Below are 125,890 nucleotides of genomic sequence, written 5' to 3' on the forward strand. Positions count from 1 at the left end.
CCCATAGAGCCCCAGGGCCCGTCACACCCGTCTGGGCGGAAAGTGTGCCTGTCTGAGGTGAGCGCGGTGGTCTGAGGTGAGTGTGGTGGTCTGAGGTGAGGTGAGTGTGGTGGTCTGAGGTGAGTGTGGTGGTTTGAGGTGAGTGTGGTGGTCTGAGGTGAGGTGAGTGTGGTGGTCTGAGGTGAGGTGAGTGTGGTGGTCTGGGGTGAGGTGAGCGTGGTGGTCTGAGGTGAGGTGAGCGTGGTGGTCTGAGGTGAGTGTGGTGGTCTGGGGTGAGGTGAGCATGGTGGTCTGAGGTGAGTGTGGTGGTCTGAGGTGAGGGGAGTGTGGTGGTCTGAGGTGAGGTGAGCGTGGTGGTCTGAGGTGAGGTGAGTGTGGTGGTCTGGGGTGAGGTGAGCGTGGTGGTTTGAGGTGAGCGTGGTGGTCTGAGGTGAGGTGAGTGTGGTGGTTTGAGGTGAGCGTGGTGGTCTGAGGTGAGGTGAGCGTGGTGGTCTGAGGTGAGGTGAGCGTGGTGGTCTGAGGTGAGGTGAGTGTGGTGGTCTGGGGTGAGGTGAGTGTGGTGGTCTGGGGTGAGGTGAGTGTGGTGGTCTGGGGTGAGGTGAGCGTGGTGGTCTGAGGTGAGGTGAGCGTGGTGGTCTGAGGTGAGGTGAGTGTGGTGGTCTGGGGTGAGGTGAGCATGGTGGTCTGAGGTAAGTGTGGTGGTCTGAGGTGAGGTGAGCGTGGTGGTCTGAGGTGAGGTGAGCGTGGTGGTCTGAGGTGAGGTGAGTGTGGTGGTCTGAGGTGAGGTGAGCGTGGTGGTCTGAGGTGAGCGTGGTGGTCTGGGGTGAGTGTGGTGGTCTGGGGTGAGTGTGGTGGTCTGAGATGGGGTGGTGGTTCTTTCACTTAATCAGTTAGCTGTGACATTGATGTTGATAGTGACGTTCAGTAATACCACATATATCATTATGATTGTTCACCTTCAGTAATACCATAAATCATTACAACAGGATCAAACAGGCTGCACCAAAAAAATAAGCATGTCTGATTAACATCTAAAACCAGGGTTTTACTACATACTACATACTTTCTGAGGTGTATGCAAACATACTATCACCACCCCCTGCACTCCACCCCCCACCCCCCACCAACTCGGCAAATAATTTTCAGGCATCGATTTGGCGCCCCCTCTAGTGCAGCGCCCCTATGCGTCGCATACGCTGCATACCCCCGTTTTGCGCCACTGTCTAAAACCAAACATTATACACCCCATCCCCCCACTCCTGTGACCACATTATACACCATACCCTATTTACAGTGATCACTGATATCTTAAACTTGCAAAGTCAGCTGAACTTAATAGACATCTGTCCAGTCCTGGCAACACATTTGCAGCGTCAAAAATGAAATGGGAAAATGATGTAGGAATTTCTCCCAACCCTGATCTGTGGATGTAAACATTCAGAAGTATGTGTCTTCAACCAGCAATACAATCTCCAGCTTATTCAAGACAAAGTTGCCCACAGACCTCACATCACAGTTCACACTGGGTGTCACATGCAGCTGCGTTTACACATTCTGGAGATCCCCAACTCTTACACTTGTCCGTCTGAAACCATTATATTCCAACATCTGCATCCTATTTCTTGCTGTCTGATATAACCCGGCTGGATCGGCCCAGTATTAATCAAACTCACACCAAGAAAACTCTTCTACCCAGTTGTCAAAGTCAAAGCACCTACTAATGATGAGTCAATGGACAAACCTCACAGGACACGTTTCACTAGAAAGACATACTGTATCACAAAAGGCAGTGATCTTTACTGAAACATGGAAGCCCTTCTACCAGCCTTTAAACTCAACATTCAGTACATGCTAAACCTTCAGTACATGCTAAACCTTCAGTACATGCTAAATGTGTTGTACCTTTTTCACTCAACCTTTATTGGCATAACTATAGAGCTATATTTAAGTTTCATGTTTTATCACACTGTCATCTACCTACAACATGCATATTGTCAGACATTATAATCTATATATGCATATATTAGTAGTTGGAGTAGATGGGGTGCTGGAGTAGACGGAGTAGGTGGGGTACTGGATAAAATTCCTAAATGAGGGATTTTAATAAAATGGGGCGATCCATGGAAGCAGTCTGAGACAAACACATGAAAATAAGACTATAGAGGGCGGAGACTACAGAGGGCAGACTATAGATGGGGTGTAACTCTCTGGTGTAATATAACACGTTTCTCTCCTATGCCACATAGGACTCTGGGAACTAGGAAGCATGACATGGAGTATGTAGTTAGGGTTTGATAGGGTTGGATAGGATTAGTTAGGGTTAGGGTAAGTTAGGGTAAGTTATTAGGGATAGAGGTAATCCACCTGCAAGATTCAAGGCAAGGACTGCAGATTAATAGTTCCACGTTAAAATATACAATATACAACCAGACAGCATAAAACTGAAAAAGGCAGTTGGTAATTTACCATTTATGATCATTATCAGTACTCAGTTACAGCACATGGACTCAAATACTCAGTTTAGAGTATTAAGTGTCCAGGAGTACATGATCACCATCAGATTACATGACTGTTCTGATGTAGGATTACAGAATGAGAGGGTACTGACGTCAACGTGTTACAGCTGGCATTCGGTGGAGTTTTCCTGGAAATATGTGGAATAATGTGATTAGGTGGCCCTGAAATCGAGCTTTGATTCAAATCACCATCATGCTAATTGAGGTATTAAAGTGTTGAAGGTGACATGTCATCTTACTGTGCGGCATATTGATGGTGACACCTTTGTGAAATGAAGCAGTGAAGGAGGTTACGGAGTGGAATGTCAGCTTTCACGTGAGAGTATTTAAAACAGCATGTATTAGTAGTAGTAGTGGTTTGCATATTAAGTTAAAAACACTTTTAAATCATTCAAGCGTATTTTTAATTTTAAAGGGAACCTATTATGCTCATTTTCAATTTTCATAATTTTGTTTTAGGATGTTTACTATAATACATTTACATGATTCAAAGTTCCAAACACAATATTGTTCTTATGCTTATTTTTTCACTCTGTGTCTGAAATGTTCAGATGGAGCTCCAGGGACCTAAAGCTCCTGAAACGTGGTCTGAAACACAAATCCTGGAGTGTAGTAGAATTCCTCTGTCATGTTGTGATTTTCCCAGAGTTGGGGTTGTGTTGTATGCTGTTGACTTTCATAAGCTCCACCCAATACATGTAAATATGCTCAAACTGAACATGGTGTTCTGCGCTTTAAGCCATGTCCCTGTTTCATTTAAATTCATAGTGCTGAAATCCAGAGCCAAACACAGATTGTCTGTCCAATTACATAAACTGTAAGAAGCTGCTGGCCAGGGGGTGTGTGTTCTGCTGTCTGTCCCTCAGAGCTGTGGACCAGGGGGTGTGTGGTCTGCTGTCTGTCCCTCAGAGCTGTGGACCAGGGGGTGTGTGTTCTGCTGTCTGCCCCTCAGAGCTGTGGACCAGGGGGTGTGTGTTCTGCTGTCTGCCCCTCAGAGCTGTGGACCAGGGGGTGTGTGTTCTGCTGTCTGCCCCTCAGAGCTGTGGACCAGGGGGTGTGTGTTCTGCTGTCTGCCCGTCAGAGCTGTGGACCAGGGGGTGTGTGTTCTGCTGTCTGCCCGTCAGAGCTGTGGACCAGGGGGTGTGTGTTCTGCTGTCTGCCCGTCAGAGCTGTGGACCAGGGGGTGTGTGGTCTGCTGTCTGCCCCTCAGAGCTGTGGACCAGGGGGTGTGTGTTCTGCTGTCTGCCCCTCAGAGCTGTGGACCAGGGGGTGTGTGGTCTGCTGTCTGCCCCTCAGAGCTGTGGACCAGGGGGTGTGTGTTCTGCTGTCTGCCCCTCAGAGCTGTGGACCAGGGGGTGTGTGTTCTGCTGTCTGCCCCTCAGAGCTGTGGACCAGGGGGTGTGTGTTCTGCTGTCTGTCCCTCAGAGCTGTGGACCAGGGGGTGTGTGTTCTGCTGTCTGCCCGTCAGAGCTGTGGGCCAGGGTTTTGCTCAAGTCCAGGTGAAGCCCTGAACTCCTGTTTTAGCATGTACAGATAATCCTTCCAGAAGTGACGTGTACAGGATTACGTTGTGAAGAAAAACTCATTTATTGTTCTGCTCTGGCCTTTACTTATCCACTGTGTATGCTGTAATAAAAATGTTGGATTTGTCTCTATAAACATGCAAGGTGTGTGTGTGTGTGTGTGTGTGTGTGTGTGTGTGTGTGTGTGTGTGTGTGTGTGTGTGTGTGTGTGTGTGTGTGTGTGTTTGGCCCTGAGAAAAGTCACACTAGTAGTGTCAGGCGGCATGGTGATAAACATTTCGACAAGGGCACTGGCTATCTTTAAAGACCAGGCATAGCAGACAAGACAACAAACAGGGCAAAAACATTCATTCTCATTATCCCTGCGCTAAATGAATCGCCACAGTTACCCTCACTATCTCTCAGCTTCACAACCCTGCTGTGGGCTGGACCCTCGGCTATAATCAAGAAACTAAAGCTCCTCTCTCTTCCTCTCTTTACCTCCTTCTCTCCCTCTCCCCCTCTTTCTCTCTCTTTCCTCATCTGTGACCCTTCTCTCTTTGTTCTTTTCTTCTCTTTGTTTTTCTGACAGTGACACTCACAATGGCGGAGCTCCCAGTGGTATCTGTGCTGGTGTTCCTCATTAGCAGTGGTGGTGTAATGGATGATGTTACCATGGGTATTGGAGCTGAGTGAGGGAGGGGCATGATGGTGCACAGGCATGGGTAATAAAGGTCAGCCCTTGGGACACCCACTTACCCTAGGGGCAAGAGAACACCTCTAGTTTACATTGGAGTGTGTGTGTGTGTGTGTGTGTGTGTGTGTGTGTGTGTGTGTGTGTGTGTGTGTGTGTGTGTGTGTGTGTGTGTGTGTGTGTGTGGTGACCTTTTGGGCTTTGTGTGTGGATGTGGGGTATGTGGATGAGAGTACTAATCCCAATTCTAATCAGATAAACCCAACCCTAATCAGATAATCCCAACCGTTATCAGATCAATCCATATGTAATCAGATAACTCAAACCGTAATGGGACAAACCCAACCGTAATCAGACAAACCCAACCCTAATGGGACAAATCCAACCATAATCGGGTAAACCCAGCCCTAATCGAATAAACCCAACCGTAATCAGACAAACCCAACCCTAATGGGACAAACCCAACCCTAATCGCATAAACCCAACTGTAATCAGACAAACCCAACCCTAATGGAACAAACCCAACCTTAATCAGTTTTTTCCTCTTAGGTTGAAATAGCTTGGACATTTTTGGAAATGCATTTCATAAAAAGAATAAACAGAGAGAGCAGGAGGGAGGGAGATGGGGAGAAGAGCAGGTAGTGGGAGGGAGGGAGAGAGAGAGAGAGAGAGAGAGAGAGAGAGAGGAAGTGAGAGAGGCCACAGATCTTGACGTTTCAGCCAACCTCTCTGCTGGTGTCTAGTGGTCCTCCTCTCTCATCTGAACAGACGCCATTGAAAGCTGCAGCTAATCCACAGTTAATGAAGCTCAGATGGAAATCAGCACTACTGAAGTAGGATGGTAATCCAGTCCTGTCTGTTGGAGGATGTTAATCCAGTCCTGTCTGTTGGAGGAAGTTAATCCAGTCCTGTCTGATGAAGGAGGAAGTTAATGCAGACCTATCCGCTGAAGGAGGATGTTACTCCAGTGGTGTCTGCCGAAGGAGGATCTTGATACTGTTCTGTCTGCTGAGGGAGCATGTTACTCCAGTCCTGTCTGCTGAGGGAGCATGTTAATCCAGTGGTGTCTGCTGAGGGAGCATGTTAATCCAGTGGTGTCTGCTGAGGGAGCATGTTAATCCAGTGGTGAGGGAGCATGTTAATCCAGTGGTGAGGGAGCATGTTAATCCAGTGGTGTCTGCTGAAGGAGCATGTTAATCCAGTGGTGTCTGCTGAGGGAGCATGTTAATCCAGTGGTGAGGGAGCATGTTAATCCAGTGGTGAGGGAGCATGTTAATCCAGTGGTGAGGGAGCATGTTAATCCAGTGGTGTCTGCTGAGGGAGCATGTTAATCCAGTGGTGTCTGCTGAGGGAGCATGTTAATCCAGTACCCTCTATAACCTGGAATAGAGGCCTTAACGCCTGTTTATCCCACTGTGGTGTTCGATGACCTTTTGCTGAGAGACTCTAACCCTTTCATGTGTAGTCCTCAGAGCTCCCACATGTTTATCTGCATGACCTGATGATATTACTGCTTGTAGAATAAAGCAGAGTAATATGAGGGATTTTGCTCATTAAAAATATTCACTGCACAGAGTCCACAATGGATTTAAAACTCTTTTAAAAGATCTTTCGTTCAACAGTATTCAGTGTTCTCTCAGGGGACCGATAACAAATATCAAACAACACAGTCTGAGAATCAAAAAAGACGGTGATTCACACCTGAATCATCTACATGCAAACATACTCTCTCTCTCTCTCACTCTCTCTCTCTCTCTCTCGCTCTCTCTCGCTCTCTCTTTCTCTCTCTCACACACACACGGAAACAAACAAACAAACAAACGTGCCGAGCCTGAGGCTCTGACATGGACCTCATGTGATGTTTCTCACAGAAGGGATATTGCGGGAGTTATTTTGCTTACAAATCTGTCTTGCAGTGAGTGTAATAGGTAGTAGCAGATAGTCTTGGTGAAGGATAGTACACATCTCTCCTGGGGTGAAGCCCTGACTCGTTAATCAGAACAAAAACAGATTACCACACAGCTGTGGATTTGTTTACTAATCAGGAGGGTTTGTTTAGCTCATCACATCTGCATGTGAGAATGAATTCAAGATGGAACCCTTGAGATCGGAAGCAGGAAGTGTAACGAGAAGACAAAACAAAGGTGTGTGTTGAGATTCCCCGCCTTTCCGAGGTTTCCCCGCCCTCCCCCGAGGTTCCGGACCTACACAGTTCCAGCGTCAGTGTGTCAGGGCAAAGCCATGCATCTCAGGAGAACATCTCACTCTCTTCTTTCTTCATTCTCTTCATCTGTCTCTTTCTATTTTAAGGTATTCTATTTAAAAATACTCATGGATGCCTGCCTCCTCTCTCCCTCTCTCCCTCTCCTCCTCTCCCTCTCTCTCTCTGTCCCTCCTTCTCCCTCACCTAAGTCCACAGATGAGGACCACGTGCGCTGCACCTGCTGCAGGACACGCACGCACACGTGTGCTCCGTCGGTCACGTCTCTGCCCGTAGCTGGTCCTCATTATGTGGTCAGTAGTGCGACGCAGCAGTGGTGAGTCTTTCTGCTCGGTGGCGCCGTGACGTGTCTGCACGATGCTGCAGGATTTCAACGCCCTCCGCTAACTCTCATCGTGATGCACGTATTTCTGTCTCCAGCTGCGGAACAGTTTCATATTCTGAACACGTTGAATCGATTTGGCCTCAGTGCAGAAACATTGTTTTGTAGAGAAACATTATTGATATTTCCCTGCTTGAAGATGTGGGCTTATATTGGTCTTAAATTCAATACTGAACCTGTGAGATGTTTTTTGTATTTATTGAAATGGACGATTTCCACTTCTGCTCCATTCAGAGTTTATCTCGGACTGTTTAGTGTGTGCGTAACCAAGACAGCCTGAATTACATTTATATAGTTATAACCACATAAATTGTATTTATTGTTTACTATGTGAACAGCCAGACTTCATCAAGGTCACAAAGGGATCTGTGCTCATACAGATCTGTATCTGTTATGCTCAGACGTCAGCTGAGGAGGCACCTCCTTTACTGGGGGGCTAGGGAGCAGCAGGAGGTCACCACCGTCCGAGTCACTGACCGCCGGGGTGGGTAAAAAGAAGAGGGTGAGGCAGTAAGGGCAGTAAGGGCAGTAAAGGCAATAAGGGCAGTAAGGGCAGTAAAGGCAGTAAGGGCAGTAAGGGCAGTAAGGGCAGTTCTGTCAGACGTCTCTGGTAGAGCAGGCTGGCTCCTTTTACACCTCCCCAAGCTGTAGCCTGTGGTGCGGCTACTGACTTTAGTGTGGGGTTAGTGTGGAGGCTACTGAGTTTAGTGTGGAGGCTACTGAATTAGTGGGGTTAGTGTGGGGTTAGTGTGGAGGCTACTGAGTTAGTGGGGTTAGTGTGGAGGCTACTGAGTTAGTGGGGTTAGTGTGGAGGCTACTGAGTTAGTGGGGTTAGTGTGGGGTTAGTGTGGAGGCTACTGAGTTAGTGGGGTTAGTGTGGGGTTAGTGTGGAGGCTACTGAGTTTAGTGTGGGGTTATTGTGGAGGCTACTGAGTTAGTGGGGTTAGTGTGGGGTTATTGTGGAGGCTACTGAGTTAGTGGGGTTAGTGTGGGGTTAGTGTGGAGGCTACTGAGTTTAGTGTGGGGTTATTGTGGAGGCTACTGAGTTAGTGGGGTTAGTGTGGGGTTAGTGTGGAGGCTACTGAGTTTAGTGTGGGGTTAATGTGGAGGCTACTGAGTTAGTGGGGTTAGTGTGGGGTTAGTGTGGAGGCTACTGAGTTTAGTGTGGGGTTATTGTGAAGGCTACTGAGTTAGTGGGGTTAGTGTGGGGTTAGTGTGGAGGCTACTGAGTTAGTGGGGTTAGTGTGGGGTTAGTGTGGAGGCTACTGAGTTAGTGGGGTTAGTGTGGGGTTAGTGTGGAGGCTACTGAGTTTAGTGGGGTTAGTGTGGGGTTAGTGTGGAGGCTACTGAGTTTAGTGTGGGGTTATTGTGGAGGCTACTGAGTTAGTGGGGTTAGTGTGGGGTTAGTGTGGAGGCTACTGAGTTTAGTGTGGGGTTATTGTGGAGGCTACTGAGTTAGTGGGGTTAGTGTGGGGTTAGTGTGGAGGCTACTGAGTTAGTGGGGTTAGTGTGGGGTTAGTGTGGAGGCTACTGAGTTAGTGGGGTTAGTGTGGGGTTATTGTGGAGGCTACTGAGTTAGTGGGGTTAGTGTGGGGTTAGTGTGGAGGCTACTGAGTTAGTGGGGTTAGTGTGGGGTTAGTGTGGAGGCTACTGAGTTAGTGGGGTTAGTGTGGGGTTAGTGTGGAGGCTACTGAGTTTAGTGTGGGGTTATTGTGGAGGCTACTGAGTTAGTGGGGTTAGTGTGGGGTTAGTGTGGAGGCTACTGAGTTTAGTGTGGGGTTATTGTGGAGGCTACTGAGTTAGTGGGGTTAGTGTGGGGTTAGTGTGGAGGCTACTGAGTTTAGTGTGGGGTTAATGTGGAGGCTACTGAGTTAGTGGGGTTAGTGTGGGGTTAGTGTGGAGGTTATGTGATGAAGCCCATAACCATGCCACATCCACATTCCGTGTTTAAACCCCAGCAGCCTTGATGGAAATGGACCAGATATGAAAGGAAAGATCCTCTTTGCTCAGCTGAAGATTGGTTGTGTCTCCATCCAACGATCCATTTAGGCCAACATGATACGTACTGCATGCTGCTACTGAGGTCACACATGCTTCTGCTCTCTTATCAATGTACTACTATAAACCATTCAAATCATAAACCATATAAATGCAAGTAATACTTATTTTGAGCTGGAATGAGAATGTAATGATTTATGCTACACACTATAAAGCTGAATAGTTCCTTTATAAATTATGTCTATCACCCATACATCATACTCCAGACGTCATACGTCATACTCCATACTCCGTACGACATATACGTTGTACTCCGTACATCTTACTCCATATGCCATACTCCATACTTCATACTCCATATGTCATACTTCATACATCATACTTCAAATTACATGTCAATCTTCATACTCCATACTTCATATGTCTTACTTCATATTCCATATGTCACTTCATACTCCATACTTAATATGTCTTACTTATACCTCATCTGGTGGTGCAGCGTTTGTGGTCATAGGGCTGTCATTCTGGGGCTGTTGTTGATTTAAAAAGAGATGGTGCCTATCAGTGTACAAAGGGAATGTTCATCAAAGGTATGAGAGACAGACACAGAGAGAGAGGGAGAGAGAGAGAGAGAGAGAGAGAGAGAGAGAGAGAGAGAGAGATCTAACAGACCTTGTTTATTTGATTCTGAACAATTTTACTCTCCATATGTAACGATGTTGGAGGTGAGTTTATACCACAACCGTTTTTCACAACTTTTTTTCCACAGGTTTTTATGTGTGCAAAAAACACAGGAAAGATGAAGAGATGAAGCGGAGATGAAGCTCTCCTGCAGACAGCTGCTCTGCTACGGGAGAATAAATGAAGAGATGAAGCTGAATGTGCAGATGAAGATGAAGTAGCTCTGCTATGGGAGCAGGTTCATGACCTCCTTGAAGCGCTGTAGGCCATGCCTCAGTCCGGTCCTGCTCACAGCCCAGCATGAACATGGACCAACCTCCAGAACCCCGTGAAGAAACCGGGACGGAGAAGAAGGTGCACAGCCATCTCAGTACAGTGAATCATCGTACTGAAGCGTCCAGGCAGCGCATCATATTCCCGAAGCGTGAATGTCAGTGCAGTGAATCGAGTTACTGAAGCGTGAGTCGTGTTACTGAAGAGGACACTGTTTCTGTTAATGGATATATCCCATCTCACGCAAGGTTGGGGCACTGGTCGCTGTTAAAGAAATGACCGCTTCCATACCTGTGAGTGAGTCCGTGAGCAGAAAGAAGACCACATGAGCACTGTGGCACTGTCGACAGGGTTAATGGACCTCAATTATTTCTCTTATTGGTCCATCTAATGTGCATTCTGATATTGCCATGCCATTAACCTTGGTCCACTGTTGAAGAGGTCAACCGAAATATTGTTATAGGCAGCTTTCTTTTGCTAAATGAGATCAAACATTCATTTATGGGCCATTTTAAGGTTAGTGATGTAATGGTGCATAGTGGAAGATTAATATTGTCAGCAGTTGTTACAGTACAGGCACAATGTCAGAAGCCAGCTAAGGAAAAGAGACAGGATTAATGGAGATACGATATGGACAATGACACGCCTCTTTACAAAGCATTCAGTCATGGGGTTTTGAAATGTTTTTGGCAAAAACAAAAGTTACCCAAAATGTTGGATGACAGATTTTTGGGTGAGAAATTTGGAGCCTTGCAATTCTACGAATCATCTGTGAAAACCAAGAAACCGTTTAAATAGATGCAAATCATCTGTGAATCGTCAGGTCTCTGTAGCTCTCTGGACTGGTGGATGTGATCAGACTCTGCAGAACAACTGCCTTGATTAGTTGGAACATGAAGCAGGATGATACGAAACCTCTCACTTTTGAGTGAGAAAACACCTGGGCTGTGTGTGTGTGTGTGTGTGTGTGTGTGTTTGCATGCATACATGTGTATGCATGCGTGTAGTAAGAGGTTGTTGTAAGCTTTGATATACAGTTTTATTTTAAGTAGCTACATGTCTCCATGTCAAAAATGACTTTCAAGGCATCAAAGGTGGTACAGAGAGGGTAAAGTGCAGGTATGTGCTGCAGACGGTGGGCTCGTGTACACCCACAGTTCTAATCTCAGATTAACACAGTCCTAACACAGTTCTAATCTCAGATTAACACAGTCCTAACAGTTCTAATCTCAGATTAACATACTTTGTGCTTCAAATCAATTACTCATATGGTGATGCAGAAACACCGGCGAAGCAAATCAACGTTTCCATGGGTACGCTGGAGCGGATGATAAAAGGTGTTGGCCAAGGCTGAAGATGCTGACCCCATGACTCCATGACCCCACATCCTTCTCTAAGAATCTGTATCGGATATTCCCAAGGACAAACGAGTGAGAACATATAAAAAGGCAAGCGAGTGTTTGTATGTGTGTGTGTGTGTGTGTGTGGAGCGAGCGGTTTTACACACGCTCGTCAGCTCTTCTTCACAGCTGTTTTTCCTTTTTCGTCCATTTTTCTTCACCCCTTTTCTTTGTCCTGTGTTTGACATTTTACAAATTGCTTTTTTGTACACTTCATACTACATGTCTGATACTCTCACTCACACTCTCTCACTCTCACACACTCTCTCTCTCTCTAATTGCTATCTTAGGGCCACACTAACCTTGAGCACTGGGGATAGAACTAATTAAATCCGCTTCTTCCACCGGGCAAGTGTGTGTGTGGACTATGTCATTTAAGAGGACCAGAAGGTGGTCACGCCTGTATAAGCCCCGCCCCCTTTCTCCAGGCACTTGGGGATACACATGAGCACATTAGACATCTTTAAATGCCTTTCATTTATCTGGCAGGTCGGCGTGGAAACGCTGCCATTTAGGAAAAGGCAGCGTGAAAGTGCCAGTAATGGAATCCTACATGATTTTTATCTTAGATGGGGAGAGACACGCACAGCCATGAAACTACATTTCATATCCGGCACCTTCAATCCATCAGCCTCATCCCTGACACTAATGGTGTCACATGGTCACTGACACATTACTGCATACGCTAGCTGTTCCTACTCCTCATATCTTTGTATTAAGGACCCTTAATGAAGAGAGATTAGCAGATGAGCATCGGCGTGATCTCAGTACAGAAGGGTGTGGTCTGGAAACGAGGGCTAATACTTCACTTTGTAAATACCTGTCCTCGTTTTGGAATGATCTGTGAGACATAATGGACAATTTTTCTTCCAAACTTACAAATGGTTACACGGGTGTCTCTGAGTGAAATGTTTGTGTCTAATCTACATAAAAGGTCAAAGAGAATATGATCTATCCTGCACCGAGTTAAATTTCATATTCACTACAAAATGCTGTTATTAACCTATAAAGCTCAGAATGATCTTGCCCTTAAGTACCTATGTGATCTTATCATCCAGTATCACTCTACGTGTGTCCTTGAAGGCATCAGGGCGTATCTTTGCTGCAACGTGACATGCAGGTATTAGCACGCCCTCTTCAGTCTTTTGTGCCTCGGCCAAGCTGTACCTGTGGCCCTGAAGCCTGACTGGATACCACTGCATGATATGGTTGTGGTGCACCACCTCAGCTGAGGTTCCTCCACCAGGAGAACCTGGACCAGATAGCAGGTGAAAGCAGGTATATGTACGTGGTATGTGTACAACACAAGTTAGGCTAGCACAGGGTCAAGTGTTGCCAATGTACTTGACCATAACATACTAGACCAACATTAAACATCACAAATATCTGTTTTCTTATTCTTGAAACTGCTATCCAGTGTCAACCTGAATTGGGATTTTGAGTTTGGACTCTCACAAGGTTACGTTGGCAATGTTGCTTGTTCTTCTACATCTGTTTTATGTAAAACCATTTTGGGTTAAATGTTTTAAAACGTGCTAATTTACAGCAGCAGTAACGGAAGCATCCAGAGGAAGGAATATGAAAAGTTGTAGGTCCAAGATGTTTTCAGACGAAAGTATATTTTGCATTTCATTTGGAAATCATGGTCCAACAGTCTGGAGGAAGAGTGGAGAGGCACAGAGTCCAAGCTGCTTGAGGTCTAGTGTGACGTTCCCACAATCAGTGATGGTTTGGAGAGCCATGTCTACTGGTGCAGGTCCACTCTGTTAGACCGAGACCAATGTCAGCGCAGTCGTCTAATTGTAATTGAATATCATCAGTTTAACAGTAGAAATAAGTGTATACAAGTAATTTCACCCATAGGTAGCATATAGAGGTGCTCGTCATAAAATTAGAATATTGTAAAAATGTTCCATATTGAAGACAATATTAAACAGCTAATTAACTCAAAACACCTGCAAAGGCCTTTAAATGGTCTCTCAGTCTAGTTCTGTATGCTACACAATCATGGGAAAGACTGCTGAGTTGACAGTTATCCAAAAGACGACCATTGAAACCTTACACAAACAGGGCAAGACATGAAAGTCATTGCTAAAGAGGCTGTTCACATTCATTGTGTTCACATGTCCAAGCACATTAATAAAGAGACGAAGGGAAGGAACCTGCACCTGTATAATGGAAAATAGGGACCCTCAAGCAGACCCTTTTGGGACACCAAAACTATTGTTGTTTATTTTCTCAAACTGGTAACCATTAGTGAAGTACGATTTAAACCAGGAAAGAGCTCTTCCTAATCCAGTAAGATTTGATCCATGAAAGAACTATTCCCAAAAGCATTGTTGATCTACTCTGATGAGACTTGGCTGAACGCCTCTTCATATATCTGGTTCTGATGTAAGTAGGAGCTTATCTTCTGAGCTAAAGGATCTTAGAACAGGCAAAGTTTGAAATTAGCCATAGTTTAACAACAGGGCATTTGTTCAGTCTTGATCAGTGGTGTGGTAACTGCTACTTTGAACGAATGAAAGAATTAATTAATCACTTGTATATCATCTTTCTCAGAACACAACGATGTATTACAATCGACACAGTGATTCAGTATCAAAGCCAACATTCAGGTAGGAGTTTATTATATTTAATGGAGGTTCAATTACTTCAGATAGTATTTCCTTAAGAAAATGTGTGGCCATGGAATCTGGTGAAGTAGGAGGAAGAGATATTGACTCAGGTTGTTAAATAAGACTATATTGACTAGTCTATATTGTGTTGGTCTCCGTAATTGTCTAATGCCACATTAATGCTCTCAATATTATGTTTAAGGATTTTTGTAAAGTCAAATTGTAAAGTCATTACTGTTGTGATGATGTAATCTGATCTGAGGTAAGATTTATTCCTAATTATGCGGTTTTACTAAATACAAATCTAAGACACCTGCAGGACCAGCGTGTCCTGAGGTACAGGACCAAGACACCTGCAGGACCAGCGTGTCCTGAGGTACAGGACCAAGACACCTGCAGGGCCAGCATGTCCTGAGGTACAGGACCAAGACACCTGCAGGACCAGCGTGCTCTGAGGTACAGGACCAAGACACCTGCAGGACCAGCATGCCCTGAGGTACAGGACCAAGACACCTACAGGACCAGCATGCCCTGCGGTACAGGACCAAGACACCTGCAAGACCAGCATGCCCTGTGGTACAGGACCAAGACACCTGCAGGACCAGAATGTCCTGAGGTACAGGACCAAGACAACTGCAAGACCAGCATGTCCTGAGGAACAGGACCAAATGGATCACAGACATGAACATACACTGGAGTCTGAAGTCCAAGTGGGAGAAGAGTAATGGAGAAGAACAGGCATGAGATCCTGTGAGTCCTGCAGGTCCAGACAGATGAACATGTAGTGGGGAACCATGCACACATTGTGATGGATCAGATGCAGAAAGTGTGGTAGATTAACTCCCAAGGTTGTCCCAGAGATGACAGAGTGTGAGCGGAGGAGGGGCTCTAACACAGCCCAGGAATGACATCATCAGTCTCAGCCCAGGAATGACATCATCAGTCTCAGTACATCATCAGTCAGACTCAGATTCAAATCAGTCATCAGATTGTAACTAACAATGAACTCTGACCTCTGGAGTGTGTGCTGCTCTGTGTATGTGTGTGTGGGGGGGTGTGTGTACCTGTGTGAGAGTGAGACAGATTAGAGCCATGAAAAGAGAAATAAAACTGAGGAATACAAGAATAAAGAGCAGAGAGGCAGAGGTCAAACCAGAGAGAGAGAGAGAGAGAGAGATAGAGAGATATAGGGAGGCAAGAGGGAGAGAGATACAGACATGAGGATGGACAGATAGTGTGTGTGTGTGAGAGAGAGAGAGAGAGAGAGAGAGAGAGAGAGAGAGAGAGAGAGAGAGAGAGAGAGAGAGAGAGTGAGCACATGTTCATGGTGACTCATTTAAAGCACTGTTTCTGTGCTCTCTTCACTGATTAAATTCTGCTCTGACATTTGGAAGTCGTGCTCTTTGACACAGTATGCTGTAATTGCACAGATCAACCCTTTGTGTGACACAGTGCTGCAATCAACCAACTCCAATTAGACAAGTGCAGTAAGACCTCACACGGCAACACGGAACATCCAGGAGAGAGAGAGAGAGAGAGAGAGAGAGAGGCAGACAGAGAGAGAGATACAGACACAAGAAGATGGGAAGAGGGAGAGATACTGACACAAGGGTAAATTGATAGATGGAGCGAGAGAAATACAGACACAAGGCTAGTTGTGAAGAGGGAGAGAGGGAGAGATACTGACATGAGGATAGATGGATAGAGAAAGAGAGCTACAGACACAAGGGTAGACAGATATATAGATGGACAGAGAGAGGACACTGTACACTTCTTTGCCTGTGTCATCTATGGATACTGCAAGATTCCAGACGTCTTGGTATTATTTCAAGTCTGAGGGACTCTCCCATCTTTTTCTCTGGGTTGTTTGACCTTTATCTAAACATGCCATCTTTTAATGTGATCTGAGTTTTTGATATGTTTTGTTACTAGAGACTGAATTTAATGAGTTTGTGGCATGCAACACAATTAAGCCGACATTCATGAAACAATAAAGATAAATGAAACTATAAACATAAATGAAACAGATAAATGGTAATGGTGAAATATATTTAGATTGCTTCTGTGTACTTTGTTCCCACAGTAATAAGACTTGCAGCTCGAAGCTCTAATTGAAATCCGTTATTGGAAAGTGCCACGGCAGGTAATGACAGCAGGACTGTAGGATATGTACGACAGTGGCCTCATCAGCAGCGGGACCGGGACGGTGCCGTGATGAACAGGCAATCAAGCTGTAGAATTAAGGGGGAACCAAGATGCTCAATTTTGTCTGCTAAGGCGCTCTGGTCCTTATGGGTAGGGGGTGATTCCTGCTGGGCGGTGCGCGCACCCGCTGGTGTGTCTGAGCGCCTCTGTGTTTTGGGAGTGGGTGTGTTAATTGGCACAGAGCACGCTATTTAATCCCCATTTAACTCATTAGGCACAGAAACAAACAGTCCTGCTCCATAATTAAGACAGATTTGTGACACCAGACCCGTACGGAATGCCGACGATCTGACGCTGTCTGTCAACACACGTCCCTCTGTCCTTCCGTTACACTCTTTTGTCCAGAGTGCCTCACCCTCCTTTCACTGTCTCACTCCGAGAGGAGACCACCTGTCTCTTGGCACCTCCGGCTATCATCACCTTGACAGCATCACCCACCCCACCTTCAGAGCCATAATTAGGTATGAATACACCAGGCAGCTCCCGGTCAGACACACACACACACACACACACACACACACACACACACACACACACACGCACACACACACATACACACACACACACACACACACACACTGCCAATTACACCTCAAAGGGAAATCAAATCTGCCAGTAGGGCTCCACCTAAGGCTCCATCTGAGAGCGAGGTGCTACACCACGTGGGCAGAAGCATAGCAAACACAATTAGCAGCACAACTCCGGACCCACGAGTGCACAGATAATAGCAGCCTGGTGCAGCGCAGAGAACAACTCAAGTGATTTTCCCATTCAGACACAATAACTGCTGGGACAAGAGGGGTCATATAGATTTCTTTCTTTTTGCACGCACACACACACTGTTCTGTTTTAAGGGGGTTATGAAGATGCTCATCACACAGCCTGTGCAGTTCGAAGGGTTCCTCCAGGGTTCCTCCACAGTTCCTCCACAGTTCCTCCACAGTTCGAGGGGTTCCTCCACAGCTGGAGAGGAGCTCCATGCACACACAGATGCTCCTCCTCCATAATGGGACGCACCTGCACAGTTCCTGCTGTCCTGACCCAGTCGGGGCCAGCGTGGCCGCAGAGGAGATCATGGTGGAGCTGTAGGAGCCGTCATGGGCTGCAACCAAAAACGCAGACCTACACACACCAGCGCACCATCACACACCACCATGCAAACATCACACACCACCATGCAACCATCACACACCAGCACAACCATCACACACCAGCACAACCATCACGCACCACCATGCAACCATCACACACCACCATGCAACCATCACACAAGAACTCTATGGAAAATCACAAAAATAAGAACACCTGGCGCCATTGTTAGGTGCTATGAGAGAGAGAGAGAGAGAGAGAGAAATTTCGAGAAAGAGAGGGGGGTATAAATGTCTCTCTTCCTTTACTCTTGGGAAGCAGCTGTCAGCGATGGAGACTGATGATCCACAGTCATTTAGCTCTGAATTCCCCAGCATGGCTTCTTCCTCACACCCACCTGCCTCTTCCTCACACCCACCTGCCGTCTTCTCCGACATGCTACTTCACACATGTGATCAGCCAATCCAAATCCAGACGATCCCTGCCGTGCCCTTGCGGAGGTGAAGAGTCTTCTGTTTGCCTCCCCATCATTTATAATTTGGATAATGTTCATTTTGTGACCGTCTGCTCTTCTTTTCTGAGCAGCGATGTCGTCTCTGCTGTTCCCTACAGCTGCATGACCGCTCTTGACTTCCCCGTTAGTCCATCGCCAGCTGATAATTGTTATGATTGTTTATAATTAGATGAGACGTTAGACACTTCTCATTCGCTAAGATTTCGATGATTAGAATTAGACATGTGTTTCAGCGTTTATCCAGGCAGAAAGTACAGGGAGGCGGAGATCACCTCAGGTCATGAGGAAATGTAAGTACAGGTGATTATGTCAAATTTTCTGCATGGGCTCTCACAAACACTTAAAATGTAAAATTAATACATATAATACTACATATTCTATAGTACATTCTATAGAAACAACAATGTTGAGGTGAGTTTATTTAAAGTCTTCAGGTGCTGGAGATTTTATATTTTAATAACCAGTTCAGTCAGATATGCAGAGCACAAATATAATGAGGACCTGCTAGTTGAAATTAAATACACCTCACTCTGAGTCACATACAAGGAATCTTGAATATTTTACATATTAAAATTTATCATTTCAATCTGTGCTGCAAATGAGAGACCCCTACCCTCTTCATGTATTTCACTCTTCATCTCTTATTAAACAGCACAATATCTCTTCTTATCCTCTGCTTTCTTCTCAATGTAACCTTTTAGTTAAATCACTCACTTTTCCACCTGCTCCACAACACTCTTCTCCACCTGCTCCATCACTCTTCACCACATCACTCTTCACCACAACACTCTTCTCCACAACACCACTCTTCTCCACCTGCTCAATCACTCTTCAACACATCACTCTTCTCCACCTGCTCCATCACTCTTCAACACAACACTCTTCTCCATCACTCTTCACCACATCACTCTTCACCACCTGCTCCATCACTCTTCACCACATCACTCTTCACCACATCACTCTTCTCCACCTTCTCCACCCCTGAACACACTACTCTTCTCCACCTGCTCCATCTCCCTTTCTCCATGTGATCCTTACATGCTCTGTGCGCTGAGAACATTGTATAATCTAATCTTGCTGTTCCATGACTAAATCCAACCATCTGCCAAAGCCCCAGGTAATGTGTTCATACCTTTCCCACCCCGCATTTATGGGCTTGCTGAGAAGAGTCGGGGACTCTCATCAGGAATGCAGAGAGGGCCAGACGTCTGATTTATGTGCTGCTGAAATACATCGGGATGAACAAATAGAACACTGTTCAACACACGCTTAACTGCCACAGCACAGTTACAGCCATTAAGTGGCTGTAAAGTGTCTCCTAATCAATTCAGACTGTAATTGCTTATTAACAAATGGGCTGTAAAATGATAGTGTGTTGGCTAGCAGTTGTAGCCCCACAGATGGAGCTGCTGTGTTGAAGCGGCTGGTGTCTCCACTGCGCCCTGTACGTTATCTCCTGCTTCAACCACCAGACACTGACCCTATTGTGCAGAAGACGAGAACGCAAAATGACTGAAGTCGGTGTCTGGCAGCAGAATCCTCACATTTCTTTTGATGAATTTCTTCTTCCTTTATCATTTCTTTTCTCTGCAGTCTTGTGGTAGAACATGAAGCAGGGTGTCTTTAAGAAAGGATTAATGGTCCTGTGGTGACATCCGCGCACGCTCATTCAGGACATGTGCTGCAACTGCTGTGCACCGCCTTGAGTTTCCATTTCCACTGAAGCCAAATCTGTTCATCACAAATTCAACAATAACCTTTCCAGAGCTTTCATGAATAAATCTCCCCATATCTGCTCGAGTGTGAGCATGTATCTGTATCTGCGAGAGAGAGGGGAGGCCACATATAGAGAATACAAACTCCACAGTGTGATGCGTTTTAACACGCGGTACAGCAGTGTGGAGAGTGAGTCATGGTGCTTCCTCTGAGAGGGCTGGAAGGGACAGTCTTGTTGGGTGGTCCTCTGAGAGAACTGGAAGGGACAGTCTTGTTGGGTGGTCCTCTGAGAGAACTGGAAGGGACAGTCTTGTTGGGTAGTCCTCTGAGAGGGCTGGAAGGGACAGTCTTGTTGGGTAGTCCTCTGAGAGAGCTGGAAGGGACAGTCTTGTTGGGTGGTCCTCTGAGAGGGCTGGAAGGGACAGTCTTGTTGGGTGGTCCTCTGAGAGGGCTGGAAGGGACAGTCTTGTTGGGTGGTCCTCTGAGAGAGCTGGAAGGGACAGTCTTGTTGGGTGGTCCTCTGAGAGGGCTGGAAGGGACAGTCTTGTTGGGTGGTCCTCTGAGAGAGCTGGAAGGGACAGTCTTGTTGGGTGGTCCTCTGAGAGAACTGGAAGGGACAGTCTTGTTGGGTGGTCCTCTGAGAGAGCTGGAAGGGACAGTCTTGTTGGGTGGTCCTCTGAGAGAGCTGGAAGGGACAGTCTTGTTGGGTAGTCCTCTGAGAGAGCTGGAAGGGACAGTCTTGTTGGGTGGTCCTCTGAGAGGGCTGGAAGGGACAGTCTTGTTGGGTAGTCCTCTGAGAGAGCTGGAAGGGACAGTCTTGTTGGGTAGTCCTCTGAGAGAACTGGAAGGGACAGTCTTGTTGGGTGGTCCTCTGAGAGGGCTGGAAGGGACAGTCTTGTTGGGTAGTCCTCTGAGAGAGCTGGAAGGGACAGTCTTGTTGGGTAGTCCTCTGAGAGGGCTGGAAGGGACAGTCTTGTTGGGTAGTCCTCTGAGAGAACTGGAAGGGACAGTCTTGTTGGGTAGTCCTCTAAAGCCCTGTTGGCTCCCATCTCCAACAATGGGTGGGGCCACAGAGCTCAGGTCCTGACACATCCTACCAGCTGCTGTGCCCTGGAGCCACTACAGCAAATACATAAATGCCCAGATGAAGGGGTGTGGCCTAAACTAACCACTCTACGATAAGATTATCAATACAGATTATAATAATAGATAAAGATTATTACAATGTCAGCAGATCATTATAATAAAGATTATTATAATAGTTTAGCAGATTATAAAAGATAAAGATAATTGACAGATGTATTCATATATAACTTTATTTCTTTCTTCACATACATATGTCTGAAGTGTCGCATTAGTTGCCATAGTAACTGCACGTGTTTACTTCAAATTCTGAGGTGTGGCAGCACAGCATGGAGTCTTTGGACCTGTGTGTTCAGATTTCTTCTCCCCCCCCCCTCTCCTGTTAGACAGATCTCAAGGGCACCTCTTAAACACTAACTTTCTCCTGCCCTGTACCCTGCTAAAGTGAATATCATAAATTTATCAATTTATTTCTACTTTATTTCCTACTTCATTAGTTTCTAGGACACCGTGCAGCTCGAGGGAGAGGACGAAAAAGCCTTCCTCCTCCGAGAGTAAAAATGCAATTTCACAGTCAGCTTGCACTGATGTTTTACACCACGCTGGAGTGAAAACAGATATGGCTGACGTCTCTTATCAGACTCCGGGGAGACGGGCGGGAAGAAGAGTTCTCCTGCAGTGTGTTAAATCTTCCCAAACGGCATCGGAGAAGCGGCTACCGACCCGGACTAACCCTGACCCAGACGTGACTGCTCATGCTGCTGGCTTACTTAAGATATGTTGCTATCCATCTTCCAAAACCAATATTTATATATTTATGAAAAGAAAGAGAGCGCACTTGTACCGAGCTTTGCAGCTCCACATTAACAGACCATCGCTGATCTTAAACACGGCTATAGGACCCGTCGACGCGGCTATAGGACCCGTCGACACGGCTATAGGACACGTCGACACGGCTATAGGACACGTCGACACGGCTATAGGACACGTGAACACGGCTATAGGACACGTGAACATATTCATACTGTTTTTGACAGTGAATTGTTTACTCGAGTGACACGTGTTCAGCTTGTTACATGAGGAGGAACAGATAAGAAGTGATGGGACATACACATATGAGGATTGCAGACAGAACACTAATGAAGAAATCACATTTATTCCAGCATTCTACACCCCTCTCTCTCTTTCTCACACACACACAAGTTCAAGCAAAGCCTGAAGAATAGTCTGATGGATTATTCTTGCTTCATTAGCTGGAGTCCAGCGCACAGACTAATTCTGCACCGGAGTGATAATGTGATAACCCAGCACAGTCACACCACCGAACAGAACGGCATAAGCAGAGCCTTGCTACAGAACAAGAGTGAGGATGAGAGCATTCCCACAGCACCATGAACCTTAGAGACCGTCAACGTGCCACGGACACCCAGACCAGTGCGGACACGGACTGACTGGAGACAACAGTTCATGTCTGTACTTCGAGCTCACATCCACACTCCTACATACACACTCATGTTCTCACTCAGAAACCACCCAACTCTCTCAACATTTTTAAGTTTAATGTCATGGCCGTAGGTAGACTACCAAGAAATGACTGAAACATCATATTTAAAAACCATTAGATAACAATTCACAGTTCAGAGTTTACTGTTCTTCTGGAACTGAGAGACCAGGCCCAAGACTTGCTCTGAGGCTGTGATGACTTTGTTCTGCAGGTAGGAGGCGCTGTTGGTGCTGGTCTCTTGCAAGTAGTAACGGTAGTTGACCATGATGCCACAGGAACTGGCCATGCCCCTGGGGCTGATGTCAGCAAGCCAGTTGAGCCGCCACAAGGTGGCGCCGTTGTGCAGGTGGAAGTTGGCCACGGGGTTGAGGGCGTAGCCACGCCTCTTCTCCCCGTACAGGTACCAGGCGCACAGACGCAGCAGGACGGGCTTCAGCGTGTGCGTCAGCCGGTCGGAGCGTAGCCAATCGGCAGACGTGAGGACGGCTCGGAGGGCGTCCAGGGCGGGAGGACCAGGCGCTGCCCCCGTCACCTCCTCCACCTCCCTCCACTCCTGCTCGGAGAGGAGCTCGCTAGCACGGCCCTCCTTCCTGTGCTGGCTGAGGAAGCCCTGCAGCCAGGCCGTGAACCCGGGGACGGGGGACAGGCTGGAGAACTCGGCCATGTGGGGAAACTCGCTCTGTGGACGGAGCAAAGATTGTACAGGTTACTACGGCAGGGGTGGGTGTGCAGGATGTACTGCAGCAGAAGCACCCGGGACACCCCCCCCCCATCTAACAGCTTGGAAACTACAGACAACCACTTCAAATCCCTTCTGGTTCCTTTTTCTCCACATTACTTACACCTAGACAAGCCCCTCTCTCTCTCGTTTGTGTGCTCTCTCTCTCTCTCTCTCTCCCTGTCAGATTGGTCCCTGAGGGCAGAGAGTTTAAATCTGTTTCTTTCCCCCACAGCCTCACTCCCTGCCTCACTAGTGGCTTCCACATCACACACATGGAGGAAGAGAGGATAAGCATGTCCGTAGGTCAGTTTCTATTCATCAACTCAATTTAACACAAATCCACGGTAGTAGGGCTGGGTGGAGTGTGTGGGGTGGAGAGGCAGAGAGAAAGTTGAACAGAAAGTCTGAGGCGAAAGTAGAGCTCCCCATGACCTTTTCGTGACCCTTTAATTTTCTTCACCCTCTCTATCTTCCATCACTGTAGATGTTCCCCAGTGTCAAAGTGATTCACATTCTCTCCACTCTCAACATATACCCTGCTCAAACACACACACACACACACACACACACACACACACGGCAGTACCAAAATATGCCCAATGTAGCCAATAGCACACACATCCTCCACCCTGCCCCTCTCCTCACACGCTACACACCCTGGAGCACCCTGGAGCACCCCACTGCTGTAGTACCACAAACAAAACTCATCAGTCCAAAACACACACACACACCCACACACTACACACCACACACCACACTCTGGGTTTCTCATGAGGCAAAGAATCCTCTGAAATTATAAGGCTTTATTGCTGCTCGTTATTAATGATGACCACTGAGATTTCAGTAGTTTTCCATGTATCTCTCATCCTTCTCATCTCCATGGAGATGTGGCAGCATGTGAGTGTAAAGTCTGCTCCTGGGTGGCGCTGTGCAGGGTCAGGGGTATTTAGACAGAAGGTATCTAACCCTAACCCCTAAGCGTAACTCCTAACCCTAGAGGGTATCTAACCCTAAACCCTAAACGTAACTCCTACCCTTAGCCCCTAACCCTAGAGGGTATCTAACCCTAAACCCTAAATGTAACTCCTACCCTTAGCCCCTAACCCTAGAGGGTATCTAACCCTAAACCCTAAATGTAACTCCTAACCTTAACCCCTAACCCTAGAGGGTATCTAACCCTAAATCCTAACCCCAGAGGGTATCCATGCAACTTCAGACTTGTGTCTTTTACTGGATAGTTGTCTTTTCCACCTCAGTTATGTCATCCCCACGGGCCCCAGCCAATCAGAGAGAGTCACACAGAAGTCATAAACAAGCACTGTGGCTAAAGGGAATTTTACATGAAATGGCAACCACAGTCTTTACATGTCATGTATTTTTCACCAGTTACATCAAACAAAGAAGATCCCAAGAGCCACACTGGTTATATAAAGTAGCTTTACTGGAAAGAAACTCAGGTTCCCACAATCCTCTGCCTTGCCAAAGTGAAACTAATCAATCAGAGACGAGTAGCTACTGCTTGAGGGACCAGCAGCTCTTCAGTGGGGTTCATTTCAGGCAACGATGGCCCGCTAGCAGTCTGGGCTCAGTTACACAACACTTCCACATGCTCCACAAACCTGTGTGTGTGTCTATGTCTACAAAACAACACCTTCTTCTTCTTGTATTATTATTAAGGAGCACAGCATCAGACAGCTAGATGTCCTGTAGTTTATGCAGCACTTAAGTGGATTATATGAACAGAGGGAAGAAATGCAGCCTGTTGGCATCCCTCTTCTCCTTATAAGTATCGTTCTCACGTCTGTCTCTTCCATCGCTTCCTGCTGGTGAATTCTGATAGGGCGGACCATGCTGCTTTTGAAGGGTGTCCAGGGTGTGCACCCAACCCAAACCAACCCAGGCCAGCTCCACTCTGACCGATACGGGCCATCAGCCAATGAGAACTCTAGTTCTGACGTCATAGGCCTGCAGGTTAGGGATGAGTGCCCCATTCTGCTCTCTCTTTGTTGCGTCTTCGTTCATATTATCTCAGTAATGTAGTTTTTGTGTCTTCGCTTATATTAGTGCAGTACATTCAGTTATTGTGTATTTGTTCATATTAGTGCAGAACATTTCGTTATTTCATTTTCTTTTTTGGGACCTTAATTTGGTTTCTATACTTATTTTGGCACATGGTCACTCTCTGCGCTACATTTTTCTAAATCCGAATAACAAAGAACTAAAATACGCCTCTTTTTAATGGCACTGGAAAGAAAGTTCATCGTCTTGGTCTGGTGGATGGGTAGGCAAAAATATTTTATTTTAGGACATCTAATTGTGCAGCTAACAGTACTAAAATGCTCTGTGTGTCCAACAATGATCTGATCTATGTGGCTGAATCACTCCATCTCTCTCCTGTAAATGCTGTTTAACCCCAGTGTACCCATGAATTTCTCTAACACTGAGTCATGCAGGAGAGACATGGGCAACACGTGAAATGATATATAAGAATAGTGTGAGTGTAACAGAAACACCTCCTCGTAAAACTGACCTGCAGTTCGCGCACCACCCTCTTGATGAGGTAGTTGCCGAGCTCCACCCCATGCAGGCCAGCCTGGGTGGAGGTGATGGAATAGAATACGGCGCTTTTGATCTTCTGCGTGTCCTCCACTGCATCCAGAGTTGCAAATTCTCGCACGATACTCTGAGAACCAGCAGAATAAAGAGGCAGGACAGGTGAAACCACAATGGACAGGTGAGACCACACTGGACAGGTGAGACCACACTGGACAGGCGAGACCACACTGGACAGGCGAGACCACACTGCTGTGGAAAAAGCTAGCCAGGTAAGTACTGGGACCAGATAGGATCTAACTGTCCGTATCTAACTGTCCGGAGCATGAACGGAGCATGAGTGAAGCATTAGCAACATCTCACCTGGATGTTGTCAGAGATGTGCTGCGTGAGGGCCACGTGCAGGACCACCAGAGGCTCCCCGGGCATGGAGGCGTGGGTGAAGGCGTAGCAGCGACGGTAGGGGCCGACTCTGCGCTTGATGTCTGTCCAGTTGCGGACCGGGTGGACGGCCTCATACCTGCAGCAGCACATGGGGACAGGGTCTTTTACACCACCCACATGGGGGCAGGGTCTTTTACACCACCCACATGGGGACAGGGTCTTTTACACCACCCACATGGGGACAGGGTCTTTTACACCACCCACATGGGGACAGGGTCCTTTACACCACCCACATGGGGGCAGGGTCATTTACACTGGCCAATATGTGAATGCTAGCCTTGGGTTGGGGCATCAACAGTGATGCCTGAAAGCCTGTTTGAGGTCCAGGGACTATATGTATTATATGAATGTGTGTGTGTGTGTGTGTGTGTGTGTGTGTGTGTGTGTGTGTGTGTGTAAAATGGTGTCTTACTGGCTGATCTTCTGAAGGAGCTCACAGGGGGACTGCCAGGTGATTCTCTCCAGCTGAAGTAGCCCAACGGAAAACCACTCAGACAAAAGGCTCTTTAGAGTGCTGTTAAGGTCCTAATACACACACGCACACACACACACACGGTTGAACAAATATCAGTAAACCTGCATCCCTGGGCTCTTGCATAGAGTACGTGAAACGTTCTACTGTCGTTCTCATTGGCTCTTCCCCAAATTTAAACTGCTTATGAACGTCTGTCAGTCTCACCACTCACACACAAGTGTGATGTCAGTCACACAGCACACACATTCCTCACTCCAAGCTGTAACACAGTCTGTCCTCTAAATGTAGTATTGTTGTCTAGTCCTGTTGTCTAGTCCTGTCCTCTACAGCTCTGTGATCGACTCAGAATTCCTTTGACAGGATTTCTAGAAACAGTACCTTCTGGTCCTTTCCCAGATTTCTGTAGAAGTTCATAAGTTCCAACTTACTCAAATTGGCAGGTGGCGGGTACTTCTCTCCCATCTCATATGGGGCAATGGTACCACAGTCCATCACTGCGTCTCTGGGACGCCCAGTGACAACCAAATGAATTCTAGCATTTCAAAGTGTATTTGCATTTTCAGCACACACTTGCAAAAAAAATGGCAAAGATAAGGACAAATACTGCTGGTACCATGACAGCATTAAAAAGCTAGGCGACGTGTTGGCAAGAATCAAGAGAACTTCTGCAGCCCATATATTTGGTTATGCTAGTCTAGCTCCCGTGTAGAAGTGGTTATGCTAGTCTAGCTCCCGTGTAGAGGTGGTTATGCTAGTCTAGCTCCCGTGTAGAGGTGGTTATGCTAGTCTAGCTCCCGTGTAGAGGTGGTTATGCTAGTCTAGCTCTCCCGTGTAGAGGTGGTTATGCTAGTCTAGCTCTCCCGTGTAGAGGTGGTTATGCTAGTCTAGCTCCCGTGTAGAGGTGGTTATGCTAGTCTAGCTCCCGTGTAGAGGTGGTTATGCTAGTCTAGCTCCCGTGTAGAGGTGGTTATGCTAGTCTAGCTCCCGTGTAGAGGTGGTTATGCTAGTCTATCTCCCGTGTAGAGGTGGTTATGCTAGTCTAGCTCCCCTGAGCAAAGCTCTACTGTCATCAAGTCCACAATAATTTTTTTCTGCCAGCAGTGCTACTATAACCACAATCAACACACTGTCGATCCTCCTCCCTGATTACCTATGAAGTCATGGAAGGACGTGATCGATGACCAGTTGGTTCCAAATGGATAGCATCTCCCGACCAAGACGGCAAGAATTTATGTCGCTGTGATTGGTTAATCTGACACAGCGAACGCTGTGAAATACATTAAACGTGACATGTGTCACTGATGTGCACCTTTGGTTCCCTGATCGTATCCAGTGCGCCCTTTCCTCCATCACCTGTATTGGGGTGTAGCAGGAGTGGAGCGCGGGAGGAGGCGTGCAGGGTTTGGCTGCGGCTGGTCTGCCTCACTCTGCTGGGCTGTCAATCACAGGGCTAAGTGCTCCTCCTGGCCTAATGCCCCTGCTAGCTGCATTTCCACTTTACTTTAAAAATCTCCCAACCCACTTTGGACAGAGATTTTTTTCTAAGCTAGATGTTCCTCCACTTTAAACGGTAGGGCTGCTGGCAGTGCTTCAAACTCTGCACCCACCAGTTTCGTGTTTGCTTACACGACTGAATTTTATCCAGGTCCAGAGGCACATCGCACACAGATACGCACCATCCTGCTCCAGCCTAAAACTTCCAAAATGCAGTGCTCTCAAAATACACACACAAATGTGCAGTGCTCTCAGAACTTCTGTGCACGTGTCACACAATCACACACACACACACACACACACACACACACACATTTATAGGACTAAAGACATACAAGTAAGGCATGTGTGTATGTTTAATACATGACAAGAGAACAAGAGAGAGAACCATAAGATCAAGGGTGTTGATGACGCCACAGGCTGTTTCCAGAGAGTTTCTGCAGGGCATTATTTATCACTGCTGCACTGTTCTGGCTGGAGACCCCCAACAACCTCACACCACGTGACGAGAGCCAGTCAGAGCGAAATGTGGACTTCAATAACCCTGCAGCTGATCAGAAATCCCTTTTAAAAAAATGTGTGCCATCGGAGGGCAGAGCAGAGTTGAAGACGAGGTGGAGGAAGGACTGATGAAGCTCACTCTTCCTTTTGCACATCACAGGCAAAGCTTGTGAGCTTGAAGAGGATCATTGTTTAGGTCCCTACGTGCTTGCTACAGCCTGTACGGCTGTCTCTGCTGAAGAGGAGTCTAGATGACACAAGTGTTTCGTGTGTGTGTGTTTCACCTTTACACCTGCAGGTCACGCCTACTCTACTAACCCATGTTTCTGTGCGTGGTGCTGTTGGTGCTTTTGGATTGCATTAGCATGTGGGTTTGAATTCCTTCAAACTCTACAAAGCAAATAAGTAAAATACAGTGTTTCCAAATAGTATTAAACCCCCTGTAGATTCTTGCAGGTTTACACATTTAGAGTTAACTTAGCATTTCGAAATTTGGACTGTAGATGAGAAAATGCACTGCAGCAAAAAATGATGTCATTTCTCTGACTATTTCTTTAATTTCATATTTTGCCAGAGGGTCAGTTATTATTCAAACCATGTGTATAATATTTTGTGGAATAGCTTGTGTTTGTAATTTTAGCTATTAATCATTTTTTATAAACCTGATCAGGGCAGCACAGTCTGTGGTGTAATCTTGGCCCACTCCTCCATGCAGATCTTCTCCTAGTCGTCTAGGTTCGTTGGGCACCTCATGTGGACTTTGATCTTGAGATCCTTCCATTTTTTAAATTGGGTTAAGGTCAGGAGACTGACTAGGCCACTGCAACACCTTGATCTTTCCCCTCTTAAACCAGGCCTTGGTTTTCATGGCTGTGTGCTTGTGGTCATTCTCCTGTTGGAATATGAAATAAAGACCCATCTTAAGATCCCCGATGGAGGAGCAGGGTTTTTTGGCCATTATCTCCAGGTAGGATGTGCTATTCATCTTCACATGGATGCAGACCAGATGGCCAGAGCCCTTGGCTGAGGAGCAGCTCCAAAACATGATGCCATCACCACCATGTTTGAATGTAGGGATGTTATTCTTGGGGTCGTATGTAATGCCATCCTCTCGCCAAATGCCTCAGGTGTGGTTGGCACAAAAGGACACAGCAATGGACTCCGCATGGGAGGACACATTGAAAGTCTGTCCAGGCCATGGAGGATTAACAGTACTTCCAAAAGCCTTCCACTTCTGGGTGATGCACCCAACAGTAGAGACTGTTACTTAGCATTTCAAAATGCTAAGTAAATCTGCAAAATCCACTTTGGGGAACAACCCTTGTTTGTAATTATAGCTATTAATCAGTTTTTATAAACCTGATCTCATTATATATCTCATATTATCATATCATATATGATCAGGTTTATAACTTGGATACTGTGTGTGATTGAGTGCTTTAATCACTTCACACATCATTTCGATTTCCCCTCAGCTCACAGTCATCCACCTCACAGCGCACCTCCTTAACTGAACAGTTAAATGAGGCTAAGAAGTATTATACATTATGGAGACTATGGTACATTATGTTACAGGACTATGCGTTTTGGTGTTAAAATATAAATCAATAAAACATTAAAGATTTATGTTCTGGTGAAATGTTACACATATATTGCCTTTCGTAATGCCCAACAGTTATTAGTACTTTAATAAAGCTATTCCTCCTCCCCCAGACTGCTCCGTTTCTGCTAATAATGCAGTCTAGGCCTGGTTCCTTGGTACAGCAATAGTTTAGTCTGTAGACATAATCTAAAGTATGAAGCAAATTAAACTCCTTTGCTTTCTCTATATAGAGGTCATTCCATGCCAACTCACCAAGGCCTCTCACATCCTGTCATGAATTTTCTTGGGAAAAAAATGATAATAATGCGAAAACATCTATTAAGTTCATGCCTTCAACTCAAATACTTTTGCGGTCCTACTTATTCAAATAAATATTAACACTTTCCCAGAAAATACATTAAGGAAATTGGAATAATCCTTCTTCAGAAAATATACAGTCAAAATAACTTGGTGGGTTTTCAGTTCTGAAGCTGTATTTAGATCTGTAGCACTATTTATTTTTTTTGCAGCACTAAATAACTCAAATATGTGATAAAACTACATTAATACTACAAAGACACAAACTGGTTGCAACAAAGTGAAAACCAGTGGATATAAATTTCTGAAAATGAATTCATTTTGGCAAAAAATAACGTGTTTATTATTTTGATTACTGTAAATTATTAATCAATAAATATTTACATGACTCTACATGTTGCAAATCAAATTATCATTAGGGTTTCTCAGATGTTCAGTACAATTTTCAACCCAGTCCATTAAAAATAGGCAACTGGTGAGGCTTAGAATACACACAAAGAATTGCAAAAGTGATGAAATTTAGGTCAGAAGGCCAACTTCAAAGATTTGTGTGTAAAAAAGTGATTTGGTAGAGCTACAGGATTTTACTAGGTTTCCTGAATTTAATACGTGTCTAATGGGATTTCTTCCAAGAAAATCCAGTATGAACTGGGTGGTCCAAGTAGTTTGACAAGGAATGACCCATAAACTTGGCAAACTGAACCACATAAAACTGAGTGGGATAAGAAAGAGACATGGGGTAACATTTTGGGTATTACATCAGTTATAAAGAACAGCAACATCTCCTGGACCTAGAAATCCTTACTGCATCTCTGGTAGTATAGGAAGAGGCTAAAGGTCAAAGAATATCAGGAAGTGAAATATTAAATAAAAATTCTAATTTAAATGCTGATGATTTTCAAGATAGGACCACATTTCACTATGACTGTAAATCTGATTGATTCACCTACTGTCCAGAACTGACGCGTCACGTGACACGTGTTGAAGTGTCATGTGGGGCCTGACTGCCTCAAGACGTACAGAAAAAGTTGTGTGTTAAAAAACGTTTAAAACAAAGTCTTCTTCCTGCATGTAATGACTGTTACCACGTGCTAAAGCAACGCGCGAATGGTGTGGAGGTTTCTTAACGTGTCATAAGTGGGGCAAAAGTCACCAGGCGCTGTGTAAAAGTTCAGGTTACTCACAACACACTGTAAGACGAGACCAGTTAAGAGCGGCTGACGCACAGGTGACCGGCGTCACCACGTCACTCCCACAACGTTGTGAACCTTTAAAGTCGAATCTACTCTAGTACCATGTGCGAAGTCACCGAGTGTCAGTAGTTACCCTCATGTGCGGACTGTCTGTAACTTTAGAAGACGTGATGTCGAGCACGTCGGCACGCAGGTCCACCAAAAACTTCACCCCGCCGTCCACCCGACTGATGCTGCCGAGCAGGTGTCTGTACGTGGGCGTCAAGCTGTAGCGCAGTCGGTCCTCCACCTGCAGTACTGTCGCCAGGTCCCGGTGCTGTGTGTCCACCAGCTTCACCGCCAGATCCGCGGCTCCTCTGTGATCCACCCCGAAGTCCTTCGACAGGATTTCTAGAAACAGCAACTTCTGGTCCTTCCCCAGATTTCTGTAGAAGTTCATGAACTCCATGTTGCAGGAGTCGGCGGGTGGCGGGGTCTTCTCCCTGGTCTCGTAGGTGGGCAGCGGCACCACGGTCCTCCGCAGCATCTCCTCCATGTTCCTCCTGTGATCGTGCCCCACAGCAGACGACCATGCACCGACGCTTCGATTATTCCACACACTGATCTTCTGGACGGGCGTTAAAACGCGGAGATGTCGCCAGGTCTTTGTAAACGTACACAGAGAAGCCCCTAAGTGCGTGGACGTCATGGCACACGCGAAATACAAGCGCGCTACCAAAATAAACCTTTGACCTAGTAAAGAATCACTTCCGCTTTCTTAAAGGGGCCGTGCACCGTTTGATATGACTTTTTCCTGTGCGCCTAGTTTTTTATTGATACAGTACATACATTATCATGAAATGTGAACGACGTTTTTTTTCTTCAGATAGTGTGTAAACTAAACCACCTCGCAGTTTAGTAGCGGCAAACACGTTTTGCTGATATTCTCGAGACCAGAGGTGGGTAGAGTATTCAACAATTTTACTCAAGTAAAAGTTCTGTTACTTGAACCAAATGTTACTCAAGTAAAAATTTACTTGAGTAAAAGTAAAAAAGTACTTTGATTAAAAGCTACTCAAGTAGTGAGTAAATGCATGAGTACTGCCTCGTGTCAATAAATTACATCATGGGAAATTTACATTTAATAATTACATCATACAAACGTTCAGAGATATAGCGTTACACATAATTATACATACGGCAAACTTAATAAATAATAAATAATAATACATTTTATTTATATTGCCCTTTATATCACAGGATCTCAAAGGGCTACAGGTTAAAAAAGGGAGAAACAAATATGTCATTAGTAATAAAAATAAGTATTAATTTAAAAGTTTTAAAAGTTTGAGTTTATATATATATTAGGGATGCACCGAAATGAAAATTCCTAGCCGAAACCGAAAACCGAAAATGAGGAAGCCAAGGCCGAAAGCCGAAACACCGAAATACATTATGCCAATTATTAGTAACATTGGATTTATGGCTAACCTCACTAAAATCAAGGCATTGCTATTCAAAGAATAAATCAACTACAAAATTTGATTTGAAAATATTTATTTAGCACTGACATTACAGTAATGCATATTATAAAATAAAATTAGTGGTGGGCCGTTAACGGCGATACCGCTGACAACGGCCGACCACTAATTAAATTAAACTCGCTTGCAGACCGTTTTTATCTGAGAGGATAAATATATGTATTTTATACGAGTTAAATTTAATTATAACTGACTGGCCTGAAAGATAAATATAAATTCTCTCATAAAAACGTGACGTGAGTTGCAACAACATTAAACAGCTCAGGTAAACACACTTCTGAGAAATGTCGTCTGCTCGGCAAAACATAACGGGGCTCAATGTGCTCTATTAGCCTACGAAATCCCTACGACAGAGAACGGCTGATCGTCTAAGGCAACGAGTTCCATAATTTTTGGTGTAATGTCCTTTGCCTTGGCGCCATCACTGGAAAACTTTTTTGCTAGCTTTATCCAAATAAACACGTGCAGGCGATTTTTACTTGCGTCATCACAGCACATTGTTTCGGCCGTGTTGTTTCGGTGATGAAAGTATTTCGGCCGAAAACCGAAAATGCAAATTTAAGCCATTTCGGCCGAAAATTTTCGGTGGCCGAATTTTCGGTGCATCCCTAATATATATATATATATATATATATATATATATATATATATATATATATATATATATATTTTTTTTTAAAGGGGTGAACCATATGTTCTGCTAAAAAGAAACGTCTTTAGGCCCCTTTTAAAAGAGTCAATGGATTGTGGTGCCCTCAGGGTGTCGGGGAGGGCGTTCCATAAGCGTGGGGCAACAGCAGAGAAAGCCCTACCTCCCATGGTCCTCAGTCTGGTTCTGGGTAGATGGAGGAGGTTTAGTGGAGCGGGAGGAGTGGAGCGGGAGGAGCGGGTTGACTTTTGTGGGATGAGAAGTTCTTTGAGATAAGGGGGAGCATGTCCATGGATGCATTGAAAGGTGAGGAGGGAAACCTTGTATTCAATCCTGGTGGAGACAGGAAGCCAGTGGAGTGAGTGGAGGATGGGGGTGATGTGTTCCTGTTTGCGTACTCTCTGGATGTATTGGAGCCTCTGCAGGCTATTGCTAGGGATCCCTATGAGAAGTGAATTGCAGTAGGCCAGTCTGGAGGAGATAAACGCATGGACAAGCTTTTCAGCATCTGAGAGAGAGAGTGGGGCAAAGTTTGGAGATGTTTCGCAGGTGATAGAAAGATGTCTTACAGAGATGGTTGATGTGGGATTCGTAAGTGAGTTGGGGATCCATTTTTATGCCAAGGTTTGTGACTACTGAAGAGAGAGTAATATTGGAGCCAGAGAGAACTTATCGCATCGTGTTTCCTCAAATTTGATGTTGAGTTCTTGTAGGCTGAAATGTCCACACGTTTGGCAGACACAACTGACAGCGCATCATATAACTGTCCTTTTACACGTTTGTAATGTAAACATTGGCTGTATGAGGCCAGAGATACTCGGTAGGTTTTTCTGTCACCATACTTTCTTTTGCGTATGTGATCACGTGACTGACTGGCTTCATTTGATTGGTCACTCATACTCAGGTGCCAAGACGTTGGTCAGTCCAATGATCTATATTACTAGATCATTATAATATAGATTGTAATATAGATCATTGGGTCAGTCTTCTCACAAATCCAATTGTAACGGAGTAAAAGTCGCGTTTTTCCCACCACATATTTACTCAAGTAAAAGTACAAATCGTTCATATTAAAACTACTCTTACAAGTACATTTTTGTCCAAAAAGCTACTTGAGTAAATGTAACGGAGTAAATGTAACCCGTTCCTACCCACCTCTGCTCGAGACCGAGGACGCTGTAGTGGTCGTTGAATAATTAACACAATCATTCAATTACATGAGCCGTTTCAGTTCCGTCGGGTCCCGGATGTTACTGTGTGCTTCATTGAGATGCATCCAATTGCACAGCCGGAGAGCCAACTGCAGTTCTAGACCTGCAGTTTTAGACCTGCAGTTCTAGACGTGCTGTAGTTTTAGACATGCGCCACCTAGCGGCTCGGAATGTAGCTAACGACAGCCAACTGCAGTTCTAGACCAGCAGTTCCAATGCATGCCGTAGGCTCAGGGGCTTGTATATTGTAATAATCCATTGTATAAAGAGTTTATTTGTTAAATATGCCCATTGATTCTCAATTGTTTTAGCCAAATCTCTAACATTTGACAAGTTTTAAACGATAATGTATACCACATTTTGTATTTAAATAGAAGTAGTACGCCTCATTTTCCCTGTTCTTTTAGGGAGTTTTGATTAATTTTGTCATTTACACACACAGCTTGTCTCCTGAAGATATTTTATTTTTAATTAAACTACTGGATTACTGGCATAGGCTATTTTGTATTAAAAATCAGCAAAAATTGCTGAATGTTAGGAGTGATTTATTTTACTCGTATACCTTCATTGGCATGCAACTAGCAAATATTATGTGATACTTGGGGTTTTTCGCTCACACGCCACACATTCGATTACTCACGCCGAAAAAAAAATCTAGTTTATTTACCTCTGATCCATATCTATGATTCAATGAGTTACCAGTTCGCTCTGGCGCAAACACTGATCGATCGCAATATAATACTTAATTTGTGTCCATTTTACGTTCGCCCCCCCGGCAACAATTTACGTTCGCAGGACTAGCATTTCTCTCATAAAGGTAGCCAGAACTAACGAACTAAGACACACTAACGCTAGCCAGATTCATCCTTCATGACATAAACATTACGATAACACAAAAATGACCTTCAGACCGATCATATTTACATTTACATTTATGGCATTTAGCAGACTAAATATATGTCTATCATATATTAATATGCTCAATTGTATCAATATTCAGAACATAGTCTGGGTTCTTAGGGGTTAATAATGATGGGGAAATGCTACTTTAGCTTGCTTACTACTTTTAATATTAATAGTAGCGTAGTAAGTGCTAATTTCCTTCCTTTAAGTTGTTTCAAATTTAATCAAAGTAGCTACTAAGTAGCCATAAAGGTAGCCAGAACTAACGAACCAAGACACACTAACGCTTGCCAGATTCATCCTTCATGACATAAACATTACGATAACCCAAAAATGACCTTCAGACATTATCATATATCTATCATATATTATTATTGCTTATAAATATCATTCTTCCATCTGCTCCCGCGACATACTAAAACACTATCTGGATATTACGTTACATACATCTAAAACTACGGCACGTCTAGAACTGCAGGTCTAGAACTGCAGGTCTAAAACTGCGGTTGGCTCTCCGGGTGTGCAATTGGATGATGTAGGATTCATTAGTGATCGTTGAATAATTAACACAATTATCCAATCGCATGAGCCGTTTCAGCGCCGTTGGGTCCCGGATGTTACTGTGCGCGTCAGCGGGAGGCAAACGTTAGTTGAGGTCATATTTACGCACTCTGACGTTTATTGTGCGTATCTGTTTGTCTGCAGCATTAGCTGTGTTTAAATTATCGACTGTCTTGAGTTGGCATCAGTAATGTCTAAGCAGGACAAAAGAGGAAGGGGCAAGGTGAAGAATCAGCGAGAAACCGCACCGAGCGACGAGCCGTTCGGCGGAGACACACTCCTGTGAGTACCCCTAACGAGGCCACTCGTTTGAAGCCTCTTTAACACTAGCCGCCGCGTACTCTCCGTAAATCCCAGAGACCGTATATATATATATAAATATGGTAAATCCCCACACAAGTCTTTGAATCGCTTCCCGCGGCCTCCTTGCTCAGTTCGAGCGCTCGTGCACGTGCACGCGACACGGTAATGGCCCATTTTCAAAGGGCGCGGGGTCTGAAGCGCCGAGCAGGACACGTGACATTTAGGGTATGTGCTTGTGGTTGTGCTGTTCAAATAGAGAAGGGAGCAGGTGCCAGTTGTGTGTGCGTGGAGCTTCTGTCGTTTATACGCATATGGAGAAGGGCAGGCTGTCTCTCCATGCTGTCTCTCCGTGCCCACTCGTGCACTCTGCTGTGTTGAGCACATAAAAGAGGGAGAGGACACAACTGGACTATGGAGCCTCACCTCTGCCAGTTTCTCCTTTTCCCCATGTTCTCTATTGTAATTCATTCTAATTGTGCCTTTTCACTGCCTTTCTCGCCGATACAGAGACTTGTCTGTATGCATTGCCAAAATAACGTCCTATTTAGATTCACCAGGTATCATAGATTTTATGTGCATCATTGTATTGAGTGCACCATTTGTTATTCAGCTGAAAGCATCCAGTAGTTAACAGCGTCACAAACAACAGCTGTGCATTATTATAAATAACACAATGTTTCTTCAGCTGGAAACGCCTTCCGTGTTAGAATGAAAGATGGTGACAAATTGAGGTCCTGAATAAATGATCTTCACCCACACTCGTTAATCTAACCATGTGTGAAGTGAGTGGGCGGGAGCTAGCATTCATTATCCACTGCTTTGTACTCCATCTTTTTATGAATAAATTAATTTACCATGATATCTGATGCATTATATGGGCAAAACAAATGCAGACAGAGCCATCCATCTCCAGTGCTGGTAATTAATCAGACAAAGGGAGAGAAATAGACACCTGTAAGTGCTTCTGACAGCCGCCTCTCATGGCCGTGGCTGTTGGCATGCCATCACCCACTCCAGTGAATGCAGACGGCTGTTCAGGGACAGGAAGTGTAGCTGCTCCACAACTCCTCACTGTGCTACCAGTTATTTCTTCTCATCATCACAGTTTTAATTACTTATTCTCTCCCTCGCCCTCACCCTCCTGGTTAAGTGGGAAGTCCAAGAGGATGACTGTGGCCCCCAGATCTAGAAGGGCCCCTGGAGAGACTCGGAAAGGCTCCAAGCAGCAGAAGGTAAATTTTCATTGTCATCTGATATTTCACTTCTTAACCCAAGAGACATTAAGCTAAAGTTCAGCTTTGAGGGGCCAATTTAGCTTTAAGATGAATGTAAATGACCAAATTTGATTGTTTGGTACTGTATTTTGGCTCGGAGGTATTATGCAGCCTGGAGTAGTGTTTCCCAACATTTCCCCACACATTTGGTCTATACTAACTGGTATGAAGCAGTCATGAGCACAGAGTCTCTGGTGCAGGTCTCCCTCAGACCTGTGTCGGTGCACGCAAGCTATAAGAGAGATTATAGGACGGCATATTCCAAAACTTAAAAAAAAAGTGATTTACGACTTTGACCTCTAGTTGACCACCCCCCCCCCCCCCCCCCCCCCCCCCCCCCCCCCCCCCCCCCCCCCCCCCCCCCCTCCACCCCCCTCCCCCTACCCCTCCCCACCCCTCCCCCCTCCTCCCCCCTCTGCCCCTCCACCCCACCCCAACTCATGACATCATCATCACATTAATCACGTCAAGACGACCAAAGAGTATTAAGTTGTGCTTTGAAATTTTGCTTGATAAGGTTATTTAAATCATTATTTTGATCTTCTTTGATGTTGACTCACCGGAGCCGTATAACCCTAGACACCTGCGACACACACACACACACATACATAAACAAACACATGCACAAACACGTGCACAAACCCTAGTCACACAGACCAGCGCTAAAAGATAGGGATCTCAGACACACACACACCTGTAGTCTCACACACACACACACACACACACACACACACACACACCCACTCCCCTGAACAGAACAGGAGGATCTCAGACACACACACTCCCCTGAACAGCGCACACACCCCTAGTCACACACACACACCCACTCCCCTGAACAGAACAACGCACACACCCCTAGTCACACACACACACACACACACACACACACACACACACACACACACACACACACACAGAACCGCGCATGCGCACACAAATATGCTTACTTTGAGTAACTTCAAACAGTTAACAAAACTCTGATGAACCAATGAGGAGGCATTCTCAACACACCAATCCGGGGTGCGTGTTTAGCGCACGAGCATTTAAAGGGAGAGAGGGGGAACGTTTCCTTGAGGAGTCACCATGCAGTCTATGGTGGTATTGTCCATACAAACCATTTTTTCCTGAGAGAGGCCTCATACTGACTTAAAGCTGTAACTCTGAGGGTCCTCGGTGTCTCAGGCACACATTCTCTATATGACCTTGGCGCCTTTCTCCAATGAATTAACCCCCTGTCACTGATTACAGAGCATATACCCAGGTCTCCCATACACATGCACACACACACACACACACACTCACACACACACACACACACTCACACACACACACACACACACACATACATGCATACATGCATACATGCATACATGCATACACACACACACACACACACACACACACACACACACACACACACGCATGCATACACACACAGACACACACACACAGAGTAATATATCAAAATACATCTCCCCCACGTTAAAGAAATGTACAAAAAGGTGCTTCTAGCATCGTAGGAAGTTAGATGTTTCACTCGCGTGACCAGGACCCGTCCAAGCAAGCAAGCCGACATTTAATATGAACGCGTCTCGAGCAGGAGGTAAGACTTTGGAGTTATTTTGAATGTATTAAATTACTATAGTATTATTATGAAAGTAATAAAACGTAGCTAAACCTTAAATGTACTCATTTAAACATTTATACTATATTTCACAAATGATGTATAATAAGTTAACGTTATAATAAGTTAACACAATAATATGTATAATTATATGTATAATAAGGTAACACAATAAGTTAAAATTGCATATTGATTGAACGTTACATTTAAAACTATCTTCCATGCAATGTAGGAGTTCAAAGAGCATATTGAATGAACCTCGGTTTTCACAGAAAACTTTCGTTAGTTATCCTACACTGCCATCTAGCGACCATTTAATGTAATGATTTCATAAAAAGATTTCTGAGAACGGTTTTCACAGAAAACTTCTATCATTCTTCCATTAGTTATCCTACACTGCCATCTAGCGACCATTTAATGTAATGATTTTATAAAAAAAGATTTCAGGTTTTGAAATGTTTTTCAGATAATTTCCTACCGAAATAATATATGTCTATTGTTCATAATATCTAGATAATGAAGATGAATTTGAATACCAAGAGATTTCATTATATACTGATCTGGACGTCGAACATATAGCGATTGTACATCCTTTTCGTGCATCTCCGGGTATGTTTTATTTTAATATTATTATTTTGAATCATTATTATTCTCATTTGACTAAATTATTCTCATTTGTCTAAATTTTTTCAAAGATGATGACATCATTAATCAAGCGATGAACGACTGGGAGCCCGCTCCAGCGTTAGAATCTCAGTCAGTAATTACTGAACAGGGTCCGAACCCTTGGGAAACGCTGTCTGAAGCCAGTTCTTTGCGTTTCGACAGTGGGGAACATGCTTCACCGCTCAGAGGACCTCCTCCGTCACGTACGTTTTTTGAATGTTTTACCGAACATGATGATGTGAAAAAAATGATTTCACAATTCGATAGTAAGATTGTTTACTCATCTGTACTTTAGCCGCCAGCGCAACTTCAAATCAGGAAGACGGAGCGGGTCATCTTCAGGAACATGAACCGAATCGATATGTCATGGAGGAGGAGGAGGAGGACCTCATGACTGCTGATCTCATTCGAAGGGCAAGAGACGCTCTTGCAGCCGCTGAACATCTGAAAGTCGCGCGTATCCACGGTACGCAGAGCCAAGTGAATTCTGCCGCGTACGCAGTGTTAAGCTCAGCTAATTTGCTTATGAACGAAGCCGTTATTAGCGTCAGGGAGCCCCTTTCATGAACCAATGTGTCTAATAAAGCATTTACACGAGTTCACTCATGATATATAACAACGTGTCTAATAAAGCATTTACACGAGTTCACTCATGATATATAACAACGTGTCTAATAAAGCATTTACACGAGTTCACTCATGATATATAACATGTCTAATAAAGCATTTACACAAGTTCACTCATGATATATAACCAACGTGACTAATAAAGCATTTATGATTTACACGACTTCATTCATTGTCTTACAGAAATAAATCACAACCTGCCTGAAGACGCGACGAACCCTCACGTTTTAGAAGCCGTAAATTCTCTGAATGAAGCATTGGCAATACCTATCGATTACAATGCTCAGAGCCCCGATGTCAGATCCGAGATTACACAACCAGAACAACAATACGATTGTTTCCAAGAACTAGAACAATATCTTATAGATTTAAATCATACAGTAAATCCTTACGTTTTAGAAGCCGTAAATTCTCTGAATGGAGGATTGGCAATACCTATCGATTACAATGCTCATAGCCCCGAAGCCAGAACCGAGATTACACAACCAGAACAACAATACGATTGTTTCCAAGAACTAGAGCAATATCTTATAGATTTAAATCATACAGTAAATCCTTACGTTTTAGAAGCCGTAAATTCTCTGAATGGAGGATTGGCAATACCTATCGATTACAATGCTCATAGCCCCGAAGCCAGAACCGAGATTACACAACCAGAACAACAATACGATTGTTTCCAAGAACTAGAGCAATATCTTAGAGAATTAAATAGCCAAACCTCTGATAATCAAAATAACGTACCGATTGAAATTGATGAGGAGAGACCAAATTATTCTCACCCCATGATCAATATTGACGCCGAACAAGTAGGCTGTGGAGCGGCTACAGACCCGAGCATTAGAATTAAAAAGAGGGAAAAGTTCAATAACACAGAAATTAGAAGGAAAGTAAATTTCTCCTCATTAGAGGACATCAGCAGTTTCTCTGATTTTCACAACCACGTTTTAGGGATTATAGATGAGATGGTAGACGTTGCTCGCGAAGCCGTAGAACCGAACGACGTCATGATTTTTCAAATTCACGGACCTAATCTGAGCATTTCAGAACCTATTGAAGTGACCTCTGAGGGAGTAGCGTTAGATTCGTTTCTATCACCTCTCGAGAAAGCTATGCAGAGCAACCATGAAGTGTTGATGAGCGACGCCGTTGATTTGGTGATTCAATTAGTGCACGCTCCGAGGGGAGGGGGTGGGGACAGGAGAAAATTATCAGGCCTCCTCCATTCCGAAGTTGTAAGGAAAAAGCTCAAGCATTTATACGTTTTTCTAAACGAGGGTAATAATTTGTGTTTCGCGCTGTGCGTCGCTAAGCTGTTGAATCCTGGGAGGAGTCATTTTGAGATATGTAGGATAGCGGAACAGTTACAGAGAGATGCGGGATTAAGACCCCAAGACGAAGTCGGGTTTGCGGACGTACATCGATTTGAGAGTCATCTCAACTGTAAAATTGTAGTATTGCACCGTACCGTCTCCAAAAAAGGATATTCATTTTTTCAAACCTCTGAAATCCCCAATGATCGGACTTTGTTCATATTTTTACACGATAAACATTACTATGGTGTAAAAAACATAAAAGGACTTCTAGGCGCGGCTTACTTCTGCAATTACTGCTACGCTACTTACAATGACCGCAGGAGTCACAGTTGTAAATACGCGTGCGGCGTCTGTAACGATTCCGAATGTCACAAACACAAACAGAAGAGTCTCTTACAATGCCCGGACTGTCTAAGACTGTGCAGATCTCAGTACTGTTATGACAAACACAAGGAGTCGAAAAAGACGAATGAAAACATTACGTACACATTATGCGAAAGAGCGTACTATTGCGCACAATGTAACACGATGGTTAAAACATCATTCGCTGGGCAGAAGTCTCATAAATGCATCGGTCAAAGCTGTAGTCTCTGTGGGGAGAAGATGGATAAACTGTTTAATCACCAGTGTTTTATCGAACCTCTAGAGAAAGAAAAGCGGAGCAACAAACTCATCTTCTACGATCTAGAATGCCATCAAGCGACGGGTGTGCACGTTGCAAATTTTTTATGTTGCATGGATTTTAAAGGAGAAACGTGGACGTGGTCCGGGGAAGACTGCGTCAAAAAATTCTTTGCAAAATTCCGCAAGCCCGCATACAGCAACTATATGTTCATAGCACACAACGCTAGAGGATACGATTCCTATCTCCTGCTTAACTACCTGGTGAAAGAAGGCGTAGTTCCTAACATCGTAGCACAAGGCAGCAAAATTCTGTGTTTTACCGACCCCGAGTTTAATCAGAGGTTTATCGACAGCCTATGCTTCATGCCTATGAAACTCTCCGCAATGCCTAAAGCTATGGGGTTCGAGTCAGACGCTAAAGGATACTTTCCACACTATTGGAACATCCCGGAACATCAGGACTATGTAGGGCCTTACCCCGCTCCCGAATTCTACGGTGCCGACAGCATGATGCCCAAAGATCGCGAGGAGTTCTTCCGTTGGTACGAAGGGGTCAAAGGAGGAATCTTTCTATTCAAGAAAGAGATGGCCAAGTACTGTAAGAACGACGTAAAGATTTTGAGGCGAGCCTGTCTGATATTCAGGGAAGAGATCTTGGAAAGCACACAAGTCGACCCCTTTAGTTGCATCACCATAGCCAGCGTGTGCATGAAAATCTTTAGAACAAAGTTTCTTTCTCCACACACGTTGGCCATTCCACCGTTGGATCATTACGTCAGGGGACAGAAATCTTTTTCGTCTTCTTCTATCCAATGGTTGGAGTATGTGGCGCAAAAGCGGAAGATAAACATTCAGCACGCTCTGAACGGTGGGGAAGTGAAATTTGGTAAATACGCCGTGGACGGATACAGCGAGCACAAAGGCGTGCGGAGAGCGTACGAGTTTTTAGGGTGTTTTTATCACGGCTGTGATAAATGCTTCGCTTCGCACGAGCATCACCCTCTGACCCAAGGTACGACATACGGGAGTCTACTCGAGAGAACGAAGACGAGAATTCAACACTTGAAGCACACTTACGATCTGCGAGTGACCTCGATATGGGAACACGAGTGGAGCGAGATGAAAAAGACCGACGAGGATGTGAAAAGTTTTCTGAAATCATTTGACTTTCCAGAAAGGTTAAATCCCCGCGATGCTTTGTTTGGGGGGAGGACCAACGCGTTAAATCTGCACTACGTGGCTCAACCCGAGGAGAGGATCGATTACTACGACTTCACATCTCTCTACCCATTCGTCAACAAAACAAAGACCTACCCCCTCGGACACCCCGTGGTTGTATTCAAGGACTTCCTACCGATAGAACAATATTTCGGTATAGTCAGAGTCAAAGTTCTGCCCCCCAGAGGCTTGTGGGCGCCTGTTCTGCCCTACAGAGTAAACGGCAAACTCACCTTCCCTCTCTGTAGAACCTGCGTGCTACATCGGCTGTCGGAGTGCGAGCATAGCGACGACGAAAGAGCCCTGACGGGTACTTGGTGCACTCAAGAAGTGATCAAAGCCGTCGAAAAAGGCTACGTGGTGCAGAAAATCTTTGAAGTCTGGCATTTCCCCTTACGCTCCGACACCCTGTTTGCGGATTACATTAAAATGTTTTTGAAAACTAAACAGGAGAGCAGCGGGTACCCCTCCTGGGTAAAATGTGCGGCGGACGAGGAGGAATACCTGAGAGGGTACGAGGAACATGAAGGAATTCGTCTGGACGCTGGGAAAATAACGCATAACCCCGCCAAGAGATCTGTGGCTAAACTAGCTCTAAATTCTCTCTGGGGAAAAATGTGTCAGCGGCCCGACAGACTGAACACGACTCTGATCACGCAGCCTGAAATGTTTTTAAAGTTTATTTTTTCAACGAGCATCAAAGTCAGGGACTTGTCGTTCTTGAACGACGATGTAGCGCTTGTGCAGTGGCGACAGGCCGACGTCAGATGCATGGACCCCGGCGTCTCAAACGTTTTCATAGGCGTTTTCACGACCGCCTACGCCAGACTGGAGCTTTACGAGCTCATGGACAAATTGCAAAGAAGGGTTCTTTACACAGACACAGATTCGGTGGTGTTTGTCTCCCGTGACGGAGATTGGATGCCGCCGTTGAGCGATTATTTGGGGGGACTCACCAGCGAACTCTCTGAAGGCGACAGCATTGTAGAGTTTGTCAGCGGAGGGCCAAAAACGTACGGTTTCCGTACATTAAAGGGTGAGAACGTTATGAAGGTTAAGGGGCTCACGTTAAATTACACCAACGATAAACTAGTCAACCTGAAATCTTTGACGGAACTGGTCGACGAACACGTTAAAAACCCCTCCCGTTCTAGGGAGATAATGACGTCCCGCAACATGATTGTCAGGGATAAAATAGGCTTCCTCCTAAAAAACAAAACACAACAGAAAAGGTTCAGGATCGTGTACGATAAGCGCATTTTGCTGCCCGATTTCAGGACTCTGCCCTACGGGTATTAAGCTTTAACATTTTTGGGTCTCCGGTCATGGAGCATTTTGATGCTAGGTTTCAGCTACCATTTTCTTGTATAGTTTGCGGACCCAGTAACTGTGGAAAATCTTTTTTTATTAAAAAGTTGTTGGAAAAATGTAATGAAACGATGTCTAAAGTCCCGGATAATATCGTTTGGTGTTATACATGTTGGCAACCTCTGTACGATGATTTGATGAACAAAATAAATGTTCGTTTTGTTCAAGGAATACCCGAATCTCTGTGTGACGACCAACTGTTTCCTATAGATAGGACTAACCTTCTCATTTTGGACGATCTCATGAACGATGCCAGCAAAAACGACGAGATTGAAAAAGCGTTTACAAAATACACGCATCACAGAAACTTGAGCGTTTTGTATTTGGTGCAAAATCTTTTCTTTCAAGGTAAGACTAGTAGAACCATCAACCTGAATGCAAACTACATGGTTTTATTTAAAAATCCCAGAGACAAGTCGCAGATCAGCGTACTGGCGCGTCAAATGTACCCCGGAAACTCAAAATACTTTATAGAGTGCTTTCAAGACGCCGCCTCTAAACCTTACGGCTATTTATTAGTAGACTTGAAAGCTCAAACGCCAGAGGAGCTCCGTCTTAGGTCAAGCGCGTTTTCCTGGGAGAACCCCGCCGTGTACGTCCCCAAGAAGAAAAAATTCAAATAACGCCGGGAAAGAAAATGTCGGCTCGACTAAGGACGAACCTACCCGCGTTGAAAACCTTATATAAGTCACAACCCCGACGTAGGAAGGTTATATTACACGAAGCTTCGCCGGAACTCATACTTTCTATATGCGAATTGGCTTTTAATCTGCTCCGCGGGAACATTCCTCTGACCGCTAAACAGTACCGTGTTTTGAAAAGACAGAAAAAGTGGATAAAACTTTTTGCGAATAAAAGAGCTTCTGTAGCTACAAAGAGAAAAGCTATTAACCAGCACGGAGGTTTCCTTCTCCCTCTGCTCAGCGTAGCCGTTCCCTTTATAAGCAGCCTGCTATCGGGCAAAGGATAAAAAAATGGAGACTGCTGAGAAGATGTATTTGGTTCCTCAACATCAATTAGATATGCTTAAAAATGCGTCGACGGGTAAAGAAAATATAAGACGGACCGTTGAAAATGATTTAGACGCGGTTATGCGTCACATTTTATCTAGGACGGACATGAATCCCTACGACAAGGCTAAACTTTACTCCGCGGCTTTGCAAAGATTTTTAAACGTCGTTAAAAGAGGCGAAGAAGAGGAAACGTCGCGATTAACCCTATCCCTCCCCAAGGAACCGATCAGCCAGATACAGGATCAACCGGTAGATCTAAGCGTGACCAAGGACGAGATGGTAAAAGAGGTTATCGAAAACGTACCGGCGAGAGCCAGAAAAAACGCCTCCTACATTCTGGACAAAATAGCTAAATCGGGTCAAACGGCATCGTGGAATGATGAGGGAGAGCTTGTTTTCCAAGGAAAAACGATTAAAGGCTCGCACATGCTGGACTTGATTAAAAACCTCACGGCTACCCACAAGATACCCGACAACAGACGCCCCCTAGGTTGGAATGAAATACTACACGCGGTAGCTACATTAAATGTACCGTATTCCACCATTCCTAATGACGCCGTACGTCAAAAAGTGTCGACCATTAAAAACTCGACGAGTTTCGCCCCTGCTAGTTCCGATTCAACTAGTTCTGATTCAACTAGCTTGAGTTCTGATTATGCTTTTAACTCTTCGGCGTGGGTGAATTTTGATTAAGGACATAAAGACAACAATAGGCGGTTGTATCGTTTATTTGTTCATTGTAATTACAATTTATTAATAAAAAATACTAAAAGACAAAATGGCGTCCGTCTAATCTTTTACAGAGCATTTAAACTTTTCGCCGGAACACGCTCGCTGATTACAAGTAACGGAACATCTCTTATTCAGTCTAGTGTACATTTTTTTGACAAAAGCTACAACCATTTTATCGTTGATTTTTACATCGTCCTTATAATTCGATATAACTTGATTAAACGATCTTCCTTTAGCCCTTTGACATAAAAAGAAAACGCAGTGAGGGCCGCAGCAAACGGAATCAAAGCTCTGAACTTGTGTAGAGTTATGTCTTATTTCTTTGCAGTTCTTTTTCATAAATGAATAAATAGATTTAGGAAAGAGTTCGTAGTCTGGAGGGTTACCGTAAGAATCAAAAAATTCTCCGGACCTTTCGTCGTTCAGACACAGGGCCAACCAGTGCTCCCCGGGCATATGACTGGGGTGCGTGTTTACGACAAACATGGCGGGAAAGCGTTTCAGCTTAATGCTAGGTAGCCGGTCGCAGGGAACCACTCCCGAAAAGACTTTCTCCAAAGCGCGGCAGCTTCTCATCACCTCGGTAAGTTCTCCGGTGTCCATGCGTTTTTATTGGTAGTCGATGAGCACGTTACGGTGGTTATTTATTTGCAGTATGGTATCGAACGTTGCGTAAATAACGAGATTTATGGTCCTCGGCAGAGGATTTTTAAACCGGAGTTCCATTCTCATATTTCCGGACTTTATCAGCGACAGATGCTGCCCTCCTTCATCGTCGGGGGATAGATTGAAAGCCAGCAATGTGTAGCCTCCTATGTACTCTTCACGACCGATGGAAAGAGCTTGATCTTTAAGGTGTTTTCCCGAAGCCAGAATTAGCGAGTGATATTCGCGAACGGCGTTACCGGCTTGAAAATTCGGTTGAAAAGGCTTAGCGGGATGTTGGGTTCCGTCCACGTAGAGTGCGATAAACTCCGTGTCGTAGTGTTTGAAATTAAAGGGGTTTTTATTGTAGGCTCCTACGTACGCGTCGTTATCCACCATTCCTATAACGACGGTTTTTGGAAGAGGGCCCAGGAACAGATTTTCTTGGGTGCATACGCGGCTCCCCGCGGGTAAACTGAAGGTCTTCATGCACACCCTTTCCATGGGGTACTTGGCTGTGGCGTTCAGAAGCGCGTGCGCGTGGCCCAACTTCACAGCGGGAGACACGGTGACTTTTTTCACAAAAAGAGAAGCCGTGAGTATTTTTATAACGTAGTCCGTCTGTCCTTCTTTCATCAGACAAAACTCGTCTTTACTCCTTACAAATTTAATTTTCAGGTCCACTCCGTTCAGTAAAAATTTATCCTGAAAAAATATATCGGAGTGAATGTATCCGATCAGGTCAAAGGGACTACTTTCGCCGCTAAACGCGGCTCTGCTTCTGAGACCCATGTTCCGGCCCGCCGGGTCCGTAGCATCCATATGCTCCGCAGTGTCCTTGTAAAACATACCGCTTGAAAACTGAGTCTCCAGCGTGTCCTTGCCGTAATTCATGAGGCATTCCATGACTGCTCTGTAAGGGTACGTATTACTCGACTGACTGATGAGTCGGTCTCCTAGCATAACGTCCACTTGTGAAAAAAGGGAGGCTATCGGGTAGTTCACGACTCCGACCTTTGCGTCGGCGGCTATGTCGGTTCCGTCAGGGTTTGTGATTTTACATCTTAGGTATAAAAAAGTGTTGTTGAGATCCAGGTAATCGTCGCTATTACCCGCTACGTAAAAATCTATCGGCGCCCCTCCATCTGCAACGGATGAAAGCGGTGGTATTTCCACGTACGCGTACTTTTCGATACTCGTTTGAGTATAAGGCAGAGTGAAGATATCCAGTTCCGTTTTGGCGCATTCGGTCGACATACTATGCAGAAAGGCCATAGCTGTTCTAGAAGATGTTCAGTTTTCTTTTGTTGTCGGAGGAAGGACGTTTACCGCTTCTTCGTTTGGTTTTATTCTTCACTTTGACCTTACTCGCGACGACGTTGCGTTTTTTATACGATGACGCGAGGCGTCTTCCGGGAGGACACCTAGCGTTCCTGCGGGCAATGGCGGCGAGTCCCGATCCCTCTTGCTTCTTGGCCACAAAGTTGCTAATCACGTCGCCTACTATCCCTTTCGCGGCGGTTTTTAAATGAGGCGTTGCAATAGAGAATCCTCTTTTGATAAGGGGAACCGCCATCCTAAAAAGCGATTTGAACATACCACCGAGTCCCGCCCCATACATGACCGGGGATCCTTGGAACCCCGGAAGACCATTTCCGGCTTGATGCTTATAGTAGTCCACATAGATCTGAGGATCTCCGTAACTCGTTCGATGCATTTTTTTTTTTCTTTCTTTCTTTTCTTCAAATGCAGAATGAATGTTTTACCGGTCTAAAGTGAAGTTTAGCTATAACTTTCCCGTATTGAAAAGGTACTTCGATATTTTGATCGGATTTGATTTCGACGGTTATATCGTTTATGAGAGCTTTGGTAACACGTACGTAGTGTGGCTTATCATACGTTACTGTGACGAAATCGTGTTTATTCCCCCCTATATGTACGCATCTCAACAGAGGCACAAAGCTGTCCCCCACTCTCTGATATTGTATAATATCGGTATACATGAACAATGAGTAAATCCCTCCGCGAAGATCCGTAGGGAAGGGTGCCTCCGGCTCTTCCTGCATGAGGTGTTTGGATGCCAGACCGAGAATAAGCGAAAGGTTACCTTTAGCCTCCAAACAATAGGGTTTGGTGGAGGCCGCAAGTCGGATTTTGTTTATCAACGGACGGTATTCTAACTTTAGTTCGGGGTCAAAAGATTTCATCTTCTTATTCATTTCCTTTACGATGAGGTTTATGTCATCGTAATACCCTTGCGAAATAAAAAACCTCTTGCTCTCGACGCCTTCCCTTCTAACTATAAAGGTAGGTTCCATGCCGTTCTTCTCATGCAGATTGAACCACGTGTTAGGATATTGCACCTCCGCGAGTGCTACCTCCCACTCACCAGACAACTCTATAGGTTTTAAGAAATGCGTCCTGTAGCTCGAAATTCTGTTATTGGGGTATACGCCTCTCGAAGCGTTGCTCGGGAGAGTAACGAAGAATCCGCTTTCCTCCATGATTACGGAGTTATAATTTTATGCAAAAGTACAACGCCTCCTTTTATCCTTTCACGATGTCGCGGATTTCCTCGGCAGGAATCCACGAGTTAAACTTGTCCGGCCATCCGACCCACTTGACCAGACAAATCTTCTTTCGGTTCCTAGTCTTTTCAGATATAATCTTTTCTATTTTAAAAGCCTTATCTTTACCGAGTATAATCTTTTGCAGCTCCTGCTCGTAAAAGGTTCCTTGTAAATTTTCACCGTCGTAATCTTGCAGTTTGTATACGGGAGGATCTCTCCCTATTCGTTCAGAAACGGTAAAATATTCATCCGTAAAGTTCTGTACGTAACCTTTCTCAAACTGATGTTTTAATCGCGAAATTCTAACGGTATCGCCGACTTTAAACTTGAAACTCAATTTTTTTCTTTGCTCTCTCGGCGCAAACAATCCATACAGGGTTTTAAAAACTTTGAAAGAGTTTCCCTCGTTCACTTCTGAGGGCTTCATTTTGATGCTGCTATGATAGCTGCGGTTGTAGGCGTGAACCAGGTCTTGCACCACGTCTACGTATTTTCTCGTATTGACGGCCGTGAAGTATCTCCACATTCTGGTTTTTAACGTCCTGTTGAACCGCTCACACACGCAGGCTTTCTGTCCGGTCCCGGTAGCAAAGTGAACGATGTTATTGTTTTTCATTAATGCCTGGAATCTGTTGTTAAAGAATTCTTTCCCTTCGTCGGTTTGAAGTTTTTTAGGAACCCTCCTCTCCTTGAGAATCGATTCGAAGGCCTTGGTAACCTCGACGCCGGTCTTGTTCTTTAGGACGCGCACCCACGCGTATTTGGATAGTATATCTATACAGGTTAGCATGAACTTTGCACCGTCGTTATGCTCCGATAAGCCGGACATATCTACCAGATCGGCTTGCCATTGCTCGTCAATGTGTTTCACGACTACTCTGTTTCTTTTAAATTTCCCTGAGACCGGTTTATGTAGAGTGTAAGCATCCTGCGCCGCTAACCAGGTTTTGATTTTTTCAGCATCTACTTTTTTACCGGTCTTCTCCTCAACGCTCCTTTGCAGACCCGCTACCCCACCGTAAGACCCGGGGTTTGAGGGGTTATAGTAAATCTTTTTCAGCAAACGTTCGGTCATGTTGATCCGAATACAATGATGCAACAAATACGTTGTTTCGTGGTTTTATTATCAAACTTGGCACATGAGATTACATTGCTTAATAGTTTTTATAAAACAAAACTTGACATGAGATTACATTGCTTAATAGTTTTTATAAAAAGAAAATGGCAAATGAGGATACATTGCTTAATAGTTTTTATAAAAAGAAATTGGCAAATGAGGTTACAATGCTTTATGGTTTCATAAACAAACTTTTGGCAAAAGAGATTACATTTATATTATGTTCATTTAATAATGAAAGAGTATGTTCAAAGGCTTCTTTTACATCAACCTTTTCATCTTTACTTAGTTTCAAAACACACACGTCGGTTACAAAGGTGAAAATGCATAATAGGTGAGCGTCTTTACATACAAAGGGTTTTTCAAACATGCAAGAAAGAATGCGTGATATATACGTATGCGCCGGATAACTAGTATTATTGGCTTCGGTGATCAGAGAACTCCATAGACCGCTAGATTCCCGTACTACACACATCAGTTTTTTTAAAGCAGATAATCTCTCATCGGCGAGATCGTAAGCTGTGACGTCGACGGTGTTGCTGAACAAAGAGATCATGTCCCTTATTAATTGATTGTTCTCGGATGTAGAACCGTCACGCCTGCTGACCAGGTTTCCCATAGTTTAGAACATTTCCTCTCAATTTTCAGACTGTTGAGGCTTCTTTTTCAGACGACTCGTCAAGGGCCATGGTTTCTTGCAGCGTCCAAATGTCCTTAAGGCGCTCCTGCAGGTCCTCGCACAGATCCTGACTTTGCTCTTCAATCTCTCTCAGAGCATCTTTGATGTTACTTTCGTGTTTTAGCTCCATCATCATCGCCTCAGCAGCGGCGGAGATCTTGCTGTGAGGAGGTGGATTTGAGACACCGCACATATTCAGCGCTACGGTCACCGTTTGCGGGAACCACGGCTTGAACACCTTCTTAAGCAGCTTGGGTAGGTTCAGACAGAAATAGCTAGGGCCAGGGTCGCTCAGGCATTGGTGCTGACGTTGACTCGGGTGATCGATAGCGCATCCGTTGCAGTTTTCCTTGATATCCTTATCGATAATCCCATCCAGCAGGGTTCCGATCACGGTTCGAATGATCTTTAGCACCTTCGTGCTGAGAACGCCGTCTATCTCATCGGCTGTTTTTTTCGACTGAAGGTGTTTCGGGAGGCACGTTCTCTTTATCTTCAGGATCTGAAGGAGGCTGTTCTTCGTCGTCATTAGAGCTCGACGAGGAAGAGGTCTCGAGATCCTCCTCTAGGCTCGCCATGTCGATGATGACCAGTTTGTCGATGATGACCAGTTTGTCTTGCTCGGCTATGGTCGGCTCATTTATATCGGATGATGAGGAGTGGGAGGAGTCCTCCTCGTAGGGTTCCTCGATGATTTGCGACGGAGGCACGACTTTTTCTTCTTTGCACTCCTCAAACATGCCGTACAGATTCGTCTTAATAGTTTCAATGCCCATGTTTTTCATCATATTCTTGAACAGATTATCGACCAAGGCGAAATACTTTAGCAAGTGGTACCAGTTGAGACGCCCGTACTTCACCTCACCATTTTTCCCAGCGTCATCTCCGGGAGCCCCGCGTTTACGCGAGCAGGTCACCGCCAAACAGAGGTCTACTACTCCCTCGGCGAGCATACACGCTCGGATGTTGAAAACGTGGTACGGGCTTCTGTAACCTTTCCATTCGTGCTCCTTAATAGTATGAAGCGGCACTTCTCCTCTCTCCACAAGGTATTCAAACTCTGTACGCCATCTTCTGAACTCCTTCCAGTCGTACAGATCGTATTCCACTTTCTCTGTAGCATTCTCAAATACAAGGCCGGCCGTATTTGGGATCGTGAAGAAGGTAACCGTGCAGGTGTTCTCGTCAAAAAAGTACCCTCCGGCACCCCTTCCATCTTTCAGAGGCCAGTAGCGTTGAGTGTCGCCCTGCGCCATCGGATCGATTCTTCTTTTCCATTTGAAACTTTTTTTAGGAGCGTACGGACAATCGCTTACCACCATAGACTGCATGGTGACTCCTCAAGGAAACGTTCCCCCTCTCTCCCTTTAAATGCTCGTGCGCTAAACACGCACCCCGGATTGGTGTGTTGAGAATGCCTCCTCATTGGTTCATCAGAGTTTTGTTAACTGTTTGAAGTTACTCAAAGTAAGCATATTTGTGTGCGCATGCGCGGTTCTGTGTGTGTGTGTGTGTGTGTGTGTGTGTGTGTGTGTGTGTGTGTGTGTGTGTGTGTGACTAGGGGTGTGTGCGTTGTTCTGTTCAGGGGAGTGGGTGTGTGTGTGTGACTAGGGGTGTGTGCGCTGTTCAGGGGAGTGTGTGTGTCTGAGATCCTCCTGTTCTGTTCAGGGGAGTGGTGTGTGTGTGTGTGTGTGTGTGTGTGTGTGTGTGTGAGACTACAGGTGTGTGTGTGTCTGAGATCCCTATCTTTTAGCGCTGGTCTGTGTGACTAGGGTTTGTGCACGTGTTTGTGCATGTGTTTGTTTATGTATGTGTGTGTGTGTGTGTCGCAGGTGTCTAGGGTTATACGGCTCCGGTGAGTCAACATCAAAGAAGATCAAAATAATGATTTAAATAACCTTATCAAGCAAAATTTCAAAGCACAACTTAATACTCTTTGGTCGTCTTGACGTGATTAATGTGATGATGATGTCATGAGTTGGGGTGGGGTGGAGGGGCAGAGGGGGGAGGAGGGGGGAGGGGTGGGGAGGGGTAGGGGGAGGGGGTGGAGGGGGGGGGGGGGGGGGGGGGGGGGGGGGGGGGGGGGGGGGGGGGGGGGGGGGGGGGGGGGGGGGGTGGTCAACTAGAGGTCAAAGTCGTAAATCACTTTTTTTTTAAGTTTTGGAATATGCCGTCCTATAATCTCTCTGCTATATTTGTTCAGCACTCATTCTGTTAATAATCTTTCAGAGCAAATTCTGAGCTGTCATTATAGGTGGTGCAGATTTGCCATTTACACTAGAGCACTTTTTATCTGGTCTTATCCTGACAGCTAGATATTTTGGCTGTGTGAACATGATACTTTTGGCAGTGTGTGTTGCCAGCCTGACCTCATTTGGTCCCGATGGCAGGACCAGGACATCTGATATTGCTGGCTGCCTGTGGCCGACCCGTGATCCGTGTCCAGATTCTTGTCTGTGTGAAAAGATTTTGATCTTTTCCCTCATTTTGTTTGTTCCCAAGTCTGTTCGCATGCACACACACACGCGCCCACACACAGTGCAGCCTGCCTTGATCCAGTGACGCTTGAGTGACGTTAACGTGGCTTGTGTGAGTTTTAAATTAAACTAATCCTTGAAAATCTGTAGGCCATAGATTGCAGTGGTGAGCAAGGATGACTCCCGAAACACGAGGGGGGGCCTACAAGGGGTCGCTTCAGTGGTCATGTGGAGATTGAGTCACCCTGACGCATTCATCTGACCCTTAAAACGGACCTTGCCCATATCATAGTGATCACCACCACTATGTGGTAAACAGTGTTGTATAAGACTGAGATGGGGCAAAGGTTTTTGGAAGGGTATCCCAAATCAGTGACACATTTCACATTTGTTATGATTTTGCAAGGCAGATTGTTTGTTTATAGAGGTAATGTTTGGCGTCGGCCTTGATTTATTTAAATGTCATAAAAGAAATAATAATACTAATAATAATAGAATAAAATGGAGAATGGAAAGAAGAGCAGTTTCTGTGAGGTAAACACAGCCCAGTACGACCACGCCCACCCCTGCCAGCGCGACAACGCCCACCCCCGCCAGTGCAACCACGCCCACCCCCTGCGACCACGCCCATCCCCGCCAGTATAAAGAACATGACTGGTTTGCTTTTTCTATCCTCCCTTTCCATTTCACTACTGACAGGATTCTGCATGATACTGATGGTTTGCTGAAGGGTTACGGGCTAAAACTCAAACCTAAACAAACAGTCCCTTCAATAATAAAACATTTGAAAGAGATTCTGACCTTTAGCACAACATGCCTTGTTAAGACATAAGTATTAGACCCTTGATTATTGTGTTTGCTGTTAATCACCTTACTTTCCTAGCAATGTATTTTGTATGTGTTATTCCAATTCAGGTTAAGAGTCCTAAAGAAGAAAACGTGGAGTTGGGCGTGGCTGCTGACGTGAGGTCTGGAACACTGCTCTTTTCTGTCTTCGTCTCACGTGTCTACTCGCTGTCACTGAGGTGGTGACACCCTCCCACTGTCCGGGTCTTTGTGCACGGCTTGTCCACCATCGCTCTGCTCCTAACACAGGAGACTTCACCAGTGCACTCTCATGTTCTCCCTCTGAGAACTAATCATTCTGGATTTGTCTTAGTCTCTACAAAAAACCTGATTAGCCCCTCTTTAATCACACAATGGCTCAATCAGAGGGTCCTTTTGTAAATCACACTCTTCTGATTGTCAGGGGGAGGTTGATTTTCAGGGAAGAGGTCAAATATTAAAATAAGAGACCTATTCCTTAGTTAATCTCTGTAGAAGGAGGTTGAATGGAACACAATGCTATAAAGGTAACTAATTAATTAATTGGGTTCAGTCACCTCATTTTTTGTTTAATACATGCTGTATTGCAATGAAGCTTGTTTTTTTTAGTTATTCTAGTGACTAATTACTGTAATTATATAATTATGAGTTCCGGTTAAGCAACATTGTGTAATTGCTGTAATTATTTTTTTTGCTACTGGACAATGAATGTCTTGTAGTTTTTACGAATGTGAAGGACCCTTAGTAAATGTTGGTACCCAGGCCTTCCACTGACTCTGCTTTCTGATTGGCCAGGTTTCAGTTAAAGATGAAGAAGGAGGCAGACGATGATGACTTTGCGACGGGAACAAAGGCGAAAGTTAAGAAGCGTAAGAGGGTGTCTGCAGATGGCCCAGCGTCTTCCACAGTCCTCTCTGTGTAAGTGACGAACTCTAATGTTTCGAGCAAGAGCCATTGGCAAACACACTGGCTTTATGAACATTTAGAGTGCTGTTATGTAGACAATAAAGCACTGTTGTAATTTACTCTGGACACCAGTCTGCTAATTGCTCTAAATGTTTCACTGCTGTACAAATAGTCCAATATCACCTGCATACATCGTTACAGGAATGGATCTGTGCTGCATGTTCCTGTGTTTTCACAAGTGCCGGTTCATCAATAGGGGGCACTGGGGGGCCGCCCCCATCAAATTATCCAGAGAATCAATACTACTTGGACATAAAAACTTATGTAAATTATATATTGAAAATGAATTATGAAAGTAGTAATTCTGGCCATTATCGTTTCTTAAAAAAAAAAAAAAAAAAAATCAAGAATTCTATCTGCTGAATGTCTGTGACATTACATGTGTACCGTATACTTCCTGTGTGTGGGGTGCCGGACTAAAGCGTGTCTCTAGGTCCTTAAACTTTTGGCAAGCACGTGATCTGCAGAAGCTCTTTAATTGGCTGCCTTAAAGCTTGCTGTAGGGTGCAGCTCTCCACCCCGGACACACCTACTTTTATCGGTAGCCTTTCAGTATTGTTAATTATTTTTCTTCTTATCCGATTGGACAATCCTTGATGACTACTGTTAGCAGCTTGTTAAGAAGACGTGGAAGATTTAACTCAGATTTAACATTTACATTTCAAATTGGTACATAATTTCTTACAAATTAAGGAAAATTCACAATGTTTGAGGGGTTTTAGGGGAAGCATAGCATCACCCAGTAACTAGATGAAGGTTACAGAAGAGGTGACAAAATCAGCATATCTTGTCTAGAATAATTGATTGTGTAAATCACAATTTGAGTATTTTAGCTGGCTTTGCGTGGCCATGATCAGAGCAAGAACCCTGATAAGGCCGGGATATTCCGCGGGGTGGTGGATATTCCGGGATATTCCATGGGGTGGTGGATTTTGTTGCTTCCCTTGATGGGGTTTTGAAAGAGCACCTTGAGAATGCCACTGTGTTTAAGAGAACTTCTACAACTGTACAGAATGAGCTACTGGGCTTTATGTTGTCTGTTGGGAACAAATAATCAAAGAAACTCAGAGCAGGAATTTTCTCTCAATCCAAGACGATGATTATTGCCACACGGTGCCGAGTTGTGCTTGTTCTGCGTTACTTGATGATAATGTGCAAGAGTTTTTTTTCCTCTGCAGTTCAGCTACGGCTGATTCCACTGCTTTGGCACTAAAAGAGCGTTGCTATCCTTCCAGAGGATCCAAACTAAGCTCACCTGGCAGGCACATGATAGAGCCAGTCTGATGCAAGGTGCCATGGCAGGGGTTCAGAGGAAGATACAAGACGTGTACCCAAATGCCCACTACACTGCTATGCACATCAACTCAGTCTGAGAATGCAACAGGACACGTCTCGCATCACCGAAGTGAGATTTTTTCTTTTTCTAACCTTGGTGGGTTTGCCAGCTTTTTTTCTCAGATCACCCAAACGCACAGGTGCTCTTGGTAATGTTGCGGCACACAGACGACCACCATCCAGTAACGCCAGATGGAACTTTCACAACTGTGCCATCAATTTCGTGTTTGAACACAGAGAAGACCTCATCCAGTGTTTTGAAAGCATACGAGACTCTGTGACCTTGACCCCATTACTGTCAGAGAGGCAGGAGCATTTGCCATGCTACTGGAGAATCGTGATTTTTTTTTTTGGTTCTTTCTGTGACTGCTTCACCACATTATACCCCTTGTGGACACTCTCCTGAAGAAGGACGTAGATTGAGTCCATATTGGGGACGCCATCCAGCAGTCCCTGCACGACATACAAAAGATCAGGTAGCAGCGGTGTTCCTTTTGTCCAGTTGTTGTGGTTGTTATTATTTTTATGTTGAATTTCACAGAAATTCTCTCCATTCCATTGTTGGACAAAGCGGTGTAGGTGGCTCTCCTCCAGCGAGGAGGCGTCCGTCACATAGTCCAGAAGACCATGAAAGGACTGCTGCAGAGGTATGTTTCTGTTGTAAAAAACTGTGTGCGTGTTACACTAGAGTGGGGTGGTGGTGGGGTTTTTTTTTATTTATTTATTTTTTTTTTAAAGATGGGGTCCATCATGTATTGTTAGTATTAAAGGAAAAATACCCTTTATTTAGTTTTGAGAAAATGTTTAAGATAATTTCACACAGACTTTTTACCTTAAGGGTATATACCGGTACTAAGGCATTTACTCACAACTGAACATCAGCGAAAAACCATTGTAGGAAATGCATTTTAAAATGATCAGACAAGCATCATAGAAATGTATCAATGTCCACAAGTAAAGGTTAGATATAAATTTTAACTAGATGCATTTTTAACTGGACCACATAAAATTACGGAACATACAGCAAAAACGACTTGAATTGTTCCATATTTAGATTGAACGTGTTGCATGGATTTTTCAAATCTTGTAGGTGAAATGGTCATCTTTTCATCAGTACACAATATTTATTTTATCCTCTTTCTAGGTCTGTGATACCATACTGGGACACACACGCCAGGGAACACTTTTTCTTTTCAAATTTGTCAGTACTACCCTGCTACAGGGGGACAGGTTTGAGCAGTACAAGACAGTTTTTCCTGAAGCTGCACTGAGCAACACTTTGAAGGCCTATCCAGTGCCCAATGGAATTAAGCTGAAGACAGAGCTCGGTCTCATCTACGGCAAGGACGAGGCTTACTCCAGCTGTTTATAGAAAATAATCTTGAAGTTTTTCAGAAAGTGCCATTCTTCAGGAAATCCTCATCACTGCACCCATAACCCCAGCTGAAACTAAGAGATGCTTTTCAACCCTAAAAAGATTGAAAGACTTTTTCTGAGAAATGCCATGACTCGAGAGGCTGAATGCACTAGCCATACTGTCAATGGAAAAGAGGCTGGTGACTGAGAGGACTGACTAACCAGAAAGTAATTTTGCAGCTCCAAAGGAAAGGAGGGCAAAATTTATGTTCTTATACTGACCAGTGTTTAGGCAGCAACGCAGTGTTGCCTTATTATTTTTTAAAATAATTTTGATATTTTTTTGTGTTTTGATTTTTCAGTTTGTTTGCGCCCCCCTCAGTTTTTTAACATCAGCCTCCACTTATTTTCACTGTGACAAACGGTGGACTTGCACATCTAACTAACGAGGGCTCTGAAATAATTGTGGATCGTCACCTGTGACATTTGGATATGACTGGAACACAAGTGTGGCCGTTTAAACGGGGCAGTTGAGCGATATAAGCAGGTCTGGGGTGGTAGTAGCTACACACCGCTCAGTCGGGGGCAGTTGTCACGCCAGCCTCACGTATAATTCGCTCGCTAGTTAAATAAGTAACTAATGGCTATCCATGCAGCTATCATGGCAAGCTAGCGGATATGTACGACATGGTTTACACACGACATTTAGTAATGGTTTAGTCAATACGATATTTCAATGGAAATCTCTCCTCAGATGGCTAGGCTAACTAGGAAATGATACACAGCTGGTTATAAAAACGGCCCTTTCAACGCTCGTCGATATCTGGTAACTTGGCAACGGATCATGAACGGTTTTGAACTAGAGGATTTAGTTAGCAACTTTTATTAGTCGACCAAGGGAGATGTAGTAGTTATCATGCCACACACTAGTGTTGGTTCAGAAAGTAGATAGTAGGGTAAAAAGAACATGTTAAACACTACAAAAATGACCCAGAATGTGATCCTTGTGGTCATAAAGGTTGAAGGTGTCTGACTTCAGTTTACAATTTGCACTGTATTGGAAGACTTTAATAGACTAGCATGAAGGTCAAACTGACTTAAGACCACCACTACAGTATAGCTTGCACACCATCTGTAATATGGGTTCATTTTGAATATAGGTGTCGCACTTGAATTCTCTTACTCAGGAATTGGTGTAATACCAATTATTTGTATGCACAAGCTGTACCTGACAAAATACAACAAAAATACTTATTCATCTTTTTCTTCTAAGTGAAATGTATTATACAATATAGGAATCGTGCACATGTAAGCAAAAATGATGCACTATAGCCTTGGGGTTGAAATTCCAATATTATGGGTTCAAATTCCAATGTCTGAGTGTTAATGATGGAAATGTTCTGTTTATCGCATGGCTTTGTACTGGAGCCACGGCGGGGCCGGCAGCAGCTGTGAGATGTCCTCTTCAGCACCTGACCAAGGTCGAGCAGCTCGTCATGTTCCCAACACCGTTTCATGTGGGTGTATGTGGAGCTGAATGAAAACAGAGGACCTTCCTCGGTTTCTCTGTCGCATTTCCGCAGCCCTCCCCACTGGATGAGGTGAAGTGCTCAGAAACAGAACGTGTATGTTCACTTAACACATGGCAGACCTGAAGAGTGTTCGAATGACCCTCGGCTCAATGTCCTGGTTAGCTATAGCCAATGGTTTTGAGTGTTGCATTCCAGCATACTTTATAGCTTTGCAACATAAAACCTAGATAATCTAAGTATGCTGTACTAATGTTGAATTATGGTGATAATTTCTCTTCTATGGATTAGTGAGAAACCTTTTGTGCTGATCAAATTACATGTGTAGACGAATCTGCACATGTGAAAGTATTGGCTTCCCACATGAAAATAGCATTTTAGTTCTCCTAGAGCTTTTCTGATGGTTTTGAAACCTGTTTTCATTGTGTTTGTGTGGATTGGGAAAATTGAGCTGTTTTCAGACGCTGACAGCAAGACATCGCACACGTTTGGCTGTGTCTCTGTTAAGAGAGCATGCTGTCTGAGGTGCATGGCGGGCTTTTTTTCTGTGTGTCGTGTTGCACCAGGCCCAGATTCACAGCTGGGGGAGAGTTTTGAGAAAGGAATCACTGTTGTGATGAGGAGGGTTTGCAATGTCGAGGGTTTTTCTCGGGTGTTTGGGTGACCTGCTTCAGTCTTGCGTTACACACCCTTACGTTTGAAGGGGAATCGGCAGCATTGGAGTTTGTTTTTGCTTTCTGTGTAGAGATATCTTCAAAAACCCAGATGGTGTGGGTAAATGTCTATGAAAACATGAACACGGTATTAAAAAAATTCAGAAAACGTAGACAGGACCTAATGTGTCTTAAAATGGCATGTGTAGATGAAACTTTGAGCACAAGTATAGAAGGTTATGCACGTCTTTCCCACAATGGTCCACAGGCCTAAAAAGAAGAAGTTGGCACCAGAGGACGAGAACGACTCCGGTGTGTGGAAGAAGAAGAGAAAGAAAGAAAAATCCAAGGTAGGATGTGTCTGCTTAGCAGGGTGACATGGAGAAGGGAGAAAATACCCAGCTGCTGATAATGGACTTTAAAAAAATTGGTTAAAGTTCTTTGTATGTTCACTGTAGGAAACTACATATAATTTAATTTGTTATTCTGCCTAATGAAGATCTAGAATCGATTTGTGCAAAGGTTTTTGTCTAAATGTGCTTGTCAAATTATATCCCTGCTCAATAGTCCGCAGCCCATTCTTTGAGATCTTGGCTTGAACCATTACACATTCACCAAACCTGGAGCACTGTACAATGTACAGTCCATTTAACAAAACACAAAAAATAAATTGCCTCTAATCTTCACTTTATTAATACTTTATGCCAACCTGTTCGGTACAATTGAATGAAAAGGCACAAAAATGTCTGATTTCTCCGATTACCTGTTGTGAAGAAAGGTCATGGATTAGATAGTACTGACTTTTACGTTCATATTCTTAATGTCTGAACAGCACTTAAAGCAGTGGGCATGGTTATTCTGAAGCTAGAGAACTTGAGCAGTCAGCCAGGAGCGGAACGGACCTTGCCGTGATGCAGGCCCGCTCCTCGCCGAGTTCTGCACGTGTCCAGACAAAAGATCAGCAGGCCACTGAAGTTTTCAAGCTGCTGTATTCGGATTGCACGTGTAGGACTAGCACGGGCTGTGTCTTTCTTTTCTTTTTTTTTTTTTTTTTGTCTTTCAAAAGGTGGAGAAGGAGGAGATGGAGCAGCACCCTGTCACCGTGAAGAGGAGCGGAGAGAGGGCCGAGACGTCCAAGACCCTCAGGATCAAGAAGCAGGAGGAGGAAGATCGGCAGCGTTGGCGCTGGTAACCCTGGTAACCTGTCTGCATGTCATCTTGTGGCAAGACATGAGTCAGACCTGTCCCCTGTCCCCTGTCCATCGTCCCTCAGGTGGGAGGAGGAAAAATATGATGATGGTGTCAAGTGGAAGTTTCTGGAACACAGAGGACCATGTTTCCCTCCCGAGTATCAGCGTCTCCCTGATGACGTCAGGTTCTACTACGATGGTGGGTGATTTTCACAGCCTCCGTCTGATGGCGGATCCGAGTTTGAAGAGCCGAGTTTAAAAACTTGCTCTGAAAGCGATCAGGATGGAGGTGGAACGGGAATGTTCTGTGTACAGTTGTGATCAAATTTATTCAACCCCCACTGAAATAAAGTGTTTTGGCCAGTTTGACATTGATTTTGATCATTTCAGTCATCTTATTTACAATTATATCAAAGAGGCACTTATAAATTAGACAAACATAACATAATATTTATGATGGAATAACCACAAATGTCTTTACTGTGCTCACATCATTATCAGTTTTATTCAACCCCCTAGTGACATTATTTTTTAGTACTTAGTACAACATCCTTTTCCAGTTATGACAGCTTTCAAGCGTGAAGCATAGCTTGACACAAGTGTCTTGCAGCGACCTATGGGTATCTTAGCCCATTCTTCATGGGCAAAAGCCTCCAGTTCAGTCACATTCTTAGGCTTGCGCACTGCAACTGCCTTCTTTAGGTCCCACCAGAGGTTCTCAATTGGATTTAAGTCTGGTGATTGCGATGGCCACTCTAGAATGTTCCAGCCTTTCATGTTCAACCATGCTCTAGTGGACTTGGATGTGTGCTTCGGATCATTGTCCTGTTGGAAGGTCCAACGTCTCCCAAGCCGCAGGTTTGTGACTGACTCCATCACATTTTCCTCCAAGATCTCCTGGTACTGAAGGGAATTCATGGTACCCTGCACACGTTGAAGCTTTCCTGTACCATTAGAAGCAAAACAGCCCCAAAGCATAATTGACCCCCCGCCATGCTTCACAGTAGGCAAGGTGTTCTTTTGTTCATAAGCCTGGTTCTTCCTTCTCCAAACATAGCGCTGGTCCATTGTCCCAAACAGTTCTAATTTAGTTTCCAAAACCTGTTCCAAAACCTTTGTGGCTTGTCCACATGACTTTTGGCATACTGCAGTCGACTTTTCTTGTTCTTTGGAGTCAGCAAGGGGGTGCGTCTGGGCGTTCTGGCATGGAGGTCTTCGTTATGCAGTGCGCGCCTTATTGTCTGAGCTGAAACTTCAGTGCCCACATCTGACAGGTCTTTTTTCAGTTCCTTAGCAGTCACGCGGGGATTTTTCTCCACATTACGCTTCAGGTAGCGCACAGCAGTCGCGGTCAGGATCTTCTTTCTGCCACGACCAGGTAACGTTTCCACTGTGCCCTTTAACTTGAACTTGCGAATGATACTTCCGATAGTGTCTCTTGGAATATTTAACAACTTCGCAATCTTTTTATATCCATTGCCATTCTTGTGAAGAGCAATAACCTCTTCTCTTGTCTTCTGGGACCATTCTCTTGCCTTCACCATGCTTGGAAACACACCAGTAGATGTCTAGAAGGAGCTGAGTATCACAGTCCTTTTAAATCTGCCTAATTGGTGCTTATCATGCTTGATTGCTGCTCGTTGACATCCACAGATGTTTTCAATACCTGATGGAAAACACTGGAATGAACCTCTGTTCTTAGGAGTGGTAGTCGTAAAGGGGTTGAATAATTGTGTCAATGAAGAAATCACAAAAAGGCCATTTAATACTTTATGACAAAAAAAATTGATGCTATCTTAGTTGCATTTAGTTCTTTAACAAGTCCTTGTAAGATTTCATTATGAACACAATTACAAATGTGCACTGAATTCCATAAAACCCTTCGCAGCATTGGGGGTTGAATAAATTTGATCACAACTGTATGACCTGAAGATGAACGCAGCCAGGCTGAGATCGTCATCATTTCTGTGCTCTTGCTCCTCTGACTCCAGCTGAGTACCAGACCCAGCTCTGGTCCACAGTAAGAGGAAAGCTGTGGTGAGTGGGGGGCGAGTGTCTTTAATCTATTTCCTGCCCCACTCCGGCTCGATCCATCTGTTCATATCCACTCTGTGCGGACTCAAAAGAGCCCTCTTTGAAGAAAGGGGCCGCTCCAGAGGGCACAGCCCATCTGTCTTGTCTGTGCAGACATCCAGCCTCTGAAAACACTGGGATTTTGGGCCTGTGAGCTTTCTGATGGGGCTTTGATTGTTGCCGTCAGCGCCGTGGCAGAGGGGAGTGTGGAGAATACAGCCACTCTCACACTCCTCATCGCGAGCGTGAACCCGTACGACCTCGCTGATCAACCTCGTGGTGAATGAGAGGCTGGCGTCTCATCTCCTCCCACCGCCTCCTGTCCGCAGTAGGAATGTTGCAAATGGTTTGTTCAATGGCAAACCAAGTATCGGAGCAATGGGCTTGAATGAGTTTGAATCGAGGTTGGATGTAGATGGATGGAATGTCTCTCTGCATACCCAGCTGCTGTGACTGAAATCGGACTTCCATGTTTGCTAAGCTTCCGAAGTCCTCTGAAGGTCTCCGGTCCTCGAGTCCTCAAACCACACAAGCAGGTGGTGTCAGGCCACGGTGCAAGAACATATACCGGTTCATTGTGAGTCCTGCGAACCCTGAAGGTGTTTGTTAATGTGTGTGTGTTTGTGCGTGTGTGCGCTTTTGTAGGGAAACCTGTGAAGCTCAGTCTGGCTGCTGAAGAGGTGTGTCTGTTCTTTGCTCAAATGCTGGATCACGAGTACACTACTAAAGAGGTTTTCCGCACCAACTTCTTCAGGGACTGGAGGAAGGTACGTGGAAGGGTCACACCTCATGCATCTCGCTGCTTTGGAGTGTATATTGAGACCAGTGCTCCAGCCACTGTAGCGCCCTCTGGTGGCCACATCCCAAGGGAGTAAACCCAGCTCACTCAACCCGAGGGAGTAAATTCAGTTAACACGCGCTCCTGTTTTAGATGTGTACTGCTGTGGTTGTCCTTCTTACTAGCTTGCTTTATATTTACTCACTTGGACCTGATGAAAGTGTTTATTATTCCTGAAGGGCTTGGTCATTTTTCATGAAGAGCTTCTGATTTCTGCCCCCAGACAATGCTCTGAATAGACACAGGACAGTAGGCCGTGAACATCTGTGGTCCACAGATGAAAACATTCTCTTAAAAAGCCTCACGTGGAGTTTCGATTGGAGCAGGAATTTTAAACTCTCTTGGTCCTATTGTACTTTTGGTAAAAAATGAATCCCGCTACGTCTAAAGCCAACAAACTGAATAGGAGGGACAAAGGCTTTTCAGGCCCACTAAGATGCAGGTACAATAGAGCGTTGGGCTTGAAACCAAGTCCAGTATCTCCTTTGAGCGAGCGCACCATTGACGATTTCACTTCAGTCCTGTCATTGTCTGTTCGGTTGGCAGAAGGAGCTCGGACGCTGATTAAAACTTTTTGGGTCTGAATCTTTCTTCTGTGGGTCATTTTTTTTTATCAGTATAAATAGATTCTTTTGGACTTGATGGCAGTGTTCAGTTTTTTCCCTTCTGGATGAGTGGCTGTCTGTGGAGTGCTGAGTGATGTATTATTCATTGGGGGGGGAGTCCGGGTCCAGAAGCGGGTCTGGGCTGTCCACACCCAGCAGGGCCCACAGGCCATCATGCAGAATTAATTTCGTGCTGCTTAGCGCTCAATGCTCTTGAAAATACGATTTGTGTAAAGGCATTGATATGCTAATCCGGACAACCCGCTCCCCACATACGAACAAATCCAATTTAACTGTTTTATTATAACACGGAAGCCTCGCCTCGCATCGCTGAGCACAGTCTCCGCCCACCGCCTGGCTGTCAATCACAGAGCAGGAGGAGAAGACTGATGGGGCTTATCAGAGTGAGATCAGTGAAGGTCTCGCTCGGTACCGAGACACACGGCAGGGACGTGTCTGCTCTAGCAGGGGCTGTGCCTGTTGTGTATCGATCTGTCCCCTCGCTGACGGATGAAGTACACGGTGGTACCCTCCTGCCCACGTGACATTACTATTTCTGTTCTTCTTTCTCTCCTTTTTTTCATTCTAACTTTCGTTTGGCTTCTCATTAAATGGCCATGTCACGGCTCTGGTGCAGGTGCTAATGAATTCTGTGTATCAGCGCGTCCCTTTCGCTGCTTCTGCCTCACTGAGCGTGTGTCACGCTAACGAGGTCGGGGGGGGGGGGGGGGGGGAACGACACCAGGATGGAGGGTGAACAGGGGGAACGGGGAGGCTCGTGGGGGGGTGTAAGGGAGTGCAGCATGGTTTTACCACAGGCCTCTCTGGTGGGGCTTCTGATCTCTGATCAGTGACTGCATCGGTCTGGATGTGTAGATTCCAGAAGATCAGATCAGATACAAAGCCCTTTGTAAGTCACTCTGGATAAGAGTGTCTGCTAAATGCCGTAAATGTAGATTCCAGCGTGATCGCCCTGTGCTTGCAGGTATGGATTTAGATTTATTCAGAAATGTTACATGCTGCAATGGTGTGTGTGTGTGTGCGTGCGCACGCGCGTGCGTGCGTGCTTCTGGCTGCCGTCTGTCCGATGGCCCCAGGCCGCTTCCTCAGGGAGAACACGTGTGACCACTGGACACGTGTGACCACAGCAGTGCCCTTCAGTGCATGCAGCAGAACTGGCCTGTAAGGGCACGTGGCACCAGCCCCAGGGGGCGAGATTACAGTCATCTGCTGTTAACGTGACATTTAACACAAAGGGAAGCTTTGGAATACGTATTAAAACAAGTAGGAGGGACCCTAGTGGGGCGGCCCCCATTACACACACCTCTGGTGTGTGTGTGTGTGTGTGTGTGTGTGTGTGTGTGTGCGTGCGCGCGCGCGCGTGTGTGTGTGCGCGTGTGTGTGTGCCTGGACTCTTGGGGCAGGGTGATCATTACAGGTGAAGCAGGTCACCTCTCGTGTGTGTGTGTGTGTGTGTGTGTGTGTGTGTGTGTGTGTGTGTGTGTGTGTGTGTGTGTGTGTGTGTGTGTGTGTGCCTGGGCTCTTGGGGCAGGGTGATCATTACAGGTGAAGCAGGTCACCTCTCTGTTGCTCCCTGGTGGTCAGAATTAGGTTAACAGGATCCATTATGGCCCCCATTAGCCTCTGGGGTTGTGAATCAATCTTGTCCACATCCTTCAACACTATCAATTTGGGATTCTTTCTCTGCTGCTATGCAGATATTTGTGCGTGTGTGTGTGCGTGCGTGTGTGTGCGCGCGTGTGTGCGCGCGTGTGTGCGCGCGTGTGTGTGTGCGTGTGTGTGCAGGAGATGACTGTGGAGGAGCGTGCGCTGATCACCGATCTGAATAAGTGTGACTTTGGAGAGCTCCATGACATGCACAAACGGAGGGTGGAGACCCGGAAGAACATGAGCAAAGACGAGAAGCAGGTCAGCGCAGCGATACACTGCAGGGGGGGGTGGGGCCTGTGGGGGGAGGGGGTGGGGTCTGCTGTGTGGGAGGAGCTGGGGGCTGTGTGTAGGGGGTGGGGTCTGCTGTGTGGGAGGAGCTGGGGGCTGTGTGTAGGGGGGGGGGTCTGTTAGTCCTTATCCACAAACAAGAAACTGGAACCCTTCAGATTCACAAACTTTACACTTCACAAACATTCCCACTGTAGTGATGTTGGGCTACGGTAACTCTGCACCATTAGCGGGATGGTTAATATCCCCGTCACGTCACTCTACAGGCTATAAAGGAGGCCAATCAGAAGGTTACGGAGGAGTATGGGTTCTGCCTGTTGGACCACCATCGCGAGCGCATCGGGAACTTCAAGATCGAGCCCCCGGGCCTTTTCCGAGGGAGAGGGGAGCATCCCAAACAGGGTATGCTGAAGAGGAGGATCCAGCCCGAGGACGTGGTCATCAACTGCAGCCGGTAGCAGCCCATCAGCCCACGGGCAGCCTTCACATGTCCTCACCCTGGAGAAGCACTCTGGCCCTGGGCCCTTTAGCTTGGGGCTCACTCTAAAGCCCTTCTGTAGAGCTGCAGTGTTTCTTTCCAGTGCTCTTTAGGGAAGGTTTTCTTGTGCGTTTGGAGCCTCTTATGTGTTTGAAGCCTTCTCCGTCGGCCTCTCTGCTCCTGCGCCATTGTGTCTGCTAGCGCGTGCTCTCAACCCCCCGCAGGGACTCCCGTGTCCCACAGCCCCCCGCTGGGCACAGATGGAAGGACGTTCGTCATGACAACACGGTAACGTGGCTGGCCAGCTGGACAGAGAATGTGCAGGGCTCCATCAAATACGTGATGCTCAGTGCCATCTCCAAACTCAAGGTAGCCAGTCTCTCTCTCTCTCTCTCTCTCTCTCTCTCTCTCCCCCCCCAAGTATCTGTCTGTAGTTGCATGTGCCTCCTCCCCTCCCGTGTCATTGTGTATTTCCCTCTCTTGGTTAATAGACTGGGTCTGATGACATTTAGCTGTAGTGATGGGTGCTGCTTAATCAAACAGAGCGGGGAGTGAAATGCGTTTCAGACACCGCGGTTTCACCCGGACCCCCTCACCGTGCTCCATCTCCTCATTGGTCTCGCTCCACACAGCGCCGCACACACAATCAAATCAGGATGCAAAGCAATCAATGGCATCATTACTCAATTAGCCACGCCTCCCTGTAAGCCCCGCGCTCCCCGCAGGACCTGGGAGTGCAGGAGGGGCTTCTGTACACCCTTCTCTTCTGCTTCACTGCCCTTCATCTCCTCCCTCTTTCCCTCTCTTTTCCTTTCTTTCCCTCTTTTTTATGCCTTTGTTTGTCTTTCTCTTTCCCTCTTACTCACCCTCAGCAAGCAAGCAACTGTTGCCGAGACATCAAAGGGCCATGAGCACAACAGGAAGTAGTTTTGTGCTTCCCAAACACTGTAGGTGTGTGTGTGTGTGTGTGTGTGTGTGTGTGTGTGTGTGTAGGGGGGGATTGAGTATTGTGCTGTATTGTGCAGTGTTGTCAGAAGGTCTGTGTTGGTGTGTTGTGGAGCTCAGTTAACAGAGGGCTCAGGGCTCACAGGGAGACGTGTGTGTGGAGTCTAACCGCGTTGCGGTGTGGACTGTGTGTCCAGGGAGAGAAGGACTGGGAGAAGTATGAAGTGGCCCGCAGACTGAAGTCTCGTGTGGATCACATCCGGCTCCAGTACCTGGAGGATCTCGCGTCCAAGCAGATGGTCACTCGCCAGAGAGCTGTGGCCCTCTATTTCATTGACAAGGTGAGGATTTTACACACACACACACACACACACACACACACTGATTGATGTTGAGTGACACGGAGTGTGTTTAAAGAGCACACTGAAGCCTGAGCAGTGGTCTGGGCCAGCAGCGGGTCACAGCTGTGGTGGGGAGGTGAAGCGCACCGAGGCGCTCTGCTCTTCCTCCTCCTCCTCTTCCTCCTCTACATTAGCCCTCAAGCTGCGCGGCTCCTTACACATTGTCATTAGGAACCAATTTATTCAGATCAGCTATGGTCAATGATCTACTGAAATACACACATGTTGGACAAACGGATGCACACGTGTAAACCGACAGGCACGTCAGCCGGTGTCCTGCTCTGAGCAGGGGTCAAAGGTGAGGTTTCATTGTTGGCCTCCTGCTGAGCTTTTGGATGAAGTGCTCACAGCGCAGAAGAACAACCTGCTTGACCGTCCACTCACAAACCGACCTCATGACCTCACGACCTTGCTGGGGTCAAACCTGCAGCAGCGCCGGCCTTCCTGTGCACAGGACCTGTGGTCAAACACTCCTCTGAGCACATATTTATGAAGTGTGTGTCTGTGTGTCTGTGTTTGTGTGTGTGTGTGTGTGTGTGTTTGTGTGTGTGTGTGTGTGTGTGTGCAGCTCGCTCTGAGGGCAGGGAACGAGAAGGAGGAGGGCGAGACGGCAGATACAGTGGGCTGCTGCTCCCTGCGGGTGGAGCACATCAGACTGCACCACCTGCTGGATGGACAGAAGTACGTGGTGGAGTTTGACTTCCTGGGAAAAGACTGCATCCGTTACTACAACAAGGTCCCTGTCTCCAAGAGGGTAAGACAGCCGAGTTCTCATCATGCCGGTCACATCCGCCCAACTGCAGATACAGAGGAGTGTGGCTTATTGCGGGCGTGGTGGAGGTGTGGTGGAGGCTCGGGGTCTCTGTGGACGTGAACAGGGACGGGCGGCGTGAGCGGCTTGGGCCCTGGAAACTGTTTTGCTTCTAATATGGTAATACAATCAGGCAAACGGGTTTGGAGAGCAGGTGTGAGAAATGTTTGCTTCTGTCAGGCACTGTTTGCTGCCACACGCTTTCATTATTTAAATGAGAGTATTTAAGAGAAAGTCATCAGGTAGCACATTAATTAATTCCCTGAATATTTAGCAGGTTCATTCAGAGACGAAGAGAGCTACGGAAATGTCAAATATAATAGAGGGGAAATGTATTTTCCCCCATCCTCTCCATCTCTCCCTCCCCCCCCCCCCCCCTCTTTCTCTCCCTCTCTCGTCCCTTCTGTTTCTCTCTCTCTCTCCTATCTCCCCCCCCCTTCCGAATATCAATCTGTACTCTAGATCAACTTTTCTAGCCCAGCTAATCCTCAGTGTTTTATATCGGTTTATTTCATAAAACTCTGTGTCTAATAACAAGCTGGAGTTCAGCACCTCTCTCATGCCTGTGTGTGTGTGTGTGTGTGTGTGTGTGTGTGTGTGTGTGTGTGTGTGTGTGTGTGTGTGTGTGTGTGTGTGAGAGAGAGAGAGAGGTGCTGAAGGCAGCTGTTGCTGTGTGATCAGACAGGGGTTGTGAGCTGATGGTAGTGTGGTAATGACTCCTCACCCTAGCGGACTGCTGCGTGGTGTGATGGAGATTGACAGGTCCATGGCCATGCCCCTCCTGCTCTGAGTCTACAGATCATCCCTCGTGTCATTTAGTTTCCCTGCATTTGGCTCAAGGACAAATAGTTATTCAAATTAATCAGTCTTTTAAAAAAAACAGCTGCCACCATTAATTAGTAGTATGCACATTTTAGCCAGGGGTTTATTCCACAGGAGGGTTGGGGCTTCTGAGAGCTGGCCATCATGGAAATGTCAGTTATAATTGAGAGCTAGCTTTCTCTCTCTCTCTGTCTGTCTGTCACTCTGTCTCTTGGACAGTAGGCCTTGGTTTATAAAACGTTTGTATTTTGTGTTCTTGTCTCAGGTTTTTAAAAACCTCAAGCTTTTCAAGGAAAACAAGCAAGAGGGGGATGACCTGTTTGATCGTCTGAATGTAAGTAGAGTTCTCGAATTCAGTTGAGAAAACGGTTTGATTTAATTTAACGGTTTGACTTCAGAAGGCTTACCACAGCATAGCTAAAAATCACAATTAGAAGTGGTGTGGTAGTTCTGCAGTGGGGAGGTTGATGGATGACTCTTCTATGGCCTGGTTGCTCGGTCTTTGTTATCTATGTAGAGAAGACTAATGAGACAAGGCCTCATTTGCATCGACACTGTAAACCTTAAACAACACTTACAATAATAGGAGAGAGGCATACATATACTATATATACATATACCCATATAACAACCATAGTCATGGGGGGGGTGTGATTGAGCATGTGGGCGGGGCTGATGGTAGAGCAGGACTGATTGAGCATGTGATGGGTTAGTACCGTCTGATTGGTGGAGAAGGGCGGGTGAGTATAGCCATACAACGTGAAGCTACAACGATACCTGTACGTCTCCATATTCGGGATCATCGGCCATACGTCGCTGTATTCAGGGCGTTCATCTCCGTATTCAGGGCGTTCAACTCCGTATTCAGGGCGTTCAACTCCGTATTCAGGGCGTTCAACTCCGTATTCAGAGCCGTCTCCTGTACATCTCCATATTCAGGACCCTTTAGGTAGAGAATAGTTGCAGTTTTGTGGTCAGCTTTTTAATGTGTTTTGAGCAATAGTGTCTAGATATTTGTAAGCTAAAATGTGTCCAATTCAGGCTCCAAAAATACAGTAATTAAAAGCTATGAATTTTAAATATCTCTAAAATAGCATTTTGTTTTATCTACATTTAAATTGAAAATGTAAATTGAAAAATTTAAATTGTAAATTGAAATCCCTTTGCAAGTTTTCTTCCACTAGGCTCATACTGCATGCACAGGCATATATTACCATATCATTAGCATTAACATAGTTGTTATATTTTCCAACTAATCTACCAATATAATTTCTAAATAAAGTGAATAGCACTAATCCAGCACTAATCCTTAAAACAAGTTTCATACATTGTTTTAAGAGCTTGTTCCTAAGACAGGTATTAAATGATGATCAAAGATATAAAATAATAATAATTCCAGCCAGTCCTTCTGCATGTTGACAAGCAGCGTGGTGGGGTACAGGCCCATGCCAGCCTGCTCCTTGATGAATGTCTGTGTCCAGAACGCCTTGTCCAGCTGTAGCTCAAATGTGTGTGGTGGGGGAGGGGCTACCAGGCTGTGCCCGTGCCCGCCTGTGTGAGCCCATGTGATTGGCTTGGAAGGGTTTCACCTTTGGAGAGACATTAGACAGCAGCACCCGCACTGGCCCACACCCGCTGCAGCACCCGCACTGGCCCACACCCGCTGCAGCACCCGCACTGGCCCACACCCGCTGCATCACCCGCACTGGCCCACACCCGCTGCAGCACCCGCTCTGCTCTGGTCCTGCCCCAGACTGACACTGCTCCACTTTATTTTTGGACTGTGTGCTTATCTGCAACCCTACCCTTGCAGGGAAGAGGACCTCCGGTGTGTCTGTGTGTACCTGAATGAAACCAGCTCTGTTTCCCCAGAACAGGGTTAAAGTACTCGCTGTGACATCACAGGAGCCGCACTTGTTCCTAGCGGTCGCTGTGTACAAGAAACCTCTGAGGAATAGTTTGAGGAAAATTGGGGTGAAATTGCATTAATGACCTGGCCACCACAATCCCATGATGTCAATCCCATTTGAAGATCTTTCAAATAAGCTGGAATGTAAAGCCAGCAGGGGTGCATGGTGCACTCCGTTCACTCTCCGCATGCTGCATGTGTAATGTGGACTCTACACCACCGTACAGTAGAGTGCAAGTGAGTGGAACTGTGGGGGGGGGTTGAGACTTTGCAGTTGCTGATGCCTTCATTAGGACATCGTCCCCTCTGGAGGTCCCCACCTGCTGCCCCTGTTTACATTGCAGATGGGCACAATTACACAGCACCTCCTACATCTCTAAACCACAGTGTACACGGTCTGTGAACCGCACATCTCCCCTCAGTGTACACGGTCTGTGAACCTCACATTTCCCCTCAGTGTACACGGTCTGTGAACCGCACCTCTCCCCTCGGTGTACACGGTCTGTGAACCTCACATCTCCCCTCAGTGTACACGGTCTGTGAACCGCACATCTCCCCTCAGTGTACACGGTCTGTGAACCGCACATTTCCCCTCAGTGTACACGGTCTGTGAACCGCACCTCTCCCCTCAGTGTACACGGTCTGTGAACCGCACCTCTCCCCTCAGTGTACACGGTCTGTGAACCGCACATCTCCCCTCAGTGTACACGGTCTGTGAACCGCACATTTCCCCTCAGTGTACACGGTCTGTGAACCGCACATCTCCCCTCAGTGTACACGGTCTGTGAACCGCACATCTCCCCTCAGTGTACACGGTCTGTGAACCGCACATCTCCCCTCAGTGTACACGGTCTGTGAACCGCACATCTCCCCTCAGTGTACACGGTCTGTGAACCGCACATTTCCCCTCTGTGTACACGGTCTGTGAACCGCACATTTCCCCTCAGTGTACACGGTCTGTGAACCGCACATCTCCCCTCAGTGTACACGGTCTGTGAACCGCACATCTCCCCTCAGTGTACACGGTCTGTGAACCGCACATCTCCCCTCAGTGTACACGGTCTGTGAACCGCACATCTCCCCTCAGTGTACACGGTCTGTGAACCGCACATCTCCCCTCAGTGTACACGGTCTGTGAACCGCACATCTCCCCTCAGTGTACACGGTCTGTGAACCGCACATCTCCCCTCAGTGTACACGGTCTGTGAACCGCACATCTCCCCTCAGTGTACACGGTCTGTGAACCGCACATCTCCCCTCAGTGTACACGGTCTGTGAACCGCACATCTCCCCTCAGTGTACACGGTCTGTGAACCGCACATCTCCCCTCAGTGTACACGGTCTGTGAACCGCACATCTCCCCTCAGTGTACACGGTCTGTGAACCGCACATCTCCCCTCAGTGTACACGGTCTGTGAACCGCACATCTCCCCTCAGTGTACACGGTCTGTGAACCGCACATCTCCCCTCAGTGTACACGGTCTGTGAACCGCACATCTCCCCTCAGTGTACACGGTCTGTGAACCGCACATCTCCCCTCGGTGTACACGGTCTGTGAACCGCACCTCTCCCCTCGGTGTACACGGTCTGTGAACCGCACCTCTCCCCTCGGTGTACACGGTCTGTGAACCGCACATCTCCCCTCGGTGTACACGGTCTGTGAACCGCACATCTCCCTGCAGTCTCAACGGTCTCTCTGCCCTGTGGTATGTGTATAATTTGTTACTCATTTGCTGTGTGTAAACAGTCACACTATAAGCCCTCAGTGGGCTGTTCGCCTGTCGAGGTCAGTACTTTTTCTGGAAAACCTGTTTATGCGCCCAGGTGGAATTTAACCTTGCTCACCAGGGCTCCTTCCCATCCTAATAAGACTCCTCTCTCCACAGAGCCGCACAGACATAATGGTTACGGACTGGATTAACTCCATGTGAAATCTTCATTTTGTTCCCAGCAGACATTTCAGAAAGGCTCTGCAGTGAAGTAAAATCAAATGTTCAAAAAATGACCATGTTTACAGGGGACACCCATATAGGTGTGGGTGGATGACATGGATGGTGTTTGCCTGAACTAAGCTCCTGTGGTATGGTAGTTTTATTATTATTTTGGTTGATTTGTTTTGGAGCATGTTCTGTTTTTGTGATTGGTTTGGTGAACACACGGCAGGGCCAGTGTGGTATAGGTGGAGAGCAGGCTTCATTAACATTGTCCATCTGTCGGAACATATACAAAAACACTTCCACATCAGCGTTGGAAAATACAGTTCCAGCCCAAATACACTGCCCTGAGTGACGTAACGCCGTGGCACGGTGGCGTCTCACAGCTGGAGATTAAATAGAACACAACCATTATGATCTGGGTGTTACTGCCATGGTGTCTGTTCTGGTTCGGCCAGTGTCTAAATGTCTGCCACACATCTCCATTTTCCTGCTCACATAGTCCATTTCAGTCGGATCTATTATGAACTAATTGCTTTTTAAACCACCTCTGCTTTGGCCAAAACTGTTGAGGGAAGATTTTTCCCCTTTGATGTGAGTTCTGAAGACTCTTCCAATCTCAGGTCAACAGTGCCACCTAGAGATGTTTGGTGTGTGTGTGTGTGTGTGTGTGTGTGTGTGTGTGTGTGTGTGTGTGTGTGTGTGTGTGTGTGTGTGTGTGTGTGTGTGTGTGTGTGTGTGTGTGTGTGTGTGTGTGTGGGAGAAATTATCTCCACCTTGTCTTGTATTCTCTCCAGACTGCGATGTTGAATAAGCATCTGAGCTCTCTCATGCCTGGACTCACAGCTAAAGTGTTCAGGACCTACAACGCCTCAATCACCCTACAGCAGCAACTGCGGGAACTCAGCATCTGTAAGACGTGCACACACACCCCTTCCTCTGCATTAGTCAGCCTCCCACACACCCTTTCCTCTGCATCTGTAAGACGCACGCACACACACACACACACACCTTTCCTCTGCATCTGTAAGACACACACACACACCCCTTTCCTCTGCATCTGTAAGACACACACACACACACCCCTTTCCTCTGCATCTGTAAGACGCGCACACACACCCCTTCATTCGCATCTGTAAGACACACACACACACACACACACCCCTTTCCTCTGCATCTGTAAGACGCACACACACCCCTTCATTCGCATCTGTAAGACACACACACACACACACCCCTTTCCTCTGCATCTGTACGACTCTCCCTCTGCATTAGTCAGCGTCCCACAGATTGGTGGAGACAGTCCTGCTTTATTTCCATCTTTCTTTGTCTTTCTGGCATATTTCCCAATGTTCCTTTTGGCAGCGAGGGTAATATTCAGCACACCCAACAGATGGAGCAGATTGATGGATATCTGATTGGTTTGGCCCCCTTGTGGTTCGGGTGGGTAGTACACGTCGTCTGTGGCGCGATATTGCAGTTTTGCGTAGGCCCTCCTCTGAACACCTGCGCGTTATATGCCTTCCTCTGTCGTGATGGATGCTAACCTTGTGCGACCTCACAGCTAAGCGTGGTGGGACATCGTGCTGAGGTCAGCAGTAATGGCCCACAGCTGCCGAGACTGTATTGTCTGTGCTTCAGCTCTGCTAAGATTGATTAAAGAGATTAGATAATGAACACGTTATTGGTTCTGGCAGTGGACTTGGATAGAGGGATAAACTGATTAGCTGTCATTTATTTAAAGGAGCAATAAGTCTTTTAGCCAATGATTATTTTTCACATTATGAAACGGTCGTTATACTGACACCTAGTGGCCTGAATGTTTTGGACATTCAGGTACTACATCTGCTCTAAACATGGCCACCTCCGGTTGGGTGACATACTCTACTGAGCACAAAGAGGCTCATTTGAGGTCTACAAAGTAATTGGATCTTAAATCACATGTCTGTTGCACTACACACACACACACACACACACACACACACACACAGGTCTTAAAATAATTAAATGGGTAGCTGGGGACTTCTTTTAAAGATTTTTTTTATTTTTATAATTCTCTTAATTTCATTTAGGCTTCAATTTTCCAGAAGAGAAAAGATCCTATACTGAAAGGCCTTTGCACTTGCTCTGTCTGTAATTCTGTTATTTGGAGACACATTAATATAAGCTGGTCTTAGATTTGCAGAATAGCGAATGCTCTTTACTGTTGGAGTAAGTGTGCTTTTTAGCTCGGGTGTTTGACTGACTGAGTCCCAGTTGCATGATGCTAAATGAACACTTTTTGACTACTTACCCATGCAGTTAGTGTATGTATAGAATACTCTCAATACTCTGCCTAATTGCAAAGCTTATATTTTCTGTTTTCTCTTTCTCATTTCACATTTTCTCATATTCAGCATCAGAAAGCGTTGCAGAGAAGTTGCTCTCCTATAACAGGGCAAACCGTGCGGTTGCAGTTCTTTGTAACCACCAGCGGGCGCCGCCAAAGACCTTTGAACAATCAATGGCCAACTTGCAAACGAAGGTTAGCAGCTGAGAGATGGCATGACTGGACAGCATGAGTGTGGTTTGGAGTATTCACATAAGGGGGACATAGGGGGACACAGTGTCATTGTTTAGGGCGGTTAATTATTTAATTTTTAAATGACTGTGACCTGATGGTGTTTGAGCTCCAAAACCAGAGTGGTTTGGTGTAGATCAGGGCTGAGTGTGTGTGTGACGGGAGGCTGGATGGATTGTGTGTGTGTGTGTGTGTGTGTGTGTGTGTGTGTGTGTGGCTGCGTGTCCAGATTGAGAGCAGGAAGGAGAAGTTGTCCCTGGTGAAGGAGGAGCTACAGCAGGCGGAGGTGGAGGCCCGTGGGAGCTCAGAACCCAGGCTGCTCACGTGAGTGCCACCAACACCACCCACCCACGCCTGCCACACAGGCCCTCATACACCTGTGGAACTGACAGAGTACGCATTCAGTGGTTTATAGGGTGTTGGGTGTGTGACTGTGTAGCATGGTGGAGAAGAAGAAGAAAGCAGTGCAGCGTAGTGAGGAACAGTTGCTGAGGATGGAGGTTCAGGCTACTGACCGAGAGGAGAACAAACAGATTGCCCTGAGCACCTCCAAACTGAACTACCTGGATCCACGGATCTCCGTGGCCTGGTGAGGAAACACACGAGCGCACACACATACACTCACTCGTTCACACACGTGTACACACACATGCACAATCATGTTGTTTTGAATGTAAAGTAGAGCATGTTTGTTTGTCTGCTGCCAATAAGGTGAATCCCTGCTCCCCTTCTACACACACACACACACACACACACACACACAACACACCAGCGATTCTGGTGTTTTTTCGGTCAATCCAATTGCGTGGTCAGTTGTAAGCTTACACCTACATCTTGCAGAAGCTCCATTCAGCCGCACAGGTAAACCCCACTACACTATGCAGCCATGTCCAGTCCAGCCAGGTTCTGCTGACTGTAGTTTCTCACCACACACACACACACACACATCACATTACATAATTCCTGAAGCCCAGTTTGTTTGTGCCACTTTAAATGATGGAATGAAAAGGTTGAGATACAATGTGGAACAGAAAGATACACCCGTTACACACCTGTTGCACCCGTTAAGTTGGAGTGACGGTTTGAGCCTGAAGCTACCTACATCCTTGTGCTTTATTCAGAACTGCCTACACACAAGTCACTAAACCCAAATAACTAATATTAAATCTTAGGAAAAAAATTGTTTTCTCACAGTACAAACATGCTTTTCAGTACATTTGGTAGCTTCTATGACTAACTTGGCATTGCCTGAAAAGAGGCCCACAGACATATCCACACTTGTGCCCATGTCCATGCCAACATGGCCCCGCCCATACCCATACAACTCCATGGTGCCACACACAATCATCATAACCCACATCAGCATGACCTGATGGACGTGGAGAACACACACTGAGGCTTAAATAATTGTGCATCAAAAAAGACTTGCTTTGTTTCCGTGTCTCTCTGGCTGTGCAGGTGTAAGAAGATGGAGGTGCCGCTGGATAAAGTCTATAATAAAAGTCTGAGGGACAAGTTTGCCTGGGCCGTTGAGATGACTGAACAGGACTTTGAGTTTTAAGGCTGCATTTTGCAAGACTCCTTTTGAATCATCTGTTCCTCTTAAATGGTCATTTTAAATCCAGTTTTAACATGAGTCTGTTGACCATTTTGCAGCTAGGGTTCGTCTTAAATGCTTTTAGCACTTTAAACAGGGTTTAATGTAAAACAATGAACTTTTAATAAATTTCAATAAATGCATTTTGAAAGGAATCCTTGTCGAATCCATTTTCTCTAAACTAGGGAATAAAACATTAAACATTGTAGGACCAGTAATTTCATCTGCAGCTGTGTGCAGTGCCTGGAGACACACTGTCTAGGACCCAAAAGCTTGACGAATGTCGGAGGACGTGAAGTCATTTTATAGGTAAGCAGAGTCCTTCATGCACCAGTTGAGTCCGAGCTCGCCTGCATTCTCACAGAGGACTGGAAAGTGTGTGTGTGTGTCGGGAAAAGCTCAGTCAAATCAGACTTTGCAGAAGTTTGATGAACTGGTTTGATGGTAAAAGTAGACTGACCAGTTGTATCCTGGAAGTGTAACTGGATTCAAATCTGCAATTATGCTTTTTAATATGGCAATGAAAACTGAGTGTATGAAACCATTTTATTAACAAGAACAGGTGGAAACTGGAATGGTAGAGGAGTACATGGACAACCTTTACAGTAACACAGGCCTTCAAGGGCTTTTAAAAAGGTATTTGCAATATCTACTAAAGAAAAGATTTAGAGGCCAGTCACATGAAAACTGACCAATATTACAAGTTAGTATAAAACACTATACAACAGCACAAAATAAAACTGAGCCCACAGGAGGAGGAAGCTTGTGAAGAACGTCCTCATTCCAGCAGAACCTGCTGAAGAACGGAGTTAGACACCAGCTGGGTTCACTCTAGCAGCGGCATAATTAGCATTAGCATTCTGGAATAAAAAATGAAATGCAAATTTACATGAACAAATGTCGAGGCTAATTTAATGCAAGCACTGTGTGTGTGTGTGTGTGTGTGTGTGTGTGTACCTTCACTATGAAGAAGACTCTGCCTCTTTAGCCCTGCTCTCTCCCTCTCCCTCCTCCACCCCCGCCTGAGTCATCAGCTCAGCGATGTTCTTCTCCAGATCATCAATCCGTGTGCTCATCTCATCAAGTGACTCTGGTTAAGGGAGATGGGAGTGTTTGTGGATCACCTGGCCTGCTCCTGTAAACGCCCCACTACACTACTAGCAGAGGGGAAAGACCGGCTTCACTTTGCTCCAGAAGGTACAACTGGTTCTTTTGGGCTATAAACTGCAAACTGAACAGTTTGTGTGTGAATATATGGAAGTGAAAATCCCAACTGGTTTGAGGCCAGGTGTGACGAAGTCAAGTTAGAAGGTGGAATGACACCCGTGCAAGACATGTACAGGATGCTCAGCACAGTCAGTGTTCATGGTATTCCATTCCTGGATTCATCATTCTGGTTGGACTGGTGCTACTTTATGATAAACATAACTTGCATCTACATGAACTGCATCTCAAGAATAGCATTTTAAACAGCAGGGCTGGAAACATCATAAAACCACAAATGAGGGTAAGGATTTTTACACGGCCTGGCCCTAAAGGCCTGCTGGAGCCAGCACTTTAAGTTCAACTGCAGGCGAAACGTTGCGTTCAGGGTGTCGGAGGGCTGCGGGATGACTTAATCCACTATGGAGTTGGGCACATGAAATCAGCACCCCCAATCAGCACCCCCACCAGGAGATGCATCCCCTTCTTGGGAACTACGTGCTGTACAGCTTTCTGGATGGAATTATGTCCCACACATACTGTTGTATGAGAATGTCCCTGTTTCAGTCTGGTCGAAAACCTATGCATTGAGGAGTCTTGACAGCATCGCATCTTATGTTTAATAATAATTTTTCTAACTGACATGAATATGTTCTGTATTTAAGTTTATGGTGGTGATGTATCTGTAAAACTGGCCGTTTGTGTCTACATGGCAACAACGGCAGTGAATGCTGTGTACCCACACACACACACACGTCCTAAACCAGATTAACATTGGTCTTGAGACGCCCCTCTCTCATATAGAGTTGAGTAACTCTTGTAAAACGTTAAGGTGTGTTGTACACTAACGCAGCCGGTACAGTAGGATATTCCTTCCGATGATCTGGTCCGACATGGTCTGGAATTTGTCCTGCATCTGCTGCAACAGCGTCTGCACCTGTTAGAAACACCAGATTAACGTGTGGCACACGAGAGTTTGATAATACCAGTTAGGTAGCGAACTAAAGCCCGTGTGTGTGTGTGTGTGTGTGGCCAGCTAGTGTAGAGTTACTCCCAACAGACTGGGCCATATTCCGGACACAAACGGGCTGGCGGTCCAGAACTTCGTGTACCGTGTGGTTTCCCGGGGTCCACTAGACATGTAGCCGGACCTGTGGTGCTACTTGGTGTGGTTAGCTTAGCATCAGGCCTACACCTCATTTAGGATGGTAACATAAAGCAGCTGGTGCTACACTTACCACCGCGGTAAGGTCCTGTACCGATTTAGGATCCGTCTCTGCCATGATTAGTGTAAAAGTAAGTAAAGGGTTTGAGCTGCGACTCCGTGATCCTACAGCACTTAATACCAGCTAGTTGTGTTGGTCAGCTGGTAAATCCGGGAGTATGTGAATCTCGCGAGATCACCAGTCAAAATCCCGTAGTAGTGCTACTCCCCCCACCACACACACACACAAACAAACAAACAATACACATAATCTAAACTGTAAATATCACATGTTTGCAACCCCACCTTAATAAAAACGCCCAATGTGAGCTGACGTTTAGGCGATACAGGCGCGGGGTTGGGGGACGTTACTCGGGTTTGCCAGCTGGTACTCGAGGTGTGAAACATTTCAGCGTGTTTGCGCCGCTGGAAGTTGTGCAGGCGGACCCAGCGCGCCTCCACCTCCACCACCTCCACCCTCCACGGCAGTCCCGCGCTCTGTAAAACACTGAAACTAACGCACGTCCAGAGCTCTGCGCCCACACGTGTAGTCCCAACACACTGGTGTTCAGTGTGAGTGTCATTAAACAGCACAGTGTGTGTACGTTTCATTTAGTCTCATGTATTTGGAACATGCGTGGATTTGTTTTCTTTTTTTTATGCGTTTTTTCACTCGTCACGGGATTATTATATTTCACAAAGTGCGCCTTTATAAATAACTGCCAGTCCCGTATGATGACATGAGCGAGTGTAACTCCGGCGCGTGGACAGAGCGCGCGCAGCAGGTAACGTCACGTCTTCAGTACTCAGATGTATTTTAGCTGTATGCTGATGTCATACTGCGTCAAATCTGGATAAAAACATCGAAAACAAGCTTTGGCATTCATCCGTTTGTCGATGTAGAGTATTGCTGGAAGTCTTTGTTGGTTCTAACATTTGAAGGCTGTTCGGTCTTCGCTCCAACGTAACGCTGTTTAACATTTTCCATAAGTTAGAGGAACAATATTCACTGGCAACGTGTACATGTACGTTAGAGGACTTTCTGAGCGACTTGAGAGACTTTACGACAACCACAGCGGTGAAACACGACACGGAGAAGTCCGGACGATAGATTTTATGCATATGAAATAGTGGAGTCGTTTTCAGAGGCGGTTATTAATAATCTGGCGTCCGTGTACTTTAACGACTTGAGTGAGAGCGCTATTCTTAGACTGGGATCCATTACTGCCCACATTCATCTACCCACGTTGTTCTTGTGTTCTTCTGAAAGCGAGAGCGAAGCACTTCTCAGATCAGCGGAGTTTCTCTGAGTAACACATGGTCAGGCGCGCGGTTCACGTCTGCGCTTGTTGGGAGTGAACCAGTGACGGTATACGGTCTCTGGAGTGAACCAGTGACGGTGTACGGTCTCTGGAGTGAACCGGTGACGGTGTACGGTCTCTGGAGTGAACCAGAGACGGTATACGGTCTCTGGAGTGAACCAGTGACGGTGTACGGTCTCTGGAGTGAACCGGTGACGGTGTACGGTCTCTGGAGTGAACCGGTGACGGTGTACGGTCTCTGGAGTGAACCAGTGACGGTGTACGGTCTCTGGAGTGAACCGGTGACGGTGTACGGTCTCTGGAGTGAACCGGTGACGGTGTACGGTCTCTGGAGTGAACCGGTGACGGTGTACGGTCTCTGGAGTGAACTAGTGCTGCTGCGGAAATGCCGCTCCCCGTGCGGAATGTGGACTTCCAACAGCGCTTCCTTGGGAGTAGCTGGCTTGCATATAGCTACTGTAGAGCATTTTGGAGAATATTGTACATTTTACAATTCGGTCAAAAACGCGTAGCAATAACTTTTATACTGAGTTTGCCTGATGTTCTTGAGTAAGACTTTCAATCTGCTTTTTGACCAAATATGATAGGATTCACTTTCTCCCCTGTTGTTGTCAAATTTCACCTTTTCTTCTGCTGTCACCTAAGACCATTCGGTACCCAATCTAAGAATTCGGCATAGGTTGCGAAAATGCTTTGATCTGCACATTATGAAAGCTGCTGATTTCAGCGTTGTCCTCTGCTGCCCGTGGTACAGATGGAAATGTGTTATCTCCAGTCACATTGTTGCTGTCACTGTCACTGTTGCTGGGTGGAATGCAACTGACGTTCCACTCATGCAGTTTGATATGTCTAGTAGATTTGGTTCTTATAGCCACATGCTATAAGAAACAAAGACTTTAGGTTCTGAAACAACTTCCTTTAACTCCATTGTTTTAACACTGCTCAGTGCCCATGAAGAACTGTTGCCTAAGTAAATACATTCTCAGGTGCTGCTAGGGACGCAGAGATGGAACCAGGTGTGTGTGCAGTTGATGAGAAAGAAGCTCACAACATCTGGGACGTGTGTGTGGTCTACGACTCATGACTGGCTTCGCTGTCTTGGTCAAACGTTTGGTCAAAGAGCAGGAGAACCGTCAGGGCTCTTATCTTCTGGGTATCTTCAGCCCTTCTGTTGTACCGTGTGTTCTTTAAGCGAGGAAGAGTGTGAGTGGTTTGGCGGGTTTGGATGTAAATCTTCCTCCCCCCTCACGCTCTGTCGCTCAGCCCGGCCGGCGCCGTTGACTCAAGTCTGAACAAGCGTGCTAGGGGCGTTTGCATCGGCGTTCAGGAACGGGAGACGCTGCTCACGGGCGGTGAGCACTCTTTGTTTTGCACGTGTTCAGAGGAAGAGGCGAACACGGACCTGCTGGTGCCAGCCCGTGAGAGCAGACCAGTATCCGCTTATTTAGTGGTCTGTGTGTTTTAATGGTCTCTATTTAGGAGCAGTCATGGAAGGTTTTCTCTTGTTGTAAGGTGCACATTGCTTAAAATTCTTCTCCTCTCCCCTCTCTTTAATGACTGTTAAGTGTTTTGTTACTATATATATATATATATATATATATATATATATATATATATATATATATATATTAGAGAGAGAGACAGAGAGAGAGAGATTATAGTGCATTATATAACTTCTTTGTCTTTTTATTAATTTCTTGGTTTCTAAAGATATTTTCCACATGCAGTCTGTCCAGTCATTTCCTGCCCTTGTAACGTCCTGTTTAAACACGTCTGCACTGTGTGATCAGGGGTGGAACCCGAGCTGAGCAGCAGTGTGGTGTGGGCACAGGGTGCAGCGTGCAGGCCAGTGAGGCATGGAGCCTGCCCTGGAGGGGGACGTGGGGGCCGTGCTGCCCTGGCTGGCCTCCTGCGTCATGGTGTTCGGGGGGGCACTGCCCTACGTGCCCCAGTACCAGGACATACGGAGGACGGGTAACGGCGAAGGCTTCTCCACCCGCGTCTGCCTGGTCCTGCTCCTCGCCAACATACTTCGCATCTTCTTCTGGTGAGTCAGGGACACGCGTGCATGCCGCCAGCCCACAGCACTAGCGCCCGCTTGGGGCTTTACTGCAACCCGAGAACCCGAGACAGAATCACCAGATGGGACTTTTCGGTGAGCTGTCCAAAGGTGAAGTGCAGTAATGCGTTTGAATACATGCTGTCAGGCTCATCTGTATGACTGGTGGTTGTAAGGTGTAAAACAACCATCACTCACTACTGCACTGTGTTCTGAAGGGATTACACAGCTCTCAGTGCTAGTGAAGAGTAACATGATGTGTTTTTAACAGTAGTGGTGTGTGTGTGTGTGCAGGATAGGCAAGCAGTTTGAGCTGACATTACTCCTGCAGAGTGTGGTGATGATTCTCACCATGTGGGCCATGCTCCATCTGTGCTGCACTGTCCAGAGGATTAACCGGGTCAGCACCAAACAGCACCGCATCACAGGTAATGACAGCCAGGTCTGCACCAACACCCGCTGTATCACGGATAATGGCCGCATAGCCACTGGATGCCATTGGGCATCAGTGTTCAAACACAATGAAGAGGAGTGGTGGAGTGATGGAGGTGACGGAGGCCGCGGGGTGGCGGAGACACTCCACCACTTCAGCTCAGCAGCCAATAACTGAACATTTAACTCCCATTCAGCTTCCTTCACTTCTCCTTTTACTTAAGCAGTTTTACTTAAGAGTTCTCTCCCTCCACCAGAGGAGGGCGCTGCAGCTCTGAGAACAAGCAGAGGCTTGTTTCCTGTATTTCACGGCTCCTCAGCCCAGTCCTCGGGGCCCATTTGATGGTTCCACACTTTTGCTCTGTCCAAGTTCCAGACACATTAAGTTGAAGCAAAAACCTGGAACTGACTGCTGGTCCTCAGGGACTGGATTGAGAGATATTGCTCAATTTTAACTTCAGTCCCAGACGTTCAGACAGGTTTGCTCCGTTTTAACCTCACTTAACCCTGTTCTTCTTTGTGCTGGTCTTTGCTTGTAGACATCATTTCTACACTCGCACCTTCTGTGTGTAATTAACATGCGGCAGCAACATATAACTGACACTACTGCCAAAATGTGTGTTTGACCTCAGCTTCCGTGTTTAGGGCACCAGAATGTTAAAGTAGTAATAAAGTAAATAAACGTGTGTCCACGGCACGAAAACAGCACTGACCGTAGCACAACAGGAGCTGTGCAGGGTAACGATTGTTCTCGTTATCGTCCTTTATCGAGAGATATCTAGCAGAGATTTCATCAATTATTATTATTATTTGTTATTATTATGTCTTTTGAAGAATTGATGTTTGGACAGCTGTTCTTTGATTCTGTAGTCACCATCTGCAAAATAAATAAATCCAGTCCTCAGATCCCTTCTGATGAGTGCTGTATTTGGGATGATGGGTGCTGGCTTTTTGTCTTGACGTTGGTAGTTTTCATCTCCTCCTTTGTCCATCTTATACCAGCAGAGTATGTGCTGACTGGTAAAATTGATAGTATGGTAGGCGTTGATGGGTGTTGATAGTCTGGTAGGCGTTGATGGGTGTTGATAGTCTGGTAGGCGTTGATGGGTGTTGATAGTCTGGTAGGCGTTGATGGATGTTGATAGTCTGGTAGGCGTTGATGGATGTTGATAGTCTGGTAGGCGTTGATGGGTGTTGATAGTCTGGTAGACGTTGATGGGTGTTGATAGTCTGGTAGGCGTTGATGAGTGTTGATAGTCTGGTAGGCGTTGATGGGTGTTGATAATATGGTAGGCGTTGATGGGTGTTGATAGTGTTGGTAGGTGTTGATGGGTGTTGATAGTGTTGGTAGGTGTTGATGGGTGTTGATAGTCTGGTAGGTGTTGATGGGTGTTGATAATATGGTAGGTGTTGGTAGTGTTGGTAGGTGTTGATGGGTGTTGGTAGTGTTGGTAGGTGTTGATGGGTGTTGGTAGTGTTGGTAGGTGTTGATGGGTTTTGATAGTCTGGTAGGTGTTGATGAGTGTTGATAGTCTGGTAGGGGTTGATGGGTATTGATAGTCTGGTAGGGGTTGATGGGTGTTGATAATATGGTAGGTGTTGATGGGTGTTGGTAGTGTTGGTAGGTGTTGATGGGTGTTGGTAGGTGTTGATGGGTGTTGGTAGTGTTGGTAGGTGTTGATGGGTGTTGGTAGTGTTGGTAGGTGTTGATGGGTGTTGATAGTCTGGTAGGTGTTGATGGGTGTTGATAATATGGTAGGTGTTGGTAGTGTTGGTAGGTGTTGATGGGTGTTGGTAGTGTTGGTAGGTGTTGATGGGTTTTGATAGTCTGGTAGGTGTTGATGGGTGTTGATAGTCTGGTAGGGGTTGATGGGTATTGATAGTCTGGTAGGGGTTGATGGGTGTTGATAATATGGTAGGTGTTGATGGGTGTTGATAGTCTGGTAGGTGTTGATGGGTGTTGGTAGTGTTGGTAGGTGTTGATGGGTGTTGGTAGGTGTTGATGGGTGTTGGTAGTGTTGGTAGGTGTTGATGGGTGTTGGTAGGTGTTGATGGGTGTTGGTAGTGTTGGTAGGTGTTGATAGTGTTGGTAGGTGTTGATGGGTGTTGATAGTGTTGATAGTCTGGTAGGTGTTGATGAGTGTTGGTAGGTGTTGATGGGTGTTGGTAGTGTTGGTAGGTGTTGATGGGTGTTGATAGTGTTGATAGTCTGGTAGGTGTTGATGGGTGTTGGTAGTGTTGGTAGGTGTTGATAGTCTGGTAGGTGTTGATGGGTGTTGATGGTATTGTAGGTGTTGATGGGTGTTGATAGTCTGGTAGGTGTTGATGGGTGTTGATAGTCTGGTAGGTGTTGATGGGTGTTGATAGTGTTGGTAGTTGTTGATGTGTGTTGATAGTGTTGATAGTCTGGTAGGTGTTGATGGGTGTTGGTAGGTGTTGATAGTCTGGTAGGTGTTGATGGTATTGTAGGTGTTGATGGGTGTTGATAGTATGGTAGGTGTTGATGGGTGTTGATAATATGGTAGGTGTTGATGGGTGTTGGTAGTGTTGGTAGGTGTTGATGGGTGTTGGTAGGTGTTGATGGGTGTTGGTAGTGTTGGTAGGTGTTGATGGGTGTTGATAGTATGGTAGGTGTTGATGGGTGTTGATAGTATGGTAGGTGTTGATGGGTGTTGATAGTATGGTAGGTGTTGATGGGTGTTGGTAGGTGTTGATGGGTGTTGGTAGGTGTTGATGGGTGTTGGTAGGTGTTGATAGTGTTGGTAGGTGTTGATGGGTGTTGATAGTGTTGATAGTCTGGTAGGTGTTGATGAGTGTTGGTAGGTGTTGATGGGTGTTGGTAGTGTTGGTAGGTGTTGATGGGTGTTGATAGTATGGTAGGTGTTGATGAGTGTTGGTAGGTGTTGATGGGTGTTGGTAGTGTTGGTAGGTGTTGATGGGTGTTGATAGTATGGTAGGTGTTGATGGGTGTTGATAGTATGGTAGGTGTTGATGGGTGTTGGTAGTGTTGGTAGGTGTTGATGGGTGTTGATAGTGTTGATAGTCTGGTAGGTGTTGATGGGTGTTGGTAGTGTTGGTAGGTGTTGATAGTCTGGTAGGTGTTGATGGGTGTTGATGGTATTGTAGGTGTTGATGGGTGTTGATAGTCTGGTAGGTGTTGATGGGTGTTGATAGTCTGGTAGGTGTTGATGGGTGTTGATAGTGTTGGTAGGTGTTGATGTGTGTTGATAGTGTTGATAGTCTGGTAGGTGTTGATGGGTGTTGGTAGGTGTTGATAGTCTGGTAGGTGTTGATGGGTGTTGATGGTATTGTAGTTGTTGATGGGTGTTGATAGTCTGGTAGGTGTTGATGGGTGTTGATAGTGTTGGTAGGTGTTGATGGGTGTTGGTAGTGTTGGTAGGTGTTGATGGGTGTTGATAGTCTGGTAGGTGTTGATGGGTGTTGGTAGTGTTGGTAGGTGTTGATGGGTGTTGGTAGTGTTGGTAGGTGTTGATGGGTGTTGGTAGTGTTGGTAGGTGTTGATAGTGTTGGTAGGTGTTGATGGGTGTTGATAGTCTGGTAGGTGTTGATGGGTGTTGGTAGGTGTTGATAGTGTTGGTAGGTGTTGATGGGTGTTGATAGTCTGGTAGGTGTTGATGGGTGTTGGTAGGTGTTGATGGGTGTTGGTAGGTGTTGATGGGTGTTGATAGTGTTGGTAGGTGTTGATGGGTGTTGATAGTGTTGGTAGGTGTTGATGGGTGTTTATGGGTGTTGATAGTCTGGATCTTTTTATTCCTGTTCAACTGAATTCTCAGGTCCTGCCTACTCACTTTTTGTAGGTATTTGGCTCTAACTGCTTTCCTGGTGGCCTCCTTGTGGAATTGTAAAGTTCTAAACATCTGTGCCTTCAGCATCTGCCATGTTACCTTCTCTCTGCTTGTAACCACCTGACTACACGTATCGCTGCTGTAGGTCCTGGTAACGTGAGGTAGTGACTCAAGGTCTCGTTCACTTCTGCCATACCAGATGTTTTAGGCCAGTGTGGGGAAAAACTCTGCAGGGTAAGAATGCTTTCAGAAACGGAAATCTTAACAGCTTATTTTTGTTAAAGGTACAAAACGCAAAGCGAATGAAATAAAGTGAAATCTTAATCAAATCAATATCTGATTGGTGCATCCACCAGGAAGAGCATGATGATGTGTGGCTGCTGTCCTGGGTCACACAGGAGAGGTCACACAGGGTGAGCGTAGCACAGTTGTGATTGATGGGGGCCTAACTCTCCATTTGATTGGCTCCTTCTGTGTGTGGAGAGTGTCCGTCTCTGTCAGGATTGTAAGAGTTCAGGGTTTGGTGAGGGATGGCATGAGTGTGATATAGTGATTTCTAAACCCACAGAAGAAGTGGACAGCGCGCTAATTTACCCATCATCCTGACAGCACAGAGGACATGGCCTCAGTGTCAGGGTGAGTCTTTCTCCGCTCTAAGGTGCTGGTGTACATGTACTCTGTGTGTGTGTACCTTGGTAGGTTTGTGTGTGTGTTTGCACATATAAACACACTTGTTGTGTACACGTGTGAGTGTATTTGTCTGTATATGTGAATGTATTTGCATAAGTGGGTGTGATTGTAGATCAAATTGTACTGAGTGTGTCTTTCATTTCCTGGGCTCTGTTCAGAGACGGTGGAGTATTTGGGTTCCTGTCTGTCTCTCTGTGTTCTAAATGGCCTAGCTGCAGGCTCTTTAGACTGACAGCCTGTTCCCTTACTAGTCACGTACGTAGTCACATCCTTTAGTGAACATGACTGCTAACCCTCAGATCCAGTCAATGTGGTTGTGTATGGTGCACTAATTAAAATTCCCTTCCTCACTTGTGTGAGATGCTACGTGACACAGACGAGCACCACAGAGGGGGAGGAGACTGCAGTGAGGAAGACTAGTAGTGGGATGTTCTGAGGAAGAGCCTAGAGGGTAGTCAAGGTGTCTGGTTACCGTGGGGACACTCACAGGGTTGGTTTGGCCTCTAATAGCACAGATCAGCATGGAACATCAGGCCCCTCCCCCTGTCAGCACGGCCGTCTGAGATCCAGCAGTTTTCACACACTGTATCCCATCGGCAGTGTTTGACCTACAGGCCTCCTGCCTCTGTGAAAAGCTGCACTCACATACACTCACCCAGGCACATACTGTACACCAGTTTTGAAGCCCAGGACATTACAGAAAGGTACCTTCACATACATAAGAGCACACACACACACAATTAGTGAAACTTAAATATTTCACAGAAACCCAGATCTGTAATTCACAGGAATATAAACATTGACACACCGATATGAACATGCAAACAAAGTTAGAGGACTTAATGTGTCCTGTGTGTGTGTGTTTTTGTGGGAGAGATGTGTGAGGTGTAGGTGTGTAGGGGGAGAGTACACTGTATAAATGAGAACACGTGTGTGTGTGCGTGTGTGTGTGTGTAGGCGGAGAGTACACTGTATAAATGAGAACATGTGTGTGTGTGTGTGTGTGTGTGTGTGTGTGTGTGTGTGTGTGTGTGTGTGTGTGTGTGTGTGTGTGTGTGTGTGTGTGTGTGTGTGTGTGTGAGGGGTAGGTGTGTAGGGGGATCGTACGCTGTCTAAATGAGAACACGTTTGTGTGTGTGTGTGTGTGAGTGTGAGGGGCAGGTGTGTAGGGGGATCGTACGCTGTCTAAATGAGAACACGTTTGTGTGTGTGTGTGTGTGAGTGTGAGGGGCAGGTGTGTAGGGGGATCGTACGCTGTCTAAATGAGAACACGTTCGTGTGTGTGTGTGTGTGTTTCAGTTGTTTTGTTATGTCGCTGTCAGCACACCCTATTCATCCACTTTGGTATCCACTAAATGAAATGAAGGAGAAGTAATTGACCTCTCCTCTCCTGTTTTTATATACAATATGAATATTACCACTGCGATTTGTCTTAATGATCAATTTTAATATAGACTGGAGCTGATTGAGCACACTCACTAGGGACTGCTCTCAGACATGTGCCATACTCCATTACCATGTGTTCACCCCCCCCTCCACAAACTCCCTGTTCCCTGGTAGGACAGGCCTGTGAAGCCCCTCCCTCCACATACTTGATGTTCCCTGATAGGCGAGAGGCCCGTGAGGCCCCTCCCTCCACACTCTGATAGGCCCGGTGGTATTTCACTCAAACTCGGCGCCTGCGTACTCACATTTCATCTCCTGGTGTTTGTTGTACTGCCGCCACCTTGAGGACGTAGAGATGACCAGAGAACCCCACTCTGACCCCAGAAACAACCCGACTGAGGACTTGGAGATGACCAGAGAACCCCACTCTGACCCCAGAAACAACCCGGCTGAGGACGTAGAGATGACCAGAGAACCCCACTCTGACCCCAGAAACAACCCGACTGAGGACGTAGAGATGACCAGAGAACCCCACTCTGACCCCAGAAACAACCCGGCTGAGGACGTAGAGATGACCAGAGAACCCCACTCTGACCCCAGAAACAACCCGGCTGTCGCTATCTCGTCACTTGTTTCTAAACCAGTTCAGCTTAAACTGGACCAAGTAGGAAAAATCTCACAAGGATAGTTTGGCAGATCTCAAATGTACCAACTGCTATCAGATTAGTTCAAGTGTCCAGACCCTGAAAATCGATTACACGAGTGATAATGCATGTGCAGTAGAGAGAATACCTCTCTCAAAAAAATTTGCTTTGCCTTCAACTCTGTTCCCCATGAGGATGGGTTCTCCTCTCTCTCTCTCTCTCTCTCTCTCTCTCTCTCTCTCTCTCTCTCTCTCTCTCTCTCTCTCTCTCTCTCTCTCTCTCTTGTTTGCATTCACCTTTTCTTCTTTTCAGTCTCTCTTCTTTCTCTCTCCCAACTCTCTTTATTCCTCTGTACCTCTTTCACAATCCTTCTAGTTCTCTCCCTCTCTCTTTCCCTCTCTCTCTCTTAAACTCAAGACAGTTGCACTGCTCCAAGGTAAAGGAGCAGATCACACGTTTTGGCAGACAGAAGCCAGTGGCTGCTTGCGCTGTGGTCTGGTCTGTCTGGCGTGTGAGGGGTGTTTGGAGCTGCTGCCGTGCACCTTTTGCGAGTCCTCCGTGTCCAGCCAGATGTCAGCGTGAACCTGCTTGTGTTAAGCTGCAACATGCTGTACTGGGGTGACCTGCACTTTTACTGCAGAGAGCATGATGACAGAGAACGATGGCTAATAGGGCAAAGAACAAAACGCACAGGTTTAAACGTGTGTGTGTGTGTGTGTGTGTGTGTGTGTGTGTGTGTGTGTGTGTGTGTGTGTGTGTGTGTGTGTGTGTGTGTGTGTGTGTGTGTGTGTGTGTGTGTGGTGTGGTGTGTGCGTGCGTGCGTGCGTGCGGATGTCTGTGTAGGCACGTGCATGTATGTACATTATGCATGTATGTAATTACATATGTAAATCGTTACGTAGTAGTGGATGTCACTTTTCATGTCTTGTTTATTTTAATGACTCTTGTAATTTGCTTTGGCAGTGATGTCATTTCTGACCTTCCTATCAATAAGTTTAAACAAACAGAGTCGAGGCAGAAGTGAAACTTCCTTCCATATCGCTGTTCATTCTATTAAAAGCATAAACTTCACATCTGCTCATTATAAACATGTCCACATACTCTAGTGAGGAAACACTCCCTCTGCTGTACTATACCCATACTCATTCTACTCCTTATAAACATGTCCACATACTCTAGTGAGGAAACACTCCCTCTGCTGTACTATACCCATACTCGCTCTACTCATTATAAACATGTCCACATACTCTAGTGAGGAAACACTCCCTCTGCTGTACTATACCCATACTCACTCTACTCATTATAAACATATCCACATACTCTAGTGAGGAAACACTCCCTCTGCTGTACTATACCCATACTCATTCTACTCCTTATAAACATGTCCACATACTCTAGTGAGGAAACACTCCCCATGCTGTACTATACCCATACTCGCTCTACTCATTATAAACATGTCCACATACTCTAGTGAGGAAACACTCCCTCTGCTGTACTATACCCATACTCACTCTACTCATTATAAACATATCCACATACTCTAGTGAGGAAACACTCCCTCTGCTGTACTATACCCATACTCACTCTTCATTATAAACATGTCCACATACTCTAGTGAGGAAACACTCCCTCTGCTGTACTACACCCATACTCACTCTACTCATTATAAACATATCCACATACTCTAGTGAGGAAACACTTCCTCTGCTGTACTACACCCATACTCACTCTACTCATTATAAACATGTCCACATACTCTAGTGAGGAAACACTCCCTCTGCTGTACTATACCCATACTTACTCTACTCATTATAAACATGTCCACATACTCTAGTGAGGAAACACTCCCTCTGCTGTACTACACCCATACTCACTCTACTCATTATAAACATGTCCACATACTCTAGTGAGGAAACACTCCCCCTGCTGTACTATACCCATACTCACTCTACTCATTATAAACATGTCCACATACTCTAGTGAGGAAACACTTCCTCTGCTGTACTACACCCATACTCACTCTACTCATTATAAACATGTCCACATACTCTAGTGAGGAAACACTCCCCCTGCTGTACTATACCCATACTTACTCTACTCATTATAAACATGTCCACATACTCTAGTGAGGAAACACTCCCTCTGCTGTACTACACCCATACTCACTCTACTCATTATAAACATGTCCACATACTCTAGTGAGGAAACACTCCCTCTGCTGTACTACACCCATACTCACTCTACTCATTATAAACATGTCCACATACTCTAGTGAGGAAACACTCCCCCTGCTGTACTACACCCATACTCACTCTACTCATTATAAACATGTCCACATACTCTAGTGAGGAAACACTCCCCCTGCTGTACTATACCCATACTTACTCTACTCATTATAAACATGTCCACATACTCTAGTGAGGAAACACTCCCTCTGCTGTACTACACCCATACTCACTCTACTCATTATAAACATGTCCACATACTCTAGTGAGGAAACACTCCCTCTGCTGTACTACACCCATACTCACTCTACTCATTATAAACATGTCCACATACTCTAGTGAGGAAACACTCCCTCTGCTGTACTACACCCATACTCACTCTACTCATTATAAACATGTCCACATACTCTAGTGAGGAAACACTCCCCCTGCTGTACTACACCCATACTCACTCTACTCATTATAAACATGTCCACATACTCTAGTGAGGAAACACTCCCCCTGCTGTACTATACCCATACTCACTCTACTCATTATAAACATGTCCACATACTCTAGTGAGGAAACACTCCCCCTGCTGTACTACACCCATACTCACTCTACTCATTATAAACATGTCCACATACTCTAGTGAGGAAACACTCCCTCTGCTGTACTACACCCATACTCACTCTACTCTTTATAAACATGTCCACATACTCTAGTGAGGAAACACTCCCCCTGCTGTACTACACCCATACTTACTCTACTCATTATAAACATGTCCACATACTCTAGTGAGGAAACACTTCCTCTGCTGTACTACACCCATACTCACTCTACTCATTATAAACATGTCCACATACTCTAGTGAGGAAACACTCCCCCTGCTGTACTACACCCATACTTACTCTACTCATTATAAACATGTCCACATACTCTAGTGAGGAAACACTCCCCCTGCTGTACTACACCCATACTCACTCTACTCATTATAAACATGTCCACATACTCTAGTGAGGAAACACTCCCCCTGCTGTACTATACCCATACTCACTCTACTCATTATAAACATGTCCACATACTCTAGTGAGGAAACACTCCCCCTGCTGTACTATACCCATACTCACTCTACTCATTATAAACATGTCCACATACTCTAGTGAGGAAACACTCCCCCTGCTGTACTACACCCATACTCACTCTACTCATTATAAACATGTCCACATACTCTAGTGAGGAAACACTCCCCCTGCTGTACTACACCCATACTCACTCTACTCATTATAAACATGTCCACATACTCTAGTGAGGAAACACTCCCCCTGCTGTACTATACCCATACTCACTCTACTCATTATGAACATGTCCACATACTCTAGTGAGGAAACACTCCCCCTGCTGTACTATACCCATACTCACTCTACTCATTATAAACATGTCCACATACTCTAGTGAGGAAACACTCCCCCTGCTGTACTATACCCATACTCACTCTACTCATTATAAACATGTCCACATACTCTAGTGAGGAAACACTCCCCCTGCTGTACTACACCCATACTCACTCTACTCATTATAAACATGTCCACATACTCTAGTGAGGAAACACTCCCTCTGCTGTACTACACCCATACTCACTCTACTCATTATAAACATGTCCACATACTCTAGTGAGGAAACACTCCCCCTGCTGTACTATACCCATACTCACTCTACTCATTATAAACATGTCCACATACTCTAGTGAGGAAACACTCCCCCTGCTGTACTACACCCATACTCACTCTACTCATTATAAACATGTCCACATACTCTAGTGAGGAAACACTCCCCCTGCTGTACTACACCCATACTCACTCTACTCATTATAAACATGTCCACATACTCTAGTGAGGAAACACTCCCCCTGCTGTACTATACCCATACTCACTCTACTCATTATGAACATGTCCACATACTCTAGTGAGGAAACACTCCCCCTGCTGTACTATACCCATACTCACTCTACTCATTATAAACATGTCCACATACTCTAGTGAGGAAACACTCCCCCTGCTGTACTACACCCATACTCACTCTACTCATTATAAACATGTCCACATACTCTAGTGAGGAAACACTCCCCCTGCTGTACTACACCCATACTCACTCTACTCATTATAAACATGTCCACATACTCTAGTGAGGAAACACTCCCCCTGCTGTACTATACCCATACTCACTCTACTCATTATAAACATGTCCACATACTCTAGTGAGGAAACACTCCCCCTGCTGTACTACACCCATACTCACTCTACTCATTATAAACATGTCCACATACTCTAGTGAGGAAACACTCCCTCTGCTGTACTACACCCATACTCACTCTACTCATTATAAACATGTCCACATACTCTAGTGAGGAAACACTCCCCCTGCTGTACTACACCCATACTTACTCTACTCATTATAAACATGTCCACATACTCTAGTGAGGAAACACTTCCTCTGCTGTACTACACCCATACTCACTCTACTCATTATAAACATGTCCACATACTCTAGTGAGGAAACACTCCCCCTGCTGTACTACACCCATACTCACTCTACTCATTATAAACATGTCCACATACTCTAGTGAGGAAACACTCCCCCTGCTGTACTACACCCATACTCACTCTACTCATTATAAACATGTCCACATACTCTAGTGAGGAAACACTCCCTCTGCTGTACTACACCCATACTCACTCTACTCTTTATAAACATGTCCACATACTCTAGTGAGGAAACACTCCCCCTGCTGTACTACACCCATACTTACTCTACTCATTATAAACATGTCCACATACTCTAGTGAGGAAACACTTCCTCTGCTGTACTACACCCATACTCACTCTACTCATTATAAACATGTCCACATACTCTAGTGAGGAAACACTCCCCCTGCTGTACTACACCCATACTTACTCTACTCATTATAAACATGTCCACATACTCTAGTGAGGAAACACTCCCCCTGCTGTACTACACCCATACTCACTCTACTCATTATAAACATGTCCACATACTCTAGTGAGGAAACATGGCTCTTCCTCACCCCTCATTCCCTTGTTGCCACGGTCACAGGGGGCTGCCAAGAGTCTCACACCCACCCTCTTAGCCCTGCATATTCTGACAGCAGAGTGAATGGATGTGGTGTAGCTTTGCATCTTGCCAGGGTGCATGGCCAGCAGGCCACACCCCCCACGACACCCCGCCAGGCTACTCGGCCAATAAGAGAATGCAGTGGGAGTCTTTTTGCTAATGATGGGGGATTCTAGAGAGCACTGTGACAAGTCTGTAATTGTTAGTCTTGCTCTTTCCCTTGGTGGGTCTCGGAGAGCAGACCAACCCACACTGCTGCTTCACTGCAGGGAATGTGGTGCTGGGTGGGGTGTTGTATTCGCCAGGTCAGCCCCGTTCACACTGCTTCCCCCGCTCTACTGCAGCACTGAGTCTTATACAGACTCAAACAAGGGCTTAAACAAGTGGGCAGACTGCAGATGAGATGCAGACCGTCCCAGAGTCTGCTGACCATGCTGGGAAGTGTGTGTGCGTGTGTGTGGGAGTATGTGTGTGGGAGTATGTGCGAGTGTGTGAGAGAGTGTGTGTGTGTGGGGGTGGGGGGGGGAGTGTGTGTGTGTGGGAGTGTGTGTGTGTGTGTGTGTGTGTGAGAGAGAGAGAGAGTGGGTGAGTGGGTGAGTGGGTGAGTGGGTGAGTGGGTGAGTGGGTGAGTGTGTGTGTGTGTGTGTGTGTGTGTGTGTGTGTGTGTGTGTGGGAACCCAGAGCATGAGCACAGCTGTAAACAGCCTGGAGGACAAGATCAGAATAGCTTCCCAGTGGTAAAGTTAAAAGAGCCAGTGGATCAATGGGTCCTGTCTCTCTCTTCCAGTGGGTGGTGGTATTCTTTTCCCTCTCGGTCTCAGGCCTCCCACTAGAGTTTCAGGGTTAGGCTCTTCTGGACTGAGGTCAAGGATTGTATTCCTGGGATCTGTTAGTCACTCCTTCAGTTTAGGGTCAAGGCTCCTAGTGTCCCTAGTGTCTCTGTCTTCACTGGGACAACCCTGGTTTTAACCTCCACATCCTCTTAATGCCTTTCATCTCTGGTATTTTCCTGACTTCCAATGTCTTCTGTTGTATGTTTCATATCTTGGGACTGTCCTGTCTATCACCACTGCTGTGTTCTGCACCTCGTCTACTGTCACAGTGTCTGCATGGTTCCTCACTACATGTTCATCAGTCTGGCTCTGCAGGACCCACAGGATCTCACACCTGGTCTTCTCCACCACTCTTCTGCCATTTGGCCCTGGGCCTGTCTGTCCAGCTCATGTGTTCCTGTGTATGACCCCAGTCACGTGCGTGTGATTCCCAGTGTGTGCTGTGGTTGTGTTATAGACAGATGCATGCATCTCGGGCTCTTATGTTCTCAGAAGGGCAGTTACTTAATTAGTCACCAATCCTGAGTGGACTGGACCTTGTGGGCTAATTACCAGTAATTACTGGGATCCTGTGTCCACTGACCCGTCTCTTGTGCAGACGTTCCCCGCACCGCCGGCCTCTCTGCACCGCCGGGCTGCCCGAGGGTTGCGTCAGCACGCTGCTGTCAGTCCTCATCAGGGTCAGACGGCCCAGACGCAGCAGCCATAACGCTCCCATCTTCTCCATTTCCACTCCATCTTCTCATCGTGCTCCCTCCGCGCCGTTGAGAGTCCAGGAATTCACACGTCATCCCTTATTCACCCACGCTATCTTCATTCTCCTGCAGTTTTCTCTTTTTTAATTTTCCGTTCAAGTGCCTGATTCAAAAATACTAATGGTGACCCAGTAGGACATGTCTGGAGATCTTAAGAACATTTCCCATATTGGTCCAGTCTTCATATGGGGTTCAGTGATCAGACTCCCGCTGGTGAAGGCTGGGCAGCAGGCTTCTATCTGATCACACTTTGGGGCAAACGCCTGAGATCAGTCGTTACATCTGGGGGTCCAGCGCTGCTGTTATCCACCATCAGACGTGGTGTACGGCGACAGCAGCCCTTGAAATGAGACGAAATTAAAAACTGCACACGCACAGCACTGAAGAATACTGGGACCATGACCTTCATGGCTAATATATCTTTGTGTGTGTGTATATGTGTGTGTGTATGTGTTTTTCGCAGAGATAGTGTGGCTGTATAAGAGAGAGTGAACTAAGCATAACTTGATATTCTGAAGGGGCATCACTATTTCTGAGCTACTGCTCTATGCATTATTCAGTATTAGCCGAGCTGGGAGACATCTGCTCAGGAGCATGCTCCCTTAGCTACATCAGGATCCCAAACCCAGAACCCCAGCGTGAGCTACACACACACACACACACACACACACACACACACACACACACACACACACACACACGAGCTCACACTGCCAGGTACCATCATGCTCAAACACGTCAAGGACTGTTTCAGTTAACACACACGCAGACACACGTGCACACACACAGGTAAACACACACGTGCTTAACTCAGTAAATCATAGTACCCTGAGTATCTGTTTGATGGGGGGAGTGACTCTAAAAGAAGGAGGGTGACACAATCTGATGCCACTTAGTGTTTTAGACGTGCCTTTTGTTTTGTTGCTGTGTTTGCTTTCTTGGTTTTTTCTTAGTTTAGTTCATTATTTTAGCACAGCCTGTGCTCAACAGCCGTCTCTACCGCTCCATTTCCACCAGAGATCTCATTTCGGGTTATGTAGGAAAGAACCAGTCGTGCATCTCTAAATGCCGTTTTGATGCGTCCCTACTGCAGGACTGGATCAGGCTGAGTGTGGACTCACGTCATCACCTCCACATGCTTCCCAAACCATCCACACTCTATTCCTCCTTGATACACAGTTAAATAGGACCTATAAACCAGTCTGTGTGTATATACATTGTTGGCAGTATTTGGTTGGACAGTATTGGACTTTATTTATGTCATCATATTGTCTTCAGATTGTATATGTATATATGAGGTATATGTGTATATGTTATTACTGGGGAGGGGCTGTTGTTCCTTATCCCCCCCCTTGTGTATATATACCCCGTCTTCTTAATGCCCCCTTTGTGTATATATACCCCGTGTTCTTAATGCCCCCTTGTGTATATATACCCCGTGTTCTTAATGCCCCCTTGTGTATATATACCCCGTCTTCTTAATGCCCCCTTTGTGTATATATACCCCGTGTTCTTAATGCCCCCTTTGTGTATATATACCCCGTGTTCTTAATGCCCCCTTGTGTATATATACCCCGTGTTCTTAATGCCCCCTTTGTGTATATATACCCCGTGTTCTTAATGCCCCCTTGTGTATATATACCCCGTGTTCTTAATGCCCCCTTTGTGTATATATACCCCGTGTTCTTAATGCCCCCTTTGTGTATATATACCCCGTGTTCTTAATGCCCCCTTTGTGTATATATACCCCGTGTTCTTAATGCCCCCTTTGTGTATATATACCCCGTGTTCTTAATGCCCCCTTGTGTATATATACCCCGTGTTCTTAATGCCCCCTTGTGTATATATACCCCGTGTTCTTAATGCCCCCTTGTGTATATATACCCTTAATGCCCACGTTGCTCTACTTTGACCTGGTCTGTGTTCACATGTTCATGTATGTCCTGTGTGTGTGTCCTCTACTTTGACCTGGTCTGTGTTCACATGTTCATGTATGTCCTGTGTGTGTGTCCTCTACTTTGACCTGGTCTGTGTTCACATGTTCATGTATGTCCTGTGTGTGTGTCCTCTACTTTGACCTGGTCTGTGTTCACATGTTCATGTATGTCCTGTGTGTGTGTCCTCTACTTTGACCTGGTCTGTGTTCACATGTTCATGTATGTCCTGTGTGTGTGTCCTCTACTTTGACCTGGTCTGTGTTCACATGTTCATGTATGTCCTGTGTGTGTGTCCTCTACTTTGACCTGGTCTGTGTTCACATGTTCATGTATGTCCCGTGTGTGTCCTCTACTTTGACCTGGTCTGTGTTCACATGTTCATGTATGTCCCGTGTGTGACCTGGTCTGTTGTACAGTATTACGCTTCCATTCCTGTGCTCATCGGTTTTTGTTTCTTTATCTCAGTGGAGCGACTTTATTTAATTATTCTAGTTCTTAATGTTGTTTCATGTTGTACTTGGTTTGTTTTCTGACTTGGTTTTTAAAAGTGTTAAAAGAGAAGACAAAAGAGTCAACCACTCAGAAATGGCAATGAAAATGGATTATGAATGCTAGCTAGTGAGACTCATTCTGTGGAACTCATTTTAACCAGTTGGCATGTTTTTTTGTTTTTCTCTGAGGGCCTGTACACTTCTGGTCCTCTCGGAGGTCAGGGGGAGGGGTCTATATGGTTCTGGTCCTCTCTGAGGTCAGGGGGAGGGGCCTGTACGCTTCTTTTCCTCTCTGAGGTCAGGGGGAGGGGCCTGTACTCTTCTTATCTTCTCCCTGCCCCCTCGTGCCCTCTCCTTTACAAGTGTCAGATACTGTCTTGTCTTCTGCTTTGCGTCTCCACTTTTGGACAAACATTAATCTCACATTAATCTCACACACTTTCTTTTATTTGATGCATTCATACACACCCACACTCTCTCTCTCTCTCTCACACACACACACACACACACACACATCTCACTTTGTATCCCAGTAGTTTCATTTCCGGAGAAGCGGCTGTCAGGTCTCAACAGCAGCTGCATGTTGAGGTTTTGAAGAGCGGAACCTGCCTAACGACAGTGAGCTTTTCCCGTCCAGCACCACGGAACATTACCCTCCAGTCCGAGCCGAGTGAGCGGGCTCTTATTTAGCCATCCATTCTCCAGCACGGCTGTCGGCGCATTACAGCTCATCCTGTACGAGAGCGCTGCGCTCATCCATCAAGTCAGAATGTCATCAGCGGCCACAAGAAGCACTGCAGCAGGAGCTTTGTGTCTCTGCTGGTCTGGGCCGGGTCGTCTCTGCTGGTCTGGGCCGGGTCGTCTCTGCTGGTCTGGGCCGGGTCGTCTCTACTGGTCTCTCCCAGCTTCCAGCTCCCACCTCCAGCAGCATTGAAGGTGTCGCTGACCCAGGAACAGTATGTTCTGTGCACATATTTGTGATAACTTGGTGCTGTGAACCTGCTGCCAGGGTTCACAGGTGGTGCCTGTCCTGCTCTGACTCATCCTGCTGGAGACTCTAACTGCAGTGCTGTGACTCTCTGGGACTCGTCTGGTGAAACCATCACGCAGGCTGTTTCTGTGCCCCCTGCTGTCCTGTTACGCTAGACTTGAATGACTTGCATTAAGGGCCATCATGGATGAAATGAGCAATTATCCTTAAATAGACCTGATGAGGTTATGAATATCTGCTCAGAGAGAAGGAGGTCTTTTCTGTAGTAATGGCCAAAGTCAAGGTCATATTATTTTATATAGTGCTTTTTACAACACATGTTGTCACAAAGCAGCTTTACAAACACATAGATCCAAATCCCTAATGAGCAGGCCAGGGTCGACAGTGACAAAGAAAAACTCCCTAGGCAGTTTAGGAAGAAACCTTGGGAGCAGCAAGACTCAAAAGGAAACCCATTCTCCACGGGGCGGCCCAGATAGTAGCAGTCCATTTATATAGTTCTATATCTCCTGCGGAGCTGATAAAGTATTCAGATATTCAGCCAGGCTCCAGAAAATATGTGGACATCTTATTTACAAATTAAACGGCTGTTCACATGAATTCTCTTTCTGTTCTCATTAATTCCCTTTCTCTCATTTGCAAGTGTGAGCATTCCTTTATTATTGTTTTGTCCTTTTTGCCCTTCTTTTCAATATTCCTCACTTCTGTTAGGATCGTTCTGGTTTCCAATATAATGAGTGGCTTCTTGTTGGCGACATGCGATTGAAGCTCTGAACGTCTCTCAACGTCTCCGAGTGTCTCTGTGGAGAGCAGCTTTGTTCTCCGTGAGGAGAGGCGTGATACTGCAGCCTCCAGGATGAATGACTTTTCTTTTATTCCTTGACCACGTTGATTAATGTGCTCCTACTGCTGGCCGTGGCAGTGCTGTAAGTGATGGTGCTCTGAGTGTTCTCCAGTCAATACCCCAGACGACTTACACAATCAAACCTGCCCCCCCTTCCTGAAGAACAAGGAACTGTGAATTGTCTCAGTTTGGGCGGCTAATGGTGCCTGCCATAGTTCACCTTTTCACATGCACTCTCGTGGGGTGAGGGGGCAGCACGGTGCACGCTCGTCGGCTGTGCACAGAGGAGCAGGAACGGACGCTCCATGAGGGCGCAAAACACACACACACACACACACACACACACACACACACACAGCGGGGTGAGGAAGACGATGGCAGGCAGGGCACAGGACCAGGAGGACGAGGACTGCAGTGAGGATGGGATCTAGAAGCTTTTAGACACTGAACGTTTTTCTATGCCAAAAGGTCTGAGTGGAAGATGGAGCGGAAGATTCAGAGACTTCAGAGAAAATAAGTACTGATCAGGAGTTCTTCTGTTGGAAGGAAACTGTTAAATCGTGATGTTTCCGATGATGGTAGCGAGCGGGCTGGGGTGGGATGTGGTGTAGTGGGGTGGGGTGGTGGAGTGGGGTGGTGTGGTGAAATGGGCTCTGGTGGTGTGGTGGTGTGGGGTGAAGTGGGCTCTGGTGGTGTAGTGGAGTAGGGTGGAGTGGGCTGGTGGTGTAGTGGGGTAGGGTGGAGTGGTGGAGTGGGCTGGTGGTGTAGTGGGGTGGGGTGGTGTAGTGGTGTGGTGGTGTGAGGTGAAGTGGGCTCTGGTGGTGTAGTGGAGTAGGGTGGAGTGGTGGAGTGGGCTGGTGGTGTAGTGGAGTAGGGTGGAGTGGGCTGGTGGTGTAGTGGAGTGGGCTGGTGGTGTAGTGGAGTGGGCTGGTGGTGTAGTGGAGTAGGGTGGTGTAGTGGAGTGGGGTGGTGGTGTAGTGGAGTGGGGTGGTGGTGTAGTGGAGTGGGGTGGTGTAGTGGAGTAGGGTGGTGTAGTGGAGTGGGCTGGTGGTGTAGTGGAGTGGGCTGGTGGTGTAGTGGAGTAGGGTGGTGGTGTAGTGGAGTGGGGTGGTGTGGTGGAGTAGGGTGGTGTAGTGGAGTAGGGTGGTGTAGTGGAGTAGGGTGGTGTAGTGGAGTAGGGTGGAGTGGGCTGGTGGTGTAGTGGAGTGGGCTGGTGGTGTAGTGGGGTGTGGTGGGCTGGTGGTGTAGTGGAGTAGGGTGGTGTAGTGGGGTGGTGTGGGCTGGTGGTGTAGTGGAGTAGGGTGGTGTAGTGGGGTGGTGTGGGGTGGTGGTGTAGTGGAGTGGGGTGGAGTGGTGGAGTGGGGTGGTGGTGTAGTGGAGTGGGGTGGTGTAGTGGGGTGTGGTGGGCTGGTGGTGGAGTGGGGTGTGGTGTTGATTTCTTTTCAAAATGGCAGCATTAAAGCTTGATGAGGTGAGTGCACAGCATTGTGATTAAATCCAAACATAAAGAGGTTGTTGGTGATGTAATGTTCGTTCAGGAAAAGTAGTTATTAACAGAACTCGCAAGTCATGAAGGTCAGAAGATCAATGTCTCCCAGTGGAGATGAGTGTGCAGGGAAGTATAGCGGTCAGATTCTGTAGCATAAACACTGGTGTGCGCTTAGGTTAGACACAGAGTAAGGTTGTGTGGACATTCTCCAGAAGACATAATCCAACATCTGCTGCATGCTGACGTGCTGAACTGGGTGGGATGATTAGATCAGCATGAATGGTCTTTTATAAGTCACCTTTGAACAAACTCCTCCTGTGATGCGGAGGGCATACAGGTTCACCTGTCCCGAGTCAGCAGGGTCCGTTCTGTGGTGAGGAGACAGATTCCCGCTGTGTCACAGGCCTGAAGTCGTTTTGGTCTGTTTTAGATGGACACATTTTGTGCCTGGAGCTTTTCTTGCACTCTGAAACATAAAACACAACGTCAGCTGTTGGATTTTATACTTGGATAAGCGAGTATGGACGAAGGTGGGGGAAAGAGGAAGAGTGAAGGACTCTGTGACAGTGGAACTCTTTCAAGCTGGTGAGAACTGAACTTTCACAAACGGGCTTCATTCAGCCAGGGCTGAACTGCTCTGGGAGGGAACCGGGCCGTATAGGTTCTCTGCCCACGATGAGAGGCTCCTGGGAAATTCCTTAAATTTTCTTTTGAGTTCATTTGGTTTGTGATTAGTTGGTGTCCCTTTGGGAGACATCTCATCTTTATTATTGATCTGTTTATTTCCTGCGCTTAATCATTTGTGGTTTGTTTTAATGGGTTTCTTTTTTGTGATCTTGCTCTTAGTTTTTCAGTTCTCTGTTTTTGGGCTTGTTTATATGTAAATGTATCAAATTGTCTTTTAAAATCACTTCTCTCTCCCTCTATCTGTCCATCAACCACCACCCCCTCCCCCCCCACCCAGATATGGACCTGCAGTATTTCTGGTGCTGGACTGCTTTTGAAGACTACCTCCTCTTCTGTTTCTGCTTCGCTCTGCTGTGCGCCTTCACCACCTTCCTCTTCCTCGACTGGATGATGTTCGTGGAGGGCCTTGGCTCACTGGCTGTGCTTTTTGAAGCCATGTTGGGCCTGCCCCAGCTGGTGCAGAACTACTCCAACCGCTCCACCCATGGCATGAGGTGAGCCCCTGCAGGGAGACCCCACGGCGCTGCCATGCCAGTCTGTACCAGGCTCTCTCCTGTCTGCTGGTGTTTCTTCCTGCTCAGTCCTGAGCTGGTGTTTTGCCCATAAACTTGATGGACTGGCAAAAATGGCAACTTGACAGATTATCATTCATCATAAAACAGCCATCAGGCAGTAGAAGGTGACTGGTCGTTTGAGGCTGAGCTGAGAATGAAGGGCTTCCTCTGAGCAGTTTTGACACGTTCAGTGTCAGCTATCTGTGGATGAGTTGTGGAAGCAGTGAGACCAAGGGTGTGGGGTCTGTACCGCACGCTCCAGGAGTGGGGTATGTACAGTACGCTCCCCAGGGTGTGGGTTCTGTACCGCACTCTTCAGGAGTGGGGTCTGTACCGCACGCTCCAGGAGTGGGGTATGTACCGCACGCTCCCCAGGGTGTGGGGTCTGTACCGCACGCTCCCCTGGGTGTGGGGTCTGTACCGCACGCTCCCCTGGGTGTGGGGTCTGTACTGCACGCTCCCCAGGGTGTGGGGTCTGTACCGCACGCTCCCCAGGGTGTGGGGTCTGTACCGCACACTCCCCAGGGTGTGGGGTCTGTACCGCACGCTCCCCAGGGTGTGGGGTCTGTACCGCACGCTCCCCAGGGAAGGGGTGAGGTTCACCGGCGCCCGAGTGAGGACAGGGTGAGGTTCACCGACGGCTGTGGGCAAGTGTAAGTCATATAAAGAAGTGGGAACTATATAGAGAGACAGGAAGACAGCGGTAGAGCTGCTATTGCACAGAGAGTGTTGCTGAGATCCTTGAGATGGCACTTTGGTCACAGTCTTGGCCCTGTTCCCCAGGTACTGGTACTGTTCCCCAGGTACTGGTACTGTTGGTACTGTTCCCCAGGTACTGGTACTGTTCCCCAGGTACTGGTACTGTTGGTACTGTTCCCCAGGTACCAGGGCAGTGATGTGCTGGGAGGATCCTTATGGAAGGGATGTGTTGGCTCACCATTAATCCTAATGGTCATTAGATGGTCGTGCACTAACTGTGATCGTTATTTTGTGTTGTGAGGGATCTGGCTGGGGAGGGTTCTCCTAAACACTCCCTTCATTCCAGACAACTTCCCACCACCAACTATACGAGTTGGGGTGTGTGTGTGTGTGTGTGTGTGTGTGTGTGTGTGTGTGTGTGTGTGTGTGTGTGTGTGTGTGTGTGTGTGTGTGTGTGTGTGTGTGTGTGTGTGTGTGTGTGTGTGTGTGTGTGTGACAGCAGCTGTCCTCTCTTTCACAGAAATGCTCTTTTATCTTCTGGACATTTATCTGGACATTTACTTGGATGTGGTTCACAGCTTTGACTTCAGTTTAAAAAGTGACTTTTTAAGTGTTTTGTATGTTTTTGTTTCCACAGGTTCACAAGCTGTCTGTGCTGTGTGGGATTTTGTTGTTATTTTTGAGAACATCATTTCTGGTGAGCCCTGTGGAGATGAAGCAGGGGTGTGAATTAGTTGCTCTTTTTACTCGTGTGGACTTGTTCTGAGTCGGAGGTGGTGATCACAGTGGTGTTAGAGGTGTGAAGACTCAATCTGCTGGTGCCTCAATCCCACTTGTCTGAAGCATTGTCACGGACACCTGGTCCCGCCTCTTGAGAGCGCACAGGCCCCGCCTCTCCAGAAAGCCCCATTAACTTCACTTGCACTGCTGGGCTCTTTTGTGATGGTGAAACGAACTAGTGGAAAGGAGCAGGGCACGAGTCGAGGGGGGGGGGGGCTCTCAGCAGAGAACGTTTGGAGGTGACAGAGCTGTGGCGGAGCTGCTCCGATGTCCAGGGCACTAGCTCCCCCACCAGGAGGCCCAGGGTCGGCCTCTGGGTGTCTCCTGATTACCCATGGGAGTCCCACACTCCTGCTTGTACCAAACAAGTAAGCCATCACAGTTCTATGGAGATAGTTTACCTCAGTAGGGTAACTGGACACACACACACGCCCACAATAGCACACACACGAAAACGAACACACACAGATGCTTTATTGAGCTGTTGTTGTTATTGTTATAGCAAATTGTAGTTGTGGAGGGTTGGGGCAGCATCAATCTGTGTGTGTGTCTGTGTGTGTGTGTGTACCCCATGCACTTTTCAAGCAGTGCATTACTGCACAGTCAGGTTATTAACACTCATAAGTCTTCTGTAACTGGTAATGAAAGACTGTTGGAATATAGACATCTATTCAGATAATGGGCACCAGCAAAGACACACTCTTCATCACCACGACTGCGGTCTGCAGTGGAGAGGTCTATGGGCCACCGCACACGCTGTCTACACCCCACACATGTGTGGAGAACACCCTCACCTCCACAACACACGCTGCCTACACCCCACACAGGTGTGGAGAACACCCTCACCTCCACAACACACGCTGCCTACACCCCACACAGGTGTGGAGAACACCCTCACCTCCACAACACACCGCCTACACCCCACACAGGTGTGGAGAACGCCCTCACCTCCACAACACACCGCCTACACCCCACACAGGTGTGGAGAACACCCTCACCTCCACAACACACCGCCTACACCCCACACAGGTGTGGAGAACGCCCTCACCTACACAACACACGCTGCCTACACCCCACACAGGTGTGGAGAACACCCTCACCTCCACAACACATGCTGCCTACACCCCACACAGGTGTGGAGAACGCCCTCACCTCCACAACACACGCTGCCTACACCCCACACAGGTGTGGAGAACACCCTCACCTACACAACACGCTGCCTACACCCCACACAGGTGTGGAGAACACCCTCACCTACACAACACACCGCCTACACCCCACACATGTGTGGAGAACGCCCTCACCTACACAACACACACTGCCTACACCCCACACAGGTGTGGAGAATGCCCTCACCTACACAACACACGCTGCCTACACCCCACACAGGTGTGGAGAACGCCCTCACCTACACAACACACCGCCTACACGCCACACAAGTGTGGAGAACGCCCTCACCTACACAACACACACTGCCTACACCCCACACAGGTGTGGAGAACGCCCTCACCTACACAACACACCGCCTACACTCCACACAGGTGTGGAGAACGCCCTCACCTACACAACACACACTGCCTACACGCCACACAGGTGTGGAGAACGCCCTCACCTACACAACACACACTGCCTACACGCCACACAGGTGTGGAGAACGCCCTCACCTACACAACACACACTGCCTACACGCCACACAGGTGTGGAGAACGCCCTCACCTACACAACACACACTGCCTACACCCCACACAGGTGTGGAGAACGCCCTCACCTACACAACACACCGCCTACACCCCACACAGGTGTGGAGAACGCCCTCACCTACACAACACACACTGCCTACACGCCACACAGGTGTGGAGAACGCCCTCACCTACACAACACACACTGCCTACACCCCACACAGGTGTGGAGAACGCCCTCACCTACACAACACACCGCCTACACCCCACACAGGTGTGGAGAACGCCCTCACCTACACAACACACACTGCCTACACCCCACACAGGTGTGGAGAACGCCCTCACCTACACAACACGCTGCCTACACCCCTAGTTTAGCAGTAGTCACAGGGGCGTTTTCCCAAACGCGTCATGCACTGTAGAAGGTATTAACGCCCTCGGGCCTCTTCACCACTGCAGTCTCTGTCCTGTGCTCGGCTCCATCCACAGCTGCTATGGGCCGTGGCAGGGCTGTGTTAGGCTGCATGACTGATGCTCTGCTGAGCCAATTAGGGGTGAGTTTGGCCCGGCAGGAGGCGGCACTACTGCATTGAACATTTCTCCTGCTGTAGTGTGTGTGTGTGTGTGAGTGTGTGAGTGTGTGTGTGAGTGTGTGTGTGTGTGTGTGTGTGGGTGTGTGTGTGTGTGTGTGGCAGCACTGATACACCTTGGGCATGGGCTCATTAGCACTGTGCAAGCAGGTGTTGGGCAAAGCAGACCTCCTGCCTAGGAGCCGATTGGTCAGCCTCTGTCATGTGATCGAGTGCTGATTGATTACCCTCAGCCATGAGGTTTTTGTGCTGTGCCACTTGTAAACAGAAGCGGAAATGCGTGGATTGTTCTGTAGTTTGGGGCATGATTGTGTCTCCAGTTCCACCTGCTGGCGTGAGCAAACACCTGCTCTCCACTCCGCACTCCTGCAGGAGCCAGAGCTGCTGTATTCCAGACCTCCACACACTCCACACACACTGCACGGGGCTTTCAGTGAGCACAACACACTGGTCTGGTGGGATGCATGTAGCAGAATTGTATTTATTGATTATTTGTTTATTGATCTCTGTCACCTTAATCCTGATCTCTCCATATCTCTCTCTCTCTCTCTCTCTCTCTCTCTCTCTCTCTCTATTGTATCTGTCTCTCTTGTAGTGATGACCTTGTCTGCTTTCTTCAGAGGAATTGCCGATAGGTTCTCCCTCTGTTTTGTCTAGAGAAAACTGCTTCATTTTTTTCATTCAATGTTTAACATCCAACTTTCTCAAGTTGGGAACGACTGAATCGATGCTGCATCTTTCAGATCTTGAACAGTCTGCTTCCCCCTTTCTTCCTCTCGTCTGATTTGGTCTTCCTCATCTTCCTCATCTTGCGCGTGTCGTCCGCAGGTCGGGAGCTGTGTGGCGACCCAGAGGGGTTGTGTGCAGGGATGTGGAAGGATAAGACGACGACGATGATGATGACGATGAAAATGATGAGGTTCATTTAAAATAGAATAGAGGCTTTTCCATTGAAGCTCACTGGAGTGCACTAACAAAGTGAAACTCTCAAGAGTCAGAATTCAGCCCTTAAAGTGGGCCGGCTTTGACCAGGCAGAGCGGTTTTGATCTACAGTGGAAGCAAACTTGTGAAGTCTGCTTTTAACCCCAGCTCAATCTCCTGAGATGATGAGAGGACTGACTTGAAGAGAGAGTATTAAAGCACTGGTGGTTGCATTGAGAAGCAGCAGGGGGTCTAGGTCTGGGGACAGGGGAGGACTCTGCCTGCCCTCTGCCTCTGGGTCTCCGTGTCCACCCTGTTCCTATGGAACATCCCAGAGATGCAGACGCTGCTGGTTTTATTCCTTCAGTTCTCTGTAGCCCGTTGAATGTGCGCGCTTCTTTTCACCAACACCCCTCCACCCGCACCCCCACCTAAGCCCCCCAGGAGGGGGCGCACGTGCTCGGACCCTGGTGCTAGGCTCTCGCAGGGTGGGGAGTTGGGATTTGCTAGGTGCTGAGTGTTCTTCCCACTTATACTGCTGTGATGAATCCTTAATGAAGCTTGTCTGTCTTGATACCTGTCTGTCTGTCTGTGTCAATGTGGTTCTCTGTCTAGCTTGATCTGTCTCTCTGCCTTAAGTCAGTCCATGTGCAGAGAGATTTATAAAGCATCGTACTTTCATGCCTTCTTGATTCTGTGCTGAAATACCAGCTGTTCCTGCTGAGATCTGGGAGCTCAGGCTGGTATTTGGGCAAGTATACCTCGTTCTATCACAACACTGATGTTTAACCATGTCATCAAATAATTAAATAAAGCAAGGATCAGAAGTTTGAACACTGTTGATGTTCTGGGAGTTGGGCTTTGTTCATTTATGTCCTGTCTGTTCTACAGTCGTCTGCATAATCTAATATATGCACGCATGTGTGTGTCTGAGTGGGTGGGGTGTGCAGTGGGTGTAGGTGGGGTGGTGTGGTGTGGGGAAGGTGTAGGTGTAGGTAGGATGGGGAGGGTGTAGGTGTAGGTAGGATGGCGTGGGCGTTGTGGGTGTAGGTGGGGTGTCTTGGGTGGTGGGGTGGGGTGATGTAGGTGTAGGTACGATGGCGTGGGCATGGGTGGTGTAGGTGGGGTGGTGTGGGCATGGGTGGTGTGGGTGTAGGTGGAGTGGTGTAGGTGTAGGTAGGATGGCGTGGGTGTGGGTGGTGTGGGTGTAGGTGGGGTGGTGTGGGTGTAGGTGTAGGTAGGATGGCGTGGGTGGTGTGGGTGTAGGTGGCGTGGGCGTGGGTGGTGTGGGTGTAGGTGGGGTGGGGTGTGGATGGTGTGGGTGTAGGTGGGGTGGTGTGGGTGTAGGTGTAGGTAGGATGGCGTGGGTGGTGTGGGTGTAGGTGGCGTGGGTGGTGTGGGTGTAGGTGGTGTGAGGAGGGTGTAGGTGTAGGGAGGATGGCGTGAGTGGTGTGGGTGTAGGTGGGGTGGGCGTGGGTGGTGTAGGTGGGGTGGGCGTGGGTGGTGAGGATGTAGGTGTAGGGAGGATGCCATGGGCGTGGGTGGTGTGGGTGTAGGAGGGGTGGCGTGGGCATGTGTGGTGTAGGTGGGGTGGACGTGGGTGGTGTAGGTGGCGTGGGCGTGGGTGGTGTGGGTGTAGGTGGTGTGAGGAGGGTGTAGGTGTAGGGAGGATGGCGTGAGTGGTGTGGGTGTAGGTGGGGTGGGCGTGGGTGGTGTAGGTGGCGTGGGCGTGGGTGGTGTGGGTGTAGGTGGTGTGAGGAGGGTGTAGGTGTAGGGAGGATGGCGTGAGTGGTGTGGGTGTAGGTGGGGTGGGCGTGGGTGGTGTAGGTGGGGTGGCATGGGCGTGGGTGGTGTGGAGTGGTGAGGATGTAGGTGTAGGGAGGATGCCCTGGGCGTGGGTGGTGTGGGTGTAGGCGGGGTGGGCGTGGGTGGTGTAGGTGTAGGAGGGGTGGCGTGGGCATGGGTGGGGTGGACGTGGGTAGTGTAGGTGGAATGGGCGTGGGTGGTGTGGGTGTAGGTAGGATGGTGTGGGTGGTGTAGGTGGGGTGGCGTGGGTGGTGTAGGTGGGGTGGCGTGGGTGGTGTAGGTGTAGGTGGGGTGGTGTGGGCATGGGTGGTGTGGGTGTAGGTGGGGTGATGTGGGGTTGGTGTAGGTGTAGGGAGGATGGCGTGGGCATGGGTGGTGTGGGTGTAGATGGGGTGGGGAGGGTGTAGGTGGGGTGGGGTGGACGTGGGTGGTGTGGGGTGGGGAGGGTGTAGTTGTAGGTAGGATGACGTGGGTGTAGGTGGGGTGGTGTGGGGAGGGTGTAGGTGTAGGTAGGATGGCGTGGGTGTAGGTGGGGTGAGGTGGTGTGGATATGCATATGGGAGTGTGTGTGTGTGTGTGCGTGTGCATGCTTGTGTGTCTGTTGTGTATGGAAAGATCAATGTTGGTCTTGTCTGAGGTGAGTGCAAAGATATGTAACCCACCGTGTGTGTGTTCGTTCACCGTGTGTGTGTGTGTGTGTGTGTGTGTGTGTGTGTGTGTGTGTGTGGGTGTGTGTGTGTGTGTTCACTGTGTGTGTGGTACCCGCTGGGTGCGTGTGTGTGTGTGTGTGTTCACCATGTGTGTGTGGAACCGCTGAGTGTGTGTGCCCACTGTGTGCATGTGCAGCATCAGTATACCTAATCAATACACCGATCATTTCTGCTCAATTCTCTTTATCCCTAATCAATACAACAGTTTGGCTGAAATAGCATTTTAAAAATCCCCCATCAGGAGGGGGGGGGGGCATGTGGCACTTTGGTGAAGTGCTGGAGTGTTTCAGGGGGAATTGAGGGCAAGATGAACATCCTTAAAAGTGACATTTTGACTTTGTCTCTACGATGACGCAGTTGTGGCAGCTTTGCTCTTGTGCAGTTGCCCCGCCCCCGTTAATTACCTCGTTACTGTGTCATCCTCGTTAATGATGTTTGCTGTCTCTGAGGCACAGCAGTGCTCATGCATGGGGGAGGGAGAGATGTGGGGGCTTTAGTGCAGCAGGACTGTGTGTCCTGGGAGAACTCTCACAGCAGAGCTGCAGGACACTCAGCACAAACCCTGCACAACTAGAGTGCCATGAATGACTAACACTCGGTCTTTTAATATGATGATTTCATGACTGCATCTAGTTTTAAACTATAATAATTATTGTAAGCCTATATGTCTAATTCATATAGGTGCTGTGTATATATGACTCGTCATCATCTCTAGATGAGTCTGCCATAACCACCTCCTGTGTGGTACTAGAGCAGGGGTGCCCACAAGTTTTCAGCTTGCGAGCTACTTATAAGATGACCAAGTCAGAAAGATCTACCTTTTCAAGATCGCCTGGAGTGAGATTTGAACCTTAAGTGTAAATTGTTGACGTCCCTGTCCTCTCCACACACACTCCGTCCCTGTCCTCTCCACATACTCCGTCCCTGTCCTCTCCTCACACACTCCGTGCCTGTCCTCTCCTCACACACTCCGTGCCTGTCCTCTCCTCACACACTCCGTGCCTGTCCTCTCCACATACCCCGTCCCTGTCCTCTCCTCACACACTCCGTCCCTGTCCTCTCCTCACACACTCCGTCCCTGTCCTCTCCACACACTCCGTCCCTGTCCTCTCCTCACACACTCCGTGCCTGTCCTCTCCTCACACACTCCGTGCCTGTCCTCTCCACATACCCCGTCCCTGTCCTCTCCTCACACACTCTGTCCCTGTCCTCTCCACACACTCCGTCCCTGTCCTCTCCACACACACTCCGTGCCTGTCCTCTCCTCACACACTCTGTCCCTGTCCTCTCCACACACTCCGTCCCTGTACTCCCCACACACACTCCGTGCCTGTCCTCTCCACACACACTCCGTGCCTGTCCTCTCCACACACACTCCGTCCCTGTCCTCTCCACACACACTCCGTCCCTGTCCTCTCCACACACACTCCGTCCCTGTCCTCTCCACACACACTCCGTCCCTGTCCTCTCCTCACACACTCCGTGCCTGTCCTCTCCTCACACACTCCGTCCCTGTCCTCTCCTCACACACTCCGTCCCTGTCCTCTCCTCACACACTCCGTGCCTGTCCTCTCCACACACACTCCGTGCCTGTCCTCTCCACACACACTCCGTGCCTGTCCTCTCCACACACACTCCGTGCCTGTCCTCTCCACACACACTCCGTCCCTGTCCTCTCCACACACACTCCGTCCCTGTCCTCTCCACACACACTCCGTCCCTGTCCTCTCCACGCACTGAAGTCAGTTTAAGGTTAAAACCTTGGTAGCATCAATGGTTAACTAGGATATCACCCTGACGAGTCAGGATGGCAGGAGAGGAGATCCCTACACCACCAGGAGTACACCACCATGTTGGGAGGGTCAGGCTTGGCCACTGGGTTGGTCTGTGACTGTCTAGGCTCTGATACAGGCAGAAGATCAGCTCCATTCTACTAGGACCACTGGGCTTGAGGAGTGAGTGGCCCCTCTCTGGCCTCTCCCCTCTGCCCCTCGGAGCAAACGACGGGAAGACCACTCCTCCTCCTGAAGACCACTCCTCCTCTTGAAGACCACTCCTCCTCTTGAAGACCACTCCTCCTCCTGAAGACCACTCCTCCTCCTGAAGACCACTCCTCCTCCTGAAGACCACTTCTCCTCCTGAAGAACACTCCTCCTCCTGATGTTAATGCAGTCACCTGTGAACGTTTCGTATTCATAGCTTAGGCGGTGAGGAGAGGAGGCGGTGTTCCCCTCCTCCCCCATGAAGCCCTCGGCGCGGGTCCGACTCGTCCTTGTTCTGGGGCCGGCGTGGAGCTCCTTCACGAGGACGTGGTCTGAGGCTCCGTGTGTAAAGAGATCTATTTATAACCTGCTGATCGTAATGATTTGGAAAAATGAAAAATTGCGTGTTCAGTCTTCTGCATAAATGCACTGCAGAACTGCATGTCTTGAGGCATGTCCAGAGGCGAAGGGCTTTCAGAGTGAGCACGTTGGCTGTGATTGTGGGGAATTGGTATTCAAAGGGGGCTGGCATGCAGTTGACAGCCTTGCTTTTAAATAGCGCTCTCTTCTGCAGGGCTTTTATAGAAATGAAGAAATGTAGTGAGTAAACGTCTCAGTTTGACAGAAAACTATACACATTACAGGAAAATCTCTTTCATGTTGACTCTTGGGAATTTATTAAATAGGAAGGTTTCATAATAGATTATATTGGATTCCTTTATTGTCATTGCACAAAGTTCAATGAAACGGAGTAATAGCCGTGACTCACATAACAAGCAACATTAAAAACAGATGACTTTCAACGACACTGTATAAAACTATATATAAATTGTAGTACAAAAGTACACAGTTTCCAGAGAAACGAGATGTTTGAGAGACCGCTGTCCTTCCTCAGCTATGCAAATTACTCCTACACATACACACACACACACACACACACACACACATGGACGTCATTTTGATTTCAAAAGTGGGGGGGGGACATGCATTCGTCGCTATTTAAATATTTGGTTTTAACCGTAAAAACTGGGGGGGACCAAAACCGGCTTTTGAAAAAGTGGGGGGGACGTCCCCCCCGTCCCCCCCCCCAATTACGTGCGTGCACACACACACACACTATACTGCCAAAAGTGTTCACTCACCTTCCTTGATTTCCTTGAAAGCATGGATCCATCCTGGCCTCCCATCCTGCTATTAATGGTTCAGGCTGGTGGTGTGGGGGATATTTTCCTGGCACACTTTGGGCCCATTAGTACCAAAGTACCTTAGTATTGTTGTTGACCATGTCCATCCCATTATGACCACAGTGTATCCATCTTCTGATGGCCACTTCCAGCAGAATAACGGCCCATGTCATAAAGCGCAAATCATCTCAGACTGGTTTCTTGAACACAGCAATGAGTTCACTGTACTGGAATGGCCTCCACTGTCACCAGATCTCAATCCAGTAGAGCACCTTTGGGATGTGGATTCTGCAACAACCGCGTGATGTGGGTCCAACCCGGTACTAGCAAGATGTACCTAATAAAGCTGAAGTGGGCCTGTTAACAAAGCAAGATGAAGGTCTCCTCAAGTAGTTAAGGAGTGGTGTTGAGGTCTGTACACACAGGATGTTATTAGTAAGGCTCATTTGTATGGTGTTCATGAATATAACTGAACTATATAACTGTAATGTGGTGCTGATCATCATCTCACAGGTGCCAGCTGTCAGTGTTTGGCAGTGTTCAGTTCTCATATGGCCCCCAGAGTAGAAGCTGGTCTCAACTCTACATCTGTGATGTGATCTACCTGAAGCATCTGCCCGAGGGCAGCAGCTCAAACAGATGATCCACTGATGTCCACAGACGATTCACTGATGTCCATTCATGATGTGTGGTGGCTGCTCTATGGAGGCACTGCGCTGAATACGTCCTCCAAGCTGCTTCTGGGCAGGTCGTGGCCCTCTGGGATCAGTCTGCTCCTGAGATACCTCAGTACCATCTCGATGGAGCAGCCTGCGTACTACAACGCAATACCATACATCTGCAGGCTCTCAGCGTAGCAGAGATGGGAGGGCACCAGCTTCTCCTGCTGGTTGTTTTTCCTGAGGATCCTCAGGGAGTCACTGCTGGACCTTCTCGTCTGCTGCAGTGGTGATGGCAGCGCAGGAGAGATCTGTGTCACCAGGAATGTGAAAGCAGGAACCCTTGGCCCACAGACCCCGTTGATCTATAGTGGATTGGGTCTGTTCTTCAGTCCATTAGGAGTTCAGGATGAGAATGTTCTCAGAACACCATGCTGCCTTCTGTCTCGGTTCTTCCTGAGATCAGTCCGAGCTCAGTTGGGTCATCTGCAAACCCGGTGGTTCTGGGGGAGGAGTTCAGTCATGAGTATGGGCTCAACCCTGGGGGAGCCCGGTTGTGAGTGGAGAGTGACCCAACTGTGGATGGAGGAGGGGTGGTGGCCTAATGTAACTAGTACTGAGGGCACTTGGTCAGAAGGTCTTTGATCCAGTAGTCAGTGAGTGTAATGACCAGTCAGTCTGGGATGGTCTTGTTGGAGACTTAAGTCTGTAAAAATAAAACTTCACGCAATGCCCCTGGTGTGCGGCAGGGTTGTGTGAAGAATAAGAATGACTTCACGAATGCCTGGGCCTTCCTGTGCTTGAACCTTTTTCATTAAGCTGCATGAATCATCAAATGAACTTTAAGGCTTAACTGTAAAACCTTCTCTCTCTCCCTCCCTCCCGCTCTCCATCTCTGGCTCAAACCAGCATAAAGATGGTGATCCTGTGGACTGCTGGTGACATATTCAAGACGACATACTTCGTTCTCAACGAAAGCCCCGCCCAGTTCTGGGTCTGTGGGGCCGTCCAGATTTTGATCGACATCCTCATTCTGCTGCAGGTGGCATACTATGACATCGGATCAAGACTCAAGATCAGATGACCCCATCAGCAGTTGCCGTGATGATGCCAGTCAACTCCAAAACAAGGGCTCCTTTGCAGTGTGCATGTGCATTTTAATAATCAGTTTATATATCATTTTATGTATGTGCTGTGTAAGTTATTTGTAATGTTACATAGGTGTAGCTCTAGCCTGCTCACAACTGCAGTGTCTGAGGTGAGAGATTTTCCCAACGCTTGTACCATAAACTATGACTTTATGTTCATCACAATTTGGTAAATGACACTTTTGCATTGAGTTTAAAGATGGCTCAGGTCTCCGTACGCTGTGAGCAGAAACTGGAACCAGCTGGAACCCCAGAGAAATGAGGCCAGAACTGTGTGGCCCAGACCGCCGTAATGACCAGTCTGGTCCTGGGCTCAGGACACAAGCACAACCCTCCAGCCTTCAGTTCTTCAGGGCTTTTACAATACTTCACCTGAGCTTGGTTAATTGTATAAAAGTACCCTTAAACCAGCAGGAGTCTGTTTGAGGCTTTAAATCGTGTCTGGGAACTGAGGAGTCCTTTTGCTTTAATTGGTTGTTGAAGTCCCTGCTAAAGCAGACAGGAATGGGAGTGTTCCTTCATGATGATATATAAGTCTCAGCCTGCGAACTCTGAGGCTGAGAGTCATTTACTGCTGTTTAATGTCACATACACAAACCTGTCCAGAGATTCCAGCATTGAGATAATGATTACAATGTTGTTCCAAAGTGCAGCCTGCAACATGTTTAAAAATTCATTACAAACTCAGGTAGGAACAGATTGCAGACTGTTAACCCACTGAATATTTGATCCCTTATAGTTGATGTTAAAATGTGAGTTTAAAGGTTAAGGTTTTGGTGTAAGTACCATTAACCAGGCTCTCTTTCAGCATAGTGTGTAGAATAAGTTGAGTTTGCAGGCGTTAGTGACGGTAAGACGACAAATTACAGGTCAGGTGGGAAACCACTGCAGACGTTGGAGATGAGATGAGTGTGTATGGGTCCTTCCTCTCCATTAGGTTCAGCACACACTGGCTCAGTGAGGCTAGTGCTGCTGTGAGCTGGCCAGGAAAGGCTCATTGGTGTCCCAGTGCTAGGTCTACACAGCCCCTCCCCTCGAGAGGGAGGAGCCTACACAGCCCCTCCCCTCCTTACTGTTGTTCACCTTGATTCTGACCGCACACAAGCATGTAGGAGGTCGGGGAGATCAGGCAGTCTGCAGCAGTTCAGTTACCAGTGTCATGACTGTTGGGTTACCAGTGTCATTAATGTTGGGTAACCAGTGTCATTAATGTTGGGTTACCAGTGTCGTTAATGTTGGGTTACCAGTGTCATTAATGTTGGGTTACCAGTGTCATGACTGTTGGGTTACCAGTGTCATTAATGTTGGGTTACCAGTGTCATGACTGTTGGGTTACCAGTGTCATGACTGTTGGGTTACCAGTGTCATGACTGTTGGGTTACCAGTGTCATGACTGTTGGGTTACCAGTGTCATTAATGTTGGGTTACCAGTGTCATTAATGTTGGGTTACCAGTGTCATGACTGTTGGGTTACCAGTGTCATGACTGTTGGGTTACCCGTGTCATGACTGTTGGGTTACCCGTGTCATGACTGTTGGGTTACCAGTGTCATGACTGTTGGGTTACCAGTGTCATGACTGTTGGGTTACCAGTGTCATTAATGTTCTGTTTCAAGGTTTGGTTTTCTAGTTCATCCAGAAGGATAAACTCCAGTGTGTTTTGTTTTGTATGTGTGTCCGGTGTCAGTACTCATGCGGTGTAGTGCTGATGTCATGTACAGTGGCGTCTCTGACTCGAGGAAATGTTACTGAATGAAACTTTTTCAGGGATGACCTGCATAAAAACCTTAAACCCCAGTTCCTGTGTGCAGTTTGTGCTCTCTCTGCAATTTTGTCATGTACAAAACATGCAGGAAACCCCCAACATGACTGTACACACGCACACCCCCCCCCAACACGTCTGACTGCAAACACAATTACCCCAACACTTCTGACTGCAAACACAGACACCCCAATACGTCTGACTAGCAGAGAAACACCCCCCCCAACACATCTGACTGCAGACACCCCCCCCCCCCCCCCCCCCCAACACACACACACACGTCTGACTGCACCTTCTCTCTTTGCCTCTGGGCGCTGCATATGGGTAAAGCAGCAGTCAGTGGGACAGACGGGTAATCATCTTCTCCGTTGCCACCTCCAACCTTCACAGGTGAGTGGATGCCTTGACCTGGTGCCTGCACCGTGACATACGAGTGGGTGGAGCAGGACACATGTGAGGGTGAGGGAGGGGCTGGTGGAGTCATGGCTCAAGGATGTAGTTGGGTAGGGAGAGATGGGGCCCCTTCACCAAACACCCCATCCATTCATCCATTTTACCCTTGACTGGGACATGAGGATGGGGGAAGGGTTAACACAGCTGGAGCCTCCTCCTCACACAGGAGCCGTCCGCAAATCTGCACTGAGATACTGACATTTTACTGAAATTGCACGTGAAGTTGTTACACCAGCCTCAGAATGATGGAGTGATCTTAGGATTGTTGTCTGAGGTGTTAATGGACCGGTAGCAGCCCAAACTGTGTTATATGTGTTTCTTCTCTGGTTTAGGCATTTAAGCAAGAAAAGGTGGGTATTGTGTGTCATCTAAAATGTGTGTAGCTCACTGCTGCAGAAATGCAGACACATTAAATGCAGGAATCCTGTGTGTGTGTGTGTGTGTGTGTGTGTGTTTTAACACCTTAAACCTCAAGTGTTATATTTCTGAGTCCATCACCTGCAGTAAAGGAGAATGCCACACAGAGAATGCGGTTTTTAAGTGACTGCTTTTGTGTCTGTGTGTGTGTGCGCGCGTGCGAGGGAGAGAGATGTATAACATGAAGAAACTACACACAAGCTTTTTAGTGCACACTGTGTGCTAATATTGTCCGTGTTGTGTTGCGCCTCTATAATATGATACCCATAGAAGTGCACTCACCCTGACTAGAATGAGTGTGAACCATTTTACAGGCACTAGCACACGTGAAATGTTCTGTGTCTTACCCTACACTACCCCCAGGTTCCTTCTGTCTGTGGTGCAGTACTGACTCCAGCCTCTCTGCATGAGAGCGTGCGCCTTCCTTTACGCCCTCATAGTTGCAATTGCTGATGCGCTCTAGAGAGATGAGCCCTGACGTTAGCATAATGAGAGAGCCCAAACGCAGAGGAGCGCTGAAACATCCACGCTGCCATCGTTCTCTGCCCTGTCCCACCTCCAGGAGAAGACCTCCTCTAATGAGCCCTACAGAGCTGTGGAGACGAGGTCGGCTGTGCCGCTCCTCCACCTCCTCCACCACCACCTCTGTCCTGGAGTCTGTGGGGGTTTCCCACAGCAGGTGCTTACCCAGAGGCAGGAGGGGCAAGTTAACTACGGTTGACCCTGCTCTCCCGTCTTTGGTCTCCTGGTTGGAGATAATCAGACATGGTCGACGTTGAGGATCCCAGATCCTCCCACATCTCTCAGTTTAGGTGTAATGATGAAGACTTCATGTGGTTCTGGTGCTGATCCAGGTCCTGACAGACACCCTCCTGTCCAGCTCTGGGGCAGATGTTTGCCTTGGAGCTGCCTTTCAGGTTCTTCCTGCTCCTCTCCTGCAGGGTGCTGATGTCGCTCGACGGGTTTGGGTGGAGGAGGGTCTCGCCAGGCGGGAGCCACTCGGCACGCCCAGCCTCACTCGCGTGTTACTGCACAGTGTTTGATTAATGCAGCAGTTTGTGTAGCTGTAGGGAACATGACACCGTAGAGCAAATCGAACCCAGTGAGCGACTGTCACCTCAGTCTGCCTCAGGTACCAACACAGGGGGCGTGTGGGAGCGATCGCAGCTCATTCTCAGAGTTCTTTAATGCCCTTGTAAGTAAACCTTCCCTCTCATTACAAACATCATGAACTGGGTTGACATACGGCAGATGGCATTCGGGCTGCAGGTAACTCACCATCACCTAAACCCTCGTGAACAGCTTCTTCTATCTCGCCATTCCCAGTGTGATTATTGGTGATACTGGAACCAGTTCCTCTTTCAGTTCTACACGTCCTCCGACAGTGTCCTTGCTGCTCATTGTTTCCGTGTCATTCCCCAGAGTCGGGCCCTCCTCTCTCTCGGGACCGAGGTGTGTATGAAGGACACAAGCCCCGCCCTTTGCCCCACCCCTTGTCCCGCCCCTCACTCAGCTTCTCTGGAGTGATTACAGTAACCCCACACTGATGAATTAACCCCAGCCAGAGCCATTAAAGAGCCCTGGAGCAGACCTACCCCTCCACACTGCTGAAGGTGACCTTGAGCACAGAATTTTAGCCAACATTCGATGTGTTACAGATGCACTGCAGAGATGATGTATCAGTTAGAGCATGTTAACTGTGTTTCAAGTATTAGTACTGTAAACTAAGTGGTTATGGCACAGAGAACTGTGATCAACCACAGAGCTGTAGTCCTGGCCCTAGGCTTGATCTGTCTGGTCTCTGTATGGATCTGTATCACACACACACACACTTCAGTTTCATTCAACATTTCACTAAAGACAAATGAGAAAAATACGTAATTCAGCTTGACCCACAAATTTGTTAAGCTTTGTATGACAGTCCCGTAAAGACCCGACTTGTAAGGCAGAGGTGCTTAAATACACTCTGACTTCTAACCTTTACAGGAAAACTTAATGTGACCTCCCCTAAACTTTAGAATGCATGTCCAACTGTTCAATGTTTCAGTACTTATTGCACAACTTGCAATAAGTAAGTTAACGGCAAGGAACTTAACGGCAAAATTCACAACAGGTGTCTGATCCATGATACCAGTACATTTCCTGGTTCACCTCAAGGTGATGTGGGTTTGGTTCCCGGTCCGGACTGCTCCAAAAGACGTGTGTTAGATTGATTGGTGTGTGTGTTGGTCATGTGATGGACTGGCGTACCCTTCCTTTGCCTGATGATATTGGGATTGGCTCCACCCCAAATCCACCCCCCCATAACCCCGACTAGGGGATTAAGAGGTAGAGAAATTATGGCTTCCAGTGAGGTTGGTGGTGTTGGTCTGTTGTGGGCAGGTGTGTCTATTCAATACAGAACCGTCCTACACTTTGCCCTACACATACTACTTCAATAACATCATTAATGCATTCTTAGTGCTTCTGCAACAACTCCCTAATGTCATCTTCATGAACAATGGTCCAGCTTATCCAGGTTGCATAATTAGCAAATGGCTGCTGGAGACTGGGGTTCCTCAAATGGAGCGGCCTGCACTTTCTCCAGACCTGAATCCCATAGAACACCTGTGGAATCAGCTCCGGACCCCAGAACCTCCATGACCTGGGGGCCCTTCAAGAAGAGTGGGACGATATGCCTCAGCAGACAGTAAGTTGACATGTGAACAGCATGAGATGTCATTGTCGACCTGTAATTGATGCTAATTATTATTATTATTTATATTGTAGCATTCAACAACCCAGAGACAGAATTGGAATTTGCGGTTAGAAAAACCCTGACCCATCTGGAGGAGAGCCAGCTTCTGTCTTTCAGCTCCTCCACACCTTCTCCATCACACGTCACTCTGGTTGGGTTCCTCTAGAACGTGATTTTACAGAAAGATTTTCCTCTTTGTGACTCTTTGCTCTCTTATGAATTATATAGAGCTCTTTTAAGCTGCCTAGCAGATGAAGAACCTCTTCTGGCTATGGAGCTACAGTGGATCAGGAAACATACAGCTCTGTGTGTAACACCACCTTTAACCTACCCTGGAGCTACAGTGGGTCAGGAAACATACAGCTCTGTGTGTAACACCACCTTTAACCTACCCTGGAGCTACAGTGGGTCAGGAAACATACAGCTCTGTGTGTAACACCACCTTTAACCTACCCTGGAGCTACAGTGGGTCAGGAAACACACAGCTCTGTGTGTAACACCACCTTTAACCTACCCTGGAGCTACAGTGGGTCAGGAAACATACAGCTCTGTGTGTAACACCACCTTTAACCTACCCTGGAGCTACAGTGGGTCAGGAAACATACAGCTCTGTGTGTAACACCACCTTTAACCTACCCTGGAGCTACAGTGGGTCAGGAAACATACAGCTCTGTGTGTAACACCACCTTTAACCTACCCTGGAGCTACAGTGGGTCAGGAAACATACAGCTCTGTGTGTAACACCACCTTTAACCTACCCTGGAGCTACAGTGGGTCAGGAAACATACAGCTCTGTGTGTAACACCACCTTTAACCTACCCTGGAGCTACAGTGGGTCAGGAAACATACAGCTCTGTGTGTAACACCACCTTTAACCTACCCTGGAGCTACAGTGGGTCAGGAAACATACAGCTCTGTGTGTAACACCACCTTTAACCTACCCTGGAGCTACAGTGGGTCAGGAAACATACAGCTCTGTGTGTAACACCACCTTTAACCTACCCTGGAGCTACAGTGGGTCAGGAAACATACAGCTCTGTGTGTAACACCACCTTTAACCTACCCTGGAGCTACAGTGGATCAGGAAACATACAGCTCTGTGTGTAACACCACCTTTAACCTACCCTGGAGCTACAGTGGGTCAGGAAACATACAGCTCTGTGTGTAACACCACCTTTAACCTACCCTGGAGCTACAGTGGGTCAGGAAACATACAGCTCTGTGTGTAACACCACCTTTAACCTACCCTGGAGCTACAGTGGGTCAGGAAACATACAGCTCTGTGTGTAACACCACCTTTAACCTACCCTGGAGCTACAGTGGGTCAGGAAACATACAGCTCTGTGTGTAACACCACCTTTAACCTACCCTGGAGCTACAGTGGGTCAGGAAACATACAGCTCTGTGTGTAACACCACCTTTAACCTACCCTGGAGCTACAGTGGATCAGGAAACATACAGCTCTGTGTGTAACACCACCTTTAACCTACCCTGGAGCTACAGTGGGTCAGGAAACATACAGCTCTGTGTGTAACACCACCTTTAACCTACCCTGGAGCTACAGTGGGTCAGGAAACATACAGCTCTGTGTGTAACACCACCTTTAACCTACCCTGGAGCTACAGTGGGTCAGGAAACATACAGCTCTGTGTGTAACACCACCTTTAACCTACCCTGGAGCTACAGTGGGTCAGGAAACATACAGCTCTGTGTGTAACACCACCTTTAACCTACCCTGGAGCTACAGTGGGTCAGGAAACATACAGCTCTGTGTGTAACACCACCTTTAACCTACCCTGGAGCTACAGTGGGTCAGGAAACATACAGCTCTGTGTGTAACACCACCTTTAACCTACCCTGGAGCTACAGTGGGTCAGGAAACATACAGCTCTGTGTGTAACACCACCTTTAACCTACCCTGGAGCTACAGTGGGTCAGGAAACATACAGCTCTGTGTGTAACACCACCTTTAACCTACCCTGGAGCTACAGTGGGTCAGGAAACATACAGCTCTGTGTGTAACACCACCTTTAACCTACCCTGGAGCTACAGTGGGTCAGGAAACATACAGCTCTGTGTGTAACACCACCTTTAACCTACCCTGGAGCTACAGTGGGTCAGGAAACATACAGCTCTGTGTGTA

The 125,890-nt window shown here is 46.8% G+C and overlaps 4 protein-coding genes and 1 long non-coding RNA gene across 13 annotated transcripts; 3 read left to right on the forward strand and 2 right to left on the reverse strand.

Moving 5' to 3' along the window:
- Positions 1–22,028: 22,028 nt before the first annotated feature.
- mlycd (malonyl-CoA decarboxylase) lies at positions 22,029–32,436 on the reverse strand. Its single transcript, XM_076985471.1, has 5 exons — positions 31,811–32,436; positions 26,527–26,639; positions 26,034–26,190; positions 25,648–25,800; positions 22,029–23,075 (listed from the first exon to the last, which is right to left on the reverse strand). Exons 1-5 carry the CDS (start codon positions 32,363–32,365, stop codon positions 22,530–22,532), a joined length of 1,524 nt encoding a protein of 507 aa, XP_076841586.1. The 5' UTR covers positions 32,366–32,436; the 3' UTR covers positions 22,029–22,529.
- Positions 32,437–36,529: 4,093 nt separating this feature from the next.
- Positions 36,530–79,694, forward strand: LOC143485831 (DNA topoisomerase I, mitochondrial). 3 transcript variants are annotated; one of them, XM_076985450.1, is made up of 19 exons: positions 36,530–36,803; positions 37,975–38,056; positions 55,687–55,796; positions 56,392–56,514; positions 61,704–61,785; positions 62,502–62,623; positions 62,709–62,824; positions 65,344–65,465; positions 67,948–68,070; positions 68,367–68,554; positions 68,803–68,947; positions 69,721–69,864; positions 70,493–70,678; positions 71,823–71,891; positions 76,198–76,312; positions 77,797–77,924; positions 78,190–78,284; positions 78,400–78,549; positions 79,419–79,694. In XM_076985450.1, the coding sequence occupies exons 1-19, from the start codon at positions 36,712–36,714 to the stop codon at positions 79,519–79,521; spliced, it is 2,295 nt and encodes a 764-aa protein (XP_076841565.1). In that variant the 5' UTR covers positions 36,530–36,711; the 3' UTR covers positions 79,522–79,694. The 3 variants fall into 3 exon arrangements, with proteins under 3 accessions (XP_076841565.1, XP_076841571.1, XP_076841576.1); XM_076985456.1 differs by having other exon boundaries at positions 55,687–55,739; positions 79,419–79,692; XM_076985461.1 differs by lacking the exons at positions 36,530–36,803; positions 37,975–38,056; positions 55,687–55,796; positions 56,392–56,514 and adding exons at positions 57,886–58,373; positions 58,469–58,544; positions 59,042–60,854 and having other exon boundaries at positions 79,419–79,693.
- Positions 38,526–41,535, forward strand: LOC143485825 (uncharacterized). Its single transcript, XR_013123052.1, has 3 exons — positions 38,526–40,331; positions 40,418–40,591; positions 40,684–41,535. It is a non-coding gene; the product is annotated as an uncharacterized LOC143485825 (long non-coding RNA).
- A 394-nt stretch (positions 79,695–80,088) lies between the features above and the next one.
- hsbp1b (heat shock factor binding protein 1b) lies at positions 80,089–82,156 on the reverse strand. Of its 3 annotated transcripts, none has more exons than XM_076985551.1 (4): positions 81,999–82,156; positions 81,631–81,697; positions 80,515–80,641; positions 80,089–80,350 (listed from the first exon to the last, which is right to left on the reverse strand). In XM_076985551.1, the coding sequence occupies exons 1-3, from the start codon at positions 82,041–82,043 to the stop codon at positions 80,520–80,522; spliced, it is 234 nt and encodes a 77-aa protein (XP_076841666.1). In that variant the 5' UTR covers positions 82,044–82,156; the 3' UTR covers positions 80,089–80,350; positions 80,515–80,519. The 3 variants fall into 3 exon arrangements, with proteins under 3 accessions (XP_076841666.1, XP_076841658.1, XP_076841651.1); XM_076985543.1 differs by having other exon boundaries at positions 80,089–80,353; XM_076985536.1 differs by having other exon boundaries at positions 80,089–80,417.
- Positions 82,157–82,413: 257 nt separating this feature from the next.
- Positions 82,414–120,175, forward strand: LOC143485854 (solute carrier family 66 member 2). Of its 5 annotated transcripts, none has more exons than XM_076985515.1 (5): positions 82,414–82,749; positions 85,077–85,333; positions 85,640–85,773; positions 105,944–106,160; positions 118,141–120,175. In XM_076985515.1, exons 2-5 carry the CDS (start codon positions 85,143–85,145, stop codon positions 118,313–118,315), a joined length of 717 nt encoding a protein of 238 aa, XP_076841630.1. In that variant the 5' UTR covers positions 82,414–82,749; positions 85,077–85,142; the 3' UTR covers positions 118,316–120,175. The 5 variants fall into 5 exon arrangements, with proteins under 5 accessions (XP_076841630.1, XP_076841600.1, XP_076841610.1 ...); XM_076985485.1 differs by lacking the exon at positions 82,414–82,749 and adding an exon at positions 82,760–84,798; XM_076985495.1 differs by lacking the exon at positions 82,414–82,749 and adding an exon at positions 82,760–84,736.
- Positions 120,176–125,890: the final 5,715 nt, after the last annotated feature.

Source organism: Brachyhypopomus gauderio, chromosome 2 (genome assembly GCF_052324685.1).
Source record: "Brachyhypopomus gauderio isolate BG-103 chromosome 2, BGAUD_0.2, whole genome shotgun sequence".
NCBI classification, from domain to species: Eukaryota; Metazoa; Chordata; class Actinopteri; order Gymnotiformes; family Hypopomidae; genus Brachyhypopomus; species Brachyhypopomus gauderio.

Excerpts from the sequence above, each read along its gene's own strand:
- mlycd (XM_076985471.1), bottom strand. The coding sequence starts at position 32,365 with ATGACGTCCACGCACTTAGGGGCTTCTCTGTGTACGTTTACAAAGACC. Across the intron at positions 26,191-26,526 it reads CTCCTTCAGAAGATCAGCCA|GTATGAGGCCGTCCACCCGG; the intron begins GTAAGACACCAT and ends GTGCTGCTGCAG. Across the intron at positions 25,801-26,033 it reads ACATCTCTGACAACATCCAG|AGTATCGTGCGAGAATTTGC; the intron begins GTGAGATGTTGC and ends GCTGGTTCTCAG.
- LOC143485854 (XM_076985515.1), top strand. The coding sequence starts at position 85,143 with ATGGAGCCTGCCCTGGAGGGGGACGTGGGGGCCGTGCTGCCCTGGCTG. Across the intron at positions 85,334-85,639 it reads ATACTTCGCATCTTCTTCTG|GATAGGCAAGCAGTTTGAGC; the intron begins GTGAGTCAGGGA and ends GTGTGTGTGCAG. Across the intron at positions 85,774-105,943 it reads CAAACAGCACCGCATCACAG|ATATGGACCTGCAGTATTTC; the intron begins GTAATGACAGCC and ends CCCCCCACCCAG.
- hsbp1b (XM_076985551.1), bottom strand. The coding sequence starts at position 82,043 with ATGGCAGAGACGGATCCTAAATCGGTACAGGACCTTACCGCGGTG. Across the intron at positions 81,698-81,998 it reads TACAGGACCTTACCGCGGTG|GTGCAGACGCTGTTGCAGCA; the intron begins GTAAGTGTAGCA and ends TGTTTCTAACAG. Across the intron at positions 80,642-81,630 it reads GGACCAGATCATCGGAAGGA|TTGATGAGATGAGCACACGG; the intron begins ATATCCTACTGT and ends AACCAGAGTCAC.
- LOC143485831 (XM_076985450.1), top strand. The coding sequence starts at position 36,712 with ATGTCTAAGCAGGACAAAAGAGGAAGGGGCAAGGTGAAGAATCAGCGA. Across the intron at positions 36,804-37,974 it reads TTCGGCGGAGACACACTCCT|TGGGAAGTCCAAGAGGATGA; the intron begins GTGAGTACCCCT and ends CTCCTGGTTAAG. Across the intron at positions 61,786-62,501 it reads GAAAGAAAGAAAAATCCAAG|GTGGAGAAGGAGGAGATGGA; the intron begins GTAGGATGTGTC and ends GTCTTTCAAAAG.